The sequence below is a fragment of the Microtus oregoni genome, unplaced genomic scaffold, assembly GCF_018167655.1.
Source record: "Microtus oregoni isolate MIOR12 unplaced genomic scaffold, Mior012 000038F_ref0000394, whole genome shotgun sequence".
Classification (NCBI taxonomy): Eukaryota; Metazoa; Chordata; class Mammalia; order Rodentia; family Cricetidae; genus Microtus; species Microtus oregoni.
Window position 1 is genome coordinate 18,374,396 of NW_024543097.1, and position 144,179 is coordinate 18,518,574.

Sequence of the window (144,179 nt, forward strand, 5' to 3'; positions counted from 1 at the left end):
GGAAGAGATCAGAAAATGTAAAGGTTTCCTGTGCTCTTGGGTAGGTAGGATTAATATAGGAAAAATGGCAATCTTACCAAAAGGCAATATACAGATTCAATGCAATCTCCATCAAAATCCAAGCACAATTCTTCACAGACCTCAAAAGAACAATATTCAACTTCAAATGGACAAACTAAAACAGAGGATAGCTAAAGAAATCCTGTAGAATAAAGGAACTTCTGGAGGTATCACCGTTCTTGACTTTAAGCTCTACTACAGAGCTATAACAATGAAAACAGTTTGGTATTGGTATAAAAACAGATACATGGATCAACTTAATCCAATTGGAGACCCTAACATAAATTCACATGCCTATAAACACCTGATTTTTGACAAAGTAGCCAAAAATATACAATAGGAAAGAAAAAGCATCTTCATCAAATGGTGCTGGGATAACTGGATGTCATGTAGAAGAATGCACCTTGATCCATATCTTCCGCCCTGCACAAATCTCAAGTCTAAGTGGATCGATGACCTCATCATAAATCCAGTTACACTGAAGCTGATAAAGGAGAAAGTGAGATGTAGCCTTGAACCCAGGGGGGCACAGGGGGCTACTTCCTGAACATAACACCAGTAACACAGACACTGAGATCATCAATTAATAAATAGGAATTCCTGAAACTAAAATTCTTCTGGAAAGCAAAGGATAATGTCAATAAGACAAAACTACAGCCTACAGAATGGGAAAAATATCTTCAACCCCACTTCTGACAGAGGGCTGATATCCAAAATAAGCAAAGAACTCAAGAAAAATACATCAAAATATCAAATAACACCATTTAAAAATAGGGTACAGTTTTAAACAGAATTCTCAGCAGAAGAATCTTAAATGGCCAAGATACCCTTAAAGAATTTATTCAATATCCTTAGGTATCAGAAAAATACAAATCAAAAGGATTCTGAGATGTCATCTTATACCTATCAGAATGGCCAAGAGCAAAAATGCTAATGACAGTCTATGTTGGAGTGGATGTAGAGTAAGGGTAACACTCCTCCACTGCTGTGCAAACTTGTATAGTCACTTTGGAAATTAGTATGGTGGTATCTCAGAAAACTGTAAATTAATCTACCTCATGACCCAGCAATACTACTCTTGGGCATATACCCAAAGAATGCTCAACCATACCACAAAGACACTTTCCCAACTATCTTCATAGCAGCATTATTCATAATAGCCAGAATCTAGAAACAACCTAGATTCCCCTCAACCAAAGAATGGATTAAGAAAAACGTGGTGTATCTACACAATGGATTATTACACAATGGGGAAAAATTGTAAAATTTGCAGGCAAATAGATGGAACTAGAAAAAAAATCATCCTGTGTGAGGAACATGAGACCCAGAAAGACAAGCATGGTATATATCCACTCATAAGTTGATTTTAGATGTAAAGCAAGAGCTAACCAGGCCACAACTATCAGTCCCAGAGAAGCTAGGTAACAAGAAGGACCCTAAGAGAGATGCATGAATCTTCCTGGGGAGATGAAATAGATGAGATGTCCTGGGTAAACTGGGGATAGGGGAAAGTAAAACAGAGGGGATGGAGGATGCGAACATGAGGGAGCAGGTTGAGTTGGAGGTGGGATGGAGGGGGAGAGTAATGAAAGAGATGTCTTGATAGAGAGGGCCATTATGAGTTTAGGAAGAATCCTGTTGCCAGGGAACCTCCCAGAAACCCACAAGAATGACCCCAGCTAAGATTCCTGGCAATAGCAGAGAGGAAGCCTGAAACAGCCTTCCCCTGTAATCAGATTGACGACTACCCTAATTGTTATCATGGAGCCTTCATCCAGTACCTGGTGGAAGCAGATGCAAAGATCCACAGCCAAGCACTGGACCAAGCTCTAGGAGTCCTGCTGAGGAGCGGGTGGAGGGATTATCTGAGCAACGGGGAGTGAAGATCATGATAGGAAAACCAACAGAGACAGCTGACCAGAGCTTGCGCAAGCTCATAGACTCTAGATTGACAACAGGGGATCTGGCATGGGACAGACCTAGGCCCTCTACATCTGGGTGACATTGTGTAGCTTTGTCTTTTGTGAGACCACCAGCAATGGGACCAGGACCTGTCCCTGATGTATGAGCTGACTCTTTGGAACCTATTCACTATGGTGGGATACCTTGTTCAGCCTTAATGTTGTGTGGAGTTTAGTCCTGCCTCAACTTGATTTGCCATGTTTTGTTGATTCCCAAAGGAGATCTTACTCCACCTGAATGGAGACAGAAGAGGAATGAATGGAGGGAGGGGTAGAAGGGAGGTGGGACAAGTTAACAGGAGGAGCGAAGGGGGGGGGACTGTGATTAGTATGTAAAAATGAATGAAGAAAAATAAAAAGTAACATCAATCTATCCTTGATACAAGGATATTCTCATTTTAGTAACTAATATGTTCAGTGCAGTATAGTACTCCTAATGCTCACTGTTCCTGCTCTGCCCCAGTAGAGATCTTTCGTGGGCTATAAAGTCCCACGTAGACAGACAGCAGGTGGAGAAAGAGTGTCGTTTCTTTTTCCTGTGTCCTCTGTGAATAGTTTCTCATACTCTCCAAGTGGAGTTAGAATGAATGTGGCTAGAAAAGGGACAGGAAAGTTCTTGTTTGGATGAGGCATAACTTCTGGGCTAATTGGGCTGATGATCTCTAGGGTTGATTTTCTTTAATGTAGTGTGTGTGTGTGTGTGTGTGTGTGTGTGTGCGCGCGCGCATGCATGTGTGTGCACACACACGGGAATGCACATGTACACAGTGGAGACACATATAGGCAACAGCCCATGTCATCTTCCTTCCTTGACAGAGTCTCTTTGGTATATCACCTTTGTCTGTACTGGCTATCTGTGAGCTTCTAGGGCCCCTTCTGTGTCCTCCTCCCCCCCTTCTATAGAAGCAGTGAGATTACATATATGTATTGCTATGCCTAGCTGTACATGGGCTCTGGGAATTAAAACTTAGCTCCTCATGCTGACACAGAAAGTGGTTTAATTACTGAGTCACCTCCCCAGCCTCAAAGTGGGGCCCTTTAAGATAACCACTGCTAAGGCTTTCAGACTGTGACATTGCCAATCAGGGGCTCCTGCTGAGTATTGTGTGCGTGTCTGGTGCATTATCTCTACAGAATATAACTGTCCTTCTTACAAAGGGACTCTTAGCATCTTTAGAGTTCACACCTAGACCACAGGAAACATTGTTGCTACACGGAAGGTCAGCAATAAGCATACGCTTCTTAAGGGCAGACTTCTTATTGTCACTGTAGCACTTCAGGCTAGAATACGTGAAATATTGTTTTAATTATACAAATATGTGTGACATTTGTGTGTGATGCATGTTGTAAAGATGTGTGTTCAATTATGCAAAGATGTGTTGAGTTTGTTTCACCTTGCCAGTCAAAGGCACCTGATTGGTCTAATAAAAAGCCGAATGGTCGATGGCTAGGACTGAGAGGAAGCAGGGGGAGCTGCTGAGTAGAGAATAGATAGGCATGAAGAATGAAGAAGAAGAGAGGAGAGAACGAGGAAGAGAAGATGCCTGGGGTCATCCAGGCAGCTGCCAGTCAGCCAAACACAAGAAGCATTGGAAGTAAGATATACAGAAGAAAGAAAGGTAAAATGTCCTGAAGCAAAAGGTACATAAAGAGAAACAGGTTAATTTAAGTTAAAGGAGCTAGATGGAAATGAGTCTAACCTAGGCCGGGTATTCATAACAAATAACAAGTCTCTGTATCATGATTTGGGAAGTGGTTGGTGGCCCAAAAGAAAAAGCCTGGTCCACTTTAGCTCAAGGAGCTCAGGTCAGTGATGCTTCTGAAGACCCCTGCTTATTAAGATGAACATTACCTGTACTCCAGTGTGATGAGAAAAATTTCTCTACAAAATTTTTTTCCTATTGTCCTTGAAGACAATCCTTTCTTTCTACTATTCACACATTCTCATATGCCTGTGTTAAAGAAACTAAAACTGCCAGTTGCTTGATAGTCACTTTGAAAGTGAAGATAGGTGGACTGTTGGAAATCTTGCTATAGAAACCATTTTGCTCTGGATCCTTTGGAATTCAGGGAAAACTGGAAGAACAAATGGTACTTCAAAATCCTCATACAAGGTTACAGATTTGGTCATGATATTTCTACATATGTATATGATATATTTTGTACTGTCATGGTATATTATTTGTATTTTAATAAATAAATCTTGCCTGAAGATCAGAGGCATAGCTAAAGCCACTAGAGGTCAGGTAAAGGTGACATACAGCTTTAATTCCAGGATTTGGGAGATAGAGGCCGAGAAATCTCTGAGTTCAAGGCCACCCTGGGCTGCACAAAATCAATGCAGAAACAAATCCAGGTGGTGGTGCCTCACCTTTAATCCCAGTACTAGGGAGTCACACCTTTAATTCCAGCACTAGAGGGAATATATAATGCGAGGTGAGAGAGGCTTAGTCTAGTTAGTTTGCGGTTGCCCAGTCTTGGTAGTGATAAGACTTCTCTAGTGGCTTGACTGCCTTGCTTTTCTGGTTTTGGGTTGAACCTCAGTTTCTGTCCCTGGGTTTTTGTTATTCATGCTACATTTGGCACTCAATGTTTGGGATACAAATTCATGAAAAGCCTGAGGCTTTTTAGCCACTAACACAGGCCAGGGCTACACATGGGGCTCCCACTGGGTTACAGGTTCTCCTTTAATCCCTTTTTCAGGCTGCAGCCAAACTAGGTAGCTTGCCTTGAAATCCAGCCAGACTTTAACTTTTCTATACAACAGCTATCAGCCCCACATTGGGCACCATTAGCTATCTCAGTCAGTAGAACATGAGACTCTTAATCTCAGGTCGTGGGTTCAAGACTTACATTGGGCACAAAATGTAGCATGAATAATACCAGGGGCTGAAGAGATGGCTCAGAGGTTAGGAGCATTGGTGTAGGAAGTCCTTCTGTATATGTGTTGCTTTTATCAGTTAATTAATAAAGAAGCTGGCTTGGCCTGTGATAGGGCAGAGTAGAGCTAGGTGGGGAAAACTAAACTGAATGCTGGGACAAAGAAGGTAGAGTCAAGAGACACCATGTAGCCATCACCAGAGACAGACACCAGATGGAACTTTACCTGGTAAGCTACAGCCACATGACAATACACATATTAATGGAGATGGGTTAGTTTAGGATATAAGAGCAAACTAGAAATATGTTTAAGCTATTGTCCAAACAGTTCTGCAAATAATATAGTTTCTGGGTGATTATTTCATGGTCTGGGCAGCCGGGAATGAACAAACAGCTTCTTACTACAGAGCATTGGATACTCTTCATAAGTACTTGAGTACAATTCCCAGCAACCACAAGGTGGCTCACAACCATCTACAATAAGATCTAGTGCCCTCTTCTGGCATGCAGGCAAACATAATGTGAATATGTTTTATTACCATTGGCTAATAAAAAGATGCTTTGGTCTATGGCAGGGCAGAATAAAGCTAGGCAGTGAACACTATACTGACTACAGGGAGAAAGAAGGTGGAATCAGGCAGATACCATGTAGCCACCAAAAAAACAAGATGTAATGTAACAAACCACTAACCTTGTGTTAAATATAAAATAATAGAAATGGGTAAATTGAAGATGTAAGAGCTAGCTAGGAATATGCCCGAGCTATTGGCCAAACAGTGTGATAATTCATATAATTTTTGTGTGATTATTCGAGTCTGGGTGGCCAGAAAACAAAAGCACAGTCTCCATTTACAGTGTATGTATTCACTCTTCCTATTATTCTTTTCTTTTTCATTTCTCATCCTTTCCACATTTCTAATAAACCCTTTTATTTTCATGTTCATTTGGCTCCCCAAATTCTCCCAAAGGATAGAAATATGTACACTTATCTTTCCTATATCTTGAGCCTCTAGAATAATGGCATAAAATACGAGTGCAAAAAAAAATGTGAAACAGCTCAGTGGAAAGAATGCTTAACTTACATGTACAGGTTTCTGAGTCCAATCACCAGTAATAAAAACAAAAACCAGAAAACTTTTTAAAAGTTATATGCATGCAATAGTTTTCAGGCAAGAATGTTGGGTCTTATAAAAAGTAACTTGCTCATGGCTATTTGGTCAGCAAATTATGGAGTATTGATTTTTAAGATTAGTGGTAGAGTGCTGTAAGAACTCCTTCAGTTAATAGCCTTTAAGGTACCAAAACATTTGGGCATGATATCTTGTAGTATAAATGTAGCCATAAAGCTTGCAGTCTCTCTCTCTCTCTCTCTCTCTCTCTCTCTCTCTCTCTCTCTCTCTCTCTGCTGGATTCAGTTCCTGTTCCGTGCTCATGCAAAGGACTGTGATCTGCTGAGTCTACCCCTAAATAACAAACCCTTTATTATACTCAATTCTGAGCTAGTGTGGGACTACTTTATAGTGTCCATCTACAGCAACAAGCATCTAATATATTCAAATATACTTTAAGTTTTCATTTTACATATGTTTCTTTGATATGTATAAAATTATTTGCACTGAGATATTAAGTTTACTTTATTTTCATAGAAATCTTCTAGAAGTCTATTATCACTTCAGACCCTCTAGCTAGCTCATAAACTGAATGCCAGGATTATTCAGCCAAACTGCCATCAGGTGTTTGATATGTGAATTGCAAGTCCAACATCCCTGTATTAGTATTACTGTTCTATAAACAGTTTTCTAAACTTTACATCTAGTAACTTCTTTACTCCTCATACCAGCCCTAAGAAGAGGATCCATTGAATATTTAGTTTATATATAATTAATACAACAGCAGTATTAGGATATGATTGAAGGCTATCAACCACAACCTTGCTTTGAACTATTACATTCTACTCTTTCTTTAATGTAGAATTCCAGAAAAAACCATCCTCAAGTAAGTTACATAAACTTTCATTTGATAACAATTGTATACAAGAAGATAAGCTCAACTAGTAGGAATCAAATACCAGGGGACAGAGTTCTTCATATTTATTCTCCTTTGTCTTAATAATTCTTAATAATGATAGGGCTCCTGTATGTAGTTTCAGAGAAAGTAAACTTTAAAAAGGAATTAAATATTTCATTACTGTATTCATTTCTGTTGAGCTGCCATAATAAAACAGCAGAATTACTGTCTTAAATAATAGAAATTCATTTTCTCATGCTTCTAGGAGTTGAAAGTCTGAGCTCAGGGTTTCTTCTGAGGTTCCTGTCCTAACTTGAAGATTGGTTCAGTGTAACTATGTTCACATGGAGTTGTTTCTTAATTTGCGTGTGGTTCATCATTTAATCTCTTCCACAGAAACTTAGTCGTGTGGTGAGGGCCCTTCTATATGTTCTTCCTTCACTTAAGTTATCTCCTCAAAGGTCCTGTCTGAATAGTTATAATCTGAAGGACTGGGAGACAGTCATGATTCATCATACATATCAGAGGGATAGAGATGGGAGACAGTTATGATGTCACCATACATATCAGAGGGATACAGATAATAAACAGTCATGATGTCATCATACATATCAGGGATACAGTTGAGAAACAGTCATGATGTCATCAAACATTTCAGGGATACAGATGGGAGAAAGTCATGATGTCACCATACATATCAGAGGGATACAGATGGGAGACAGTCAAGATGATAACAATTATATGTTCTTAACTGGACGGTACTTTGAGAGTGGGCTCTGCAGCCTCCAGAACTGGGAGGGAATAAATTTGTTTGTTATAAATTACTCAGTCTCAGGTTCTAGGACAGCAGCACAAATTTGAGTAAACTGCTTCTTATGGTTTTCAGTTTTTTTTTTTTTTTTTTCCACCAATAGCCATGTCGCTAAGGCTATAAAGGAGGGTAAACCTCAAAATCGTTTTGTTTTGGTCATAAAAATGGTCTTCCTCATTACTTAAGCATTTTTATCAGTAATGCAAATGAAAAACATGACACTGTGGTGTTTCACACATAATAAAACATACCTTATAATGTGTTTACTCTAGTTGAAATGAAATGTAAGAACACATGAATCAGTTGTAAAATAATGAGCCACCTGGAAACATGTATTCTATAGTTGATAATTTCATAGCTGTTCTTCCTAAAGTTAATACTTTATTATTTCAGGACCTTCAAAAAAAAGTCTTATAGAATCAGGGAGTCTCTGCAGAGCGTTAGTCTAGAGTTGGCAGATACTTAAAGAATAAGTAGGTCTCTGGTGGCATACCTTTAATTGCAGCACTCCAGAGGGAGAGGTGGGCATGAGTTCCAGGCTGGATAAAGCTACATAATGAGACCCTTTCTGAAAATTAAAAAATAAATAAGTCAAGCATAGCAAGTGAATCCAGCTTTTTTAGAAGATTTATTTATTAATTATATACAGTGTGAGTCTGCATGTATGCTTCAGGCCAGAAGAGAGCACCAGGTCTCATTACAGATGGTTTTAAGACACCATGTAATTGCTGGGAATTAAACTCACACCTCTGGAAGAGCAGTCAGTGCTCTTAACCTCTGAGTCATTTCTCCAGTCTGTGAGTTCAGTTTATTTATTTATTTATTGTTTTATAAATAATACCATTCAAAGATTCCACTTCCTCCTCTTCTCCCATTTCTCTCCCACTCTCTCACTCACCCTCCCCCCTCATCCTCCAGTCCTGAGAAAGGGTAAGGTACCCTGCCCTGTGGGAAGTCCAAGGCCCTGTCTACCCCATCTAGGCTTAGGAAGGTATGTATCCAAATAGACTAGGATCCCAAAAAGCCAGTACATTCTGTAGAGACAAATCCCAGTGCCATTATTATTGGCTTCTAGGTCCCCAATTGTCAGCCACATTCAGCAGGTCCAGTTTGATTCCATGCTTGCTCATTCCCAGTCCAGCTGGCTTTGGTGAGCTCCCATTAGATCAGGCACATTGTTTCAGTGGGTAGACCAAACCCTCGCGGTCCTAACTTCCTTGCTCATATTCTCCCTCCTATGAAGATTTGTGTTAGAATTTTGATGGAGATTTCAGTGAATTTGTAAATTTGTAGGTTACAAACTGTATTAATCCTACTGACCTATGAGCATGGGAGATCTTTCCAACTTCTGATACCTTCTTCAGTTTCTTTCTTCAATTTCTTAAAGGTTTTATCAGACAAATCTTTCACTTGCTTGTTAAGAGTTACCCTGAGATAATTTATATAATTTGAGGCTATTGAGAAGGGTCTTGTTTGCTTGGTTTCTTTCTCAGTCCTTTTGTAATTTGTATTTAGGAAGGCTAATAATTTTGTATCCAGCTACTTTGCTGAAAGTGTTTATCAACTGTAGGAGTCTCCCAGTGGAATTATTAGTCACTTTATGTATGCTAGTATATCATCTTCAAATGAAGGTACTTTGAATTCTTCCTTTCCAATTGGTACCACCTTGATTTCCTTCCGCTGTCTTATTGTTGTAGCTAAGACTTCAAGTACTATATTGAGTGTGAACAACCTTGTCTTACTACTGATTTTAGTAGAATTACTTTGAGCTTCTCTCCATTTAAGTTGATGTTGGCTATGGGCTTGCTGTAATCTGCCTTTATGATGTTGAGGTATTCATACAGCATTCCGACAGGGTTCTGAGTCTGTCTGTTCTACCTACTTGGCTAAATGATGTATTATATTTTGTATTTATGTGTCCTTTTTTGGACCATAAATGTCTCCTGTATAACATAAAGAGAATTTTATGAATCTTTCATTAATTTTGAATTCTTAGCACAACTCATATATAGTGAGATGACATTGAATTTATTTCTGAATAGCTGCTATTGTTTTTTTTTTCTCATTTTGCAGCCCATTATCTAAAAACAAGAAACAGAAAGAAAATATTTGTGGAGAACAATGAAACTAATAAGTTTCTATCATGTTAAATATAGACTCTGAAGAGCTTGAAATATATTTGCTGAGTGAGAAACAATGAAACATTAATCATTGTACAACTAATGTACAATGTACAAATGTACAACTAATCATCATTCTATTGGGCTAAGCAATAAACAGTATTTACATAGGCATTCTGTAAAGCTCCAACTGATGACTTAAGAATATCATACCACTGGGAGAAAAGTGGGCCTTAGAAAGTTAAATTCTCTTTAAAATGAGAAGTCAATATATACTAGCAAAACCAATTAATCAAAACATAAGCCTACACAACTATTATAAAAATATGGAGGCAAATATCTGGAGAAGAGCTAGTGGATTTGGAAGGAGCTGTCTTTTGGAAATGGGACTCAGTGAGTGTGTGTACAGGCCAGGAAAAAGGGAGGCAGTGCACAACCTATTGGGGGAGAGAGAGTTCAGAATGGGAAAACTAATCACAGACACCATTTTGTCATGGATTGTGATTGCTATTGAGTGTGTGGGTCCATACCGAATGATAAGTTGCTTTCCAAATGGAAACAAGACCTTTTATATTCATACATTCGTCAAAGAGGATAATTATCTACTTATAAAGGATGTTCACTTAGCACACATTAGGTGAAAAAAAAACCCCACCTGCTCTCAGGCTACCATGGGAGAAGCTTCCAATTATGGCATTATTGATCACTAAAGTAAAGAATGCCTTCTAAGGGCATTTGTATATTTAAAGAGGCTATCTTTATATTCACCACAGGGAGATCATCAAGATTTTGCAATCTATTTTGTTTTGTTGTTTTGGTAGGAATTTCCAATGCTAACTTAGATCCTAGATCTAGCAATTAGGTAAGAAGTTCTCCTATACTATACTTGGTGTCGTGATTTGAACAGAAATGTCCTTCATAAGTTCCTATGTTTGAATGCTTGGTCCCCAGCTAGTGTCACTGTTTGGGAAGGATTAGGTGTGGTCTCTCCTGCTGTGGATCATGATGTAAGCTCTCAGCTCCAGCTCCAATACCAGGTCTGCCTGCCCCCATGCTCCCTGCCACAATAATCATGGACTCACTCACAGAAACTGCAAGCAAGCCCCCAGTTAAACGCTTTCTTCTAAAAGTTGCCTTGATCATAGCATCACTTCACAGGAATAGAACAGTAAATAATAAATTTGGCAAACAAGTTTTCTGCTATAAGAAATAAGTCAGAAGCCAGATGTTCATTTTTAAGATCAATTTTACAGATGTCATTGTAGCAGCTAATCAGACAAATCTAATATATCACCTATGGTTGGAATCCTGAACACTAAAATTGTCTCTTATGGACATTTAGTTTATGGGGAGATACCGCCTGCAAAGACTGATCCTGTATACATATATTTTTGTTGTTGTAACAGAAATATTCTTATAATAATGCTTTATTTTGGCTAATATAAAAATTAGTTTGCATTCATGACATCCACCAACACCAAGAACTAAACATATTCTACATATCAACAAGAAGCTATCATCTAAGTAAATTCCATTCTGTCACGCTGATAATTCTCAAAACATTGCTCAGGACCACATTAAGGAGTAAGAGGGAGTAATAATGGGAATAAGGGCCATTAACTTTCTGGTTATGTTCTTGAAGCAAGAGCTCAAAAGAGCATGTTAACTGTGATGACAGAGGGTGACAGGGATAGCAGAAGGACTACAAAATGTTCGAAAATTCTAAGAGGGAAAGGAAAAGCAAGCCATGTGGATTCTGAAGTTTCTGGACCTCAAGCAAACCCTGTGGGATAGAGACAGAAAATCAAGACCCAATGGAATACGGAGCAGTGTAGGGTTTCCCACATAAACAGAGGAGCGTTGAGGTGAATGCTGAGGTCTTTCTCCCATTTCCTTATCCATGACAGCAGACCACTGTGTTCTTTCCTTGAGAGATTTAGAAAATCATCACAACCAAACAGCATAAGCAGTTTCCACACATCCATTCATTGTTGGTACTTCACTTACTTGCCAAGCCTGTAGACAACCTGGCACGCAGGAGGACTTTAGGCATATGACTCCAAACTGGACACTTCCTTTTATTTTTTTAATTACTGAAAGAATCCCATGCTTTCCCTGAGTTTTGAATCTTTCAATTTTACATTTTCAAAATTGCATTTCTCTACATGAAACTGGTTGTGCCTGTCTCATAGGGGGATGGATCACTGTGTGGCTTCCCCTCTTGGGGCACGGTCCATGTATACAAGGCAAGTGACTTACAAAAATGGTTCCAGATGTTCTGAAGCATGCAGGACTCCTATTTTCATCATGAATTTTCAGCAAGACAAATTTGAATTTTTACATAGAGCCAAAGAGACAATTTTTTTAAATTATATGCTTTCTAATTTCTTTCCTGAAAGCAACAATACTCTTCAGCAATATGGTGGAATCTGTGTTCTGTCATTATGCTTCATGCATCCCTCTCTCTCTTTTCCCTTTTCTTTCCATCAATCTATTCATACGTCCACTTTTCTTGAGCTTTCTCTTGAGCACTGAGTAACTTAAAATGGGATTTTTAAAAGCAGCAAGCTATTTCCAGAAGACATATTCACTTTTTCTTCTTTTTTTTTTTTTAAAAAAAAAAACCTTTCCATAGATCAAGTGCTCCTGAAGCACTATACATGGAATGACAAAGGGCCTGCTGTCTTCACCAAGGCACATCTTTATAAAAGCTTTAAAATGGGCATCTAAATTGTGCTTCCATTATCCCCTGGGGTAATACAATGGTTACAATATGAAGTTTATGCGTGGCAGTGCATGCCTCATTTTGTTAAACAGTAAACATGGTAGTTTGCTAGAGTTGCTCTCATTTCCTCTAACATGCTCTGAGATTGGATTGTTTCATTTTAAATATATTTTTTCAATAGGGAAGATGCTGGAATAACCTTGATCTTTGGGGGTACCTATTAGATTGTTACTAGGCAGGCTGTTCCCTTGGCAACACATGTATTCATAATAGAGTTTCAGAAGCTATGAGAGCATCTTTGGCTCTAAAAATGCTGAAATGCCACTGAAATGAGAGGCCTGGCTGACATTTGGACAATACACTACCCTAATACATCAGAAGAATAAAAATAATGTCTCAGATCTGTTTTTCCCCTTATACTTTACTAAATGTCATTTGATTTGATTCTGACAATAGCATATTGTAGATAGGACTATCATTAATTTCCCCAAAATTTGTAATGAACAACAAAAAAGTGACGCCTAGTTGGAAAATGGAAAGAAATATCAGTTTTCAACAATTAAAAAAAACCTTCATATGTGAAAATAGAAATACAAATTTTCCTCAACAAAATTAAAGGAAGAAATTAAAAGAAGCTTTAGTCTTAGTCCTGATGAGCCAGAGCTGCTGAGTGCAGTGAAGGTCAAATAGGAAGGTGCTTGGGTAGAATGCTGACACCTTTAGACACCGAGTGATAACAGTTTCCAAAGTAGATGGCATAATCTGAGGGGGAAATACCAGAGCCTTGTCTAAAATTATGGAATGGGACAAGTGTCTACACTAGAGCATTTCCTGTTACCACACAATAGCAGGAGAAGCCAGCCCACAGGAAAAAAACCCAGGAACCACCCATTGTTCAGTGAATTCTCCTCCTGGAATTGCATGTCATCACTCCTCATGCCTGTCCACAGGAGGGAGATGAGACAGAAGGAGCCTAGGCTACTCTTTTGTAGCTTTCATTTTGGCTCCTTGTCTTAAATGGCTACTGTAACACCTCCATTTCTTATAGATACTGTTCTATATCTTGAAACACTGATCTAGTTCAAAATGTAAAGTGTTAAGGCTTCTTTCTGGTGGCCTGGCCTGGTCATCATCAGTTCCAGGCTCATGGAATTTTCCATGAATATTAATAACATGGGGGTGGACAGATAGATGGTCAACTAAGCCATTTCGATTGTTCTAATCGAGCCTCATGAGGAAGAATGGCCTTCAAGTTTTGCTGGGCTGGTAATGAACAAGGATGTAGCCCTGATTGCTAATGACAGTGATCCTGTGAGTATGCGGTGAAATACTGTTGGGATAAACTTTGTATTATTTTAATGGGAGGAGTCAGGTTACTGATAATATTAGTGCAGATAGCCAGGAGGCTGGAGCCAACTCTGCCTTTAGACCTTAAGAAATGTATAATGATTGCTCTAACAGTTTAAGACAGTTTTAATTGGTATTTTCTTGTCTACAGTGAAAAATTATAGCCACAAGAAGTTGAAAATCTTACAGGCAATAATACCAAAAGTACATTTCAGACACATGGGCTATACAAACCTCTCTTGTAAGATATCCTAATATTAGTTGTAAAGCAAAACCCATTGTAAATTATACTCTAATACCTACAAAAGGAACACAAAAAATAGAAAACATAAATACAAACCAAAATAAAGTAAAAGTAGAAATTATATATGTTTAGGAAAGTAATACAAGTAGGTTATCTTCTAGGGTTCATGACCTCTCCAGTCACAGGTGTTTAACTTGGTCATAGTACTAGGCAAGATTTCCCTCCCTGTGTGAAGGTCTCAAGTTCAATTACACAGCTATGAGTTACTCCCAAGATAAAAGTGCTACTATTGCACCATTGGGAACATTATGCTGGGCTAGGCACCCTTGTGACTCACAGGCTCTATAGCTAGGTAGGATTAACAACTTTTTCTATTTTAGCAGCTTGCAAAGGACCTTTGGATATTATTACCACTAGTACCCAAGGTGATTCCTTCAAGCCTTGAGTTCAGAGTGTGTGGTGTCTTCAGCAATAGGTCCTTCAAGTTCTGGGAGGCAAAGGCAATATACTATACTGTTTTGGGAGTCTCTTGGTCTACGTTGATTAACAACTCAACAAATTTTCCGTTCCTGGAACTGGGGTTTTTGTTAAAACAGCCTATGTTTTTTAGGGCAGCATTACCACTCCAGGTGGCATATGATATAACTCCTAACTGCTGTAAGACCTCCTTCAGCCAATAGTCTTTAAGACACTGGCCCACTTTGGTGTGGTCACATGTTCTATATATTCAGATGTAGAAGCATGTACAGGCCCTCTTGGCTGCTGGATTCAGTTTCAGTTCCCTATTCATACAGAGGACAGCTGATTACTGCTTTACCTGTGAATCTACCCCTAAATAAGTAAATCTTTATTAGATTATAATATATAATATATATGTTAAAGGTATTTTGATTTCAAAATTTATTTAAGGATATGTTACTTTGGAAAAGAGGTTCTGTTTTTGTTTCCACAGAAGATGAGAACCTGTGGATTCATTCCAGGATAATGTGATTTGATAAAACAAAGCCTTCTGAAGGGTCTGTGTGAACCCCTAAAAATACCTTGCCCAACAAACAGCAGGAAGCAGTTTGGAGGAAACTATGCCCAAATTCCCAAATGACTGTTTATAGATGTTTGTTTTCATTTTAAAAGGATTGATTATAAGTAATTAATGGTCACTCTCCATTTCTATATAAATAAATAAATCAGGGGGATACAATATATAGAGATGAATACTTTACCTTGGTATGAACTTTGTTCTATTGATTCAAATTTAAGGTCGATTTGCTATACTGTGTACATATATTTTTGCTCTTGTTTAAGGTACTGTTGTGCATCTTGTTTAAAAATGTAATGTATAATGAAGAAATACAGATCAATAGTCATAAATAATAATCACTGTAGTTGTGTTAGTTAGATTTTCTAGATGTACAGATATATTTCAGATAGATGTAATCTTCAAATACTTCAAAGAACTGTAGAATATAGCACTTAAATAACTTAGGGTTCTGTTGACTTGAGACATGATTGCTCCTGACAGCAACAATCTATTCCCAAGAGAATGTTGGGCACAAAAGATACTCCACTTGGAGCTTGTTTTCTTCTTGGCAAAACTAGCCTTTGGGGAAAGTACTGCCCCTGCCTGGGCCACTGACAAAATTCATGATGTCCTAACTAGACAAGTACAATACAAGCAAAAGACTGCCAAACGTTGCCAAAACAGGGTTAAGACTGTCTTTCAAATTTTCCTGCCTCTGAAAATTGTCCATCTGTTACTCTAGGCCTTAGCCATAGTTCATTGCCCCAACATTGCAAATGAATCTTGGGGTGATTGCCCAGGTAGTCAGCTGTCTCTGCCATTTCTTCAACCTTTTAGAAGTTGTTTGATTGTACTTCCTGTTTACTCAAGTAATATTATTTAGCCAAGCCATTTCTAATAAAAGACTTAGACACTTTATGATAGAATAACTATTGAAACATTTAGCATATGTTTCTTGCTTGATATTGTTCATGCTGATTGTAATTCTAATTTTTATACTTGATATTTGCTCTTATTGTATATAGTTCTGTATTAGACTTAGAATTCTTTTATTTAGACAGAAGGGGGAGGTACTGTAGGAACTCCTTCAGCGAATAGCCTATAAGATACTGACCCACTTTGGGAGTGGTCACATGTACTATATATGCAGATGTAAAAGTATGTGTAGATTGGTTGTTGGTTCCAGTTCCCCACTCATGCAGATGACTGGTAATCACTGTTTTCTGTGAGTCTGCCCCTAAATAAACCTTTATTGTACTCCATTTCTGAGTTATTGTAGAACTCTTAGTATGCCTACACCTAACTCCATTTAAGTTATACAGATATGTGCACATATGTGTGTGTGTGTGTGTATATATGTAGATATAACTTTTTAAAAGTAAACATAATGTCTTCCCAGGGCTTCTTCAAACATCCCTAGTGTTATTTACCCCACGTCCTCCCTGATCTGTGTAAGAACCCCCCTCCCAGTTAAAGTCTCTCAACAGCTAATTAGTTTTAAATTAGATTACACGAGGAACTTTAACTTTGGCTTATTGCATTTCTGCTGTGTAGAAACACTGAACACAATGTCATACGCTTCAGTCACATTGTCACTTCCCTTTTGCCTCTATAGTCTGTCCATTTATACGACTGCTGAGCACACTGCTCTTCAATACAAGATGGCTATGATGCCCTCTTACACTTGTGAGTAGTTCAGAATGGACTAAATACCTCATTAAAATCAGGTCAGCAGGATCTACCAACAGGGGACTTTAAGATTTAAGATACGGGGTTCCCAAGTGTGAAAGAATGAAAGATAAATAAGGAAAACTGACACCTCAGGATGACTTGATAATTCCTCAAGCTTGGCTTATTCATCCCTTTCCTGGCTGGACAATTGACGCTGCAAAAACAAACATCTTCTAGTATTTGAAAACTCTCAAACTCCACATCTCCTGAGTCCTGTAAGAAACAGATATTTCATACAAGCTTCCATAAATAGTCTAGGGTAACTATTTTGCTAGTACAAAAGAGACTCTCTGATAGTGTGTTTTTAAAAACAATTCTAGGATTCTTCAAAGCAATAAGCTTACTAAGCAATACTATTGATTTTGGCAAATAAAAATTACAACTACTAAATAAAACAAAAAATGAGGGCTAGCATACTTTCTAAGGTGGAAGACAGTAAACTGCTATGTGCATGGTCACTAACAAGTTTTATTAATTATTACATAATATAAAATGTTATTGGGACTTTCTATTTTGAAACATAAAAGTAACAAAGAACACAAAGCACTTGACATTCAAGTCAATCTTATTCTACAAAGAATTTTAATTCATTCCACTTAAAAAATAAAAGTAGTATCCTCACCCCCCAAAATGAGCACATTAACCACATATTCACATACAGAAAACTAACATACATTCAATTGTTTACAAGATATATCACCATATAATCCATTTAATTCATTTACATTCAAATGAAGTATACGAACTTATTTAATTACATATAGTTTTTTAACTTTTGTATTTCATCCCTTTTAAAGCAACCAAGATAATACAATAACTATTCTCTACGAATCAGTTCATATAGGATGATTTAGGATTAGAAGTTACTTTTGAAGAATTATAATAGCTCTATTTGTACAACAAGGGTGCAGTAGTTCTGAACATAAGCCTGGGGCTATAGCTTACTGCTTTATGTCATGTCACATCCAATTCCTGACTTTTATTTAGCAGGCTGCACTGTTCCATTTGTTAATAATTTCAAATGTTTCACACAATTATTTGTGCATAAAGGGGAAAAAGCACCAAGGATAGTGATTTCTTCTTTTTGTAAAAATATTAGATGAAATTTCAACAGTGATCTCCAAATCTCATCATTTGTAAATGACATTTACTTACTACAAATGCTCAATCTTTGAGTTTTCTTGGTGAAATCAACAAATACATTGAACATAAGAATGGAAACACAACAAACATATCAGAGATGGCACTTAGTAACAGCAGAATTCAGCTTAACATCAACAACTCCCATTTTTTATCTGAGTCCATAGAAAAACTCTGAAAATTAAGTGTAAGATTCATAAACTTACCAGTTACAGCTCATGAAAAAAAAAAAAAACTTTAAAAATGCCTTTTTTGCTAATACAGAAAAAAAAAGGTTTTCCTGGTGAACCAAGTACTCTTTATGGTAAAGAAATGTATAAAGAAAATATTTTTCTATGAATGAATTTGCAAATTTATGTGTATAAAGGTATAATTTTCCCACCTGTATTTGTAATATTTTAAATAATTTACAATACAAAATTCAAAGCACAAATTGAAAAAATAATTCATGTTCTATATTCTCTAGTTAATAAATATTGCAGCATATGGTATAGTAACAACAACGAAAAAAATTCTAATGTAAATGGTCAACGAGATCTCTTTGGAAATACACTTTAAGAAAAGTCATCAATGTGTGATCTTGCCTGTCCAATCCTACCGAATGCAATCTTGTGGAGATGTAAGGATGTAGAGTCACCTGACCAGAGTGCACTTTGGTACCAGTCAGCCGGATTTTTGTGTCCTTTGTCTTTGCCATAGGCACATGGTAAGCATCACAGTGACAACAACAGCAGATGTCATGTATTTTGTCACACACAGAAAGCTGACAAACATTATTTTAAACATTTCTAGATCCCACCAAAGCTCTTCATTGGAATAAAAACAGAGGGTCCTCTGGCTTTGGAGGTGTTTAAAGCAAATAGACAGGTATATAAAGTAAAGTCTGCTAACACATGGATCACTGGTTTAGAACAGCTTCATAAAGGCTTCTTACACATCTTTTGCGAAGCAACAAGTTCCTTTCTAAGTATATGGAACTTTCAATTCTGTTGCGACTTCATCTTTTCTTCCCAGTGCTTTTCTTGTGTTCATGCCCTTCAGTTTTGCCAGTTAAGCTCTTTTTCCGAGTTGAGGTATGAGAAGCAACTGCTGTAGATGGTCCGCTGACTGCTGTACCAACAGAAGAAAGAGACAGTGAGATACACAAGTCATGAAGGATAAAATAACGCTGGTGGGGATGGACTATTTTACTATAACTGTAAAAAATCATTATAAGCTTTCAATATAACATTTTAAGTTTTTAGAACTCAACACAAATATAGAAGAGTGAGACAAAAGACTATGTTCACAAAACCAACTTTTTAGTTCACTCTATACTCTTCATGGCAAACACTCAAATTCATCATTGCAAGTACAATCCATTCTGCTAATCTCGTTTATACTGTGGCCAGGCTTTTCCCCATTAGCTCCAGATACAGAAATCCAACTGCCCATTAGAACTGTCTCTACTTATATCTGACAGGAATATAAAGCATGCTTAGCACTGAATATCATTTCCCTACGGGTACCATATTTCCTACACCTTCCATCTCATTACTGTGCGAGGCTGCAGAACTGGGAGGCACAACTTGTGTCTGCCCAACATCAAAGCCATGGCCAGTCACAGAGCTACCCTGAGTGCAGCCAGAGGTCTGCTCCACAGGCTGAGGCTGGTCAGGCTGACATCTGTTCATATGACAAGCACTCAGCCAAGACAAGAAGAACTCCTACAACACCAGTGTATAAAGACAGCAGAAAGTGACAGAATTAGATAGTTACTAGAGAAGAATCAACATGTTTTAGTTTGAAAACTGGTCTCAATATCCATCACATAACTTGGCTAGAACTCCAGCATAAAAGCTAGTCTTATTAGCATGAAGAAGCAGATGACAAGTATTGGGACAACTACAGCTGACAGAAAGGAAGAGACTTTAATTCACACATGAACTATGATTAATCTATTGCATCCACAGAAAGCCTCAGGTAGAGCAGGCTACAAGAAAAGAACTGAATTTCTGAGCTCTCAGTCACTTCCAGGGACATAATTGTACAATCTGAGTTCAGCAAATTTAACTATTTACATTTCAAATAATACAGTATTTTTTTTGGAGAAATATAACTGAAATACTAGAATCCAAAGTTTCTATAACATGTCATTTATAATGTCTATGATATAACTAAAGTTACTTAATATACTAAGATTAATGTATGGTATTATAAATATTTAACATAACAGGAAACAGAAAAACGTCTTTCTTAAAAAGGAGAAAAGTGACACAGACTAATCAGGAAATGAATAACTTAAAAAACAATTTTTAGAGCAGCAACTTCATGCTCAGTGGTGAAATAAATCCTTATGCTTATAACAAATAAAAGCTTGTAAAGTCTTGAAAGAAAACCTAAGATCAAATAGGATGCTCCAAATTAAAGCATGAAAATAAAATAACTGAAATAAAAATTGGTTGGATTTAACAGCAAATTGAGGCAAAAAAGAAAACAGCAATGAGGATTACACCAAAAATACAAAGAAAGGAAGAATGAAGACAAAGAGCAGAGGCAGACATAATCAGAGTACTGAAAGACACACACACAGATACACACACACACACACACACACACACACACACACAAATACACACAGAACGAGAACACTGGCACAGGCAGAGAAAACGGAAAGTGTTAACTAGCACGTCTTAGAGAAATACGTTCTTAGGGAACCAGAAATCAGTGGGTTGTCAAGGAAAAAGATCAATTCTATCCAAAACTGGATAGCAAAATTGCCTTGCAAGAATAGGCAAAGACATTTTTCTGTTGTAATAAAAAGATGATGTTGCCAAAAGACCCAAAGTGTAAGAAATGGTAAAAGAGTTTTATGCTTAATGAAACGAGTGAGAAATACAGACTTCAATGACGGAATGACACACATCAGAGAATGGCAGATGTGGAGAAGTATGGAGCTTTGTCTCCCCACCCTGCTTCGTTTCTTTAAGATAAACTACTACTCAAGGGAACTATCACAGCATTGCACTCTATTGTTTATACTGCATGTGGAGTTAACACACACACAGATATAACCACGTAGAAAGGACAGACGGAATAAAAGGTAAAAGAAAAATTGAAGGAAGCTGCAACCTTTCTATGTATTACTCTGGATGGTACGCAGTTAACTCCAAGTAGACCATGAAATGCTAAGATTATGTATGTAGAGAAAGAAATAAAAGAATAATGCAAAAAATTACAACAAAAAGCAACACAAATATTTAAGTGAAATTCTACAGATTACTCAATCAATTCAAAATAAAGCAGAAAACAATAAAAATAAGTATAAGACTAATTAGTATATAAGGAACAGCAACATGTTTTGTAGTCCCAAGAGCAACTGAACCTTTTGGTCCCCTGATTACTGGCTAGGCTGACTGACACCAAGACACCAATCACACCTCCTCCTCTGCTGGGTTTTTTTTTTTTTTTTTTTTTGCCATGGACATAAAAACAGTACTAATTTCTTAGTAAAAGAAACTATACAAATGTCAGTTTTGTATTGTATATTAAATACATCAAAATTATATTGACGACAACTGTGTAGTATTGGACATGAGCTTTGTGGCCCTTATCTGACTGCAGAAGATTCAAATCTATTTAAAACCCCAACTGATTCACAGGGCAAGAGTACCAGGGGATCTGTTCATCTGGCAGAAATGGAGGTTAGCTATAGGAAAGCGGCAATAAAAGAAACTACCTTTCGATGAATGTTTAAAATGTAGCCAAGTACTTCACACGTGTGTATTCACCTCTGATAATTCCATAAAGGAATCATTATCCAGATTTTCTTAGTGGAGACTAAGGATTAGTGTCAGGCAGGTCACAGAACTAACAAGTATATCCGTCTCACTCCAAACCATAAGTTCATACTAAAAAGAAAATCTAAAAATATTACAAACTTGAAAATAATCTCAACATCTCTGCCATGTGTTTTTAATGTGAAACCACAGAATGAACAGGTTTGCAGTACCCATCTGGGATAGGGAATAGGGAGAAAGATCATCAGACCAGAGAAGCAGAGTTAGCGAGCAGAGAAAAATAAGAAGATGGAGAATGTCATTGGCAATCATGGTAGAAGGATCAGCACACAATCACATTAGCAAGTACTTAAAACAAAAATGCTGGCAAAAGCCTTCAATGTGGGCGTCACATCACCAGACTACAAATGGAAGATAAAAAGCACCAGGTAACATTTTGTTTTTTAAACATAAAATGATGATGCCTTAGGCCCAACAGATACTGGAGGAAAACACGGAAGTAAAAGAGGAAAGGAAGATTACATAGATAAAAACACATATAAATGACATGTGCATTAGATTTTGAATTCGGCATCACTACAGGGAAGGCAGTAGGAAACGCTATGATTTTTACAGCGTCAGGAAAAGGTACTGCCGCCACTGTTACTGCTGTGTGGAATCCAGAGTTCAAGGGCATCTCTAACCTGCTTTGCTGCTTGCTTTAGTGCTCTTTAAGGTAGCCGGTGGCGTTGGGAGGATCTTTGCAGGTGTATACGTATTTAATGAAACTTTTCTTCTTATTCCTGGGCTGGAACGTGAGGCCATAGAAGCTGAAAAGAAATAAACAAAATATAGTAACACTACAAAACCACTTTTTACTCTCATTTTTACAATCTTGGAAGTTGAACCCAGAGCTTCATACACGCTCCGGAAGTACTATAACACTAAGCCATATATCCCTAGCCTTCTACTTTTTATTTTGAGATAGCCAAAGACGCTCAGTCAGGCTGACTCTCTACTCACTCTGCTGCCCAGGCTGACCTTGAAATTGTAATCCTCCTGCCAGAGTCTCCTGAGAGGGTAGGATTACAGGCCTGTGCCACAAAACCCAACTACAAAAATTCTAATAATATGGTTTAGTGGGTAAAAATATGTCCAATAAGTAATAAATAAAGGTATATAATGGAAAAGACAAGGTTTCCAGTCAATTCAGCCAAGTCAGCTTTCTAATAAAAAGGCAGTTTTCTCAGAGCCTTAACTCAAATAAATGTTTATACTGCAAATACATATTTCAACAGTATACAGCGAAGAACCCCCACACCCCAAATCCACAGAGAAACATGCTACTTGCATCCTGCTCTAAGAGGCACTTAAAAAATGGCAGGGATTCATGGCTTAGTTTTATTGCCTGTAACAAACAGCAATTTTTAAGAAAAAATCCTAATGATAAGTGCAGACTTGGGATTATATATATATGAGCATTTTCATCTACTGACATATCATAGTTATTAAACAGGTAACTGTATGGTAAGCAGTTAAATAATTCAGGTTCTCTTCCTTTTTACACAGATGAGAGTTATCTTCCATGAAGGGAGGAGAATTTATCCACAGCCCCGCTTTCTGTTCAACATGGGGGCACAGAACGGTGCAGCAGGAGCAGGTAAGGAGGTAACTGTGGGCTGTGAAGTCCTACGGGCAGAGATGAGACAGCAGGAGCAGGTAAGGGGGTAACTTTGGCTATGAAGTCCTACGCGCAGAGATGAGACAGCGCGCAGGCAGCACAGGGAGCTCACTTGCAGGAGTTTCTAAGCTCTGGTAACATACTGCTGTCAGTCGTCTTCAATCACAACGTTTGGATTTTGTTCTCAATGAAGAAAAGACTCCAGACAAACTAGATTACCAATTTATTCTTTGCTATAAACACCACAGAATCATTACAGTCCTGAGCTTACTGAGAATGAAACATAAACAACGAACTCACAGTATTCATACTAAGTATAAATTCTGTAACTGGTCTATAAAATATGAGATTCAGATTATTATTTCATAACTGGCACATTTTATTTAGTAATCCAAAAGAATTGGGGTGGGGTGTAACAAAGGCTTTAGCAGAGTTCGGGTTTAGTACTGTTTAACAACTGACTAGTTGATTGTCCTTAACAATATCTACTAGGGTTTTTCCTTTGACAGGAAACTTTCCCCAAAGACCATGTTAAAAATAAAATGTATCAAAGCAGTTCTGCTGGATGAAAAGTCACAGAAAATAAGGTGCTCTAAACATTCAGTTTCCTTCTTAGTCATGGATTTTCAATGGTCCTTGGGAATCTCGGTTATGGCCCAATGATCTACACTGCCCCCCCCCCCCCATGATGTCTATCCAGTCCTTTGGACTACATTATGTGACACACCTTTTCATCCAGTTCTCTTAATAGCTAACAACATGAATTTTTTTTTTTTTTTTTTTTTTTTTGGTTTTTTTCGAGACAGGGTTTCTCTGTGGCTTTGGAGCCTGTCCTGGAACTAGCTCTTGTAGACCAGGCTGGTCTCGAACTCACAGAGATCCGCCTGCCTCTGCCTCCCGAGCACTGGGATTAAAGGCGTGCGCCACCATCGCCCGGCAACAACATGAAATTTTAAAAAAATCTGAAAGTCTTGAGTAAAATCTCATGATACAGAGAAGAGCTCATCAGAACAAACAGGACAGGAATCTAAAATCACCTTACTAATGTCATAATAATTTACTCTAATGAACTGGATTCACTAACTATAAAAAAATGAAGTCATCACAAAATAAGAGTACTATGGAATCAATCTTAGGATTATCTCTCTAGCTATTACATTACATTTTTCCTAAGAACAAAGAGACATCATTCCTGTTTGACTTCCAAGTCATGAACTGCAAGCTTTCTAAAATCAAATAGCATCAATAGATGCCGGAAGACCTTTTCACTTATGAAACTCATTCTATATTCTATAACTGAAGAGTTGAAAACCTCAGCCCAGGGGAGCATTGAAACATGAAGTTTAGGGGGGAAACAGTACACAATAATAGAGCCTATTTGGATTATCTATTCTCGGGTCTTTGATGGAATTGAAGACAGATAGTTATAGTTTTAACTATAACTTTAGTCATGATAAAAGATAAATTAGATATAAAATTTTAGAGTCACAAAGAAATACTGTAACTGTAATTCTTGCTTGATTTAGACAGAAAAGGGGAGATAAATGAAATTCCCCTCTGTATGCTATGAATATGTTTTATTACCACTGATTAATATAGAAGCTGCTTCTATATATATATTTCTATATATTTGGCCTATAGCAGAGCAGAATAGACCTAGGCAAAAAAACTAAACTGAATGCAGGGAGAAAGAAGCGGACTCAGGTAGATGTCATATAGCTGCCTAAGGAAAAAGATGCTGGAACCTTACTTGTAGGTCATAGCCTTGTGGCGATAGATAGATTAATAAAAATGGATTAATTTAAAATGTAAGGGCTAGCTAGAAATACTCTTCAGCTGTTAGCCAAACAGTGCGGTAATTAATATAATTTCTGTGTGATAATTCTGGTCTGGGTGGCCAGGAAACCAGCGTGCAGTCTCATTTTACAGGGAACAGCACTGTGCATTTTATTAAATTGTAGATAACAAAAATGAGACTATCTTTATTTTCCTGACTCATTCTTATTTATAATTTACTTCATTTGGAGTTTATGGATGCTTAGGATTGGACAATTCATATAGAAGATCAGAAATTAAAGTCTGCTTTCCAAAGGCAGCTCCAAAGTGAAAGACTTTAGAAACATCCTCATTATCACTACTGACAGCTGGCCTATACTACCGGAAGCAGAAGAAATGGCAAAGAGTATAACCACTTTGAAGGATGGAGGAACATCATTAGGACAGATTAAACTATGAACAGTACTCCTCAAATATACAATGTGATAGTCCAGGAAAGGGGAGAGACATTAAGACTGGAAAGTGCTATTAATTCTAAGAACTTCAATGTCCATCATTTTATGCTCAGGCAAAAAAATATTTACAGCGTATTAGAAAAGAGGATAATATGCAACGAAAGTTTGTGGTTTTCTAAGATGTAACTAGAATAGTTCTCTCCTCAAATTAATGCTTTCCAAACTGGAAATTTCAACATTCTGAGGGATGCGCTGAGCTAAAAATGGCAAGTGCCACCTGATGTTTAATCTTTGCAAAAAAGAAAGAAAAAAATTGTCCTAATAACAAAAATGCTGCAGAAAACCTGGGTTGTTTATAAAATTTCAACCTTTTACACATCAATGTATCTCTAGGTTCAGGGAGAACAAAGTCAATTCCAAACTTACATAGCGAGGAACTCTCTTAATCCACATGAATGCATTCTTCACACTTTTTTTTTTATTTTTTAGGCAGGATTTCTCTGTAACTTTGGTGCCTACCCTGGAACTAGCTCTTATAGACCAGGCTGGTCTCGAACTCACAGAGATGGTCTCCCTCTGCCTCCCAAGTGTTGGGACTAAAGGTGTGTGCCACCGTGGCCTGGCTCAGACTTTTTTTTTTATTTTTTTTTTAAGAAATACAGTTTAAAAGCCTTTTGTTCTAATTTGATATCTTTGATAAAACACCTTTCTAAAGCTGAACGTGGTGGCACAACATTTATAATCTCAGGTTCTGGGAAGCAGAGCAAGGAGGATCACTGTGAATTAGGGAAAGAAACCCTGTCTCAAAAAATGAAACAAAACAACAGTTACAATTAAATGTCTCAACTATTTAGCAAATACGGTGAGGGATGGGCAAGTGTGAGTTCATGTGAACCATTCTGTAAATTACAAAAAAGAATGTGAGCTTTCCAGCAAGTATAGTCAAAAAAGTTAAAAAGGTGCTAATTCTATGATATTGTTTACTTTTTGTGAGAAAAAAGATTTGGGTATAGAATCAAGAAAAACAGTCTACTACCCATGTGTAATACAAAGGAATTACTAATATTATTCCTTTACCTATGTCTCTCTTAAAATTGTATCACAATTATTATTGAATTTGCATTGCTAAAATTTGGGTTATATGTAGGTAATATCTATTGTCCAATAATAAAATATAGCAAAGGTAAATTCCATACATATTTCAGGGACCTTGCGTAGAACTTCAGTTGATGGAGAAGCAATGGAAGCCAAAAAGTCATCCACTTGCTTTAAAAACAGGGCATTGTGAAGAGTCTCCAGAGGACAGATAGACGGTACCATGGAATACAGCTCAAAGCCTAAAAGAGAAGAAACAAACAATGGAACAGTAAGGTTGGCTATTTCAAAACTCAATCATTAGAAAGCAAGGCAACTTACTTAGGACTGGAAAGTTCAGGTTTTTTACATGCAAACACACAAGATTTTTCAAGTCATGACACCAGATGCTATGCAACATGGAACCAAAACAAGATACAACCATGATCACTTTAAATGTCATCAGACAGTACAGCATGCACACAATGCTCCAATGTCACAAAAACCTAAGTACAGGAAGGAGAAAACCTGGGATGTAGGGGAGATAAATGTTCACTTTTTCATCTTTCAATGTCAGATCTATTTAACAGATGAACAAGCTGATGCTGTATTTCCCTTAGACCAAGATGTTACAGTACCTTGATAATATGTACTTCAACAATTAAATAATAGAGAAGGGAAATTCAGACACAAATTTTAGGAGTTAATTAGGTAGCTAATTGTGAAGCACAAATTGTAATTTTTCTCTAAGGCCATTAACACCCTAATGTGGTCCTTGGGCAACACTTCCTCAATCAGGCTGGTCTTAAAATTCTTAAACAATCCTTTACTGAACGGCAATAATTTCATTTTTTGAAATCCCTGGTTGAGCAAAGTTAGACCAAGTAAAAAGCAAATAAACTGCAAATATATTCATGTTTAACCATTGCACAGGTATACAAGATTTTCATGATGAATCATGCAACAATATGTTAATATAATCAATAACACAAAAGCACTTATACACACAAATTACTTTCCTAAAACAAAAAAACTAGTTCCTCAATTTAATAATAAAATTATCTATTTAAACTTTATTTAACTGAATGGCTTTAAAAGCTACTGCCATATACTTTAAAAATAACCAGTGCTTCCCAAAATTCAAATTAAGTCTTCTCAAAGAATATCCCCAACACTCAAATTTACATAAAAATAGATTATTATTAGTTAAAAAATAAGTCATCTAAACTCAGACTGCAAACTAGGCTCTTCTCCATAGACATATGATCATTTATGCGATTGTATGCTATTGGATTTCTTTACAATTTGGGAGGAACTCAAGAATTGCTGGAATTCTCAGTTGGAACGGGGAACATTTTAAAAAGGGAATTGAATATTGTTATGAAAATAACCAAAGGATTAATAAAATTAATGCTAGATTTCCAGGTGCAAACCAAAGCATGACAGACCATTTCATGTAATGTTAGACAAAAGAAAAGCAACGATAAAATGGCACAGTAGCAGCTGAAGCAGCTCACTCGGTTCCCACTGAGGAACGAAGCTTTACAACTCCCTTTCTTCTTAAGTACAAGTGGTTCATGCAAACAAGCACAAATCCTTTCTTTGCAGTTCTCTAGACAATATGCTTTTCTCCTTTCTCAGGGTGCTCAGCCGTCTTTTGTGAGAGCTCCTTTCATTTGCCCGCTGAATTTCAAAACAGCAAAGGACGTCTGATCAAATTGCTCTAGACTACACTCTTGCCATTCGTCTCAAACAGCTCTTAATGTACAATGAAAGGGTTAGTGCCGCAGTCTCAAAAGCCACCCTGCTGACATGTTTGGAAGCTACGAAAACATACCACTGGAGCCTAGAAATTGCACAGAGGAAGCAGAGCAGCACCCACTGAGGGATAGGGATTCTGCACAGAGGCCCAGAAAGTAAGGTTAACACTGCCAGAAGACACTTGTGCACCATGTTCCTTAGCTAAAGATGGAGGGAGGGAAGTGTAGGATGTAGGTTATAGACAGAAATAACATGAAAGTCATGGGAAATAAAAAGTGAAAACGTCACATGACAATTCACAGGACAGATTAAGACAGAATAGCATTAAAGAAGAAGAAATATCGAAAACCCCAAAGGAATATTTCTAGAATTGAAAGGAATCTATGCAATAAGCTGCATAATGCAGACAAGCCACATTTAAAAGAAAAAGCCTAAACCAAAGGAATACAAAATTATTCTTATTTTCAATTAAATTTAAGTACTACTTTTACCTTTAGTTAAACATAGAACTTTCCCAGAAAACCCAGAGCTCGCTGTGAAAACAAAGGCACTCATACAAAAGATGATAGATCCTGTAGTGGTTTCTGTGAGATGCTTTTCTTCTAGGACTTACTAAGCATATGCTACCTTTAGAAATTGCAACTGTTATCAAATCAGATTTTTTTTTCTCCAAAAAGTAACATTTAAACAGCTACACTGAAGCAAAGCATATTAAGCTATTTGGTTAAACTTTCACTTGAGGATGAGTTCTTCTTAACTTTGTCAAAGAAGTATTAGCCAGCTGTTATGTAGAAGTGTTAAACCTTCCAAATGGAGATCATAACTGTGTGTCGATTCTTAGGCTTCATAAAAGTCCGTTTTTGAAAGACTTATTTGCAGTTTTAAAAAAAACAAAGTTCCAGGGATAAAAGTAACTTCACTACAAGTGAAAGCAAAGTCTATGTGGGATTTGAAAGCAAACAGAAAGCCAGGTATGATGTCTTTTGTCTGTAATCCAAGCTCTCGGGAGGGTTGCCGCAAGATGACGGACTGCGAGGTTGAATTCAAGCTGGTCTACACAGTGAGCTCTATGCTAGCCTGAGTACAATATCAGGCTCCACCTCAAGCAAAACAAAACATTCCCAAAACACAACCAATCAGTAACTATTCTGCCTGGATCGACATCAAGTTCTTAGCAAAAACCTAAAACATCACAACTCAATTCATAACAGAAATCACGGACACGCTCCTATCCAGCGTTACTATAATGGAACCTGATTCTTTTAACTTTAGTTTTCTTTCGACCAGGAAGTTTCCAAATGTTCAGAAAAAGCAAAGGCACCAAAACGCGAAGACTACTGGATAACAGTAAACCATAGGTATAGCCACCCAAGGACAGGTTGATCCTGGACCGTCTCCGGAGCCGTCCACACTTCATAGAGTTCTGTTCAGACAGAGAGCCAGCCGTCTGCTGCAGTGTCCCTCGTGGCAGCTGGCTCCCAAGACCTTTACAGAGACATGTCTCACTGGGCTCTTTGACATGGGTTGCTTTGGATTTTGTTGAATAACTCAATAAAACAATGTGATCAGAAAAATAATTAGAAAAAAATATTAAGAATTAAGAAGAAATTTAGGAATAGTAACTGTATCTTTAAAAATTATATAAACTGATCACTTAAGAAATTAGAATTTCCAGGTGTTAATTCAGAATTAAGGCTCATCATTACTGTGGCCATTGGACAAGTTCATGAGTGATGCTCAATTATTGTGGAAATCACAGCAGAAAAGAGAAGAAGACAGTGGTTTGGTAAGTAAGTTGGGATTGTATGCCAACTGAAATAAAAGACGGATAAATACACGATACTGTGTATCCCACATTTTAAAATAAAAGAAAAAATTAAAAAGGGATGAAGCGGGGAGTATCTTTTAAAATAAAAAGCAAACGTACCATTGGTTGGGTGTCGAGCAAATGAGATAGAAAACCTTTTAACAGCAGACCCGCGTGTGGCGTCTGAGAAAGAGAAAAACAGGTCCCTGAAGTTCATAGCTGCCAAAAGAAGAACACTTAAAACAGAGGGAACCACAAACACGTGAGGAAGTCAGAACTGGGTGACATGCAGAGGGAAGAATGAGAAAGCCGAAGACTGGTTAGAAGCAGTAACTGGCTTGATGGTACAGGCAAAATGTTTAATGAAATACACAAAAGAAAGAAAAGCAAGATGACCTGGCAATTCCAGTAAATCCATGTTTTACTATTTGTACAGATAAGAGCAAACGTTTTAAACAGTGCTGATCCTGCAAGAGCTGAAAACATCCCTCCTATCACAAGGGACAAATTTTCACGAGTCTCAGAGACATTCTGAATATCAGAATGTTAAAACTGAAGTCAGATTAACAGGGAACTTAAAAATAGCCCGTTCTATTTATTTTTATAAAATGATGGCCAATATATTTTCTCTCACAAATAGACATTCTATTCTATTCTATGCTAAATAGTTTGTTCATATTAATAAATAAAATGAGTGTTAATTATAGATAAAAGTTTAAATGTTAAAGGAAATTTGTTCTTTATAATCTAGGTTCTCATTCAGCTAAAATAATGATGAAGTTATAAAATTTTCTATTTTAACAGACCATTTATTGTGCATGTAGTCTAAATCTGTTATTGACTATCAGAACCTAGACCCCAGATGTGGACCCCAGAGAGCACTGAGGGTTGTGTGGGAAGAAGTAGCTAGGGCTCCACAGCAGTCTGTGGCCTTAGACTTGCTTTGGAGAAACACTGCTCATGAGTGTGTGCATGAGTGTAGGTATAAATCTGTGTGTGCGTGTGTGCACATACCATCTATGCAGCCAGAAGAGGTCAGCTTTTTACGATGAGTACGAGCATAATCCTGTAGGTTAGGTGCACTTGAAGAACCCCCGAGCACTGAGGTGCTAAACAGGCCCGCACAGTGAGACCCTGATGGGAGTTAGAGAAGATACATACAACAACGGGTGTTCTTCCATTCACATTGGGAATGCATGCAGCATGCAATCAACATGGCTCTTACCAATGCACAGACAGCCTTTGGCAGTGCCTTGAACAGACTCGCAATATGTTTGCAATAGTCTAGTGATACCAATTTGAATTCAGTGCTTCTAAAGGCCACTAGTATTCATCACAAACACAAATGGAGTAATTTAGTACTGGGTAAAATGCCTTCTTTGAAAAATAAGCCAACAAAATCATCAAACATATACATGCTAAAAGTACTAAAAATACCACCACGAAAATTAATTTCAGAACAGAATAGAGTCTTATCGCAAATATGTGAGAGGAAATTTAATATATCATATATATTATTTATGTGTATATAGTTGAGCAAAAATTAAGTCACATTAGGTACTTTATAACATATACCTTAAAATGATCATTTTTCCTGATGCCCCTAAATTAAGAATTATCATACTTTCTTATGAAAAAAGAATATTTATTAATGAAAACAGAAAAAAGTTATTCCTTTTCAGGCACTTAACAAGTAAGTGACTTAACATAGTAAGCTTTTTTTTTAAAATATTTATTTATTTATTATGTATACAATATTCTGTCTGTGTCTATGCCTGCAGGCCAGAAGAGGGCACCAGACCCCATTATAGATGGTTGTGAGCCACCATGTGGTTGTTGGGAATTGAACTCAGGACCTTTGGTAGAGCAGGCAGTGTTCTTAACCTCTGAGCCATCTCTCCAGCCCCATAGTAAGCTTTTAATAAAGACCTCCAAAAAAAAAAAAATGCCATCAAAAAATAAAACACAGCCAGTATAAATCAATGCTTTATTTGTAGCAAGTCTTCCCACTTAAAAATGTTCACCATTGAGAAAAGTATAAATAATATCTGTAAAATATATAATATGATCAGTCAATGAAAGAGAGCAATGAATGATCACATAAAGATACCACAGGAAGACCAAAAGCTCAGGATAGGTCGAGGTAGTAAACTAAAGAAAGAGCTCAGGTTTATAGGCACCAACACAGTTCAGATTCTACAGATTTTAACACATTATGTTAACTATTTATGTTTTGGGTCAAGCGTATTTAGACAGGCAGGTACAGAAGATAATATGCCATTGCTCCCCTCTGTCTGCAATGAGCATGAGGTCAGTGGCTGAGAGGAGTTCGGCAGTTCTGCTCTGAATACTCTGGAGGAAGCGGATGTTTACAGTTCAGCCAAGGGCAGGGCTGCCTGTACGGGAACTTCGCTCTAATAGTCTCCAAAGAGCTACTCCTGATGAGAACCAGCTCACCCAGAGAGGGTATTTAAAGGTCTTTTTACTTTACTTGCTCCTTTATCTTTTTATTTTCTTTTTTATTTGTACCTGAAACCATCATCTTTTGGTATATTCACTGGTAATCACCAGCTGATACTTTTGCACTTTCTTTTGGAATGTGTTCCAAATTCATTTTTAATTCATTTTAAGTTAGTGAATATTATTTCTACAAAGTAAGGGCTTTCATGGCAGCATCCATTCACAGACCTTAAGCTAGTGCCACCACTGCTCTGGGTAGTACTCACGTGAACATCAGGTTAGCAAGAGACACTGCCTGACAGTCTTTCCTCTGCCACATTTAAAACAGCTATATTATGTTATTAGTTTGACATTTGTAGCTGGGTAGGGTGGGGCCTGTCTTTAATCCCAGCTACAGAGACAGGTAGATTCCCATAAATTTGAGGCAAGCCTACTGTAAATATCAAGTTCCAGGACAGCCAGGAATACATAGAGAGACTAGTTCCAAAATAAATAAATAAATAAATCTCTTATTATTAAATTTACTTATTTTTTTAATACAGTGGTACCTTTTCCTCCTTACCTGACTACCGGGTTTGTTTTATGGTACCAAGTATAGAAGAAGGAACCACATACATACTGGGCAACTGCTTGGTCACTGACCTATAAGCCCAGGCCTCTTATGACTACCAATCTCTGAAATAAAGTTTTTTCTTCATAAATCTAAGCATTAAAAGTCTCGTGTCTATAATCCTAGCAGGTTTCCATACGTTCAAGGACAAGCGGGACTCTAGAACTAATCTTACAATAACATCCCTCCCTCAAAAGAAAGGATGGGAAAAACAAACAAACAACAACCCAACACTGGCACTTGGTCACCACAGAGCAGTCATTCAAAGGGTTAGACAGCAACTTCTCGTGGGAAGAAAATCGTATCTTCCTTGTGAGTTCTATAATCCAACAATTATGAACTCGTGCACATTAGATACAAACTAAAGCATAGCATTTGGTCATGATTTTCCCACCCTAGAGTCCTACACGTGTGCCTAACAGTGAGAGTTTCAGGACGGTACAGAGCACAGCTCCCTTTGCACCACATACCTACAGTAGGGCTCTGCTTCTGTTCCACAAGAGTTCGTGGTGTTCGAAGATAGTTGGCATTTTCAGAAACAACCTGCGTAGAGCAAACAAAGAGTGAAATATGCCAACAAAATGAATGTAAAAATCCATTTTAAATGCAGCCTGTTCCAGGCAGACAAAGGTTAATAAGCTGTATGATAAATATTAGTAGAAATATTTAAAACATGAAAGATCATGCAAGATCCCTTCTGAAGGGAGTCCAGTTTCATGAGGTCCTTGCAGTGAAGTGGTGTGAAGCAAGCATTCAGAATGGAACACGACAGATGAAGGGAAGCGATCCACAGACTGATGGAATTTCACTGTCTCTTAAGAGAAGCCCACTGCCCCTGCTAAACAGCTCCTGTATTTAGAGGAAAACAACCACAAACCAGAGAGATGCCAGACAGACACTGTTGAAATCACCATACAATTTCTGATCCATGCATGGGCTTTATCAGAGTAACCTTTAAATAGTCAGCCTTAGTGGATACCATAATCCCTTTTCCTATAATCCAATGCATTACGTTTCCAAGAGGAAATAGCTGAAATAATCAGAAGTCATGTGACGGCAGACCTTCCATTGTAAAATCAGAGTTTTAGTTTCAAATGTCATCAAAGAAAGTCCTTCTGACGTTACTTTCATGGGAACCACGTTTACAAATTCATACATGCCTGCTGTTGTGTTTGGGAAACACACTGTATACTTCAAGTTATGTACTTCCAGATAAGGGAGTCATAGAGACCAATCAATATCAGATATCTGCCGCTAATTAAGACCAGGCCACATAATTTTTGATGTTTTTAAAATTTTCACAATCACAAAATTTCTAAATGGAATGAAGTGATAATGAGGGGGTATCAAATATTCTTACCATCAAATTGTATTGATTTTGTTTCTTGAAGTTTACAGGACAACTATGGTTAAAGAAAGATTTCTTTCTTTTCTAAATCATTTTTTTATTAGCATGGTTAAAAATCCAGGAGAATTAGGATTTTTAAAACTCCTGTGTATTTAAAAGTTTGCCAGTAAAAACACTAAATGCACTCAACCTAAGTGGTTTCCTTCCATCAAATGTTGCCCCATATTGGAAGTACTTTTAAGTGAACTCAAATTTAAGACAGAAGGATTTCCTCTATGTAAGCAAGGGATTAGATGTCCTCAGAAATAGCTGTTTGTTGCTCTGAATGCAGGAATGGAAAATGTTTAATGAAATAAAGTTTAAAAACCTGTTGCCATGAGCCAAAAATACTGGATGTGAAAGCCAATGATTTGGGGGAGACAGGGGAAGAGGTGATTTGTTCCCCTGATCTGCGTCTTCGACGCCCAGTACCCACACCACTGGTATAATGCAGCCAGGTACCAGTACCCTCTGGGCTAGACACACTCAGGGGGCTCTCTTCCTGGAAGTAAGAAAAAGGGCAAAAAAGAAAAAAAAAAAAGAAGAAAAAAAAAGCAGAGCATGCAAAGTTAGATACATTAGAGCCAAATGATCAGGAAGAAAAAAAATACAGTTTATTTGCATTTGCTAATCAGTTTTTCCCCTCAAAGCCAAATTATTACTTGTTTGTGAGCCAAATATTTAAATCCCTAAGAAATTCTAGAATCAGCAAATAGCACCAACAACCATGGAAAGATTGCAAGCTATATTGTCTACTAGCTGCTCTTCTCCCTGAAATCTAAAAAGTCAGTGTTGCTTTTGAGTGGAAATTATTTAAATATAAAAGGTATTTTGATTTATTTTAGATATTAGATATTAAAAAGATTTTGTGCTAATTTTAGTTGGATTTTTCCATCTAAAGCACCAAGGGGTAAAATGAATCGATGTGTCACTTAGAAAAGGAAATGAGTCGGCCATAGGTGTAAAATTCAGAGGGGTAAGATGGATAGAGATCTCAAGTTCCAGTGTCTGTGCTCTGTGGCCAGCCTTTCTGGGAGAGCCGGGAAGCTCAGGAGACCAAGCCTACGGCCGACTCCCTCATTCGGCACACTGTCCAGCTCTGTGTGCCTTTTGGAAAAACAAGCTTCTGACATCCAGGGAGATAGAGGAGGCTGGAAAAAGTCTCCAAGTTTTTAATTGAATAATTTATCTTACGAAAATAAGAGTTTGGCACAACATAGAAGTAATCTCTTCAAAGTAACTATTTAAACATTCATAAGAAAATGTTTTAAAAATGTGTGCTGAGTTTTAAGAACTAACCACAGCAGTAGTTCTATTGAAGGACTTATTCTAGTGATATACAGATCTTCTGGAGGGCAGAGGAAAAGGTATAATTGTGAAATTTTAAAGAATTTGATTGACCGAAAATTGTTTGTTCATTAGTGTCAAAAGCACTGCCTTCACACAAACGGTGGTTTAAGTTCTATTAGTTTAGGTAATTTCTATTTTGGGGTGTTTTTTTTTTCTATGGTTAAAGATATCTGGACAAAGTTTCATAAATTCCAGTTTTTTATTGAATTTTAGTAGAACAAATGATCAGAAGTAGTTAATGTCCCTCTTCTTTTTAAATTAATCTTTTATAATTAAGTTTAAATAGCATATTAAAGAAACACTAGCACAATTTCTTTATAAAGTTATGATGATAAACTTCATGAAGAGTTTCCCCCAACATATAAATGTCAATTATTTAAAAATTCAGAACACTTATATTATTGTTATAAATGGGGTGAGTGGAAATTACCACAATTTTTTTTGTCCCTTATATTATAGTCAAGTGCTTGATAATGTTAAACATAATTCTACGTCTTTTGACATATAAACATCCAACAGAAAGTATCTAATTTAAGAGTTATTGGTCTTTCTCCTAGGAGCTTGACTTTTTACTTCCTATGAAGAGATTTAGAAAAATTAAGCACTGGCCTCAAACAATACTAGGAAGATCGTAGACAAACTAGGTAACTCAAAGTTTAAAGCACAAAATACTTATTGATAGTAAAAGTTAATTTAAGCTTCATCCTAACTCTCAACTTTACTTTTATGCTGTTTAAATATTATTTAAATATTATTCCATAACTGAACATAATTGGTTTTACTTAATTATAGATCTTAATAGAAAATTAAAATTTTTCATCACTATATCATCAAGCTTTCAAATTCCTATGTATATTTCTGCCACCAGGCTAATAAAACCTACAGTATTACTAGAATCAGGTATCATTTAAGCTTCTCAGGGAATTCTTACTTCCTTTTATCAAAAAACATTACTGAAACATTAGGCTTTTATCAAGTTATTTACTGAAGAATAGCTAAAGTGACAGAAGAAAACTGGATGAGCCAATTCAACTCTTAATCAGCCTCAATCCCAGCTTCGGTAAGCGCTGCCAGGAGAGCCACACAAACTCTAGTCTTAACACTGATCTCTCGGGTTTCCTTTGCTCATTTGTTCTGCAGAGTGTAAGCCAGACTGGCCTCAGCTTCATTAAGAAGTCAAGGGTGACTTTGAATTCCTGATCTTCCTGCCTTTACCTCCAGAATGCTATGACCATAGGTAGCTGCTACTAGGCCTGGTCGATTCGGTATGTTTTTAATAGCATCTCTCTCTTTTGTTAATATTTGTTTGAAAAAGATAGATAATGTTGATAATTAAAAATTTGTCAGGGTTCCTAGCAGTAAAATTAAAGCTGTATTTTCTTTCCAGTTTTAATTAATATGTAGTTAGCTTCCTCTAAACAAAGCACTCTTCGTGGGTACTCACTTCATTTGTAGGCACCTTCCGAGACCTTGGAAGTGGTGACTTCCGGTGTATATGAATTGGCTCTGATACCATGGGCTTAAACAATATTACAGCTCGATCGACTTCATCTCTTTTAGAAGTATGAGGTTCATCATCATCAGGTTTAAGAGACCTTCTGCCTTCATTCTATGAGAAAAGAATACACAGTACTTAAAATTCAGATTAAAACAACTCTCCTGAGTCAGGTGCGATGGTACATCCCAGTAATCCCAGAACTCTGGAATCAAGAATTTGAGTCCACAGAGTAAGAAGACATCATTAACCCTCCCAAACAAACTCTGAACACCAATAAAATGCTTCTGATAAATCTAACAACCAACTAGAATAGTTATAACATAAAAGTGTTTCCTCAAGTGAATTGATATTAATGTAATTCTTAGGACATCTTAGTGTGCCAGGTACTGTGAGAGACAAGTAAGTTCTGTGGGAGAGTTAAGCCTAAAATCATAACTATAACCATAGAAAACCCAGTCTTTATCCAAAGTTCATCAAACAAGCAAACAGATAAACAATACAGTCAAATGACAATGAAAAATGGACTACAAATTTAAAAAATTCCTGTAGTTAAATTCTACAGTAAATACAGTGTGCTAAGAACTCTGATAAATGAGACATAGTCCCAGGTTATAAGAATCTTACAGTATAGGAAACAGACAAGTTAAAACTTATACCAGTATCTACCTGGAGTAGAAAGAGGAAACTAGGTCATAGACATTCAGCAAAACACAGGTTTTAAAGCAAGAAGAACAAAAAAGCCAGGGGACTTCACCAAAAACGATCATTAAGCTCCAATAATCAAGACTGATGCTGATAGAGACAAAAAGGTCAAAGGAATAATAGTAAATTAAGAGTTCAAAAATTAACTCACTAAAATAAGAATGTGTTCAGAATATCAGAAGTGGTAGTGCAGACAATTGGAAAACATTCTTCAATATATGATTTTGTTTTTGTTTTTGTTTTTTTGTTTTTCGAGACAGGGTTTCTCTGCGGTTTTGGAGCCTGTCCTGGAACTAGCTCTTGTAGTTATTTACACAGGAAAACAAGAAAAGTCCCTGGATTTCATATCACACATATCATATCAAAGAAAAAAATTAATGTCATTAAAGAAATATGGAAAAAATACAATACCAAATTTAAAAAAGTATCAGGAAAGATTAAAGAAAATTAATATAGCACAATCTGCCTAGGAAGTTAAGCTGCAACACAAAGGTACTATGCTAAGGAAATATACATATACATTACAATTGAACATTATTGTGATACAATTACTACTCTAAAGCACTAACACTCTAAGTGTAAATAAATAGTGACTATATATAAACAATAATGGCTGTGGAGTATGTCGTAGATTCAAAAAATATGTAACAAACAGAATATAAAAAACGAGATAGAGAATTTAAAAAAATTAAAGTATCTCAAGACACACTACATATTCGACTAAGTCATGTTATTAACCTCATGTTAACCATTAAAAAATAATAGTGTAAAATAAAGATGTCTCATGTATGAAAATTTCAAAGAAGGCAGCGAGAAAGGAAGGAATATAAAACACATAGAACAAAGAAAAAAACAGTACGATGGTTGAATATTCCATAATAAATTGCAAATAAATCATATTTTATTTATTACATGTTATAATTAAAAGACAAAGACTGTGAGACTAGATAAAAAAACAAAAATACATCCTATTTAATAAGAAACACATTTTAAACATATGAATCCAGACAGGTTGAAAGAAATGAGTTGAAAAATTATACAAGAGAAACATCACGCAACCATTCTCAGCTATGTCACTGAGCAAATCCTAACAAGGACTGACATGGCAGGAGCCACTTCATGTAATTAGTCAGTGACTCTTACACGCATCTAAACAGAACTGAACATGGTGACTGAAAGGATTTTATATTATGTGGTTCAAATGTGGAACCTGAGAATGGCGTAGAAACCAAGAACAAAAACATTAGATATAAAAAGGGACCTTTCATCATGAGAAAATAGCTAATTTATAAGGAAGATGGTAAAAATATGATTAGAAACAGACACATATACACTTGAGAAAACGGCAATAATATGTATACCAGATTATTTTTGATTGATAGCTAGCTATTGGTGCTCCCTGGCTACACCTTACAGTTATGGTAAATTATGAATATATCGGCTTCGTTTAGCACTAAACACCTATTTTTATTAAATACGACCATGTGGGTAGAGAGTTATTCAATAGTTACCCAGCCAATTTCTTCATTAGAAGGAAGCAAAAAGATATCCTGTCAGGTGACTATAGCAAAGAAAGTCAAGTACAGGCTTAACTTTTCTATGTAATTGCTTGTTTGATATTACTTCCCCATCAATGTATGGACAAGACAGGTCCAAAAACATTAAAGACAAAACACTCAAATCATTCTCTGACAACTTGCCTTTAAGCCAGTGGCTCCTAGGAAAGGCCCAGTATACTTTCAACATGGTTGGAATTATATCTTATGTCTCAAGTCCAGAAACCAAGGAAAAGAGTAAACTGGTGAATAAAATACGTTCACATAATGCAGCTAACATGATAATTTAGTTAACAGTAAATTTATAGCTTCATGTGAAATATGAGAAACAGAGAACTTCAAAAAGATGGTCTGACTTTGGATCAACTTGCGTGGGACACAGGACAAAGGAAATGGAAGCAGAAGGATGGAGACAGTACAACAGCAGGTGAAGCTCAAGACGCGCGGATGCAGACAGCCGCTCGGAAACTGTTGGCTCCTGAAAAGATCAAGATGCCAGAACTTTCCAAGGCTCATTAAACAAACAAGCATGGATATGAAGAATTACTGATAAAAAATAAAAAACATCATTACACGTCTCACAGAAAATAAAAAGATAATCCAAGAATATCATTGACAACTATAGACCCTCAATTTGAAGTTTTACAGAAAACCAAAGTATATATATATATATATATATATATATAACCTAACATGTATTAGACATGGAAACTCTAAATTGTACATCAAATAAATTGATCAAATAATTAAAATATTCATAAATAATTTTAAGTTACACACGGTAGTTTCCTAAACAGCAAAATTTAATAATTAAAAAAAAATCAGAACATAATCATGCCAGTTTTTGAAAACATGCTCCAGAAAGCACCTAGTCCCAAACACAGTAAGGCGGAAACAGAAGAATCCACTCTAAGTGCTCAGCACTGTGTTCAAGATGAAGTAGTCCTCAAACAAAATAACAAAAAACTACATGTACTTACCCATTCTAAACAAAAGCTCAAAATCCAAACAATCCAAATCAGAAAAAATTCTGAAATTTTCTAATAGACATGAACATGTTATTTACTCAGATTGCATATATATTTAAAATTTTTAAAGAATGATTTATTTTTATTTTTGTGTATGGTTGTTTTGCCTGCATGCATCTCTGAGTACCATGCCATGTGCATGATGCCCACAGAGGCCAGAAAGAGCCTCACGTCTGCCTGAAAGTGGAGGTATAGACATATGAGCCACCATCTAGGTGCTGGGAGTAGTACCTGCAGTCTATGAAGGAACAGGGAGTACTCAACTGCTGAGCCTTCTCTCCAGGTCCCGCCGATTATTCTTAAAAGCTGAAAAATTTCCCCTACTAGTTGATATGAAAATTATTTATAGAGCAGTGCATGAAAGGCTAGAGCTGCGGTAACCGTGCACCGAGAGCCCCATCTTCATTACCTCTCTGGAAGCTGGCCGATACCCATAGCCAGACGGTAAATTCTTATCTTCTTCACAGCCTTTGGCTCCGGGACTAAAATGTAATTCAACATGAAAGCGTTCCTCAGAGGAAAGATCCTGAAACATATGAAGGTACACTTGCTCAGTGGGGAACGTCTAGTGTCTGCTCTCGCTGGTCACATGAACACATCACGAGCCCATTACCTTGTTGGGGTCCTCATAAAGCATGATGACAATCTGCGTCATGTAGTTGAGCTCATTGACAACGTTTAAGTAATCCATAGCTCGCTTCCACTGCTCATCCTTTGAGTCCTGAACGAAAGGTCTAGGGTCAGTGTTTCTATAGCCTTTCACATGAAGGTCACTTTATCCCCACTGTGACAGCTTATTTAATGCTGATGTCACCACACGTGTCAGGGGAATAGAAAAACTATTTGCAAAATTTATTACATATTGAGATAGTTCAAACTTTCAGAGTGAGTTCTTCAAGACAATTTACACAAAGAAAGAAAACCTCTTGAAATATAACATATGCTACTGAATTCTGAGGGTAAGGAACAGCTTTTTTAACCTTGTAAGTCTGAAAGCGCCTAGCAGAGTGTTCTGCCTCCTAACACAGAATATTATCGTCCAAGATTATCACTTCTCTCTCCAACATATTATATATGGTTCAAGTATGCAGCATACGCTTAACAAAAAATACCTCCTAAAGGGATTCTAAAATAATCAGCATGAGGAGACATACATCAATCATTTGATCTTATCACCTCCATCACCATCTCTCCATCTTACGTTAGAGATTCAATCTTTACACATATAACCTATCAGAGTTGAAAAGGATCATAAGAGAATGAGAACACTCAAGACAGAGCACTCTATCTGAAATGAAGAAAGAACTCCAAGCACAAGGTCTGTGTAAAGTCAGCATGTCAATGTATAAACCCTCTGAGCAGCACAGAAAAGGTTCCTTCATTGTCCATTTATAACAAACATTACAAAGATGTGAAAATACTCAATAGTTTCCTTATAAACCCTTACAATCACAGTAAGGTTGTAGATAGTGAATTATCCAACAAGCTCTAGTCCAACTGCAGGGTCTTACTCAAGCTGCATCATCTCTAACAGTGCCCTTACCATTTTCCCCAGATTCCCTTGTCTATCCTTTGTCCACAAAGCAGCAACAGCCACCGACCTCTGCTTAAAACCCTTCTGGTCCTCTGAGAACACAAACCACCGTCTTCCTCTCTTACTTGGGTCGGGCTATACTTGGGCTGCAGAACAAGCTTCCTGTTCTTCTTTGTATCCCTCACACATGTTCGACATGTTAGAGATGCAGCTGTTATTCTCAAAGTCATGGCATTTCCACCACCGGCTATACACCTTCTTCTGTAGCTAAGTTAGGGTCTTGCTCACTCAGTCTAGCCCTTATTAAGGCTCTACCAACCCACATGTGTAGGCAAAGATGACACTTTTACTATTTCTTGCTACTTTCTGAAAGGAGTTAGTAAACCTAGGGTCTCGCACATGCTAGACAAGCCCGTACAACTGAGCTATTGCCCAAGCCCTCTTTGTGTACAGAGACTAAAGGGTCTAGTCAAGCCATGTAAAGCCAATGTCTCTGTTTCTTCACGGCAGCAGACATGCGAACAGTGCACTGAGATATAAGCCAGCGGTTTCCACACTGCCTGGATCACAGCCATGAGTCTACTCATCTGTATCTTCCTTACTGTGGTGGTCTGCACCCTTTCAAGATGTGAGTGAGAACAAAGCTGTCCTCTGTAAGTTGGCAGGTGCACTGTTGGAGCAGCAGCATAGAAGAGGCTGGCATAAGACTGTGGCTTTCATTAGCCTCGCAGGAGTTATTGATCATGTCTAATTTATCATATGATTCATTACCGAAGGAAGGTAAACATGTTTATATCCCCCCAAACCCAGTAAAATGCTTAGTACAGACTCGTATATCCTCAAGCAATGTTGATAAACCACAAAAATAGAGTAAATTATAATGAACAGTTAAAAAAATTTAGCTAATGATCTGAGTATAAACTCTCAAGAACAGTATTTGTCAGTTAGATTGAAATAGCCCATACTTACATCACACAACGCACCATAGCGAAGTATGGATAGTAAGGAATGTACATGGCTTTCACTAGTAAAATATAACCTGGTACGGACATGACGCTCAGGAGACAGAACACCTCTGGAATACCTAAAGTCAGAGCAGATTTTATGGAAATTAATCATCTCAGAAGCAAAACCCCATAATAAATAAATCTATCATTCTTCAAACCACAACTGAGTGTTACTTCTAATCAGAACAAAATAACACTCTAGACCTTCTGAGAATAATAAAAAGAAAGCGAAAACAAAAGAAAACATAAAAGAGCATTACTTAAGTTCACTGGAAAGAGATCAATTTAGTTCCTCTAGTAACAATAGCTAATAAAAAAAATAATAATGGCCTATGGGGTTCACACAATTTAAAACAGATAATTGGTGAAAAGCATCTTCCTAAACCCTTCACCTTGTTCTTTTCCATACTGGCACTATACAAAATCTTGGTTGAGATGGGCATGGGATATGGTGACTCTAATACCAGTATATGGGTACAGGCTAGATAGATTGCTACACTGAGGTCAGTCAGCGCGCGAGAGAGAAACACTATCCCAGAGACGTAGGTCGGTAATAGATCATATGCCTATGGCATGCTTAAGTCTGCTCCCCCATCACAGGTAATCAACAGGACTATCTAGGTAATCCTATCTCCATAAGATATCAAGTGAAACACTCTTGATTTCTGTATAAAAGCACCAGTAAGTACTTTAGATTTGAAAGACACAAAACCAGATGCAGATAGTCTGAGCAACTGGTCCAGTCTCTTACACAGGGTGGAGCTTGTTTACAGTGTCGTCGTCTTGTGTCCTCTGAAGGTCTGACCGGATTTTTCTCACTAAAGGAGTGCAGTAGCCTTTGGCAATCTCCAGTTTTTCAGCTTTGGTTATACCATACTCCTAAGCAGGAAGAAAAAAAAAAACAAAAAACAAACAATTAAATTAGAAAAAAAAAATCAACAAATGCATTCCTGAAGTAAAGAACTCTAGTGAGACACAAGTATTACGTTTACCCTCTTAGTACATTAGACAATTCTTAGCTTGCATTTTTTGCAACTACAAATATATTCTTTTCACACTAGCATGTGTAGTTACAAGAATTTATGGTGGAACTGAAAAAGCAGTTTACCACAAGAAGAGGGAAGTATGCATGGACGAATAAAAGCTTTATGACTAGCCAAGTTTCATCATAAGGTTTTAAATACAACAACAATTTTAAGTCAAAAATAAATTGAGGTCAGAGGGTTTTTGTTTTGCTTTAACCAAATACATAAGTAATTACCAATAAAGAAGTGAAACTAAAATCATTCTAATATCAACATTCAAAAAGTCTAATATATTTTTCTAAAAAAAAAAAAAAAAAAAAAAAAAAGCCTCTGGCTAACCTGAAATGGGAGTGTATGTGTTTATTTCCAGCAGCTGGGAGGCAGAGGGAGGTGGATCTGTGAGTTCAGGGCCAGCCTGATCTATATAGTTACAAACTAGCTAGGATCACAACATGATCTGAAAAAAAAAAAAAGTCTCAAAAAAAACCCAAACAAACCAGTAACAACAACACAACAACAACAACAACAAAAGAAACAAGCCTTTGTCTAGTATTACTCAGGTTTAAACTAGTGGTAAGCAAAGCTGAGATAAAATAATAAATAACATTTGTCATCCATAACCACTATGGGCTAATTAGATTTATAAAGAATTAATGTAATGTAAAATATTAAGAAAGCAAGTTAATTGCAACAAGGTTTAATGAATGATATCCTTCAAAATCAGGTATTAGAAAGTGATCTGAAATCTAAATGGAACATCTGGTCTACTATTAATGACTAGCGTGATGCAGCAATAGCATGAATGCCATGGAGACACAACACTTTGATTGCCTTTAAAGCTGTGTGTGTGCAAGATGAAGCTCTCCAACTCTCCAACTGGGCCAAAAAGCCTGTGGATGACCTGACCATAGAAGAAAACCTTGCATTATCTTTCTACTAAATAGACACAATATTAAACTCCCTTCACAATTCTTATCTTGATATTCATCAATTAATAAAGCTCTCGATACTCCTCAGCTGAGCTCAATTGTCGTAGATAGCAGGTCAAAACTCCAGCACAGATTGGGGAGAGGCTCATTAAGCCAGCCCTGTCTAAGGAGCTATTGGTAACTGGTGACTGCTGGGGAAGAGAGAGTCAGACTGCAGGACTTGGGTCCTGAGAAGCTACTTGCGCTTCAGTAGATGGCCCCACACCCACGTGCATACGAGCAGTGCTAAACGGAACCAGTGGGAAGGTTTTAAAAGGAGAGCATATGAAACTGGATAGAAAAGTGGTGAGGTATTGGGGAAATTGATGAAGATGATTGGAAATTAGACTTTTTTAAAATGCATGTATGAATATTAAATAAAACTTTAAAAACTCTGGTTTGTAAAGAAGGCAAGAGGGGAAACGGCAAAAGGAAGGAGCACAGTGGGGACCCAGGCAGAAAGGTAGGGGAATGTGGGAGATGGAGGAAAACTATCCAACCTCCTCTGTACGGGACCATTCTGGGACATTTCTACTAAGCGAAAAATCCTCAATGATTCAGATGGCAAACCCCACCATACATAAGAGATCTTGAAAATCCATGACAGTAATAAATAACAAAAATGTCTATTTAATACAGAGTAATACAGAAAGGTCACTTGCTGCACTTTCTGATTGTTTTGTTTTTGATCAACTTGATAACAGTTGGAAACGTCTGAGGAGCGGGAACTACAAGTGAGTAAGTAAATGCCTCCAACAGTCTGGCCTGTAGGGCATATTATAATGGATGATTGATGTAGAATAGTACAGCTATCAAGGGTGCTGCCATCCCTTGGCAGGTGGTCCTGGGGTATATAAGAAAGCAAACCAGCAAGCCCATAAGCAGTGTTCCTCCATGGTCTAGGCTCCAGTTTCTGCCTCCAGGTTTCTGCCCGACTTAAGCTCCTGCTCTGACTTTGTTCAAAGGACTGCGACTGATAAGTGACAAACCTTTCCTCCCCAAGTTGCTTTCTGCTAGTGTCTCTCTCTCTGTTTTTGTTTTTTTTTTTTTTTTCCCCGAGACAGACAGGGTTTCTCTGTAGCTTTAGAGCCTGTCCTGGAACTAGCTCTTGTAGACTAGGCTAGCCTCAAACTCACTGAGATTTGCCTGTTTCTGCCTCCCAAGTGCTGGGATTAAAGACATGTGCCACCACCATATGGTGCACTAAGTTTTCTAAATTCGGTCAATAAATTTTAATATAATGGCTTAATATATAAACACAAAGGTATATAGACATAAATTAAATGTATTAGCAAATTAAAGGAAAATGCTGGAATAAAAATAATCAAGAAAAAAATAGTTTGAAATTTGATTTAGCAAGGTATAATGAAATTTTCATACACTGCTAATCTTGGTAAGAAATCAGAGTTCTAGTTATAGGAGTGTAAAATATGTAAAAAGGCAGTGAAAGAAATGAGAGTCTAGGTTTCCAAATAAAAAGTTAGTTTGTTGGGTTCTACGTATACCAATCAGTCAATGAGAATAATAGCAACAATAATGAGAATTTTGATGACTAACATATAGTCAGACAGTTTTATTGATATGGAAAGAAGTTCCCAATGCTAAATGCACAAAGTTATCTCCTAAGAGTGACTTACCTGAGGGATAACAATGTCTGCCAATGCCTTTGACAGTCTATATAGTTCCATTGTATTTTCTAACTTCAAGGAACCGTTGTGCTGAACATCATATTTGATGCAGTCATATATGTCAGGGATTTTACTAATATCATATCTTCCATTCTTTGTTTTAAAGTCTTTCTCCAGCTTGGACCATCTTCGCAGCATAAGTTCCAGAGTCTCACTATGGTACAGCTGAATATCTAAAACAACATACAATTTTTAGTATGTCCAAATTAAAAATCTGATAAGTAACATATCTTAAAGTTTACTAGTATTCTCTGTAGCTTTCTCTGGCCTAGGATTCCTTATTCTTCTTGTTCAGCTTCTCTAGTGCTGTGATAACTATGTGCCGCCATGACTGGTTCCCTATAATTAGAAAACTTTATAAAGAAAAAGACCTTATAAGGAGCTAGAAAGTACTGCTACCCACATATATCACATACACTGGATTGTTGCAGGCTTGGGTAAGTACTTAGTCTAAGCATTTGGATTAGGAGCCTGATTCAATTATGAAATCTTTTACATATGTTACAGATTTTGATACCAAGAATTACAGCAAAACTCTTTGAATTAATATGCTTTCTATTCTAAAATTTAAATACTTTACTTTTCTAAATTCCTATAACTAAACAGAATAGGTAATTGTATTTGTATGCAATAGTTTTAAATATTAAGAGTCGTATGAATGAACCATTTTCATCACCAAGAAATCTAGAATGTCAACAATTTCCAACTAACCTCGTAACAGAGTTTTCTGCTTCTTTCTGTGCTACCTATTCTCTGCTTTAATATCTAGGAATGCTAAACAACTCAATAATCAAATAAAAGGATTTTACTGTCTTTCTCTTACTATCATGGATAAAATGACCATAACCTAGCTATTATTCCTTGCTGGATAGATACACTCATTCATACTACAACCAAAACTGAAATAAGAGACTTGGAATCATAATATTACACCTTATTTTAAATGTTTACCAAAAAAGGACAGTACTTTCTGTTTTACATTCTAAGAAAAAATATTTACCGGATGATTTGGGATCTTCCATACGATGTCTGATTTGAGAAGTCAAACTTTGAATCAAGGAATATACTTTGTCACAGGTTTTCACTGGATTTTTAATTAAATGCATTGACTTGATAACAGAAATGCTTCCAGATGGAGTAAGCTACAAATGAATAAGATAAGTGTTTTCTAAATAGTTATGTACCATTATCCAAGAGAACAAATATAGACCTTTCCACAGCTGGGAAAATAATTACATTCTATACACTAAGAGATTTTGCATATAGTAATATGATCTGTATGTTAAAAAAGGGGTGTGAAAGTTTCAGAATTTCATGCTGAAACAATATTAAACTTTAACTAAAATTAAATTACCTTCAGAAAAAATCAGAAGTACTCTAAATTAAAGGATGAGATTCGATGAGAATTTGATGATTGCTATTATGTGCAAATATGGTTCTAACCACTTGACATATACCTACATCTAATACTAGGCATTTACAATCATCATCATCTTTCCCCTGTGAGTTAATGAGGTGAAGTAATTTGCTTAGATGAAGTATCTAGCATAAGAAGGAACAGGATTCAATCATAGAAAGGCTGCATGCAGAACTCATACTATTAACCTCTATGCTACTAGACTTTGTTAAAAAGGTTTTTTTTTTTTTCCAATTCAACGAAAGCCAATAATCAGTAGTGATTATAAATTCAACTTTTAACATTTACCTTGGCAAGATATTTAGCCAAGTGTAGTGGGTTTCTACAAATACAAAAAATACAAAGAGAAATTGCAGTTTAGATTACAGCAGTCTAGGTTTTTGTTTTTGTTTTTGTTTTTTTTGACCAATGTAACTGCTGAAAGTAAGTGAAAACTCCACGGAGAAAAGCTGTTTTTATTCTTTTTTTTTTTTTTTTCGTTACAGCATCCAAAAGACAACAAAGTCAAAAAGAATTATAAAAGCAAAACAAAATGGCCAGTGATGAAGAACTTGAGCCTGATGTTAAAAGACCTGTATTGGAAATATTTGTTGATTCTAAAGAGATGCTGAGGAGAAATCCAATATTGCTGAACTAAGAGCACCAGGCTCAAAATGCAGTCCCGGTTTCACAAAGGTAAATGTATGGTAAACAGTCTGTATGTAGGAGTCAAGAAAGAAAGGATGCATTAGAGGCAAACCAAGCCAAGCAACAGATTACAGATCAGTCAGTTAACTGGGTGGCTAAGAAAAATGTGTTTGTTAAACAGATTTAAAGAAATCCAGGATGATTTACTCAGATGTATAGAAGGAACAAATAAAAATAAAGAAGATAAAGTTATCTCAAAATCAACTTATTATAATCATCAAAATCTTACAGTACATGAACAAAAAAGCTTGAGATAGGCTGGAGTTGGCTCAGCAGTTACGAGCACTGGCTTCTCTTTCAGAAGACCAAAGTTCAATTTCTAACATTCACATGCAGCTTTTACAACATTCCCTAATCCCAGTTCCAGGGCATCAAGCACCCTCTTCTGGCCTCTGCAGGCACCAGGCACACATGTGGTGCACAAACATATGCAGGTAAAACACTCTTTTTTTATGTAAAAACAATAAAATAAATAAGTTTAAATTTTTAAAAGAAGCTGGACAGGCTTTAGCTAGCAAAAGCAACAGAGAGAGAGAGAGAGAGAGAGAGAGAGAGAGAGAGAGAGAGAGAGACAAAGAATATCAAATAAATAAAATCACAATGGAAATGGAGACACTTGGAGATATAAAAGTTCACTAGGGAGTACTATGAAAAATCATGCATATAATCTATAAATCCCAGAGTGGGATAAGCTTCAGATACATAACATCTATCAAAATGGAGTCATAAAAACACAGGAAACCTGAAGCAAACAGTAGTGAATAACACCTTCACGAGGAATGAGCACTGGCAGCTCTGCGCCACTGTCAAGGTGGTGTGCAGAACACGTGTGCTGGGCTAGTGGGATTCTCTGGTTGTATGAGTCATTCCGTAAGAGGGAAAAAGAACACTAAGTCCCTAGAGATTCCTGAGGCATAATCAAACATCAAAGAGTATCACACAGAAACTACACAACAGGTCTCAAATGAGTAGCTGGTATAACTAGAGCAGCCACCAAGGCAGCCACACAGAAGAGGCTAAGAATGTCATGATGGAAGTGATAGGAGCCATAGCAGAAGAGACACTGGCAAGGTCAGTAGAGATCTGATGCACTTAATGTTCTGTTATATTACAAATGTGTCTTTATTATTGACATAATGAAGTCAGATTTTATTTGTACAGTATTCACTCTGAATATTTCAGATAAGAGAAGATCAGAAAAATTTCTACAGATCTTCTGTGCATAAGCCATATTCAAAAGGTGAAATATCTTTTAAGAAAAAGAAAACGCATTTTATTATTTTACTGATTGTTGTTTGAATTTATGAGAGCAAAGATGTTAAACAGAGAAATATGGCAAAAAAGACAGTGTGTGATAAAACTTTAAATAATAGCTAAACCTTCTTAACTGTGATCATTTGCATAAAATACAATTTTTAATATAGTATAATAGTAAAAATTATAACCTATTAAGGGTGTCAATTTAAGCTGTAAAAAAAAGATACAAGTAGGAACAAAAATCTCCCAAGTAAGAGATGTTTAACACTAGAAACTGTTACTGCTCAGTTCTATCTAGATTTTAAAACTGACACCAATTCATCTCAAATTATCCCACAAACACTGAAAAGGAAAGAGACATTCCAAATTCCTCCACAAGATCAGCATTTACCTGATATCAAGACCCAACAAGGAGGAAGGAAAGAAGGGGCAAGGAAAGGGAAGCAGAACAAGGCAGGGAGGAAAGGATTTATAGATCTATATCCCTGATAAATGAACATAAAACTCCTCAGTAAAACCTGGCAAACCAAGCACAACATCACATGAGGAAGATTATATGTCATTATGACATTCTTAGGTGAGACTTATCCTAAGGGTGTGATGGAGGGTCAGTACACATTCAGTAATGCTGCAGGACAGAGTCAGTAACCAGGAGCATTCTTGTGTTATAATTAACAGTGTCTAAGGATAAAACTAAGAAAGGCAGAAAGGAGCTGAGGGTGAACATTCATTCCTGTCTCTTGACTGTGAATGCAGTGTGCTCAGCGGCCTCAACCTCCAGCTGCTCATCATCTCTACCACGATGAGCTGTAACTTTGAACTGTGGACCAATTAAACCTTTTCCTCCTTAAATAGCTTGTATTCGGACATTTGATCATAGCAACGGGAAAAGTAACGTCAACACGTTCAGGAAACCTAAAATATTTATTATGTCATTCTTTACACAAAAAACATACCGGTGCCTCAAACAGACGACTCTAAAGCAAAGATTACTAATGACCTGTGGAAACACCAAGAGCACAGATGAATTTCACAAACTCCAGGTGAGCCAAGAGCCTGCTGGGACCTACCTTTTCATAGTCCTCGGCTGTAAAATCTCGGTCCTTCTGAAGTATTTCATGAAGCCGTGCTTTCACACGCTGCTGACAATTACTCAAGGAGTCGCTGTCGCTGTCCAAGAGGCCGTTCATATTGGCACTTTTCACCATCTGAACAAGAATGGGGGTAAGCTCTCCTTCTAGAGCCAACAGACCCTAAGTACAAAACAAAAATTTAAAAAAGGTCAATGGTTTAAACATATGTAAAGTAACAGGCCATCAGTCATTTTATGAAATGCTATATCTCATCATGCATAAGCTACTCATCACATATTAACTTTACTAATATCATACTTCATCTTTGTCAGTAATGGCTTTAATTGCAATTAAAATACTGCCTTGGTAGAAGTCTCCAAGAAATAGTTGATAAAAATTATAATAAGTATAAAGCCGTCTCTACCTTTGCAAAAGCAGCCGCAGTCATCTGGACCCGCCCTTCATCAGAGGCATAGATTTTGAGGTCATGTCGGTAGGTGCTATGCAATCGGAGTAAGCCACAACCCGGAAATCCTGCATAATCTCCTGAAAATAAGGCCTCAAATCACTTAAGCTATATGCCTGCTTTGTTGTAGTTCTGCAAATGTTTAATGAGACCACAAGGTAGAAGCCAAGGGTCCAGCCTTAATCAAATTACAGCACTTACCTTGACCTCCAGGGTACATACACCTAAAGGCTCTTCCCAGCTCTTCAGCCTGAACTCTGCCCGCTGGAGTTAGTTCTCCTCCCCATTTTAGAACCAGAAGTAAGGATGGCTCCTCTCTTCGGTTATCTAAAAAGAAGAGAGTGATAAAACAAATGTTCACCCTGTTTCATTCAAGCAAATGTTTAAACATTTATCTCAGTCTTAATATTTACTCTGGGCTCTGTTTTTTTAAGTGGAATTTGGCCCATATGCAAATCATTTTCTTCTCTAAGTGTGCCTCAGTATGGACTGCGGCTTCCTTCAGGATGCCCTTTGCTCTTCCAGGAGCTTTAAAGTCTCCTTCAGTCAGTTAGGAAGTAGGTCTCCATGTCCTGCAGAGAACCATTCTCTCGCCCTCCCTGCTCTGCTCACAATTTTTACAGCACATTTAACTCAGTTAGTTGTAAGTAAAAGGCGCTCTGAAATAACCCTGAGGAGTTGCAAAATAATAAAACATATTTCTTACTTAAAATTGAAAAAAATTGAAGCCTACTTTTATGAGATTACTTGTAGGGGAAATGGGACAAGATAGGGCTTCTTAGGGAAGAGGAGGGAAATAAATACAGAATGCGATTGGAGGAAGAAAAGGGGAAATATCAGAACACAAGTGACCTGATGGGAAAATGAGGCGCTCCTTAGAGATGCAGGAGGGAGGCAAACATAGATAAGGGAGGGAAGTGGATAAATAATGAAAAGGCTATCTGAAAAAGCCACAATCATACTACTATTTACCACTACCCTCAAAATAGGCCTACAATGCAAGTAATTTCTTACATAGATAAATATATATAAAGTTTTAATGAACTTTTCTCATCTGGGCTGACAATGCTCCCTCCAAGAGCCAAAGATCACCTAAAAACCCTCAATATCAGACATGAGAAGCCCTCTTTTGAGTCGTTGGCAGAGGCTCTCCAGGGAACTCCCCAAATGCACAGCCTAATACTATTGTCTTCAGTCACTCTCAGAGGTGGACGATAAATCCTTATTGCTTAAGACACCATGCACTTCAGATGCAGGGCATAGAAACCCTTGGGCTGGAACTGACCTGAAAGACTCTTCCTTAAGAACTCGCTTTCATGGTACAAGAAGGCCATGTAAGCCTCCAAATTAGGGAAGCAACCAACAGTCTCATGACACTGTGACACCTACGATCCACATCGATGACTGGCATAGCACAATAACCCTAAGGTGTAGTAGTGGCATGCATACCTTGGTGGTAACCAACACCTCTCTAATTGTACTTAGAACAAGCTCAACAAGAGGAATACCATGCCTAATACTGGGAACTACTCAGTGCTAATGAAATCATGGTTATTGGAGGAGAATCTCCAAGCGCTAATTTACCACACCAGCATAAACGAGCAATCTATAAACATCTGTCCTTAAACCTATAGACAACTGCAGTCCTTACCCCCATCAAGGAAACTTTTCTTTGCAGCAGATGGAAGCCACTACAAAAACCCACAACCAATTGAAAGGCAGAGTTATGGAGCTCACTCCCGAAGGATACATCTACAAAACACCCCCACACCAAAGGCAATATTGTAGAAGAGGGGCCAGGAAGATTCTAAGAGCCAGAGGCTCAGAGAGTTTCCTAGGAAACTGTGTCTCCAGTAACAGCAGAAGCCACGCCCATAAAGTCTCAAAAACAAGACTGCCCCAACCTAAGCTGAAGAGAGATGACACAAAGGAACACACAAAACTGGATGAGAAAAAGCCCAGGGCCTCAACCCTACACAGAGATCGACCAATAACTAAGTGAGGCTGGGAGTGGGAGGAGAGGGTCTTCCCGAGAAACTAAATGGCTAGCCATAAAAACATGCATACAAGTAACATCATATGGCCTGAACAGTTTATAATTAATAAAAAAAAAAAAAAAGAGGCCAAGAATTTGAAGGATAGGGGAATGGGCATTTGAGATGGTTTGAAGGGAAGAAAGGGAAGGGAGAAATGTTCTAATTAAGTTATAATTTCAAATATAAACCAAAAATATCTTTATTTAAAGGACAGAAGCATAGTTAACAAAATTACTCATCTTAGTTATTTTTTACACAGCACACAAATCCCAAAGGCTACTGAGCAAGAAATAGCCCAAGTTAGCAACACAGAGTAAGTCATTCCATACATATAATTGCAATAGGCGTTAAAAATGATATACCTTCCTCCTCACTGGACGTTTTAGGACAGCCATGAGGGAGATAGGTCAATTGGACCTTACGATTTATTCCAGAAAAATGACCATACCTGAAAAAGAAAATGTCGATTGGATTGTAAAATATTAATGAAGTAGTGATTGACTTCCACAAGAGAAACAAAAATGTATGGATAAAAACTAATTCTCTTGTACTGCCTTGGTTGCGTCTTCAAAAATACCCTAGCTTACAAAAAAAAAAAAAAAAAAAAAGCTTTCGGCTTTAGGTAGAGGAGGTGTACTCCAGGCCCCGCCATCACTCACTGAGGAGCTGCGGCTAGATGGTAGATGGTGGCTTCTGAGGAGGGAGAATTATTCTTTTTTTAGAATATGGGCATGGGCAGGATTCCCATGCTCCCCCGGATGCCCCAGGCCCATTGGCATATACAGTCAACACTAATGGAATTTAATGAAAACACGATTTTGGGAGGGAGATGTGTTAGTGGAGAACGGGGGCAGCTGGAGGGGAAATGGGAAGTATATATGATAAAATTACATTATATAGACAAAGGAATTCTCAAAAATAGAATTAAAATGTTTTAAAATAAAGTACAATTTAAATATCATTAAATAAAGGATATAGGTACATAAATTCGTGTAACATTCATAACAGAAATACTGACCAATTTTTGATTGAATGGTTCAAACTGTTGTGCCTAAATAAGGCTGAATCTAGGATTCAGTTAGGCAGTGGTCTTCATTCTAAGTATTCCAGAAGGCCCAAGTACAACATTTGCTTTCTTTCTCCTCAGCGAAGTTAATAGAAAACTAAAGCAGCAATAATCAATATAATATATTTTCAGATTAGAGTTTCAGTTTTCTCCAGTTGTACCAATAAAGAACTGAAAGAACACACTGAAAGAAATAAAACTGGTGTGCTGGCTAGTTTTATTTTATAGCAACTTGACACAAGCTAGAGTCTTCTGAAGGTAAGGAACTTCAGTTGAGAAAATGCCTCCCTAGGATTGGGCTGTAAGCAAGCCTACAGGTCATATTCTTAATTGGTGATTGATGGGGGAGGTCCCGGGCCATTGTGGCTGGTACAACTCTGAGCTGGTGGTCCTGGCTTCTATAAGCAATCAGGCTGAGCAAGCCAGAGAGCAGTCACCCTTGTGGCCTCTGCACTAGCTCCTGCCTCTAGGTTCCTGCCTGGTTTGAGTTCTTGGCTTGTTTTCTCTCAATAGACTCTGATTCAGGATCTGTAAGCCATATAAACCCTTTTCTCCCCAAGCTTCTTTTGGTCATAGTGTTTTGTTGCAGCTGTAGTAACCCTGACTAGGACAAATGACAATCCCATAAACCTAACAGGAAAACTGAAGTGTGCCAAAAGGTACTCACATCTCTAACACAGTCTTAAGTTGTTCAAGTTTTGACTTGTTTTCTTCAATTTCAGAGTCATTGTTTTGTCCCAGCTCCATAAGAAGCTGCCGTGCAATATCCAGGACTTCCTATGTATGTTAATAAAGAGTTTGAATTTTTATATAATTTCACCATAAAAAATTTAAATTTAATATACACAAAAGCAAATAACAACAACAAAACTTGCCTGTAATTGCTTTGGCTTCTTGAGTTTTAACTTCCCTGACTTATAGCCATCACACTTTTCAAAAAGATCAAAAAACCTTGCAAAAAAAAGAGAAGTTAGTCATTTGCAATCATTAATATTGCTGTGAGGCTGGATATGGTGGTGCACACCTACAACCACCACAGTCAACAGGCCTAATAAAACAGACACAGGAATGGAGCTTTAAAGTCAATGCATGTAAGCACTGTGTTTCCTCTGTCACTCAACCTCAAGTTTCCTCTGCCTTTTCTCCCTGACACAGTGTCATGTTACATATTACCCAGATGGCACCTACCTCCTTGGCTCAAATGATCTCCTGTCTCTATCTCTGAAACACAAGTACATGAACTAGTGGAACCCAGCACACTTGGCATCTGCTCCTCTTTTACCAATAAAACTTAGCACACACCTGACACATCAAACTAACACCCACTATATTATTTTCACGAGTTGGCTTGTGCATCGTGAGATGGAAGCAGCATACAATTAAATACAAAATATTTTCTGTTGTCAGTGCATAATGTGTCAATACATATTTAATGGCTCAGGTATTCATATTTTATAATCTCCAAACCAAACAGTGAACAAAGAAAATGGACACTTGGTTTTAGAATGCTGAGATGTTGATGTTTCTCATAGTACAAAGCAAGAAAATAACAAACTAGCCGGGCGGTGGTGGCGCATACCTTTAATCCCAGCAGAGGGAGGCAGAGGCAGGTGGATCTCTGTGTGTTCGAGGCCAGCCTGGTCTACAAGAGCTAGTCCGGGACAGGTACCAAAGCTACAGAGAAAAAAACAAAGAAACAAACAAACAAAAAAAAAATAACAAATTAAGAGTAACTAGTATTTATGATGACAAATGAAAGGCAGGTTAGATTGACAGTTATAGATACACCCAAATAAATTGTAGGCGCTAACACATACAATTACTTTAAATGGGTTTGTATGCATTCAGAGGTTTAAATATTTTCATGATCAAAAAGTAGTAGGTAGAAATGCTCTGTCTGATGCGTCAATCAAAAGAGCTTCACACCAACAGAAATCCGAAATTACACATGAATCGTAAGTTATTTCTCTTAAGACATACTTTTGGTGCCTCACTTCCATTTTCATCTTTTGTTTTGGTGTTCGATCTCCATGCCGTATGACAGCTATGACACACCGAAGTTCCATCCTAAAATGACAAAAAATACCCATGTCCTCATCTCTCTGACATTAAGGGTTTCTTTTGTCTTAATTTTGAAAAGGCAGGTTCTACAAGAAATGAAGAAAGTAGAGGAGCTATTCAGATACACAGTATTTCTCCTTCTTTACAGATAGCGAGGAATAAAATCAAAGGATTCTAGCCTGAGCTTTAGTCAATATCTGACACGTAGCACTGCCTTATCAGCAGAGACTCCGTTAAATCAAAGGAAAATCAACTCATATGCTGGCTGCTGTATTTATATATTTACGATATCTTGTCATCTAAGAAGAAAATTATTTAAAATTTAACTTAGAATAGTGTTTAGTGGTATGCCAGAGTGAAAAGTTATCATTTCAATTCTCAAAGTGTGAACCACTGAACACATCCCTGAAAGATATTAATAGTCAAAAAATATTCTATGTAGAATAAATTTGAAAGTGGTACCTCAAAGCATAATCAAATACAATTTTCCTCCCAATTAGAACTTTTCAGAATATTTAACAAGTTAATGAGTCTCTAACTTTGTGACAATGAAGCATTTAGTCAAATCACTTGACATTAAACCGAGTGATTTTTCCCTAGCAAAGGCTATCAAATACGTATCAATTTGATTCATTTACCCAAAGACGTACCAAGACAAAAACAAAGCTGTATGATTCCATAAAGACCCAGGCACGGATACAGGTTTTAAGTGGCTCTGTACTTGCTCTATCATGTCTCAGGATGTTAACGTAACCTTGTGAGGTTTAGCTTAGTATACCCTTGGAAAAACTCACCTATTCCCCCATCTCCTTCAAACCGAGTCATATGAAAATGCACATAGTAATCTAATAATCATTCAGAAATTTACTTTTTACTGTAATAAGACAGACTAATGTGGAAAACCCAGGGAATTTCTGAATGAAAAATACATACTTGAAACTTACATAGTTCCAGATGTGGTTGGTACAATGGGAATATCTTCAGCTTCTAAGGGTATTGACCAGGGGATGTGAAACTGTGGTGCAAGCTCCCGCATTACAATATTGCTTTAAGACCAAGAGAATATTATTAAAAATTAGTTATTTCAAAGACAGAATTGGAATTTAATTATGCCATGATGGAGAAACATAAAGATTAAAGCCAAACTACCTAATGGTTATATTACATAAAAATTTCCCCAAACCAAATCCTGATCACGAAACCTAAGATAGGCATCTCTAAATTGGACAGGCTAATAAAGCACTATGCATTAGTGATTAACTTATATAGTTGAAGATGAGGCTTGCTTTAATTATATTCCTAATTAGAACTATTTTTTCATTTATTAACTACCTGTTAAACACTTATTAAGTTATTTTTTTGTTATGTGTGTGAGGTACTGAGCATGGAACCAAGAGCCCTGTGAATAGAGTATTTTTCTACTCATTTACATATCTGACAAACTTATTGTAAATATGATAATTTCTAACAAGTCACTACTATGTTGGAAAGATGTTTTAATAACTGATTTGAGGGGCTGAGAGATTTCTCAGTTGGTAATGTGCTTACCTTCCAAGTATAAGAACTTGAGTTTGAACCACACAGGTCAGTACAATAAGAAAGGTCGGGCATGGTAGTGTACTTCTGTAACCCCAGTGTTGGGAAGGCAGAGACACAGATGCCCAGAACTAATAACCCTAGCTCATAGGAGAGTTCCAGGCCAGAGAGAGACCGAGACAACCTATCTCAAGAAGAGTAGACAGAGTAGACAGAGTAGACAGTACTGAGAACGACACCTAAGGTTGCTCTTTGGCCACCACAGGAACACACATGAGCAAGCACTCTCATGAACACAGCCATATGTGCACAGTACACACAAACTCTCTCCCTCTTTCTCCCTTCTTTTTCTTCTGCCTTCTCTTCTCTCACTCTCCTACATACACATAATTTATTGTCCTTTTCTAAGTTAGCATAGTTCATACTAGAATTTAGCATGACACATTGCTTTGACATCTCTTTGAAATGACATATAAAAATGGTATTTCTACACATAATATTTTCTTTTCCATTTATTTGATTACCTTATTAGAACAGCAAGTAACACAAATGTATAAAGTAAATTTCAAGTTTTTTCTGTATTACTGGGGTATTTTATTTCATGAGTGTTATTTTATAACATTAAGTTGGTAAAAGAAACATTTCAAATACAATTACATAGGAAAAATGAAAAAAAATATCTATTAATCCCGTGTTTTATCAAAGTATGATGTAAAATTTTTAGCAGCATATTATCCATTAAGCTGTCCTCACAACCTAACGCACAACCCAGGATCTGGCATAGTTTGGGGGAATCTTCTGAATACTGCATATTACTCTAGAGTGATCTAAAAACTTCCATGGCTTACCAGATACACAAACGTGAACAGAAGAAAGGTAAACGCTTACCCAAGTATTTTTGCACAATCATCATAGTACTTCATGGAATTTTTCACAAAGCTGAAGCCATTGACATCACAGACGTAGGATTGTCCATTAGCACGTAACAAATCAAAGCCGCAAACTGTTTGCTATTTAAAACAAGTTAGAAATGTCAAGGATTCACTGGAACTATTATGATTCAGCATTCTAGTCCTTTAATAACATTATATATTTTAAAGTACCTAACAATATATCATATAAAGTTTTTTTTATATAAAAAGAAACCAAGGTTACAAATAATCTAACCTTGAATACTCTGAACACACATTATGTATTCCATGGGATTATTCCCTTACCATAAAGACATAGGCTAATATTAATCTTTGGATTTCTACTACAATAAAACAGTTTCTAAGACCAGATTATAGCTTATTTAGAGACTAACATTCTTCACACAAAAGATGTCAAATAACTACCCATAAGTAGTTCTTTTTATTAATAACCAGTAATATAATCAGCTTATGTGAAGAATCTGAGATAGGACTTCTTTAAAAAGATAAAATGCATTCCTTATTAAATGTAGGTCATACTACTTTCACTTAAATTTTTACTATATACTAGTAATTAGAATAAAAAAATTAATAGTAGAAGAGGGAAAAGTAAAACAAAAGCAAAAAGATTTCTTTAAAAGGTATTTATATTGTTCTCATAAGATGTTTTACTATATATTAGGTCAAAGGACTGAGAGCTAATGATAAAACAATGAAGATAGATTTTATTCAAATAGTATTTTAATCAGTTTTATGAAAGTAGAAAGCACTTATCACCTACTGAATAAATATGTCAGGTACTACCACTACTAGTTAGTGGTGTTATTCTATAACTTTAATTTTTGACTAAATGAATAAGGTTTATTAGTTTTCTCTAATAAGGAAAGAACGCATACAGGAAAATGACGTCAGACCCACAGAAATGCCTGCATACACACATGAGCTCACATATATAATTACTTCCTCAGCTTACTTTTCTTCTTGTCCAATAATGTCTAGTGTTCAGAATAAACCTAGAATGCAAGGGTCTGTATAATTTGCATAGCATCTTACCTTGAAAGCAAGGCAGACTTTCCACGCAATCAGCTTCTCCCGTGCATTGAGGATGACGGGGTACCTGACTTCCTTCCCTTCACTGTCTCGTTCTACCTTGCCATCGAGAGCTGGAGATTTCCGGGCTTCAGCGTGAGCATAGTCTGGACCCACAGTATAAACCTTCCAAAAACATAAATATATGTAATATATATTGCTGGTCAAATATATAACTAGAAAATAATAAATTCAAAGAAAAATACCTGTTTAAAATAGTTCAGACTCCAACTATTAAAAGATACACTTTTCTATTTTATATGCCAGGACTTTCGATACATTAGAAAGGGTTATATATAATTACTTACACAACATGAGACTTTATTCTCTGTGCTAAACTATTAAAGTGAGCATTATGACGATAAAACTGTCTATGTCTAATTACAGAAAGATATAATTCTTAAATGGGAATAGAAAAATAGATTACAAGATATTTCTAAAGGGGGGAATTGATCTAAATGTAGACAAAGGAAAGGCATTTTCTACAGAAGTAATAAATAGAAAGGGCAGAGGAAAAAACCAGCGCAAGGTATTCTTGGACAGGAAGGGAATTTGACTGTAGTATGTACTGTAAGAAACAGCATTTGTTAAGGGCTGCAGAGATGCCTCAGGAATTAAGAAATGCCGTTTGTTAGAAGAAAGGTTAAGCAACAGTTCATATGGCAGTCTTTCGAACAGGGATGTTATCCTGTGATCAATGTGAACTTGCCAGTAAAAAAAAATCTGGTTCAAGCCCAGATTTGTAAGTTTAGAGAGAACAGCCTAGTCAGAGAAAGGCTGGCTGGGAAGGGGCAAGCTTCACTGGTTACCACGGGCAATGGCGTTTTTATATCACAGTACAGAGAGCCCATCACTGGCATAGATCTGCATCCATCAGTGTGTGAAAGCTACTAGAATGCTCAGCCTGATATGGTATGACTCATAAGCCTGGGGAAGAATCATGTGTACTTCCAGCTTTACCCACTTTCATGAGTTTCACTAAAATCTTTTGTCTTTGCAGTACTTCATGTTTTAAGCACTTAAGAATGCTATTCTTGCCGGGCGGTGGTGGCACACGCCTTTAATCCCAGCACTCACCGGGAGGCAGAGGCAGGCGGATCTCTGTGAGTTCGAGGCCAGCCTGGTCTACAGAGCTAGTTCTAGGACAGGAACCAAAAAGCTACAGAGAAACCCTGTCTCAAAAATAAAAATTAAAAAAAAAAAAAAGAATGCTATTCTTTAAAAAGGAGTTCTTGGGTTTCTAACTATCCATGATGTCCACCATACAAAACCGAATAGAAAGTCTGGGCCAAGGAGAGTTTAGGGTTAGAATGCGTGCCTATCTCACATAAGGGCCTAGGTTCCATCACTAGTATCAATAACGGTAACATTAAAATAAGGAAAAAGAAGTAGAGGCTAAAGAGTTACCGTCTCTAAAATACTGGTGAGCTCAAACTGTGAGCTGAAACTTATATGGTCCCTATGATTTATGTGGCCTTATGGTACTGAACGTGAGAACTTCCAATTTGACATAGGATGACACAACAGTGATTTACTTCCAGTTGAAATTTCCTTTGAATTTTGATTTCCTTTTGGTTCGGTGACAACATAGTATCTCTAGTGAAGCTGGACAGCAGCAGTTAAATGCAGCTTTTGCCAGGTGTGCAATTACAAGTGAAACATAAAATTAAACTACGATATTTGTGAGATTAGATTTATTAAACGCATTTTCAACTTACAGCCATTTTCTTCTTCTTTTTTTTTTTTTTTTGAGAAAAGATTCTCACTATTAAATCTTCTAGCATTGGAACTGGATATGGAGCTAAGGTTTACGTCAAATTCAGGGACTTCTTTGCCTCAAATCTGAGTGTTGGGATTGTAGGTTACACTACCATACCCAGCTAACAAAGTGTTTTAAAGTTACACCAAGTTTATCAGGACATGACTCAATATTAATCAAGGAGCATCTGCACTTTAACCCACCATGCCTTAATCAGCCTTGTCATAAATACAAAATTAGAATCTAAGGAATCGTACCTTAACATCAGTACCATCTGTAGGCATAAACTCTTCATATATATATGACCCTGTTTTTCGCACATTGCTTTCTGGAGAATATACACTACTTCTGCTGCCAATCTAGAGAGAAAAGATGTCCATCAACATAAGAGTCAAAGTAGTATCCTCATTTTTATAATATATCTAAAATGTAACCTTTACGAACCATGTATTGTAGATATTCTTAATTATTAAATAACTTTAATATATGAAGATTTAACAATGCTTAATATATATTTCACAGTATATGTTCTCTGGTGTATTTTTTTCACTTAAATATAACATAAAGAGCATAAAATATAATAAACAAATTATGTCTCTGGGGGTGAAGAGAAAACCTCAGTGTTTGAGTATTGGTTGCTCTTCCAGAGGATCCAAGTTCCCAGCAATCACATCAGGCTGCTGACAACCACCTATAGCTCCAGTTCCAGGGAATGTGATGTGCTCTTCTGGCCTCCCTTCCACATAGATGTGCCAGACATACACACGAGAGACAGAGAAAGAGAGAGAAAGAAAGAGAAAGAGAGAGGGAAAGAGAGAGCAAAAGAGAGAAGAGAGACAGGTGGGGGGAGAGAATTGAGTACATTTTTTGCTACAGAGTGTCTATTATGTAAACATTTCATGTTATACACATATGTCTAGGATGTTTGCCGAGCTTCTTGCATGATACAGCACTGCTGCTTTAACTTGCTTACAATGCAACCATGCCACACATAGAGCTATGTTTCTAAGAAATCCTTAGGAGGTTCATATGCGTTCATATCTGTACGCACACAGATACTGTCAAAACCTTGTAGAAACTACATTATCTGAGTCTCACAGATAATACAGAATAAAGTTCTAGCTGGTCTAAATCTCCTCGTCTTGTTTATACTTGCTATTTTTACTCTTCAGTATTTGCCATTATAATGGATATGTATTTAGACTGCATCTTGTACTCTGCTTAAGATTTATTTTTACTGTATATGTACTGGTGTGTTGCCTGCATGTATATATGTGCATCAAATGCATGCGGCGCTTACAGAGACTAGAGGAGAGCATCAAATCCCCTCCAACTGGAGTTGCAGATGGTTGTGAGCTGCCACAGGAGTGCCATGAACCTACCTGGGTCCTCTGTAAGAACAGCAAGGCTTATTTCCCAATTACCCTATTTAAAAGAAAACCTTTCTTATTCTAACAGGTAACATATCATTATACTTCAGAACTGATTTGCATTTATTTTATTATGGGAACAAGCAAGCATACACTTATATGTGTAAAAATTACATATATTACTTTTTGTATAAAATAGCATTTTTTCCATATAATTTTTCCAACAAAGGGTTATCTTCATTCAATTTCTAGTGTCATAGAAATGCAAGTGGGAGATTGAGAAAACATCAGGTAACTTCATATTCTGAAGGCAGGAATTCTGTTCACATTATGTAACTACATTGTCTGTGGTGGTTGGATGGGAAATGCCTCCACAGACTCGGGTGTATGGACATTGGTGTCACCATTTGTGGATTAAGTGCTGCAGCCTTGTAGGAGGACGGGCCTCCCTGGGGGTGAGCTCTGAGAGGAAAAGCTCCATGCCATTTCCAGTTAGCGCCCTCTACTTCACGCTTGCTGTTGAAGACTGAGCTCTTGGCTCTCTGCTCCTGTAGCTACCATGCCTGCAGCTTGCAGTTAGGCTTCCCCTGGCACAGCAACCTCTTATCTCTCTGGAGCCACAAGTTCAAATAAACTCTCCCGTCCTTCTAAAGGCTACTTTTCCTTGTGGCATTTTACCACAGGGACAGGAAGTGACAGCACACTTTCTAACAACATTATCTCAGCTTTATGAATTTTCCTGTAGATGACGACAGTGCAAGATTTCACCTTTTATTAAGAGCTTGATGACTTTTTAGCAAAGTATGTAGAAGAAAGAAGATTATTCCCACAACAGTTCCAAAGGCTTACCTTTCTGAAGAGCCTTTGACTTCCCCCGCCGGCAGATGTGGGATAATAAATGTAAACATTGTGGTCTTCTGCACTAACGGGCTTTTCTACAAATGGCTTTTGGAAAACTTCCCCATTGACTTCTACATGATCTTCTCCTTCAATCAGACTGCATTCTGTAAACAAAACATAATAGCAAGGATGGTCAGGAACTCTTTTATCACTTAGATAACATCCTTACAAGAGCAAACATAAAATTTACTTTTCAAGCTTCTAGTAAAACTATGCTAGGCCTCAGTAGACACAATCCCTGGAGCTGGGGAGGCAGTGCGGCAGCAGGAGCAACATGACAAGCCTGGCTATTATATACAGGGCCTGGGTTCAGCCCTCAGAACCTCGGGGAAAGATTATCCAGTGCCAAATGGTCAGCCCTCAAATCATATGCACACCATTATACATAGGAAACCATAAACTATGAGTTAGCCAGTTAGCTCATGGTGTCTCGTTTGGTTTTGTTTTCTATGATGTAGTCTAACAGTATAAAGCCCTGAACTAAATACATGCTGAATATGACCTTGAGTTCCCTATCAACCTTCTTCAGTGTTCTGAGTCCTGGTATTATATGTGAGTTCTGCCACAACAGCCACAATGTCACATGTTGATCAGATACAGTGCCACAGGCGAGCACCTCCACGACAGCCCACAATGTCACATGTTGATCAGATACAGTGCTACAGGCGAGCACCTCCACGATAGCCCACAATGTCACATGTTGATCAGATACAGTGCTCATTTGTTTAATTCTCTAAGAAAAAGAAGTAGGCTACTATTCTACTAATTGTAAGGAAGTGACAAAAAGTAAGTCAAGAACCAAAAGGAAGCCTGCTGAGTTCTCTGACCTTTCGGGTTATTTGGATCACGGTTCAGAATTGCATACCGAGGAAGTAAAATGCCTTCAGCTTGAAGAATGCTATAAACGTCTCTCCTAAAGAAACAGAAAACATCCTTATTGTTTAGTTCTCGATTTCACAATACATTTATCTTTGCACACAAGTAAAATATTACTCTTTATTACCATAAGGGGTACAAATATCAACCTTCTGTTTTTCTGTGTCCCTAACAAAAGTCACCAAAATTCATATAAAATAACTTTGGTAGCATATCAAAAGACTAAACTTTAAAAGAAGAATGTACATACATGAAGAGATATAGTCAAGTAAGACTACTCTATCACAAGGACAGATTATAGCCTAATTACTAAAAACCTTCTCTTCTTTTCTTAATGCTATAAAAAATGCTACAGTACGCTAAGAGAAAGGTAATTCTACCATCACACAAAATTAGTTTATATGTATTTCCATGTATAAGTAATCTCACGATATTAACATAGAAGAAAGTAGAATGATAATGAAAAATAGAATTATATGTAGCTACCAAAACAAAACACCAGTTAAATGAAGAGACAAATATATAAGCTTTTATCATTTCAACTAGAAGTCTATGCTCAACAAATGCTAAGATATACAGTAAGGAACTTTTCTAGTAGGTACACTTTACCATGGAAATCATCAGTTACAATGAATGACTTCCAATGTAATCAATCGTCAGTCACATGACAGGACACTGGAGTCTTGATGGGTTTACTAGGCTTTAGAAATCAAGCAGATGTGATCCAATTCTCAGTCCCGCTACTTGGGAGACTACCCTTGACTTTGTGTAAGTGAACTGATTTCTTCAACTGTCAGGTTCCTCAACTGTAAAGTTTGCTAATGATTATCTGTTTCTGAGTATTACTTTAAGGACGCATATGAAAACATCTGATGCTGTACAGCATACACTGATTACTAAGCGTAGATTTCTGTTTCCCTTAATTCAGTGAACTTCACCACTCACCTATCTTGTATGAGATACTGCATATTCAAGTCATTGATTACAAATGGATTCCTGAGTTTTGCATAGGCAACTGCTTTGTCCAGTGGAAATCCTAAGAACACATATTATTATCATATTCCTTACAATATCAAGAAAAGCTTGCATCTATAAATTTATCAACCTGAATTGTGCCACCTCCCCTAAAAAATGTCATTATGTATATAACTGCCTTTTATAAAACATAAAATAATAAGTATGTTATACACTTACACAATACACGACACAAAAAAAAATGTGAACTGGGAAAATTTGATAAAAATCTAAGAAAAGTTAAATGTAAAGTTACACATAACTATGACACAAATTTTTATAAAACACACAGAGAAGAAAAGGATTAGAAAGAAGTCTATCAAAATGCTAACTTCCCTTATCTGTGAGTTTGCTTCATTCTGTTTTATCCAATACTCTACACTAATATGTATTACTATTACAATCAGAGAGGATGAAAGTCCCTATCCACCATTTAATACCTTTAGAATGGAAAGAAATAAGACAGTCACATAATGGCCAGTTTTCCACGGGTTCGTTCAAAATTACTTCCTCTTCAAAAACCACTACTGTGATGTATTTAAATAAAGAGATCCGTTCCAAAATTTCCTTCATGGGTTTGGATTTGGATTTCTTTGCCATGGAACATATTCCAACCACAATCTGCCTTTCTGGTGGCTAAAAGAGAAACAAAACAAAATAATGAGATGACTTACTAGGCATTCTAAAACATCACTCTTAATTTCCTCCCAGAAGTAGATGAGCCATAGGAGTCAATAAAACTGACATATTCACCACTGAAGACATTAAAATCCTATCAGTGACAACACTTTACAATTAAAACAATTTTTTTGAAAGATCTGAAAAAACTTTTAAAAATAAAACATTTTCAGCACATTGCTACTGCTTCCATTAACTTTAAAACACGAATAAACATACCTTTTTCAACTCCTTCTAGCATTTATTTATCTTCAGGCAGAAGAAAGCAAATGAGAGTGGAAATTTATTTACTCCAATTAAAAGGTCCAGTAAGAGTCAGATAAAGAATGTGGCTACCTAAAATCAAATGCATTTCTAACTACCGAGCTACACAGTATTAAGTCTTCTTGTAGACGGAGCTGTGGGACATTAGTTGGTCATAGATAGCTTTCTGAACTTAAAAGAATGGCTCACTGCTAAAAGAGAAGATGTCAATGACCTTTTGACACTCCCTCCAGTATTCAGACTTGGCATTCCTACTTAATGGTTTTGTTATTCATTGTACTTTTTTTTTTTGCCAAACCAAAGTTCAAACTTGAATATGCACATCATAAACAGTAACATACTGAGTACCTCACATGCTCACACAATTTCTTAATATTCAGTCCTGATTCTTATCTCTGCATATTGCTTGCATTCAGGGACATAGGTAGATAGATAGATAGATAGATAGATAGATAGATAGATAGATAGATGGACAGATACCACTTCTCTCTCCATGACTTTATGTATCTCATAACACTACACAAAACTGCTCAAAGGTAGTTCATTAAACTTTCTCCTTAATGTTGCAATAAAAATTTTAAATCTAGAAAAAATAATTCTACATTGCCTCTTCTAACATGAAAATTGGAATTCAAATGAGTATTGGATTTGATTATAAACCAATCAGATTGTCAACAACAACTGCTTTGGGGTCTACTATCTCTGCTTTCTCTCACTGTCCGCCTTAAGGCTTCCCTATTCATTTTAGTCCTTATCAAAAATTTCAAACTGGTTCATTATAATCTTCCTAAAGGAGATTTCACAGGTCACAGCTGCCAGTTATTTCTCACTGCTATGATACAGTAAGTGACAAAAACATTAAGGGAGGATTTCTTTATCTCACGGTTTAGCCCAAGGTTCAGCCCACAGTTGCTTAGGCAGACTATCACGGAACAGAAATGGGAGGCAATAAAAGTCAGTAAGAGTGTGCCTCCTGGTGAGCTCTCCAAGGCAAGGCACACCCACAGTGACTTCTCTGTGAAAACCACAAAAACTAAGGAAGTGTTTGCGTCTGGTCTCACTGCTTTTAACAAGTGTGACAGGTTTTTCTTTTAAAATAAGATTCTATTTTTAACATGAAATTTAAGAAAACGCCTTTCATGTCTGTATTTTAAATCAGTTCCCAAAATAAAACAATGTTTGCCTGTGATCTAGAACAAGGACAGATAAGAAACGCACTAGACTAGCATAACAAGGGGGGAAATGCCTGTGACAGAGGCTCCGCTTCTAAGGTGCAGCAGGGCCATGACCTCCCACACACAAGCAGACCTGGGAGGCAGTCCTGGTGAACGTCACAAACTTAGTTAAGGTCTTTCTTGGTATCTTACAGCACTGGGCTGTCATTAAACTACTTCAGGATCTTATCTCTAGACATACTTACTACACTTTTTAATTGCCTGTCTGTCCATTATCACTTAAACTTTTTCAACTGAAAACATTTTAACAAATTTGCACGTTGAAAGGCAGTCTTAATTTAAAACCGTAGCATTCATTTACCCGAACTACACTTAGTGAAGTTCTGTGCTGTACTGGTTATCACAAAAGAAACGACTCACAGATTCATCGTCCTCTTCCTCATCTTCATCTGCATGGTGGAAGAAACGACGATAATTTCCAGGGTTTATCTCTGCATCTTCAGGCCCAACAAAGAATCTGGGGGCTTCGCTCATTTTTCTATTTCATTTGATGTACATAAAATTCAAGAATCTGTGTTAAAACTTGTTCAAGTAAATAGTTTTGGAAGAAAACATTCTCGCTGTGCTAGCTGACACCCAGGTCTGCTGCAGTGTTTTTATACCATCACATGCAATGTGCTGACATTCAGTTGGCAAATGCTCCTTTGTTCTCAGATATCATGGCTTCATTGTTGATCTCCAAGTTGCTGCTACAGTTTAAATACAAAGACAATGAGGCTACTGCTTCCCCGAGTTGAAACAGCAATCCTTTTACCTAAAATGCAATGCAAACAATTAATTTGAAGAGTGTCTTTTAGAAACACATAAAAAAATAATTTTAAAAGATACCAGAACCAATAACTTGACAAAGGCCACCAAAACGAAAATATATTTTCTGCCACAAAATTAAGTAATAGAGATTAAATTCTAGTAAAATGCATTAGAAGTGGATAAGATGTCACAATATAACAAAGATTACACTCGATTCAAATCTAAAAAGTACCTGACAAATGAGAATATAATGCAAATTATAATACAAAATTTTGTTAAAAGTTAAATCCTCAATCCAGAAATATCTGAAAAAGGTAGACAATGACAGAAAACATGTAATGTACGCTTGATACTAACTGAAAATTGAGCATCAATCAGTGATGGCAACAAATCAACTGTAAAGGTTCAGTTAAAAAGAGTCCTGTGGTAAACATAACTAATCTGTAATAATGATTAGCAAACAAGACTTCAGCCAACAGTTCTCAAACTGATAGTTTGAAACTTTTAAGCAAATCTAGCACAATTGATGGACTTCTAATAAAATGTATTTGTCAAAAAACTACATATGATTCAATGAAACTCCCAAGAAAACCCCTCCATAAAAACCCACTAATTAACTACCGTATGCTAATGATATTATTTCAAACTATCCTTTACAAAGCTGTTTACATGTATCTGAACACTGGTGATATTAAAATTAGTTATCTGCCAAGAAGGAATTGTGTATCAAATATTTCACTTGGTGACTACTGATATAAAAAAACCCTGCTTAACCAAATATTTAAAAAATATTGATCAATATACTAAATAGATTTACAGAGTAAGTACATTCCAAAATTCTTATTTCTAGAAGTCTGATTTCAGTTTAACTAATGGCTTTCTATGAAATATTACAGATTACTTTTACAAAGTCTTGACTTTATAAAATTGTTACAATTTATAAAATTGTTAAAATCATTTAGGACTAAACTGAACGAAGAAAAAATTATTTATTAAGAAAGCTTTTTGTTCTTATTTTTATGCATGATTTAATAGTACAAGGTGTTTCATAAGGAAAAATCTCACAAGCTTCTATAGCTGCCCAGCTATAGACAATCTCGGCTCAGCTTTGTTGTTACTAAATGGCATACATCCGTGGGAGCTCTGTGTGCTTTTTATCTTCTTTCCACTTAAACATCTCTAAATATTTTAGTAACAGAAAGGGTATGTTTTTTACCAATCTGTTACTAAACAACTAACAACTTATGCTAGCGTTTCTGAATCTCATTTTCTCTCCCTCTCTCCTCCCCTCTCCCTCTCCACCTCTGTGTGTGTGTGTGTGTGTGTGTGTGTGTGTGTGTACATGAGAGTATACCAACAGCCTGTAACTGTGAAGACTGAGGTAACATAGTGCTTCACACATACTGAATACTTAATAAAACAACGTTTCTATAGGAACTGCTATAAATTAAGTTACTTACTAATATAAAATGGAAATCTAAGAATACTGCTGGTTATTTGTTGAACTGAACATATTTATTAAATAAATACTATTCACTTCTAATAGACACATTTCATTAAACAGAAACAACCGTACCTCTAGTTTAAGTACTGTAACATAAATGATACAACAAGAACCATCTCATTTTAGAGATAGTGTTGTTTTTGCTGTTTTAATTTAAATATTCTTTGTGAAATGAGAACACATCAATGTAAAATTCTGAATAACTCAGTCAAGAATCTAATGACCAGTGACAGAAATATGATTGCTATTTTTGGTTGTAAAACTACTGATTTATGGGGTTGGAGAGATGGCTCCATAGTGTATTCTTCCAGAGGTCCGAGCTCAATTCCAAACACCTACCTGGCGGATCACAACTGTAGTCCCATGGGGTCCGATGCCCTCTTCTGGTGTGCAGACATACATGCAGACAAATACCCAAACACATAAAAATACACATACAAATCTCAAAAAAAAAAAATACTGATTTGTATTTCCTACTAGTCTTTTCAACAAATAATGCACATTGGAAGCAGAAATCATCCAGAGGATAAGGTGAGGTGTGTAGCACCTTTTCTCCCCCAGATAATATGAATTAGTAAGTGATTCCCCCACCTACAGCACACACACCACTTATGGAATTCAGCTGGGACTTATTAGTGTTGCCGAGAGGACAAGAATGCATGTCCTCCAAACAACGGTAAGCTTATACCCACAGCCAAGCTTAGACATTCACAGGAGAGAGACAGAGATGAGCCAACAACCAAGCGCATGCTAGGACGTCTTCTCCTATAACGTGACATCTGATCACAGCTGGCATGATATGCTGAGATCATGCTGGGAAGAAACATGAAATATTGAAGCAGAAGTATGCTTGGTGTATTTCCCGTGTTCAACAACCAGTCAGTGAGATTGGAGTAGAACAGGGAAGCGAAGGAAATGTGGAGAAACCATTGTTAGAGATGTAACTGGAGCATTCAGAGGACTGAGGGGTTAAATCATTTCCTGAACTGCACTTGAGAAAGCAGGTGTAGAAGAAGAAGCAGGTTAGGCAGGAAAGGGCCTTCTTATAATGGTGGGCTGAACAAGTAGCCCTCAATAGAATATAAGGCTGGGTAACGCTCCCATTTATTTTTCTGTAATTCTATTTTAATATATGAGAGATATTATTAAAAAGCTGAACCAATCAATGCTTAAACGCATGGACTTAGGATTCAAAATCCCTAGGTTGGACTCTTATCCTTTAGAATTGTATTTGATCTCTTGGGTCCTACTTTTTTTATAAGTAAGCTCTACCTGTCATAGCCCATGTAAGGGTTGAATATCCATACACACATTAAATGTACTTGTGCCTGAAATTCTGGACAAACTCCATACCACTTAGAATGTTTGGGTAGAGCTGGGCTGTGGTGGCACGTGCCTTTAATCCCAGTACTGGGGAGGCAGAGGTGGGCGGATCTCTGTGAGTTCAAGGCCAGCCTGGTCTGCAAGGGTGTTTGGGTAGCACTTGGGTATGTTTTGAAGTTTCCCAAGCAGTTCCAACAAGCAGGCAAGTTTAGTCATGTACTAGCCGCTTCCCCATACAAATGGAGAAGAGAGTAAAACAACAGACACATAGAGGAGGCAGCACACATGTTCACCACGTCCACGACTGTGCACTGTTCGTTATTACAGAAAATCAAGTTTTCTTCTATAATAAAAATGATATGAAACAGACAAAATAGAATCTCTGTCCTCATGGTGCTTGGCTTATCTCAGCATAAATACTCCTCCACAAAACTTACCAATATCCAAGATTTTTTTTCCCTTTATCATACTTTTGACCTTGCTCACCTACGGTCTTATTTAACTACCTCAGCTGTATACAGCATTACAAAATCCAAAAAAAAAAAAAAAAAAATTCTCAAGGGAATGAAATTACTAAATGTTTTATATGCTAAAGACTTAGTTTTTTAATGCAGGGGCTTCCTAACATGTTGCTCAACCATGAATGCAAAATTGGGCATGTTCAAAACTTGTCTGAGCCATTCAGTTGGCTATGAGTCCTACTCAGGTAACTTGAGCAGCATTAAGGTCGGTTTTCCCTATGGCACAGCAAAGACACTATCATTGTCAATGTATGTCTAAATGTGAAATAATGTTAGGGATCAATTACTGTGCTGTGAATGAACATTCTTACAATTGTCTTTGATTATGGATGTTGTCCTCGTTTTATAAGTTTTTGAAGTATGCCGATGAGACCCAAGTACTCCAGTGATTTAAACTCTGAGGTGATGCTGACACCGCTGGAGTCTGAGAGCTGCCCCACTCCAGCAAGCAAACTCAACTCCCCCCCTTGGAACTGGCTCTGCTGTGCCTGGCCCAGTTCTCGCCTCCTGAGGAAATGAGGTTATACACCTCATACAAGCTTTGGCGATTACATGGGAATGCAGGTGCCAGGACAATTGGCCCACGTTAGGGATTCAGTAAACAGCAGCTGTTTCTATAACTGCCTAACTATGGCTATGAATAAGGAGTTTCTGAGTTTATTTAACTGACAGAACAAAACTAAATCAAAAAACAGAAATACATATAAGCAGCCAAGGTTAGGATATACCTTCTGGCAAAGGATGCCGGCTGGGTTCCTGTCCTGCTGCTGCTTTGGTGACCTTGTTACAGCACTCCAGTCTTACTGCACTGCTCCAGACTAGACTCCCCACTGCCCTGGATGAGAGTTCTCGCTCTCATATGTTCACAGGTACTGGCTCCATCCTTTCAAATAACACCCTGGATGAGTCACCGGTATCGCACAGCATTTAGAGATCCCTTACAGAAATCTTTCAAGCTATCATTCCCATAGGTTCCAATAATGTTCGCCACAAAAGAGCAAATTTCCACTCCAAAAACCAAAACAAATAAACAAGCAAACAAACAAAAAACAAAGGAAACTGGAGCTCCAATAACAGTTGTTCGATCAGAATGCAAATACATAACCAGTTTTCCTGAGATCCCCAAAACATTTTCCAGAGGAAACATTGCTATAAAGGAGAGCTAAGTCAAGCCACTAGGAAGACACTACACAAAAAGTGTTAAATGTTGGCTTCTTCGGGCTAGGAAAAGTAAGCTAGAATAGATTTTTGATTCTACAAACCAAGCTCCATACAGCTTTGGCACCGAGTCCCCTCCCTTTCAAAAGGAATACACATCTTTTCGCTGTGTCAGCTAGTTTGCCTGGAATATACCTTTCTGCTGAGTCAGCTCTTTGATCTGGAATTCATGGCTATTTTAGAGGAAGTTCCTAGTCTCCTTGAAATAAACAATTGGAAGACTTCAAAGAATGTTTCCCAAGCTATTCTCATGCACCTACCACCCCAAACACATAGCCGAACCTTTCCTTCATGTTCCATAAATACCTGTTTCTATGAGAGCTCAAAGTTTTGTTACATTTTAAATTTTCAGAAAGACCGCACGAACCGTGCATATGTCTAATATTAGATTCCATATTCTTTTAATTGCTCAATTTATTACCCTCATGATACTTTCATAATGTTCAATTTAATACCCTCACTCTACAAATCACATTGATTTAAAACTTAAAAAAAGCAAGCTTGATTGCACAATAATGACCCTTCTATTCATCAGTTTTAGGACTTTTTTTTTAAATAGCCTATACTGCAAGAAAGACTATTTGAGGTTGTGAAAAATTTAATTCTACGCCACACACAGAAGATGCACAGAGACCATGACTGTCATTTGTCACACACACACACACACACACACACACACACCACTCTGTGCTTTCTTAAACGGATAAATAAAACTTTGAACCACTGAAAATGTTAGTGAAGAAATTGGAATAAGAATAATAATGGCAGGACAATAGAATTCAGATCTACTTTCTAGTAAAGATTCAGAGGTTTACTCAAAGCAAAATGTTACTAGGGTAAGTTACACAACCTCACTAACTTAACATTTTCCAGCTAAAACCTTCATGGGATCCTTAAAAGACTGAATGAAAATATATGTGCAAAGCATTTGGCAGTTACCCATGTGTAGCAGCTATCGTCACGTTATCGCTCTAAAACCACATATTTCCGTTTTAAAAAACCTTAAGAGCGAAACAAAAGCCTGTCCCGGGGTAGGCTTGGAGGCTAATGCTGCAGTCAGCCATGCTTCCTACTTCTACAGCTAAGTCTTCTAGGACGCTGAAACGAGACAACCATTGCCACAAAACTCCAAGAATGGTTAACTCTCAGGAAGTTGTCCAGAACCTGGAGGATGAGATCCAAAGGTCATTACCAACAAGGGAGGACGCAAGGCCATCTAATCGATAAGGTGCGGGTGCGGCATTGACCTGCAACCTAGTATCTCAGCGGGCGAAGCTGCGGGCACATGGTGCTTTTGTTCCTTAAAAGTGGGTGTGGAAAGCCAAGACAAGCAGAGTGATGGAGACTACGGAATGAAGCAGCCACCTCTCCCCACAGCAGAACCCAAACAACGCTGCACACCTCTGTGCAAAGAGATTCAGATACAAGTTAGGCAGCTCCCTCCGAGCTGAACTGCTTTCTCAAACCCGAGACGTGAAAGGAGGAAGCGACGCGGGAAGTGGAAGAGAAATCAAGCCTGAAAAGGACCCTGGAGCTGGACTGTCACTCCTCCAAGACCACGTTGTCACTCGCTCCGGTTCGTGCCTCGGGCAAGAGCACGTGTCTGGGGTCCGCGGAGCAGAGCAGGGAGACAAAGCAAACACCTAAAGGCGGCAATGAGCCTCCAGCCATCGGGTCTGGCTCCGGTTCTCCACCGAGCTCCCGGTCCTCACCTGCCTCGGCTGCGGTCATCAAGCGATCCGTGGGAGATGCTTGAGCCCATCCAGGTTTCGGTTCCTCCCCTTTAACTGCAGGCACAAGGGTGAGGTAGGTGTTCGGGCAGAGGCGGCTCTCGGAGGCGTGGACCTGAAATCTTCCCTCTTCGGCATGAGCGGCAAGGCTGGCACGGCTACACCTCGGGAGCCTCCGACACGCCTCTTCCCCGCCCGCCCTCCACGGGTCTCACACCGAAACCGCACCGGCCGGGACAGTTTCCGCCGGACCAACGCTCCGCCTGAGCTTTCCTGTTCCACCACCGCCACCACCCCCCGCCAAACTCCGAGCCCGGTAGTTCCGTTTCCGGCAGCACCAGATAAGTCGCGGAAGAAAAGTTAAAACCTGCTGTTTGCATTTAGGACCACTTCGGTGAGTGGTCATTCTAGTGTGTTCTGTTATACCTCCTCCCTCCCCTTTTTTTAAAGTGAGACGTAAGCTGATAATAACTTTAAAACGGACCCCTTCGTCTGCTCTAAGGAAGGGTTTGACGAGGTGGAGGTTTCGCGCAGGCGCCTTTGGGGCTAAAGGGCCTTGAGTTTTGCTAGCCGAGCGGAAGCTGGCTGTAAAGAGGCGAGGACTTGTTGGGCTCAGGCAGTTGGCGACTGTGTGATTGAGTTGTCAACGGTCATTTTCTTGCTTATGCAAGGATTAGCTGGACCTTGCCCTCGGGAGCCAGTTAACAAGCTGTCAAATGCTTGCGGAACGCTCCCTCGCTGGCGGCTGCGAATGCTTGACTGCATTCGAAACTGCACTCGGCGGCTTGGCTAACGCTGGAGAAGTCTCACCCTGAATCGTGGTGAAAACCTACACCAAAGTGAAGAAATAAGCTCAAGGGGGAGTCTTAACACGCAGCTTTAAAGGAAACGTACCCTTTTAAATCTCACTGAATTCTTTCGTGGATTTTTCGAACCTCGGTTGAGAATTTTCAAAATAGACATGAGTTTGTCCTGTGCAGCAGATTTTGGAAGTAAGGGGATTTCTTGTTAATTGTGTACCCTTAGGTGAGACAGATTACAGAGTGTTCTGGAGAATTGCCTCCCCAGTCTTCTCTCTGCCGCTTCCCAGTTAATGCATAAATTGTGCTGGTTCAGTTTTCAGAGATTAAACTAGAGTAATTCATATGTCAGAATTCTCATCCCGAATTACTGTGTTTATTAAAACATTGCACGCTTTGTGTTTTTAAGTTGGAACACAAACTTACCTTCCACTGATTTTAACCGTAGCTTCGTGGTTAGTAGGAAATGATATGAGGGAACAAATGTAAAGGGATATTTAATCGCTTTAATTTTATTAGATGCACACGATAAAATTATTGAAGAAGTTAAGCAATAAGGATCAGTAAAAATACTTGTTTTATGTAATGTACACGAAGCATGGTGTGAAAAAATTTAACCAAGTATTCTGATGATCTTGCATCAGGGAAGTTGTTGTGATGAACCATCTTCAATACCTTTTCTAACGTCTGAGTTCTTGAAAAGATAAGGATATTTTTAAAGTTGGAAAATATTCTTTATATGTATGATTTTCTTTCCATTTTACGCAGTTACTGTTTCTCCTTTACATCTGTCTCCGTCTTAAAAACCAGCAGTTGATGGACTACATTAAATAGTAATGGAAGTCATGATAAAGTATATACACTGGGAGGCTCAGGCAGGAGAATCATCATGAGTTTGAAGCCAGCCCCATCTACCTACTGAATTCCAGGATCCAGATCCAGGACAACGCTGGCTACAGATAGCAAAAAAAAAAAAAAAAAAAAAAAAAAAGCAAGTAATACTCTTGCCAGGTCTATTGAACTTTACTATTAACAGTAGAACATAGATATTCCTCTAAAATATTAAATACATTAATAAAAGGTTTTTAAATTTCTTGAGCAATTTTGACAAAGAAGGTTCGATTGCTTTAAGCAACTTGATTGAAAACTTATAACAATGTCTATATATCATTTTACCATTTACAAAAGACTTTGAAATCCATTATTTCATTGATCTTTTTGGTTTTGGTAAAGGAGGGACAATTATTATGGCCTCCCCCCCAACATGGTCACTAAGACCTAGGTAAATGTCACACACCTGAAATTCTTACTCCCAGTTGATGCCTTCCAAACACCCCCTACTTGTGTCCTTATATATTCTCACCAACAGTGCTCAGGTCTCTGGGTTTTGTTGCCTGGGTTTGTATCCTCATGTCCTTATGTGGCTGTCCTGGACATTGTCCTTTGTCTAATGATGTTGAGTATTTCTCATGTGTTCATTAATGATACCCTTTTGTAGATGTTCAGTTCAAACTTCATGCCCATGTTTAACGTTAGGCTGTTTGCTTTCTTGTTAGGCTTTGAGTTCTTCATCAATCCTTTGTCAGAGATAGGTACTACAAATATTCTCCTTCAGCTGCATTTCTTAGCAGTGTCTTTATTTTTTTTTAAACCTCTGCAATTATTAGTTTATTAGTATCATCCAGGACTCATGTTCAGTATTCCTCCTCAAATTACATTAACAAACGCAAATGTAAAGAACCCAAGTCAAAATTATATAACAAACAGCACTCCATCACAAAAGCGCGTAAAATTACAAGAACGCTATTTTAAAACACTGGCACTTTAAGAGAATGATAATCTCAAAAAAAACACAAAATTGCCGAATTGTTCCCTAAACTGCTAAGCAGATTAAACATGACTAATGAGTGAGTTTGGGTTTTATAAAGAAATACCAAATGGATTGGACAACTGGTACTAATACACAGTTTAAGGTCTTTTCTTGTCTCCGATTTAATAAAGGGATAAATCACAATATAGGAAAATATACCCTTACTTTAATTTTAAATGTGGCATAATTTTAAGAAAAGCTGGCTCAACTAATTAAAAATACTTTTAAACAGTCAAGTTTCCTGAGCAATCCTGTATTTAGATAGATGGGCAAAGGCATTATAGCCAGTTTTCATCATAGCCTTTACTAGGGCTAATGTCAACAGAGAGTCTTATATGGCAGTCTTGTATTTTAAGCTCATGCCTTTGGGGATACATTCTCAGGTCTTTAATAGGGGAACTGCAGAATGTAACTGCCATTTCATAGTAATGGAAGCTAAGAAGAGTCCTCATGTAAGGATTAGAACATACTTTTCTATTCGTCCTTCAAGGACAGACTTTCAGACTTTGATCCTAATAATCCTATGGTGTAATAGAACTGATCACTCTCAGCTTTGCACGTGGGTTATGTACTATCTCTTAACTGACTGATCACAATTTTGAAATTAACTATGGACGAAAATGTTGCCCCCATCACAATATGCAGGGTGTGTAAATAAAAGCTCTTCTTCCAGCTAACTATATGAAAAGAAACACTGCAATAATTCGTGTGACCCAAAATGGGCAAAAGCAAAAGACTAGCTTCCCCTTGAGAAGAGAATTTTCAGACCTATGAAAAGGACAACAATACTAATAAAAAAAATTGTATTTACTTAGAAGCATTCAGAATGTCAACAAAACAGCTGCAATTTTTTTTGCAATTACAGAGTGGTATTCAGTTAACAGAACAATTATCTTCGTATAAGCTGCATCAGAGACAACTGAAGATGAAAAAAAAAACAAAAAACAAAACAAAACAAAAAAAACTACCGTCCCCATATATAACTAATTTGTGCTGTGCACCAACAAGAACCTGCTTTAAATTTCCATGCCAATTTACAACCCCCAGACTGTACCAGGCAAGGTTAGTGGCTTTTGAAAATACCACTAGGACAGGGCTATCTAATGACACATTCGGTAGTGTGTTAACTATACAAAAAAAGACACTGTACAGTTTAAAAACAAATCTTACACAGCCTTACATTTCAATTTTTTTCTTTAAAAGGAGTGAGTTGTGTACAGGGGGGTTAAATGCTTTATAGACAAGAAAAAAACTGCGCTAGAACCAACTTATTCATCATCATCATCTTCCTCATCTTCGTCTTCCTCTTCTTCCTCCTCCTCTTCATCCTCTTCGTCTTCCTCATCATCTTCCTCTTCCTTCTTTTTCTTGCTCTTTTCCGCCTTGACCACCCCCTTTTTCGCTGCATCGGGTTTTCCTTTAGCTCTGTAAGCAGCAATATCCTTTTCGTACTTCTCCTTCAGCTTGGCAGCCTTCTTTTCATAGGGCTGCTTGTCATCTGCAGCAGTGTTGTTCCACATCTCTCCCAGTTTCTTTGCAACACCACCAATGGATAAGCCAGGGTGTTCTTTGATTTTGGGGCAGAACAGAACAAGAAGAAGGCCGAAGGAGGCCTCTTGGGTGCATTGGGGTCCTTGAACTTCTTTTTGGTCTCCCCTTTGTGGGGGATGTAGGTTCTCATTTCTCTTTCATAACGAGCCTTGTCAGCCTTGGCCATGTCTTCAAATTTCCCCTTTTCTTTAGCAGACATAGTCTTCCACCTTTCTGAGCACTTCTTGGAGAACTCTGAGAAGTTGACAGAAGCATCCGGGTGCTTCTTCTTGCGTTCCTCCCGGCAGGTTTGCACAAAGAATGCATACGAGGACATTTTGCCTCTCGGCTTCTTAGGATCTCCTTTGCCCATGTTTAGTTGATTTTCTTTGTGTGGAGCCTGACCCGCCGGCTCCAGGCCGCGGGGATCCGGCCGCCGTGCGGGTGACGAGACTGCCCAAGGCGCTCTTGCCGCTGCTTGCCGTCCTGCACTCCTTAGCAGTGTCGTTAAAAAGAGGTTTAAATCTTTTCCTTCAAAAGTGACACTTTATATTTACTCCTTAGTCTAGCAAGCTCACCAACATTTTATTTTGTTTTTTCTTTTCTGGAAATGCTGTCATTTTAGCCCTTAAGTATGGGTCTGTGGCCATTTGTGAGCTAATTTTTACATGTCCTGTGAGATATAAGTTCATGGGTTTTTTTTATATGGATGTTTGATTGGTCCAGCATTTCTTGAAAACTCTCATTTCTTTGGGACCATGGTTAAAAATTGTTTTGCCATATCCGAGTGTCTGTTTCTAGATACTGTTCTGGCTGATGGACTGACAGTTATTTTACCAGCACCACAGTCTGCAAGTCATCCACTGTAAAAATTCTTATATCTGTCATTTTTCACAGTCATTTCACCTCTTCTGAGCCTGTTGATTTTACATATCAATTTAGAATTAACTTGCTGGGTTTTATAAAAGAGAGGGTAAAATGGAAATAAATTGTTTCATTTTGAAATGTCAAAAAAAGCCTCTGTCTAGAATACTTTTTTAAAAAAACCTGTAAGTCCCTCCCTTCCTAACAAAGAAAAAAAAAAACTAGGTAACCATGTTAATGTGCCAATTCTCCTCAAACTGGGATTGCATTGACTCTGTAGATCAATGGGAAGGGAATTGGAGTGTTGATGGAGTTATCTCATTTGACTCTTGTGTTCTTTATTTATGTTAAATGTTGTCCCATCTTCTAAAGAATATTAGGCCTCCAGTCATGCAAGTTTTCTTTCTGTAGTATGAATAATAAAAACCCAGAGACAGATATTGGGGTTCAAGCTGAAGATGAGAAAAGCAAAGCCATCAGCCAGGGGCTCTTACCTCTACCTCAGACAGAAGCGGGAGATCCTGCTTCCAGGAATCCTCAGACTGAGACTGAGAGCTGTCTCCGCCTGTTTTCTATGCCTCTCTAGTGCTGGGATTGAAGGTGTGCACCACCACTGCCCGGCCACTATGGCTGACTAGTGTGGCTGCTGGGATTAAAGGTGTGTGCCACCACTGCCTGGCCTGTATGACTGACTACTGTGGCTGCTTTGCACTCTGATCTTCAGTAAACTTTATTTATTAAAACACAAATAATCTACTACTATATCTTTCCTCTATTTCCAATGGCCTGTAGTAGCCTTGGTGTTAGAACTAACCGTTTTGGATTATGCCTTTCATGAAAGCCAAATCTCCTATTTATTTGCTGCTTATTTATTTTCTTGAGCTGTAAGACAAGCAAAACAAATAAAAGGGATACAAATAGGAAGGAAGAGGCCAAAGTATCCTTATTCACAAATATAATGATTTTATACATAAAAGACCCTAATGACTCCCATCAGAAAACTCATAGGTTGGTTAAAACGCTTTGAGCAAGTGACAGGATAAAAAGTTAATATACAAAAATCTGTAGCCCTCCTATGTATGATAAACAAGCACACTGAGGAAGCAAGCAGGGAAATGTTCCCATTCACAGTTGTCTAAAGCTTAACAATACAACCTTTTAATAAACTTCACCAATGAGGTGAAAGGGCTTTGTAACCCGAACCTTAAAATACAGCCTGCTGTGTTTGTGCCTTTAATCCCAATGCTTGGGAGGCAGAGGCAGGAAGATTTCTGTGTGATGAAGGCTAGCCTGATATACATTTCTAGATCAGGTAGAATTACACAGTGAGACCCTGCAAAAAAAAAAATCAAAAAAATAAAAGAAGAATCCCATGTTATGCTATGCTCTTGGATTACAAGAATCTGTATTATGAAATGATTGTTTTACCAAAAGCAATGCAATCCAATGCCATTCTTCACAGAAATACTTGTAAAAAGTCAAAACTCACTTGGAAACACAAAAGCCCTCAGAGTAGCCAAACCAATCCTGAGCAAAAATAAAGAAGGGTAGATGGTATCACCATATAGCAAAAGTAAAGAAGGGTGGAAGGTGTCCCCATGCCTGATTTCTGTTACATTACAGAACCATAGTGATAAAAACAGCATGGTACCAGCACAAAATTAAAGTTCCAGATTTGAACCAATGCAGCTACAGCCAAAAGATTTTTGACAGAGATGCCAAAAATTCTTGTTGTAATGTAGACAGCCTCCTTAGCAAACCACTTGGAAAACTGGAAAGCTTCCCATGGAAAAATGAAGCCTAGATCCTATCTCTCACCTTACTTAAAATCAACTCCAAGTGTCTCAAAGACTTCAACATCAGACCTGAAACTCTGAAACTGCCAGATGAAAAGGTACTGGAAATGTATCAGGATATAGGTGTATGTGAGGACTTCCTGTGTAGGACTCCAGTTACTCAGGAAATAAGGCCAGCAATCAAAAATGACACTGGAATAGTTGGTATTGTCAATTTGACAGGCTTTGTCTAGAATGACCTGGGAAGCAAGCATCTCAACGCCTGTGAGGAATTAACTAGATGGAATTAGACCTAGTATGATGGCATCTCAGTCCTAACCTTCATAGTATTCTGCTTGCTAGGAGAATGCAGTGTGCCCGGCTGCCTCACTTCCGCTGACTGACTTCCCTGTCTTGATCTCGTGCTTTTCAACTGTGAACCAGAATAAACCAGTACTTCCTGAGATGCCCTACCCATGGTTTTTGTAACAACAGTGACAAAAGTAACCAGTATAGCCACTTCACAGCAAAGGGAGCTGTTGGGTGAAAAGACAGCCTGCAAAATGTGGGGACATCATTCGAAGAAGTACACATCTGCTAGAGATGCAAAGAAATCAAAATTATAAATAATAAATAATCCAGGTTTATAAATGGTTTAAGGATTGAGCAGAAAACTCTCAAAAGAGAAATACAAATAAAGCCATTTTTTAAAAAATTGTCTCATGTCTTTACCCACCAGATAAGTGCAAGTTAAAACAAATTTGAAATTCCACCTCTACCCAGTAAGAGTGGCCAGCATCAAGAAATTCAGTGATAAAAAAAAAAGCAGGCCAAGGATGTGAGAAAAGGGAACTACTACTCAGTTTTGGTGGGGTTGTAAACTGGTCCAGCCACAATGGAAATAAGCTTGGGGGCTTCTCACAAAACTAAAGACAGAACTCCTGTATGACCTAGCTGTGTAATTTCTGGGCATATACCAAGGGTCTCTGTATCTTTTCACAGAGGTATTTGCATATCTATGCTTGCTGTTCTTCTATTCACAATAATAAGGAAAGCGAATCAATACAAATGTCCATCAAAGAGTGTGGGTAATGCATCTGTAGGTTTTCTATTGCTGTGAAGAGACACCATGGTCATGACAGCTCTTACAAAAAACATTTCATTGTGGTGGAGTGCTTACAGTTTCATGGGTAGCACCATGCCCGTCTGTGCTCTATGCACCGCCATACTGTTCATGAATCGGGCAAGGGGCTGGAGATTGAAACACACAAAGACACACAGAGCCAGAAACACAGGTCATCCTTGAGCTAAAATCCTTGAAACAAGAATGCCCCCTTTATTGTATCCAGGGGCAGCTTATATAGGGATAGCCATGCCCCAGCCAAACGCACCAGAAACCATTCCCTGCCATCAGGAACACCTGAGGGTCTCATGCTCAGAGCAGCTGTAGGCACTCAGATCAGGGGAAAATAATTTTTTTTTACAAGATATTTAGGATCTGGGGGTTCACAGCTCCCAACAGTTTCAGAGGTTTAGCCCATTATCGTCATGGTGGAACATGGCCTCGAGCATGCAGATGTGATACTACAGAAGGATCTGATAGTTCTTACATATTGACTTGCAGGCAAAAGGAAGTGGTCTGGTCTGACACACTGGGCATGGCTGGAGCCTATCTGAGACCTCAAAGCCCACCACCACAGTGACACACTTCCTCCCACAAGATCATACCAACTCCAAATAAGCCACACCTACTAATAGTACCACTCCTTTGAGGGTCTCTTTTCCTTCAGACCACCACACATACATACCGTAGAATTTTGTTCAGCCATAAGAGAAATTTTCAAAAACAAACGAAAGGAATTAATTGAAAATACTGTCTTAAGTAAGTTACTTCAGGTTGACAAATATGTGTTTTCCCATGTTTGAGCCTTTTCTTGTTAGCTTCTAATTTTAGGAGCTAAGTGTGTTAATTTGGGAATGATTACATATAGGGGGCAGGGAAGCAGAAAGGAGTCCCTGAGAGGGGGAGAAGGAGGTTCTAAGCGATGGTAAATGCGTGGAAAAGAGACTAACCAGGGTGGAAAGGCTTAAGAGGACTAGGGAGATTTGGGAGAGAAGTAGATGAGAGGTAAGGTCAAAAGAAACTAAGTAGGAATGAAAAATACATAAAGGAAGCCTACTACTTTGTAAGCTATTTAAAACATAGTTTTTTTTTAAATGATTTTTTAAATTATAATAAAGTAACCATCATATTGACCTGGACCAACAGATTGTTCTTGAGTGGAAGGGTCTTAAGTGGGAGGACCAGAGAATGAGAAGATAAGGAAGCCAGGGTCACAGGATCTTGCATAATCTTCTTGGCTTGTGCCAAGCAAGTTTACAAAGTACAGCATTTTATATACAGGTTTAGGGGAGAAATCGGACAGTGTCAGTGGAAAGCTATCACCCAATGGGACGAAGTCAGCAGGAGGCTAATCAAGCAATGTTGCACAAAGGGAACACCGAGTATCTCAAGACAATCACAGAACAAGCACACAGAGGCCTTGGCACTGTTCACCATGGTTCCATACAGTCGGAAGTTGGGTTCTCAGGATCTGAAGCTGCAGCTATCCCTGGCCCCAAGCATATTCCAGGTTTTAGAGAAGGAACTATGTTCCTCCTTATATCAGGACCCCAGGGGAAAGCTCTAGTGTCCTGGCTCCAGGCTATTATTGCCACTGCCAAGCATGTTTCTGAGTTAGAGAAGAAAGTGTGAAACTGAATGTATCTACCAACCACCCATAACCTCAGTTCTGGGAACCACCATTCTAATGTCTGTTTCTGTTCATTTGACAATATGTGTCGTTTTTAAAATTTCATTTAGCATGCTGTCCACAAGATTCATCCATATTTTCACATGTGTTAGAATCTCCTTTCATTTTTAAGGCAGAATAATAATAGTTTGTTATGTGTACATGCCATATTTTGATTATGTATCTGTCACTGGGCACTTGGATCCTTTCCAGTTTGTATTTTCCAGCCACTATGAATAATGCAGCTTGAGTTTAGCTTTCAAATTCATCTCCAGCCCCACTATAGTGTAAACTTCATGAAAGTTAACATTATTTTATCTCCAGTTTTGTGTCTGGCATATGCTAGAAACTTGTACTTGGTAGTGTGTCTGTCTGTGTGTGTATGGGTACACTGTGCATATGTGTAGCACTCAGGATTAAAACCCAGGGCCTTATACATCCTTTCAAGCACTGTATCACTGACTATGGGCCCTGTCGTGGGTCATTCTTTTAGAGATGCTTTAGAAAATATGATGGAGGAAGGTCATTGGTTAAATAAAAAGAAACTGCTTGGCCCTCATTGGTTAGAAGATAGGTGGGAGGAGTAAACAGAACAGAACACTGGGAGGAAGAGGAAGTGAGCTCAGACTCCACAGCTCTCCTCTCGGGAGCAGACGCCTCAGAGAGATGCCATGCTCCGCTCTCCCGGGCAGACGCACACGATGAAGCAAGCCGCCAGGTTAGACATGCTGAATCTTTCCTAGTAAGACCGGTGCTCACAGATTATTAGAGATGGGTTGATCGGGGTGTGAGAATTAGCCTGTAAGGGCTAGAGCTAAAGGGCCAAGCAGTGTTTAAATGAATACAGTTTGTGTGTTGTTATTTCGGGGCATAAGCTAGCCAGGAGGCTGGGGTGCCAGGGACGCAGCCCCGCTGCCCCTTATTACTACAAAAATGTGATAGCTACATTTGTCATTTGTTTGGAGGATAGTCATCTACTGTAAAATGACTAGTATTTCCAGTTCAAAGTGGGCTCATGCAAGGTACGGCAATGTGTGCCTCTGTTTTTAAGGTTTAGGGCTCCAAGGGAGAAGGGTGATAGGTGCTAAGGCAATCCTGAGCTACTTCAAAACCCTGTCTCCAAAAACGTGAGTTCAAATCATTGTTTGATGATAATACTTTATAGCTGAATTAACCTATTTGTAGGTTCTGATGGGACTGTCTTATCATTATGGAGTCTTTATAGTATAATGGCCTCCAACCTGGTGGAGGCAGTTTCTCAGTTGAGGCTCCCTCTTCCCTGGTGTGTCAAGTTGATCAGTCATGACAATCCCTAGGTTGTTTTAATGAGTGGCAAACATCCATATTGTCTTCAGAATTTTGAAATTGTATTGGAGTTCCAGGAAGAAGAAGAAAATACATTCTTGGGACTTTTGAAAGAACCATTTAAGAGGTGTGGAAAGAAAGAAACCTGAGAATTAGCAGCGCCGAAGAAAATGACTGCTCTCTGACTCAAGTTTCAGAGAGAAAGGAGGTCAACTTGCAGTGAGAGAAAGGATAGGGGTAAGAGGCTTGCAGCAGGACTCTGTAGAGCTAAATACCCTGACCTCTTCTGCATTCTGGTTCCCCTTATCGTTGCTTATGGTGGGCAATTCCTATTGGAAAACAGCTAATATGTCCGCACAAGGTCAGTGTCGTAGGACATGGCAGCCAGGAAAGAAAGACCAAAAATTGGTTTGGATGGTTGATTTGATAGGCACCTACATAACTGCCATAGTGTCATTCTTGCCAATGAAAATGTGGAGAAAAGATTCTTTTATTTTAAAATGGTTCCATATTAATGGAAGTTCACAATGGAAAGGGGCTCTTTCATTAAAGGAAAGCTAGGTTTATATATGGTTTAGAGCATATGGAATCTGGTTGCTAAATGGCTATCGTTTAATTTTAGCATTTATAAAAGATGTTAAATGTGATTTCAGTAGAGTTTTGTTTTTACTTTGCAATAATCTTGAATGTGAATTCATTTAAAAGTAATGTGAGATTGTGTTTTTCTCCTTAAATATTACATAACAAAGCCAACCTTTGTGAATAACCTTTCTTTGGATGCCAACAAGTGTCTCCAGTCGAACTTCTGAAGTATACGGACTCATTTCCTTCTTCTCCCTCATATTCCAAATGTTCAGCATTTCTTACATCTCATGAAAGAAGACAAGATAATTTGTCTTGATGAATCTCAAAAGTGGCATCCAGATGTTTTAGTTTGTAGGCATCACTCTGTCCCCATTCTGTATTGCAATTATCTCCCTCGCAGATAATATTCTGGGAATGCTCAATTCATGCATAAGCAGAAATGTGACAGAAGCCTGAACTGAAATAGCAGTGGAATTAGCCTGTCATTTAAGTAATGCCTTTAAATAATCTTACCTAGGTTCACGATGGTCCGTAGTGGGAAAAATGGTGACCTTCATCTTAAGCAGATTGCCTATTATAAGCGCACAGGTGAATACCACCCAACTACACTGTCAAGTGAGAGAAGTGGCATAAGACGAGCAGCAAAGAAATTTGTCTTCAAAGGTAAAATTAATGTCTAAATCTTAAATTATAGATTACTTCCCATGTGTGTTTGTAGGATCCTGGGAAATTCTCTAGTATTTAGTTATTGCTAAATTTGTAGAAGGTTATGCTCAAAAGTAACATAAAAATCACCGTAAAGCTAACTGAAGGCTGGTAAGCATGAAAAAGACCTATTCAGGGGCTGGAGAGATAGCTCAGGAGCTAAAAGCACATAGTGATCAAGTTCGGTTTCCAGGTCCCGTGTTGGGCAGCTCACAGCCATCTCTAACTCCAGCTCCAAGGGAGTCTTGGCCTCTAGTTTGGCATGTTCTAGCATTCAAGTGCACATACCCACACATAGTCACACACATGTACACATAGTTTAAAATAAAAGCAAAAAAAAAGCAAATAAGAAAAGAAAATGACTTATTAAATTGTAGATCAAAAGAATTAACCATGAAAATCACAAAATTACTTTCTCTTGCTGTTGCCACCTAGGGAATCTTTTCTTGATTGACCTTCAGGCACTGATGCCGCGGCGTTGAGGAAGTTAGTTGATGCTTAGTATGTGTAGTGGGCGCTGCGGGCCGCTTCCTGCCACCCAGCTCCCGGCTGCCTGGCTAGCTTATGCCCCAAAATAACAATACACAAACTGTATTCATTTAAACACTGCCTGGCCCATTTCTATTAATGTGTGTAGCACCACGGTCCATCCTGGGTTGGAGCTCCATCGAGACTACCCTGGAGAGCAAAGCATGGCATCTGGCATCCGCCTCACTTCCTCTTCCTCCCAGCATTCTGTTCTGTTTACTCCACCCACCTAAGGACTGGCCTATCAAATGGGCCAAGGCAGTTTCTTTATGAACCAATGGCCTTCCTCCATCAAGTATGAAAATGCTAACAGAATGAACTCGCTTGCTTGTTTAAGTAAAAGAAAGGAAGAATCTAACTGTATTCATAGCTGAGTTTACCCACATACCTGCCCTTCCCTCCACACTGTGTCATTAATTATTTCTCAGAATTGTGTTTGTTTTCTTGCCTTGACACTCCATCAGTACATTAAATATTTGAGAAGCAGCAGGGCAATTATGAGAGCTTATGACAGCTTTCCCTCCTTTCTGCCTCCTTCAGTGGAGAAAGCAAACTGAGCATGAGGTAATTAGAAGGCACAGTCAACATAACCAAATGAGTGTTGACGCTATTAATGGCAGTTTTGCCTAGAGATAGAGCATTAGGCTTCTTCCAAATCAGGTCAGAATATAAGGTTGTAAATTCTAAAGTTATAAATCAATGCCTGTTCATGTCTTCCTATACAGCTTCCTGCCAGTTACTCCTATTCTTAGCAATAGACAGACCTCTTACACTAAAGTGGAGGTTCATTCATTCATTCATTCATTCATCCATCCATTCATTTTATCATTTATATTTAAAATGTTTGTTGAGTTTCTCTGGTATACCAATCTTATTCTTGGCCCAGGGATATACTAATGAGTAAGATAGGGTTTCAGATTTCCAGTTGCCTACCTTCTAATTTAAGTTCTGTGTTTATTAATCCTAGTATCTTAATAATGTATTCTGGAGTCTGCATAGCTAACCCATATGAACTGGGGAGATAATTAGTGATTCTCCTGTTCCCTACTTGTTCCTCTGCTTAGATATCCTCAAAGGGAAGGAGAGCTGAGAAGCGTATTCCTCTCACTATGCTGTCCCTCCCTTTACTCAACTCAGAACAAGGGAAGGAATGGGGTGCTTACAGAGATCAGCTATAATGAGTTTTTCAGAACATTTTGTATCACAAAGCTCCTCATCTATACAGAATTCACTTTATAACCTAAGCCACTGTCAGTTACTCCTTAATTTGTCACAAGTTTCTCCCTAGTTTGAGTACTCCAATAGACAGGCCATTTCATATTCTCATAGTTACCACATGCTTTAGTGATATGCTTACTCTATTTCCATTGTTTCCTACAGAAGTATAGCACCTAAGGGTCCTTTTGGTCTTCAGAACACTTGACAATAGCATTGAAAGTAAATATTCTGTTTCAAAGAAAGATTTTGTAAAAATAAAGCTAAACGTCTTCATGGTTAAGTTAAGCCTATAATAGCCTAAACATTATGTAGCTTTGAAATTACACATATTTTTTATGTCATTCATTTCAGACAAAAAGCTGTTTTATGTTGGAAAAGACAGAAAACAAAATCGTCTGGTAGTTGTTTCAGACGAGGAAAAAAAGAAAGTCCTAAGAGAATGCCATGAAAATGGCACTGGTGTTCATCATGGAATATCCAGAACTCTAACTCTGGTGGAGTCAAGTTACTACTGGACTTCTGTGACCAATGACGTCAAACAGTGGGTATGGCTTGTGTCTTCAGTAATTTTTTATTGTCTGTCTAATAAATACAATTTTCACTATTGCTTAAAATATAATGTAAATATCACCTATGGTGTAAGTACTTTCTATGTTATTTTTGAACTAAGAAAACATTTAAATCAAAGGTAAATTTATTTCTCTTTATAATTATTTTAAATCAGTAGAGTATAAACTAAGAAAATTCAATATTTTGATAGGAAATTATTGAGAATTGAAACATTGATCTCCATTTTGCAGGCAGAATTCAATTGAGGTTGAAATTCTTTTGCTAACCATTATATCCTTTTTTTAAAAAAGAAAGATTTATTATGTATTATATATACAGTGTTTTGACTGCATATATGCTTGCACACCAAAAGAGAGCACCAGATCTCATTACAGATGGTTGTGAACCACCATGTGGGTGCGGGGAACTGAGCCTAGGACTTCTGGAAGAGCAGCCTGTGCTCTTAACCTCTGAGCCATTTCTCCAACTCCCAACTATTATATTCTTAATGCCATCATGAATGACTTTATATGCTATATGGTCAAAATAAGTATGCTCATAATAAATCAGTCCCAGAATGGATTCTCCACTTTTGTGCCATTCCAAATATAGAAAAATGTCAAATATAAATGGTAGTAACCTATACTCAAATTATAAGTGTTCCATGAGTCCTTTCACAGCATTCAGTGAAATAAATATAAAAATATTTCATTTTAAAAAGTAAGGCTGTTTCTAACTGGTGAATGCATTTAAGTTGGAAAGTGAGAGTGATCACCAAGAATGATTGTGATGAGCCCTTTCCCAGCTCACTAGCCCACTCCTATTTTCAGGAGCGCTTTTATGTAGAATACAAACACTATCACTGTTTCAATCACCTTGAAAAAGAATTATTTTGGTCATAATGATGAAGGTTTGTGTTTTTATTTTTGTTTTTAATTTTTTTTTTTAGAACTTGGTTTGAAAATAATTTCCAAAGTGAAATTCTGGAAATGTTTTAAAAATAACATCATCTATAAATTAATCAATTGATCTCTTCTTAATCCTTTTATCAGTCCTAATACTACAACCCTTTAATACAGTTCCTCCTGTTACGGTGACCACCAACCATAAAATTATTTCATTGCTTCTTCATACCTGTAATTTTGCTGTATGTAAATATCTGATATGCAGGATATTTGACACGTGACCCCAAGAGATCAGAACCCACAGGTTGAGAACTGCTGATTTAAATAAAAGCTTCATGAGACCTGGATTTTCACCAGGATATAGAGAAGTTTCTGGCATCTTTAGATATTATTTGACTAAAATTACAGTTCAGCAAATATTACTGAAAAAGATGGATGAATGAACTTTAGAATAGAAACTGTAGGAAGAAATGTCATTTGTATGAATACATTATTGCATAGCCATGCATGCTGGCTTAAAATTATAGAAAATGAAATACTTCATGGTAGCCTATTAAGAGATTGTTTTTTTACTTTCTTTCTTCCTTCCTTTCTTTTCTTTCCTTTTTTTTTTCTTCAGTATTTGAATTTACTATGTTGCCCAGACTCTTCGACTATGGCAACCCTCTGGATTCAGCGTCCTAAGTAAAGGATTACATAATGTGCTAACACAGCTAGCTGTAGAAGCTTTTTGCATTAATTAAAAACAAAATGATCAAAAACTTGTTCTGAGATCTGCTGATTTAATATTTATCTGAATTTGAATCAGGATTGTGTTCCATTTGAATAAGACCCCATTGAGATTGTCGTTAATCAGGGTAGCAGTGAGGAGACCCTGTGGTGCTGATGTTTGGACTTAACTAGCCACACAGGTGTAGTGACTGATATTTGCTTGTTGTTCTAAATAAAAGGCTTTATTTGATGGGCTATCTCATGTCAGTAAACTTCCTGTAAAGTACAAAGTACCTGTTGGCTGCTTAAGATTTCACTTTATAAAACTGATTTCTATTACCGTGAATATTTTAACAATTATATGTGTTTTCCTTGTCATGTCTCTGTAGGTATATGCTTGTCAGCATTGCCAAGTAGCAAAAAATACCGTTCTGGTGGGACCTCAGCAGCACCTTCTCACGGTGGGAAACCCATGGAGTGTAGTTACTGTTGATCTGATGGGACCTTTTCATACAAGTGACAGAAGTCATGTGTATGCTATAATCGTGACTGATTTGTTCACAAAATGGATTATGATTTTGCCTTTATGTGATGTTTCAGCGTCTGAAATTTCTAAAGCTATTATTAATATATTTTTCTTATATGGACCTCCTCAGAAAATAATAATGGACCAAAGAGATGAATTCATTGACCAGGTAGGACAAAGTGCTCACATTTGGAAGCAGGTATCACTCCCAGTGTCTGAAACACAGTTCTTTGTGCTTTATAGAGTAGTTAATATATTCAAATAAATTGCTATCGATATGCAAGTATATAATATATGCTCCTAGATTTGTTGAACTAGAGATTAGGAGAGCAGGATTTTTGTTATTACGTTACTACTAAGTAATTGTAAGCCTATCTTTTAATATCATCAAACTAAAAGGTGATGATTGAACCAGATAATATTTGTTTACTTCAAATTTGTTTACTTAAGAACAACCAAAAATAAAAATATAATAAAATGATATTAACTAAAATGAAATAATTGGACATATTTATATTATGTTAAAAATACAAAAAATATATATATTTATTATATATTTATATAGGTAACTATGATAATAGGTATGTAAACTAAGAGGCTTTACTAACACTCCAGATTGAAAATAACAGAGTTATTCAGTAGCCACACATGATGTGTGAAGTCAGCGAGAGCAAGGTGGAAAACAACATGGAGAAGTAGATTCCTCATTCATTCTTCATTTCAGCAGTTAATTGAATTTATAAACACAAAATCTAAATTTTACCAAGCGACTCATGATAGAGTGATCACATGACTTAAGTATCATCTCCCACATAAGAATGGATGAGGAGTCATGGTCAGATGCGAGCCACAAAGAATTCCTCTCCGTTTCCTAAAACCAGATGAAATAAAAGCTTACTCTGTACTCCAGTAGAAGTGTAAGCTGCCTGAGGTTGGAAGGACAGCCGTGCTCATCAGTGGGAAGTCTGGCTCCCAGCTACCATCTTCCCATCTCTGGAGTGTCACTGACTGTGTGGCTGCTGGAACCCATGTCGTAAGGCTGAATTGCAGATAACAAGGGAGGACAGCGGGCAGAAAAGAGAGCTAGTGCTGCCTGAGTTTGTGCAGAAATCTAAACTTCCATCCTTTTCTGCCACCGCCCTCACACAACCACTACCTTCTACGGACCTTGGGAAATGCGAGATATAGAAAGTTTATCTTTCTAATAATTCTGAGAGTTATTTGTAGAAAATATTCTTCCAAAGAGAAATTTATTAGCTGAAGGTTAACGAAATGAAAATAACAGAGAATAGGGGAGCATCAAGGCAGGAAAATAGTTGTTCTGTGTTTGAAAGACTTACTATTAAAGTGTCCTAAACTCAGACTGAATTCCTTTTGAAGTCCTGGCCATAAGAAATATTATCATAACAGTGATAGTAATTGCCGTTAAATTGTATAAATTCCGTACTCTTTATTGAGAACTCTTTGGTATCTCGCAAGCATTACTTTGTGAGCACCCCTAGGCAGCTGTGGGTAGCCTTGTTCTCAACTTAGAAATGAGGAAACTGAGTGCAGAAGCTTAGTGACTGTGTCATGTGGCCTCGTGGTTTCTTGAGAAAAAACAAACAAACAACTAAAAACAGTCTACTTAATTGAAAGTTACTTGACCACAAAGTTCGTTTGGAACTTTGCCCTTCCATTTCCTGTTGTGCGTGTATATTAGGTGCTTAGACTGCCAAAGCTTAAGCTCGTGTCTTTAAAATGGAGTTAATACACCATAAAGTCATCCTGACGTGTAGTAACAAAAATGACACCTAATGTGTTGATCGGCATTTAGTAAGGACCCAGTCAGTGGAATTCTACCCAGAATGCTTACATATTTTAGCTGAATGCCTATGGTCAGTGAAAGACAAGAGTTGGGTTTCTTGAAACCTTTTTTAAGCCAGAGGAATTATACGAATATTGAACATTCAGTTTTGTTTTTTGTATGTTTCAGATCAATACAGAACTGTATAGATTGTTCGGTACAAAACAGATTGTAATTTCTCATGCTTCTGGAAGTGTCCATCCATCTGAGAGTATGCCGAGCACAGTCAAAGCCTTTCTCTCCAAATACTGTGCCGAGCACCCCAACACCTGGGATGAATACCTGCCAGCGCTTTCCTTTGCCTTCAATGTGACGCGCTCAGAGTCTACTAAGAACACACCATTTTTCCAAATGTTTAACCGGAACCCATGTGTGCTGGAGGAGTGTCCTCATGAAGCGGGTGGTGAAAATACAAGCGTGTTTGCCAGAATCGTAGCTGCAGTCAGAGAGGCTGATGCAGTACTGGAGAACAAGACACCATCGGCCAGCCAGGTAATTTGGTCTACTAGAAAAGTTCTGTGAAGCCCTACAAAAGAGGAATTATGTTTAAAATCTCAGCATGTGGACATGTTCATGTATGTGCACATGATATACTCTTAAGCAAGAAAATAAAAGGTTTTATCTTCCAAGTTCTGCTTATTTTGGTTAAGTAATATACTTGTTCACTGTTTTTGTGTGTATGTGCTTTATGTAGATTAGGATGTGTTTGTGCAGGTGCATGTGCACAGGTGTGAGCATGTGTGTGGAGGCTGCTCACAGACATCCACTGTCTTCCTCACTCTCAGCCTTAGTGTTTGAGTCAAGGTCCCTCACTGAAACTGGAGCTCCTTAATTCAGCTGCATAGTCTGACCGGAGTGAACCTGCCTGTGCCAGTCTCGCCCCTTCCCACAGCTGCTGAGGCTACAGATGTGCGTTACTATGAGGCTACAGATGTGCGTTACTGGGAGGCTACAGATATGGTGTGTTACTGGGAGGCTACAGATGTGGTGCGTTACTGGGAGGCTACAGATGTGCGTTACTATGAGGCTACAGATGTGGTGTGTTACTGTGTCCAGTGGGTGCACAGAATCTGAACTCAGGTCCTAACGAGTTCAGGCTTTTATCACTGAATATCTTTCCCAACCCTAAGAAGTCTGCTTGTAAGCTATGAAATTCTGAGACTGCTGGCAAAGCTATGGCTTTGGAGAGATTGGGAAGGCCTGGTTTCTGTATCCTTGTCAGCAGCTGTGAAGCTTTGCACTCTGTCCTTTTACTAGTGCAAGTTCTCAGAGCCACTCAGCCTGATTACCATCTGTGTGAGGAGAGAGATGCTGACTTCAATAAAGAACTAATTAGGGTTCAGTCCTTCCTTTCATTCACAGCTCAGCAAATCCCCACTGCCATAGTCTTATCAGCCTGTGCATTTAAACGTAAGTCCTGTCATGATGGTCTTTCATTTACAGATGGAGAAAAACAATTTGGATGAACTAAACAAAACCAAGCGTGTTAAAAAGAAACCAAAGCAGTTAAATCCTTTTCACTTAAAAGTGGGTCATGAAGTTTTAAGACAAAGGAAGAACTGGTGGAAAGATGGCCGTTTCCAGTCTGAATGGGTTGGTCCTTGTGTCATAGACTATATTACAGAAGGTGGATGTGCTGTCCTGAGAGATAACACTGGGACCAGGCTTAAAAGGCCTATCAAAATGTCCCATCTTAGACCTTATGTGAGAGAGTCCGCTGAGCAAGGTAAGTGTCTGTAGCTCCTCTAGTGTGCTATCTTTTCTGCAAAAAGAGACTGGAATTTCAAACAATCTTTTCTCTTTTGGTTAAACTGCTTCCTCCTCTAAATTTTATAGTATTTGATAGAGTTTTAGTTTTCCCTAGTAATCTGATTAGAGTGTACTTTTACTAACATTTTTTTAACTTTTTTGATGAAAATGGATTTTTTTCATACAATATATTCTGATTGCCTTTTCCCATTCTCCAGCTCCTCCCAGATCCTCCTCACCTTCCCTCCGACCCAAAACCATTCTTTCTCTTTCTTATTAGAAAATAAGCAGGCATATAGTAGCAGTAGTAGTTTATAAAAAACAAACAGGATTTTTGTTTGGACTTCTATTAACTTTGCATAATTGCTGTGAAAAATGCTGAACCTGTTTCAAAAAAGGAAAGATTCCATCTACAGTTTTGTATAATATTCTGCTACTTTTGCCTTATTTTTATGTGGAAAAACAGCAGCTATGATTGTTTACTGCCAAAGACAAACATATTGTCCAGAATCTAATTGTGAGATAAATAAGGGAACTTTATTTCCTTTTAATGTGGCTTCATAATTGGGTCATAGGTTGGGATGAGTAAGGGTGTAGTATGTGAAATATTCAGAATGCTATCAGACCATAGAATTATGGCATTCCCATAATTATGTGCACTTAATTATAAATATGATTAAATATAATTATAATTATTATATTCTATTATAATATTATAATTATGGGAGTGTTATAATGCCCAAGACTATGCCAACGGGCATGCCTTTATAGGCCTTGAATAATATTTTTTTTTTTTGTTTTTTCAAGACAGGGTTTCTCTGTGGCTTTGGAGCCTGTCCTGGAACTAGCTCTGTGGACCAGTCTGGTCTCGAACTCACAGAGATCCGCCTGCCTCTGCCTCCCGAGTGCTGGGATTAAAGGCATGCGCCACCACCACCCAGCTTTGAATGATATTTTGACATGGTTTTCAGATTAAGTCCCCTTACTTCTTCAATGTTGTGAGGAGCGTAGTTCCTTCCTGCCTGGCTAGCTTACACCCGAAATAATCACACAGAAATTGTATTAATTAAATTACTGTCTGGCCCATTAGCTCCAGCCTCTTATTGGCTAACTCTCATGTCTTGATTTAACCCATTTCTAATAATCTGTCTATCACCACAAGGTCATGGCTTACCGGGAAAGATTCAGCATGTCTGACCTGGCGGCTCCATGGCGGCTCTCTCTCTCTCTCTGACTCTCTTTCTTCCTCCCAGAATTCAGTTCTGTCTGCTCCAGTTTTGTAAATGCTGCCCTACCAAAAGGTCAAGGCAGTTTCTTTATTCAACGAATGAAAGCAACACATAGAAGAATCTCCTACACCATTTCAAGATTATTTTATTTCTTCCTACTGTATTTGCTTCTTTGAACTCCTCTGAGGTAGATAAATGAGAGGATGTTATTTGATTCTTATTTTATAATTATGCATTTTCTGTAAAGAGCATAGTACTTCGCAACATTTTCATGCAATGCATATCATTGCTCATTTTGTTCAATGAATAAATATTATATAAACAGAAGAAAATGATGGATTAATATTATTTGAATGCAAGTTACATCTGATGGTGATGTAATTTATTTTTTAAATATCAAAACAAGTTACTTACTAGACACAAGTAAATAACAAGCAATAAGCAATAACCTGAATTCCTTTGTTGAGATATGAAGGCCTTATGGGGCTCTTCCGTATAGTAGTTCTTACCCATTTCTGGACTCCAGCACTTTGTTAATAGCTCTTGGTACTTTTCTTTCTCATGATGGAACCAGTTGCTCTAGTCAGAAGCTTAGCTCAGATTGTTCTGACTCCAAACACCTGGTAATTTCATCCTCCCTGTAAGAGGGCAGTATATTCATTCTGTGTGTCTTCTCACTTCAGAGCTGTTTATAGACTCTCCCTTTTACACACTAAGTGGGGGGAAAGGAATTGTATGAGTTCTTTAATCCCACCAAGGTTCCTCCTTCCCCTTCAGAATGTATTTCCTTCTCATGATAATCTTCATCCATACGAAGTTTGCTTATAAAATGTTGCTGCATCAAGATCTTATGCAGCACTCTTCAGTTTTCTCTTATCAGAGACATTCAGATCGGAAGTCAGCTAATTTCCATCCGAGCATGTCAGAAACAAGCAGAGAAGACAGCTGTCCACATAGAAGCAATATGCTTCTCGCTGTGTGTTTAAGCTGTCTGGAATGTTTCTTCTAGTAATATAAGAAAAGTGTAGTGTTACTATTGGTGTGAACACACACATTTGAAGTTTGTAAGTGGATTTATTTTCAAGTTTCCTACCAACCATGCTCTGAACTAGTTCTTCAATAGTGTTTGGTCCTTTGTGTGTGTATGTGTGTGTGTGTGTGTGTGTGTGGTTTCATTGGCAGAAATACAAAGGAAATTTGGTGTATTTCATCTTTTTCCTCAGCAACATGCATTTCCCTAAATACCTTTCCCTCAGCAGCTGACCCTGAAGAGTCCCCAAAGTGAATTTAATAAAAACAGTCTCTTTAGCCATCAAACATTTTTATTTGACATAAATTTAAAAACCCAATATCCCAAAGGAGTTGAAGTGTCTGTTTATATCTGTCATGTTACTCTGTACTGCTGTTGACTTCTTGGCTGTGTTAGAGTCACAGTCTTAAACAGGTGGACTTATGTTGCCAAGTTCCCATCGTTCTTATCTGGAATGTAACACTGAGCTAACACATTCAGTACTGGGTTAGAAGTATTTGCTGTTGCTATTTTAAGCAGGCCTGTTTGCTGTTTTGTTTGATTTGATGCTGAACACTTTTAAGCTCCTTATTTTGATAAGAATTTTTTAAAAATATACTAGTGTCCCTTTGTAATCATAATCTCATTTTAAAGGGATAATTTTGGTGCTGACCTACTGTCCCATCCAACACAGTCTGGCTCTTAATTTATTTGCTTGATTGATAATAGATTTGGGTCTACTTCACCAAAGATTTAGTTGCATTCTTTAAAAAAAAAAAGAGCCTATTTATGAAATAATTTTTCACTAGCAAGTTTCATCTTGCTGCCATTACAATTTGCAACAGACTTAGTGCTTCAAATATTATTGCCATAAACTTACGTACTTTAGAATTCCTACATGGGTATTAGTGGGCTGTTACTGAGTCATTGGCAGAGTCCTGTTTCTAGAGTATCTAGAAGAGAATGGATTTCCTTGTCCTTTCTAGGTTCTAGCTCCGTGGTCTCAACCTCCCTAATGCGGCCACCCTTTAATACAGTCCCTTATGTTGTGCTGACGTCAACCATAAAATTATTTTGTTGCTACTTCATAACTAGTGTTTCTGCTGCTATGAATTGTAATCTAAATATCTGGAGAGCAGGGTATCTGATATGCAACCCCTGTGGCCCCCAAAGGGATCACAACCCACAAGCTGAGAGCCACTGTTCTAGCTGCTTCCTTATCCTGGTTCTTCTCTTCTGTTCCCAAAGCCAGCAATGCCTCATATCCCACTTACATCCCTCTTCTTCTCCATTTGAGAGCCTTTGTCCTTCAACCTGCCCAAATATTTTAAAATAATCTCACTATTTTTAAGATCATATCAGAGGCAGCTTTAATTTCATGACTACCCAAATTCCTTCATGCCATGTAAAGCTACATATCCACTGGTTACAGAGATTAATGGGTAACGAGATTATTATTGTGTTGATGACAGTGAACAGTCTCAATAAAACAATGTGTCGTAATGCCATAGTGCCCTAATGCTTTATGACACTAAACCCATGATCTCCACATTATTAGTATTATGGTTTCCTTATAGCTAGCTACATACTCTCCAGACCCAGAGCCCATCCAGTTCATTAATGATGGCCACTATTGATATTATAACAATAATAATATAGTATCAAATTACAGTTGTCTTATCATGAAAAGGATATATTAGAAGTACAATATGGTATAAGTTTGAAAATTTAGTTATTTTGACACCTCACATAAGAATAAGAAAGCTAACTCAATGAGAAACCTTATTTACCTAAATCATTTGTGATCATTAAATGTAGGTTCCCTCTTAAAAATTTAAATACCTATTTCCTGATATTAAATTTTTTGTTCCCTGAAACCACGTAAGAGAAAGTTTGTAAAAACGTCTTGAAAATGTCTAAGTTCCAAAAAAACTGGAAACATTATTCAGCCTTTTCAAAGTTGAAGTTACTACCTTTGTTAAATGTGTTTTCATCATAATCACAACTGAGTCAATAGAATGAGAAAAGAAAACTGTGTAATACAGCATATTTTGTATAATGTAACTTGGTAGAAAACTCCTTTAATACGGTGTTTGTCCCTGCCTTAAAAGTACGAATGTTGACATTCTTTTCTGTATCCTTTCCTCGGGATTCTTGTATATCCATGCCAGTATTGTCCAATGACACAAAGTTTACATGACATGTAGTTTTAAATTTTCTATTAGCACATTTTAAATAGAAAAAGATGAACATGGTGTCTCATTTAACAATATATGGAAACTATTGGATTTGCATACTTGGGAGGTCCTAAAAGAGTCTGTCTTTTGATAATCTGTTTTGAATCACATTTGAACTGGGTCCAGTTAGACTGTAGTTAGAATTGAAACATATTTGGTCCTTATGGATGAATGAGGTTTTTTTACTATATGAACTGGCCTGGACATTTTCACAGTAATTCTTATAAGTATGATCCATACTCTGCATGGTTTTGCAGATACCATTTTGCAGATAATAAGATACTTTAAGAGCCATCATTTGTGGAAAGGAAAAATGCATGTGTTTGTATAGCATGCATACATAATAAGTACATACAAAGATATTTACATGTATATGTACATATACATCTCTCTGTGTGTGTGTGTTTGTGTGTGTGTAATATTTCCTCTTAATAATCGGTGATGTTGGTAAGATTTTTTTTCCCAAGGCCAAGTAACTAAAACAAGCCTAAATGTAAGTCCCTGAGCACAGATTCAAGAAATCAACTTCTGAGAGCTTTGCATCTAGATACATTTTCTTCACTGATAATGTTTTCTTTACTGAGCATAGTTTTCTAAAATAAGACAACCTAGAATACTGTGGAGTTGGCTGTTTGTCTAGGGTTACAATAAACTAACCTACTCACTTATATGAAAAAAATTACAGAAAACCTCCTTCGTCAACCATCTCTGAAAAACTCATTGTAAATTTTCTAGGTGTTGTGGTATCTGCCATCAGCTATGATCTTGCTTAATATACTTTAGATGCTATGGTGTCTTCCATCAATATGACATCACCTAACATACCTTAGGTGCTATGATGTCTGCCATCAGTGCTGATGCCATTTAACATATAGACATTGAACTTACAAAATTCCTCGTGAATATTTTAAACTCAACAACACTTTCTGTCATACCTAGCCTTTTAATTGAGCTTATGAAGTATCTGACCTTTTGTATTAAGCATAATTCAATAAGTAAGCTTCCATGTTAATTTTCTAATAATATTCTCCCTTTTAAGTTCATTGACCCTTGTTCATCTTCCTGATGCTCTTGGTGAAAGCAGTCATCATCAGCTGAATGATTTGTAGTTGGTCTTCCAAAATTGTTCCTTTTGTGCATCAGTTCTCCCACCCAGCATGCAGCTCATCATTCTCTTGCCCCTGTGTACTTTCATTCCCCCACAAATTATTTATCTTCTGAATTTTATTTTAAGTCTAAACACCACATACTCTTTCATGAGAATTAGTAAAGTGTAATACTTTGCATAATAATGAACTAAATGACTGTCTAAGCCCAAGCCTGTAGAGGGTATGAGGCCCTTGTGCACATAAGTAAGTACAAAGGAAAACAGGACAATTAAACCCTCCTGCTTGTCTCTTCAAAGGAAGGAGGTGTTTACCTGTTTTCCACCCAGAATGCTGGAAATGGATGTAGTTTATTACCTGGTGATGTTTTGCTATCTGTAGCGCCAGGCTTCACCCGAATCCACCAGACTATTATGTTTGTTTATCCCAGACTTTCCCCCGCTACATTTTGAGCATTGCCTCTCAGTCAATACAACTCATCTTTATGAGCAATGTCACTTTTTACAAGAGATGTTAGTTGTGCTTTACAACAGCCTAGGTAACTTTTGTTAATCTTCATGCCAGACCAATCCTGACTCCTGCAGGCTATTTGACTTACCTCAGTAATTCTCCCTAGACTCTTATCTTGATTGTTTCTGAGTCAACAGTACCCATCCTTATGTAAGAAACCATATCTACTTTATAAAAAGTTCCAATGTAAACATGTCTTAAACTTTGTTGTTCACATGGGATTGAGTTAACTAATTATCAGGAAACTTCTTTCTAAATATGTGCTATGCCTTAAATATGGTTAAAATAAAATGCCTGGTGTCAGCCTCTAGAACTTTGAACCAGGCTAAGTCGTGCTAGATCAGATTTCCTTCTTGCCTCTCTTAGATCATATCTCTGTTTTACAGAGACTCCCACATAAGCCGATTTCTGCCACCTGTTTAATGTGTGAATTTCTAAGAGTTACTAAAGTTCATAAATTTTAAGTTTTTAAATGTATGAACTTCTAGAGAGGGTTCATTTTTCCAAACAAACCAACAATTCTGGTGTGATGCCCACTGATCTCTGATCTAAATGGGCAATTAGTCTTCTTTTCCTACACTTAGACTGGAGGGTTCTATAAACCATTAAAATCTTTAGGAGAATCCGTTCATGTTTGGGAAATAATCCAGAAAAAGAATTCATTAATTCTAATTAATGCTGACATTAACCAGCTATGGTAGATGAGTTCCTTTTGTAATGAATTAGAATATCAGACCTGGAAGAATCTTTTTTTTTCTATTGTATTCTTTCTATTGAAGGAGGTTGCTGTTTTGTTATTAGTTTAACAACTTATTTTAAACGTGTTTTTCAGGGAGTTAATGAATATTTTCCTATAGTATACCAAAATACTGACAAGGAAAAGTTCCCTGTTGAGTGTAAATGAAGTAGATCTTAGATTAGGTAGATCTTGAACATTTCTGAGGTTTTTGTTATCAGATTCAACTTAAATAAAAGGTTAGCTGCTTCATTGAAGCTTGCCTTCCACACATTCCTGCCACATGAGTCAGATTTGGGCTACTTTATCTTCATCTAGTTTATAGCTTTATATTATAACTCATTAATGTAATTGTACTATTGTGAATTCTGTACAAATTGGAAGGCATCTGAAATTAGAAATATAAGAGTTTAGCAATTCAGTTGGCTAAATACCCTTATTAATTCAGACATATGTGCTTTGTATATGCATATTAAGGATATCATTATCAAAATTATAGTTATATAATTTTGTTTCAACCTGTATCACTCCTGCTCTTTGTCCTATACAGATCATGTGCACCAAGGACCACTCAAGGAAATAGGAAGCTTTTGTCCTACGTTCTTTATATGTGAATAGTGTGTGTGTGTGTGTGTGTGTGTGTGTGTTTGTGTGTATATACATAATTTTGTTTGCTTTTGTGTATGTTTAATGTGTAAGAAGTTTGGTTTGGGAGGGGAGGTTGGTTTTTTTGTTGTTTGGTTGGGTTTGGGTTTTTGAGACAGTTTTTTGTTTTTGTTTTTTTTAACATTCATAACTTTTTATTACTTTGAGTTTTGTTCCTCACTTAATGCTTAACTTTAAAATGATGTCTGCCTTCAATTCTAAGATTAAATGTTGATCTCTCTCTTTCAGACAGTCTTTATCTCTTACAAGGTTCGGTAGTAGCAGATCACGACTACGTTGGATTACCTGAAATCCCAGTTGGACCATACCAGGCAAATATTTTGGTAGAAGATGCAACTATTGGTGTAGCTAATAATGAGTTATTGGCATCAAGCAAGGATCATGAACTCTTGGAATACAGAAATTCCAAAATCTCTGCATTGGGAGAGGATAACAGTTCTCTTGATAAACAGACTTTCAGTTTGCTTGATTCTTCGACCCAAGTTCTTGAGTACTTAAGTTAGTAAATACCAAAATTTAATTTAAAATGCTTGTTTAGAATGTATATAGTCCTTGGTTGTAAGCACTTTATCTATCAAAATAGACTCTATAGAAGAAATTTCTTAGTACAATATTATTAATTATATTCTGAAGGCTTATTTTAAACGTATGTAAAGTTGTGGCACATTTGAATACAAAAAATATATGTAATAGAAATATACATTGCTTAGAATTCAGGAATCTCTCAGACAACAGACAAAATCCATTTGCTTCTTTGGAAATAAATTCAAGGAGAAAATTCTCAAACCTTTTTCTAATATTGGTACTGCACTTTCTGTTCTAGTTTTTTTTTTCAGAAATATCTCCCTCTTTGAAGTAAATTTAAACAACTTTTGGCTTAGTTAATAAATATTGAGTGAACAATAGCATGAGTGAAACATTTTTTCCTGTGACGTTAGAACTTTTTAATTTGTATTTACAGATTTACTTTGGTGTGGTATGGTTGTGTGTATGTCTGTGTGTGTGTGGTCGTGCGTGTGTTTCTAATGTGGCTTTGTGCATGTGAGTACTGTGTCTGTAAAGACTAGAAGAGGTGACGGATACTCTGAAGCTGAAGTTACAGATGGTTATGAGCCAGCCAGTGTGAGTACTGGGAACCAAACTTGGATCTGCTGTGTCAGCAGGTTAGATACATTGTAGCCAAAAGACAAGTGACCGTCAGGGAGAGAATTAAGTCTCTGACATCATAGTACAGACCAAAGAAAATTGCTGATAGAATTCTAGAAAGAAACTGTAAAAGGAAAAAAGAAAAGGTGTGAGTATAGTACCCTTTTCGTGCTCTCCTCAGCAGAACACAGTCCATGAAGGGCTCCCACTGCAGCGCCTCCATGGAAAATGAAGGGCTCCTGTCCTTTCTCAACTCAGTGAAGTCACTGTCCTCTGTTTCTTTTAGAGATCATCTAACTTGAAATTGCCCTATTTTAGTCATTCTATTTAAAGACGCGTGTTAGCATTCAGAGTCATTGCTGAGGCGCAGATTCTGAACAGCTAAAAATAAAGTTTTCCTTTCCTAAGTAATCTCTCATCAGATTTTTGTTATGTGTGTATGAGTCATATCAGGCTACCTTGTTCTTCATGCAAATTATCCCTAATCTTAGTGGCATAAAACAATAAAGCTTTCTCTTGGCCACCCACATGTCCTTCTTAGTTGTCAGTGACTGACTGCAGTTTCATCTTCAAACATGTAGAGTGACGGAGCTTAGTTCCTGAAAGGACACTGTGCGTCATGTCAGCGGGAGGGTGGCGTGTTGACCTGAGCACTAGATCGAAGGGGATTTATCAAGACATTGTGCTCATCACTACCATAGTTAATGTCGTGTTCTGCTTGTGGCTACAGAATTTCTTTTGTTTTGAAATTGATGATAATTTTGACTGTGTGACTATATAAAAATTCAATGAATTTTACCATCTACAAGGGTATTTCGGGTTTATTGCCTTTGCCTACTGTTCACTTTTTTCGCCCAGGATAACCCCTTGGAACAGACCCCTGTGAGCAACCTTCTGAGGTTATTATCAGATAAACCACCCACAGACTCTGGTTAAACTAGTAAACAGCTTTCCCTGCTGAAATAGTTTAGAAATATTTGAAGTGGTAGCTACTTCTTCGGGTGTGTAGACACCAACATAAGACGATGAGAATTAAATGTTATACAGCCAAGGCTGCAGAATAATCACTAATTGCTGACCCCTCCCCCACCAAAACAAGCCTAAAATATAAAATGTGCCTGGAAAAGAATTCCAAACAGTTGTCTGAAAGAAGTTCAAATATTCTACATGTAAGCATAGACAACTAAAAAAAAATATGAAACAATACATGGAAAAAGCAATGAACAATTTAACGAAAAGAAGCTGTGATGGTATTAATTATATTCCAGACACAGTCTAGAATCACCTGGGAAGGACATTTAAATGAGGGATTGTCTAGATTAGTGTGGCCTGTAGGCACGTCTGGGAAAGACTGTCTTCATTGTATTGTTTGAAATGGGAATGGGCGCTCACTCTGTGTGGTACTGTCTCCTAGTTGTGGGGGAGGCTAATCTGTTGACAGTGATCTGCGCTGGTATAAATGGAGGGGTGCCCTTAGGGAGAAAAGGCCTAAGGAATGTTCTGCTCCTAAGAAGCAACAACAACAGAGCAGCTATTACACTCTCCTTGCTGAAGATCCATGTATTTATTGTTGGCAGGACTCTTGCATCTGGATATTGGTTTCCTCTCGGGAAAGGTGAGGAGTTGTTTGAGACATGTCAGAATCTTATCATATCAAAAGTGAAAAAACAGTATGCATATGCGTGAACCCTACTGATATTAAATGTAAAAATACCCTGACCTAATCAAGTTCTCAAAACCCAAAGATAGAGCCAGGCCATGGTGGCGCTCGCCTTTAACCCCAGCATTTGGGAGGCAGAGACAGGTGGGTCTACAACGCTAGTTGTGGGACAGCTAGGGCAGTTACACAGATAAACCCTGTCTCAACAAACAAACAAAAACAGATGGCTAATTAAATCACCAAGACAAGAGGAACTTATCAAAGTGTACTGCATCAATATGGTAAGCAGCATGACATAGGTTATTTCTTGGGGTTCCGTACAGGAGCAGAGATGACTCAAAACAGCTGCATCACCAAAGCCCTCCCAAACATGGAGTGCAAGGGATAAAATCCCCAGAGCTCTCTGCACGACCTCTTGGCAGTTAGACAGATTGCAGTGTCTCCTCTTGGTAGCTAGGTTGATTGACTGGTCGCCTCTCCCAGCAGCTATTTACTGTATCCATATATCCTTGGCAAGGGGTCCCCATGAACGCTCTCACTTCGATTCTTTCCATCCATGTGAAGCCCGTTCAGTACCCAAGTCTTTCCTTGTGGGAATGTTTCAATTCAGAGGGAAACAATCCTCGTGGGACAATTACCAGCATGCATGCTAATTAAGCCAATTCAGAGAATGAGTCCTTTAATAATGGCCAGGCCAAGAATAGGGTATTGCCTTCAAAATCTCTTTTGATGCCAGAGCTCAGAGGCACTGGTGGTTTTAAAGGTAAACCCCACGATTACATCAGTGTTGGGAGGAGGGTTACATCAGTGAGGGAGTCAGAGGAGCCTTGTAACGTCTGTCTTTCCACAGAGCTATGTGAATTTTCTTGTTTGATGATGGATGTGGGGGTGCACAGCATGCACTGTGGGTGCTGCCACCCCCCGGGCTGGTAATCTTGGGTGGTACAAGAAAGCAGATCAATAAACAGCAATCCTCCCTGACCGCAGTGTTTGCTCCTGCCTCTAGGTTCCTGCCCTGTTGAAGTTTATGTCCTGACTTCCTGGGATGATGAACTGTGCTGGAAAAGTGTAAGGCAAAGAAACACTTCCTTACCCAAGTTGCTGATAGTCCTGCTGTTTCATCAGAGAGGAAAAAAAAAAAAAACCCCTAAAACAAATACCTATGTGTTTGGTTGGAAGTGTCACCTCAGCTGCTGACACCCCTATATCCAAAGAGTCTGCAATGTTTGGATTGGGGCTTCACCCCAGTCCCTGACACCCATTTTGGAATGTTTGGGTGGAAAATTCCATTTTAAGCCCCCTCCCCTTGGGAGTTGCCCCAATTCAGACTCCACCTCCGAGAAAGTCTGCCAAAAGGTGACCCCTTCCAAGAGAGGGTCAAGACCACTCCCACAGGCTATTTAAACTGCTCCCCAGAGAATGAACACGTGGTCTTCTGGTCTTCCTTTCCCCTCTCCATGTTTTCCTGAGGGTCACCCAGAAGTGCTGACACCCATTAAACCTAGGCTTTTTTTAAAATTCAGTTTGATTTTGTCTGATTATCAAGCTGTACAAACTTTACACTATGCATTTATGATTAAATTTTAGAGTTTTATTTTTGTAGTTATTCATTAGTTTGGGTGGAAAGAGTGAAAGGTGGGGAGAGGGAGAGAGTGTATCAGAGAAGAATTTTGCGCAATTGTTTGTCCACCTTTATATGAGTTCTGGATATTGAACTCAGGTCATCGGACTTACATAACAAGTATTTTTCCCACTGAGCCATCTTACCTTCCCAGTTAAGTGATCATTGATAGTTTCCAAGAATATGAGATGCTGAAAGTAGTCTTCAGTAAATTATCTTGGGGGAATTATCTACATATAATACTACTACTATATAATAAAATAAAATAATTCAAGTCAGAGTAAATTAAAGACTTACATGTAACATCAAAAGCTACCAGAAGCAAATGGAACTACTGGCCCCACCTGGACCTGAATCAGTGGTGGACACAGATGGCAGCTGCCCCCACCCCCCCCCTCCACCCCACCCCTGCAACAGACTTTTGGGTCTGCAGGAGTCACAATCAACAGGAACCATCATACCAAGTGCTGCCCGAGATCTCCAGGCTCCAGCACCAAAGAGAGGAAAAACAACAGCTCCATGCCATTTCTATGACTGGGGCAGGCAGTACTCAACCAAGTACCATCTGTGACCCAACCAAAAGCCCTAGCACTGGGCAGTTTGGCACCACTGTAGTGAGAGAGTGCAGGGTGGGGATGTGGACGGAGGAAGAGGTGGAGTGGTTTGTGGGCGATGGAGAGAGGCGGGTCTGAAAAGCAGAGGTTGATGAGGAAAGGGCTGACATGAATGGTCTGCTGGCCACCCAAGTACAGTGTGATGTCAGGGCTTGGCTATGACCAAGGGTCAGGTCTTAATGCTGCAGGGCTCTGGAACAGTCAAGGAGGCCTGTGTTGATGTCTGTGGCTCCTGTCATGCCTAGGAACCGTGAGGGGTCTACTGTCTGGGCTGCCACCTAGGGTCATGTTGCTGTCATGGGGACCATACCAATCTGGGTGGCCTACGGAGACACCCAGGGACATGTTGAGAACCTGGCCCAGGCTGCTGCTGAGGACCATGTCTGGGTCTGTGGTACCTATCTTAATGAGGTCTTTGTTGATGTCCTTAGCCCGTGGGCTGCCATCTGGGGCCATGTTGGTATCCAAAAGCCATACTGTTGCGTGGTCATGCTGATCTGGGTGGCCTGTGCTTCCCCTGGGACCATGGTGACATCCGAGTTCAGGCTGCTATCTAGCACCATGTCTGATTCCATGGTTCTATCATGACCAGGGTCTATATTGATTGACGTCTGCAGCCCACGGTGCCACCAAAGGCCACATAGATGCCCAGGTTCCGGGCCACAACCTGTGTCCATGAGGACATCCGAGGGCTGTACCACAAATTCTAGTTAGTCTCAATAATAAAAACCCAGAGTCAGATATAGAGGTTAATGCTGAAGATCAGAGAAGCAGAGAGGCCAGTCACTAGATAGTTCTTTTACCTCTACCAATGCTTATACTGCAGGGGCAATCTTGTCCTCAGACTGTATCTCCCAACTCCATCTGTGTCCACAAATCTCAGACTACAACTGTCTCCCCCAACCTCAGATTGCCTTGAGCTCCTCATCTCCTTCTACCTTGTATTACTTTCTCCACCCAGCCATATCACTCCTATCTCCATCTCTCTAATGCTGGGAATAAAAGCGTGTGATCCTAAATCCTGAGATCACATTTGGGTAAGCTCTGTTTTATTTTAGATAGATTTAATCTTGTGTACCAGGGTGGTCTTGAACTAACAGAGAGCCCTCTGGCTCTGTCTCGCAAGTCCTGGGATTAAAGGTATGAGCCACCACTCCCTGGCCTCTAGTAGCTTAGCTCTGCATTCTGATCTTCAGCTAAGCGTTATTTGTTAAAACATAAACTATCACTACAGAGGGCCATGCAGCCACCAGGGACATTCTGATCTGAGTGGCCTGTGCTGTTACTCGGAGTTGGCCAGGGTTGCTGCACAGGGCCATGTCTGGGTCCATCGCCCTACAGCAGTCAGGGTCTGAGTTGATGTCCGGAGCTCCTAATGTCACCAAAGGCCATGTGAATGAATGATATCTGGTCGGCCACCTCAGACCGTGTCATTGTCTGAGGACTGTGCCGTGTTAGGGGCCACGCTGATCTAGGAGGTTGGTGCCATGGAGACATTCAGACACAGGCCTAAGGCCATGCAGAGGTCAGGGTCTTTTGTGGTGTCTGTGACTCTGCAGATATCTGGGTTCTCACCAGCCACCCAGGACCATGTTGCTACGGGGGGGGGGGGGGGGAGGACGGACATGCTGCCGCTGGGGGTGTGCTAATCTGAGGGCTATGTCTGGGTTCTGGGTTCATGGTCCTTCTAACCCTGGGGTCTGTGGTGATGTCCTTGGTTCTTGTTAGCTCAGGGTTATTGGAAACATGCTGTGGTAAACTGGCCCTGCCCTTCACTGACCCCCTCCCCTCAGTGACTGGTCCTGCCCCTTGCTGGACACTGCAGCAGACGAGCTGATAGTACTCCTTGGAGAGAGCTTGTCCCCCATCCCTTGCACTCAGGAAAAATGGTCCCACTCCTCACCATAGATTTGCACCTCACCTGGGAAGAACACTAGAGCTGACCCTGTTGTTGGGGATGCAGGTGAGCCAGCCCTGAGGGCATGAGAGCAACAGAGTTGACTCTGACACGAGCGGTGGTATGGATGAGGGAAAGATGCTCCCCTCCTCTTACTCCTGCTACTGGTGGTAGGTGAGAGAGCTGGCACTAGAACTATCCGTGCCCCACACCACCTGCAACACACAGGAGAGCAGGCCCTACACCCTGCCTGGACAGCACACTAGACCTGGCCCTATTTATCAGGGGTGCAGGTTAGCTAGCCCAGAGAACTAGAGCAGGAGAGCTGACCCTACTCCCGCTCTTAAGGTCTCTGCAGCCATCAGGAAAGAGGACCCCATACCTTGCCTGAGCAAAACAGTGACGCTTGTTCTGGTGATGTGAGTGAAGGGGGCCTGAGATCAGTAGAACTGGCCCTGCTCCTTGCTGCAGGCTGCATTTGGTAAGCCAGCCAAGGCAGTACTGGGAAGTTCACCAGGGTAGTGATGATGAGGGAAAGCTAGTGAGCTGGCCAACCCACTTACCACCCAGGCCCAGAACTGGAACTATGAGTTAGCAGACCCCCAACATCCACCAAATCTATGACCTGCTGGAGCGTGTAAAGGAGATGAACCTATAGATCCAAAATAGCAGGATGTCAATGACACAGGACAGTAATATGATATCCAAGAAGAGCCCCAATGAGAGCCTATTATTGGTGGTACAGCAGAAACCAGAGGCCTTGAGTCAGATCAATGATTCTTGGCAATGAACACTTATAAGTAAATATGAAAAGACTAAAGAGTAAACTGTGTTTCTCAATGGGAACTACAGCTTCCACAAGATTCTTCTTTTTAAAAATTCTGTTTGGAGCCGGGTGATGGTGGCGCACGCCTTTAATCCCAGCACACGGGAGGCAGAGGCAGGTGGATCTCTGTGAGTTCGAGACCAGCCTGGTCTACAAGAGATAGTTCCAGGACAGGCTCCAAAGCCACAGAGAAACCCTGTCTCGAAAAACCGAAAAACCAAATAAATAAATAAATAAAAATTCTGTTTGGTTTTGAGCTTTTCTTTTAAATTTGGTTTTGATTTTTGAGGAAAGTGCCATGGGATAATGCTCTTGTACTCTGTAAAGATTTATCATTTGTATTCGTTGAATAAAATGCACATTTGCCAATAGCCAGGAAGGAAATATAGGCAGAGCAAACAGACTAGGAGAATTGTGGGAAGAAGAAAGGCAGAGATGCAGTTGCAAACCAGAAAAGGCAAGATGAGAATGCCTGAGAAAATGTACCAAGCCATATGGCTAAATAAGAATTATGAATTAATTTACGTTGTAAGAGATAGTTAGTAATAAGTCTGAGTGAATAGACCAAACAGTTTATAATAAGACTCTGTGTGTTTATTTGGGACTGAACAGCCACGGGACTGGGCAGAACAGAAACTTTCATCAACAAATGGCACCCAATGTTTGGCAACTGCATCAACATAAAACCTGAGAGAGTTTGGGAAGGGATTCTAGACACAAAGGAGAGTCAAGCATGGCTTCTTGGTAGCAGCATTTTCTCAGGTGGGTTCTGTTTGTTAGAAGCAAACAGAGGCACAGCTCCTTTAAGAGAGGCTTCCTGACTCAACATTAGCAGTAAAACCACACAGCTCTTTTAAGATGCTTTGCCATCAGACACTTAAATGGTGTTTATGAGTAGATGGCAAGATGCTTCTTGGTGGTGGTATGGACCTAGAAACTCTGTAGAGTTGTCGAAATAAATGTGGTTCTGGCTGGTTACCTCCACCATGAAACTAGACTCTCAGAAAGCCAAGGAATAGGGCAGAGCCAGCCACCAAAGCCGCCACTTTAATCCTTAGCCATGCCACTTAGCAGATTAAGACTAATGTGCTCAGAAAAAGATAGATATATACAGTAAAGACAGATTTAGATAAAAAGAAAACTTTAAACCATTTGCAATGTTTTTAAAAATACACATAGGCTTGGGAGAGAAAAGAAAAAGAGAAAGTGCTTTAAAATGAAATTAACTAATAAAAAGGCCACGCAAAGATGGAAAATACACCGCAAGTCTGGTTACTGTATGTTATTGTGTTGTCTTTGAATTTTTTGCCTACTGAGAAAGAAGCAACAACTGCTAAAAGACATTTCATTATAAATGCCATTGGATTAAACCAACCTATATATTTTAAAAAATATCTTGACTTCAAACTTTAAGGCAAAATATACATTAATTTGGGAAAGAGGTTCTTCTTTTATTTCCACAGGAAATGAGAGGCTGTGGATTCAACCTGGGTTAAGAAAAACCAAGTTTGATTCAGGAAGACTCCCTGAAAAATCTCTGATGGGAGTGGATGGCCCAGATGATGCAATGTTTCAGAGTGCCTCTGTTGAAGTTTCCTCTGAGTTCTATATCCAGAACAGTCTTAGCATGAGTGGTGGTGGTGATTCAGCCTCAAAGAATACTCCAGTCAGTATTTGACCATAATCCTACATTTTCTCAAGATCCCCTAAAGATTACCAGCACTCCCAATCAGCAGGAAATAGCTTAGAAAAGTATGCCCACCTTCCCAAAAAAATTGATTATGGACGCTTGTCTTTGTTTTGAGTATTGGTTATAAGTTGTTATGGATAATGGTCAGGAAAAAAAAGCTAAACAAAGGAGATACGATTCAGGGCTCATGTTTTGAAAAGAAAAAGAAGAGGGGAATGCTGTGGGATAGTGCTATTGTACACAGTAAAGATTTGTCACTAGTATTGATCTAATAAAACAAATTGGCCAATATCCAGGTAGGAAGTATAGAAGAGGTAACTAGACTAGACTAGGATAATTATGGAAAGAAGAAAGGCAGAGACACAGTCTCAAGTCAGATGAAGAGGAGGCAAGATAAGAATGCCTTACTAAGAGAAGATACCAAGCCACATGGTTAAAAATAGATATGAATTACGAGTAAATTTAAGTTGTAAGAGCTAGTTAGTAATAAGTCTGAGCAAAGATGCCAAACAGTTTATAATTAACATAAGTCTCTGTGGGTTTATTTGGGACTGAACGGCTGTGGGACTGGGAAGAAAAGAAACTTCCATCAACAGGTAGGTTGCAGGGGCAGAGGGAAAATGCAAGGAGACAGAGAGATAAGTGGCATTTAAATGCATGGTGTGAAATTCACAATGAAGCAATAAAAGTAAATACACACACACATACACACACACATACAAACTTATTTTGAAAAGCAGTAAACAAATTTATTCAGCAAAATTCCAGGAAATATGTATTTCAGACAATAAAATTAGTATTTCTTACAATTAAAAAAAGGAAAAACTAGAAAAGCGGATTGATAATGATCTGGATAATATGTATAATACTCACAATGAAGGAATAGATAAGAACATGGATACACATGTATTAGAAGAAATAGCTTTCAGTCTTACAAATGAAGGAAATCCTATCATCTTCCAAGCATAAATGTGCACAGTTTTATGCTAAGTGAATCAAGAAAAACATAGAAAGACACATTTTGTGTGATCTGATCTATATGTGGTGTCTCAAAATGTTCAAAACTACAAAAGGAGTTGGGATGGTAGTTGTAGAAGTCGGGAAGAGTTGGGACGTTGAGCCTGTAATTCGTGATCCTAGAGAAGCTAAACAAGAAGGTGAACCCAAAGAAAAACATATAGTCATCCTCCTAGAGATTAACTTTCATCGGTCGATGAAAGGAGACAGAGACAGAGACCCACATTGGAGCACTGGACTGAAATCCCAAGGTCCAAATCAGGAGCAGAAGGAGAGAGAGCACGAGCGAGGAACTCAGGACCGCAAGGGGTGCACCCACACACTGAGACATTGAGGATGTTCTATCAGGAACTCACCAAGGCCAGCTGGCCTGGGTCTGAACAAGCCTGGGATAAAACCGGACTCACTGAACATAGCAGACAATGAGGACTGCTGAGAAGTCAAGAACAATGACACTGGGTTTTGATCCTACTGCACATATTGGCTTTGTAGGAGCCTAGGCAGTTTGGATGCTCACCTTACTAGACCTGGAAGGAGGTGGGAGGTCCTTGGACTTCCCACAAGGCAGGGAATCCAGACTTCTCTTCGGGCTGATGAGAGAGGGGGACTTGATTGGGGGAGGGGGAGGGAAATGGGAGGCGGTGGAGGGGAGGAGGCAGAAATCTTTAATAAATAAATAAATTAATTAATTAAAAAAAATAGTGGATATTTGTCAATGGGCAGAGAGTTTCAATTACCCAGGCAAATTATTTTCTCAGTACCTAATAATTACCATGTAGAATCTGTCAATAATTCTATATTGTAAACTTAGCATAGGATTAAAAGGAGAAAAAGGAGGCCAGGTGGAGGTTGTACCGCCCAAAGGCACATTCCCCTAGTGGCTCAATGCCTTCAATGAAGTCACACCTCCCACATGTGTGCTCACTCTGATAATCCATTCCATTATGAACCCATAAATCTATCAATATATTGATGAGATCAGAGTCCTTCAGAACCAATCATTTTTTAAAAAATCTCATTTCTGGCCATTGCATTACGGGGGACCAAAGTTCTAACACATGAGCCTTTCCAAGTTCAGAACATTACATTCTTCCACTGATCTTCAAGGCTCATGCTCACAATGTCACAAAGCCAAAAGCATTCAGTCCATCTCTAAATCTCAATAATCTGAACAGTCTAAATTCTGCCCTGAGATTTACGGGCACCTCTTAGTTGAGAACTGTTGTAAGAGCCCACTTGTTGGTTCCTGACTGCCCATCAGCTCAGCCCTGAAATAACCACACAAAAACTATATTATTTAAATCACTGCTTGGCCAATAACTTAAGGGTATTGCTATATAGCTCTTACATCTAGAATTAATCCATCTCCATTATTTTATATTTTACCACGAGGCTCTTGGGCTAGCGGCAAGATTCCAGCATGTCTGTCTCCAGCTGTGGCTCCATAGCTTCTTTTTACTCAGCCTTCCTTCTCCCAGCATTCAGTTTAGTTTGCCCCGCCTAGCTTTACTCTACCCAATCAGAGGCCTAAGACAGTTTCTTTATTAACCAATGGTATATTCAGCATACAGAGGGGAATCCCACACCAGAGATCCCTCTTAAAACTCAAAAGACAAGTCATGTATTTCTGGCAACAAGTGGTGGTAGAGGCAAAGTAAGCATTCCCATTTCAAGAAGAAAGAATAAGCAAGTGAGACAGAAATGTAGCAGGAAAGATAGTAAGACTTATAATTCCTCATCTGTAATTCTGGGCATGTGGTCAGCAGAATGTGTGTTCTTACCTCTACAAAATCCTCAGATGGAAGAGGGTTGAGCTCCTGTCTCCTTCTGTCTTCCATTTCTCTCTCAACCCAGTCATATCACTCCCTGCTTCTACCTCTCTAGTACTGGGATTAAAGGTGTGTGCCACCACTGCCTGACTTCTATAGTTAACTAGTGGCTTGCTCCACCCTCTAATCTTCAGCTAAGCCTTATTTCTTAGAACACATACAAAATCCCACCACAGCTCTGAAAGTCTCTTCTCACACCCATGTCTTTCAAGTGTTCTTAGACTTTTCAGCCTGAGCCTACCATGAGTATATTCTAGCCAATTCCTAAACACCACCAACAAAATCTAGGAAAATAATCAACAACAAGCTCAAAGACAGAATAAAAACTGCCTACCTAGTCAGAGGAACCTTTCTAACAACGCAAATGTCCTTAACAAGCCCCCTCTGTGTTTATCTTGTCACCTTCCTTATATTATATGAGACGATATTTGTTAGTTTTACTATAATTGTTTCATAATGTATATGCATATGAAAACACCACAGTATATATGATAATATTCATAATTTTTGTCAATCATACCTAAAGTTCAGCAAACAAATAGATGAATAAAAGTAATTCACTGATGCTAGGCTCAGTAGCAGTTCTGACCACAAAACAAAGCAGCTGTAGAAACGACTTGAAAGGAGTCTCAGCTACTCTTTGTCCCAGCAAATCCTGGGTGAAATTTATTCACATGGCTTCTGAATACATTTCTGCTGTTTTACATCTCAATAAACCCGTTATTACCTTTACCACAAATCAGGCTTGTTAATCCCAGGTACTAAGGAATCTGAGACAGCGGAATCATGCATTTATGACAATCCAAGCCTAGACAACATAGTGAGACCTTTCATTACAGAAAATGATAACAGAGCTTGAATGCTCCTAGGTGTAGAGTGTCTGTTTAGTATAAACAAGGCCCTGCTTTGGTTGTTCAGTGCTATAAAAACAGCAATGAGAAACAAATCTAAATCATAGAAGTGAAAAGCCAAATCAGCCACATGGCCACACTTAGTAATAAAAGACGGGTGAATCCTATCATATTTCCAGAAAGAGACAGACTAGATTATTAGTGGATAACAACAACAAAAAAAAAAAAAACTAGCCACATGTATCGTTGTTAAACATTTTCTTTTGGTTTTTGTTTTTTAGAGACAAGGTTTCCCTATAGCTTTGGAGCCTTTCCTGAAACTAGCTCTTGTAGACCAGGCTGGCCTTGAACTCACAGAGATTCTCCTACCTCTGCCTCCCAAGTGCTGGGATTAAAGGCGTGTACCACCACTGCCCGGCTAACATTTTTAATATATACAATAAAAAAGAAAAACTAAATGAAACGAATGTTAAAGTTCTTATTTCCTAGTAAACAAATTACTGATGTCATGACTGAAATTTCAAATTTATAATATAGACACTACCAATATATATTTTAAATAAGCAAATACATGCAGGGTACATTTTGATTTTTCTTTTTTTTTTATATTTTTTTTTATTGAGAAAAGGAAAAAAAAACCAAGTTTCCGCCTCCTCCCAGCCTCCCATTTCCCTCCCCCTCCTCCCACCCTTCTCCCCCTCCTCCCACCCTTCTCCTTTTCCCCCCACTCCTCTCCCCCTCCCTCTCCCGTCCAAAGAGCAGTCAGGGTTCCCTGCCCTGTGGTAAGTCTCAGGTCCTCCCCCCTCCGTCCATATCTAGGAAGGTGAACATCCAAACTGGCTAGGCTCCCACAAAGCCAGCACATTGCGTAGGATTAAAACCCCGTGCCATTGTCCTTGGCTTCTCATCAGCCCTCACTGTTCGCCATGTTCAGAGAGCCCGATTTTGATTTTTCTATCCACAGTCTTAACTTCAAGATTCGCATGATGTTAGGAGTGGAAGTAGAGTCTACATGCCACATGCCTAAATATTTCCAAGCTATACTTCAAGCTGATAAACCAACATACCATTTTAAAGTCCAAAATGGGGCCTCCATGTAACCCACCCATGCGAGTATCAACTCACAGAAAAGGCAATCTCACAGGTTTCCATTCTTCCATCCTGGTCCTTTAAGAACAATTGGCTCCAATTTCCACAGAGGCACCCTATCCCAAGTCCTGGAATTGTTTATTCAGTAGGGACAAACCAGGGGACCCTAAAAGATGTCCCTCAGGAATAAATAAATAAATAAATAAATAAATAAATACCAACTTGGAATCTTAGGTCTTACTCTGCAGTGAGTAGCATAGGATACTGTTGGACACAGCCCACTACTCCTCAAGCAATAGGCATCTTTTGACAGTATTTAGGTAATACAATTTACTTACAAAGTGGTAGTGCATGCCTTTAATCCCAGCACTCAGGAGGCAGAGGCAGGTGGATCTCTTCAAGTTCAAGGCCAGCCTTGTTTGTATAGTGAGTTCAAGGACAGCCAGAGCTGTTACACAGTGAAATCCTGTCTTGAAAAAACATAATAAATAAATAAATAAATAAAAAAGTTAAAATATTGACCAAAAGATTTCAGAAGTGTGAGGCTTTTTTTCGCCACCTTATGGTGCTCTCATGAATATGTAATATGATCTAGAAGGAATTAGACAATCTATTTTGGATGAGAATGTGTTTATTTGAAAAGTTATTTTTAAAGCAATTAACATTTCAAGCATAATTTTGTTATAGCACCATCTGTAATCTAATGAGTTATTAAGATTTATGATATAACTGAATACCCCTTTAGCTATGGAATTCATCTATGCACTCAAATATATATATAGTGTGTGTGTGTGTGTATGTGTGTGTGTGTCTGTGTGTGTGTGTGCTTTGTTCTAGGTTTTGTTTTGGCACTGAGGCTATCTTAAAGACAGAAATCCTTGCTGTCCTAGAGTTTATATTCCAAGATAGTGAAATAGTGGCCAGTATTCATGTTTACATTTCTTCATTAGAGCCAACTTAAAAATTCCACTCATTGCCTTTTGTAATAAACATCTTTAAGAACTGTAGATGAAACTTTGAAAAATAATTTTATTATGCTTACTTTCTCTCCTCTCAGAAAACTGTCAAAAAGCAATTTTCAATGTCCCAAAACGACTGGACCTCTTCTACTTTTGGAGTTTCTATGCATTTTAGTTAATAAGTAAAAGCTAAGATGAGTTTTTTTTCTTTAAACAAAAATTCACTTTTAAGGCTTTCTTTATCTACAAATATATTTATTGCTTAGGGGGAACTAATAGTTTTGTGCAATATTTTAATTTATATTGATGAGGCAAACGCAAAGCAAATGTCATCAGAGCGAAGCTTTTAGTTATTGCTTGGTCTTTTTCAGTATGTTTGTCATTGGCACATAAGAAGACTACTGATTTTAATATATTGATTTCGCATTCTTCCAATTGCTGAACGTGCTTTCCAGTTAGAAGGTTTTTGATGATAATCAAAGTCTTGTGTATAGAATTGTATAATTTGTTCTTTTCACATTTTGCATCCATTTAACTCCTTTTATATTCTATAGACTTCAATGACTTTATTGTCTACTAGTGGAGGCAATGGGTATCTTTGTTTTTATTACTTGATCTTAGTGAGAATACTTTGATTTTTTCTTCATGTTGGCTATAGACTTACTGTTGATAACATTTATTATATTAAAGCAAGTTCCCTCCATTCCTATCTTTTTAAAGACCTTTAGCATAAGGAATATAGGATTCTGGTAAAAGACCCTTCCTCCACTATTTTGATACTTGCTTTGTGTATAAATATCTGATGAATTTTGGTGAAGGTTCCACTGACTGTTGAAAAGAATGTGTATTTAATATTCAGGTGCAATGGTCTGTAGATATTGGTTAGGTCTGTTTTATTTATGACTTCATTTGACTCAAATATTTCTTTGTTGAGTTTTTGTCCAAATGACTAGTCTATTGGTAAGTATAGGGTATTGAAGTCATCCACCAACACTGTGTTGTGTTGATCCTGTGACCTTACGTATAGTAGCATTTGTTTTATAAAAAATGGATATATGTTTTTGATATATATGTATCATATATATATGTTACATATATAAACACATTATAATGTCTTCTTTTTTTGGTTTTTTTTGGATGAATTTATTTTATTTTATTTATTTTTTTTATTTAAATTTAATTATTTATTAAGGATTTCTGCTTCGTCCCCGCAACCGCTTCCCATTTCCCTCCCCCTCCCCCGATCAAGTCCCCCTCCCTCATCTGCTCGAAGAGCAATCAGGGTTCCCTGACCTGTGGGAAGCCCAAGGACTGCCCACCTCTATCCAGGTCTCATAAGGTGAGCATCCAAACTGCCTAGGCTCCCACAAAGCCAGTACGTGCAGTAGGATCAAAAACCCACTGCAATTGTTCTTGAATTCTCAGTATTCCTCATTGTCCGCTATGTTCAGCTAGTCCGGATTTATCCCATGCTTTTTCAGACCTAGGCCAGCTGGCCTTGGTGAGATCCCAATAGAACATCCCCATTGTCTTCTTATTGAGTTCTTTCATTGATGAGTATGAAGTGATCTTTATTTTCTTGTGATTTTGGTTTCAAGTCCAATTTATAGATAGTAGAATAGTTGTTTTTTACTTCTTTCTTAGTTTTTCTTGGAACGTCTTTTTCTCTTCTTTACCCTAGGCAATGACTATCTTTTATGACAATATTTGTTTCTTTGAGACAAAAAAAAATTTGTTTTCTAATCAAATCTGCTGGTCTCTTTTTATTAGAAAATTTAAACTGTTAACGTTCAGACTGGGTTTTTCCAAAGATGTATATTAATGCCTTTTGTTATGTTTGTGGGTTTGTGGTGTTATATTTAAGTCTCTTCTGATTAATTTTCCTGGTACTGCTTACTTATCCCTGCGGCACCTTCAGTGTGTTTATTCTTCTCTTTAGAACAAAATATTCCTTCCAGTGGCCTCTTTCAGAGCTCATTTAGTGGTTGTAAATTCTGCTAGGTTATTTTTGGCGTGGGACATTTTTCTCTCTCATTGAGTTTTAATACATGATTTCTGCGGTTGATAATGCGGTATATAATGGCATCTGTGCTCTTTCAGAGATTAGGAAACATCTTTCCAGTCCCCGTTTGTTTTAAATGTTTCTACTGGATTATGAGGTGTTATTCTGACTTGTCTGCCTTCATAAGTGACTTAATCCTTCTCTTTTGCAGCTTTCAATACTCTTTCTTTAGTCTGTGATTTCATGTTATTCCTATGTCATGGGGAGTTACTTTTATTGTCCTATTTGGTGTTCTGTAGCTTTTTGTATCTGAATGTGTGTCTTTTTTTTAAATCTATATTTGTGAAGTTTCTTCTGTATTTTTATTGAAAATATTTTATATGCCTTTGATGAGGTATTATTCTATGTCTATGCCCATAATTCAAAGATTTGGTCTTTTCATGGTATTTTAGACCTCTCTAGCATTCCTAACATGAACTTTACTGTATGATCCAATTCTCTTACCTTGTCTTTCAGTCCTGATTCTCTATTTTTCACATGATCCGTTCTGTTGGTGAGGCTTTCCACTGACTTAATTTGGCTTATTGGGAATTCCATTTTCAGGATCATTTCAGTTTGGTTTTCTTCAGCAAGTCTGTCTCTTCATTGAATTCTACTTTTGTATTTTGGATTGACTACCTTGTTGACAGAAGTTTCTGAGCCACCCGGTCCTACAGAACACACAAAGGTCCTACCTTAATTATAAACTGATTGGCCTATTATCTCAGGCTTCTTATTAACTCTTACATTAGCCCATAATTCTTATCTGGGTTAGCCACATGACTTGGTACCTTTTTTGGCAAGGCAGTCACATCTTGCTTCCCCTGTGTCTGGGTGATGACTGCAGACTTTTCCCTTCCTCTTCCCAGAATTCTACGGTTCTTATCAACCTGCCTCTACTTCCTTTCTGGTCACCCCACCTAAACTTTCTGCCTGGCTACTGGCTAATCAGCGTTTTATTAAATTAAATTATAGTAAAACAATACAACTGGCAAATCTTCAAAGGGTGTAAGATCATTTTCCCACAGCACTCCCTTACTTCATTCAAGTCTTTTTATTTGCTCATTAATCTCCTTTATCAATATTTTTGATGTCACTGTCTTTTGGGGAAAAAATAAACTGAAATCAACCCTTCCCAAAGTCCATTCTGCCCTGAGCCTACCTAACAGTGATAGACAGCTTTCCAGCATATTGTACTCTTTTTTAATTTTCTTTTTTTTTCTTTCCTATTTTGAGACAGGGTTTCTCTGTGTAGCAGTCCTTGCTGTCCTGGAACTAGCTCTTGTAGACCAGACTGCCCTAGAACTCACAGAGATCTGTCTAATTCTGCCTCCCGAGTGCTGGGATTAAAGACATGTGCCACCACTGGCTGGAAAATATTGTACTCTTTTTTTTTCATCAGTCCTCTATGAGTGAGTTCACCATCCTTCACTCTCCTGTCCCTACTCATACTGGAAGTTTATACTTTATCCCTTTCCCCAGTCCTTTCTCCAGCTCACATGGCTTTGAAAGATCATCTCAAGTCTTACCTTCTTCAGTCAGTAAATCTTACTTGACAGTGTTAGTATTCATAATTTCATTGTCTGAGGAAAACATTATATTGAATATACTATTATACACAGATATTAATATATACTGTTTTTATATAGATCTAGATTTTTATTCTTTAATAATTACTTTTCAGTAGTTATAATTTTAGGTCAAATATCCTATGATTATAATTTTAAGTAGTATATTATATAGATTTGAGTATAAGGTAGGCAGTCACTGAAAGCTTGCTGCAGTAATGTAAAATAAAAGACAACCCAACATAGATCCTAATAAGTTTATCTAGAAATCTTATTAGCTTGAAGATGGTAGAATAAAAGCATCATCATTTAGCATTGTGAGGTTTTAAAACTCTTCCTCCTCTTTCAGTCCCCAAGTCTAGCACAGTTTGTTCTTTACAGTGTGCTAATAGAGGCTCTACGAAGAGGGCCAGAACACTTTCAATACCTATGGATCAACTCACTTTCCAGATGTTTACAAACACCTAGATGTTTTGGATGACACAGACATAGCAATCAGACAACTAAATTATGTATTATTATATTTGGTCAACTACATTAAAATTATTCTTAAAGCAGAACCATCCTTTATTTAACAGAACCATTTTTTTTATGAATGTACAAATCTACACATGATTTTTCCCAAGTTTGACCACCAGATGTCAGCCATTCACTACTTTGATGGTAATAACTTCTTTGAAGAAATCTTCATAAAAAATGTATGTTTGTGGATGTCTGTTATCTGGCTTCTCCATCTTCTTTAATTCCTCCCTGTTTTGACCATCAGTCAGTGATCAATGAATCAATTAAAATTTTAAGAAGTCAAATATCCATGGTAATCTATCTGAACATGACATGGATATCTAGGTAATTTGAGAAAAATAATTTATTAGGATAATTAAGAATTCATGTACATAAATGTGAGAAAAACACAAAAACATTTATAAACTTAGGATGGAAATGGGGTACTCAATCCTAGAAATTTTGAGACCAATAAAATGTTTTGAGCCTTTGTTTGAAATAATCATTGAATCTTCTTGTTACATTGTAATTATATGTCTATAGCAGCATTTATTTTCATATTTTTCAAGCAGTGCCCATTGAAATTAACACACTTCTATGGGCTCCCATATGAACTTTATGATGTGGAGTATCTGGATCTACTTCTATTACTGAGTTGAATATAATAAATTTGTACTTTATGTCCCTTGTACATGGTGGGCTACCTTAGGTTTAACAAATTTACCAAATCTCTTAAAGAAAGAATTTTACTACTTTAAATGTAATAATTTCTTAAATTCATTTTGGTTTGATTTGTTTTTTGTTTTATTATTACTATTACTATTATTATTTAAAACAATATTTTCTCATTTTACTTACCAATCCCAGTTTCTGTTCCCTCCCCTATTTCTGCTCCCTCCACTTTATGCCCATCCCACCCCACATTCTGTTAAACCCTTGGCTGAAAGTAGCTTCTTTATTCATTAACCCATAAAAGCAACACACACACACAGAAAGAATTCCCACACCATTTGCTCATATTATCGCTCCTTCCTCTCTTTGACTGGACTATGAGGGTTTGGCTCAGGGCTTAGCTGTGGATCCCTGCATCTGTTTCCTCGGTTGATGGATGAAGGGTCTATGATTATAATTAAGATAGTCTTCAATCTGATTACATGGGAAGGCCAGCTCAGACTCCCTTTCCCATATTGCTTAGGGTCTTAGTTGGAATCATCCTTGTGGATTCCTGGGAATTTCCCTGGTGCCAGGTTTTTCTTTACCCCCATAAAGCCCCTTCGATCAAGATATTGCTTTCCTTGCTCTCCCTCTCTGTCCTTCCCCCATCTCAGCCATTCTGATCCCTCATGTTCTTCTCCCCTTCCTTTTCTTCCCACTCCCCTTCCACCCTTCCTTCTCCCCACCATACACACTTCCAATTTTCTCAAGTGATCTTGTCTGTTTCCCCAGGGGATTCATAAATATCATTATTAGGGTTATTCTTGTTACCTAGCTTCTCTAGCTTCACGGACTTTAGGCTGGTTATCCTTTGCTTTACATCTAATATCCACTTATGATATTATTGTCTTTGTGGGTTTAGGTTACCTCACTCAGGATGTTTCTTTTTTCTAGTTCCATCCATTTGCCTGCAAATTTCAAGATGTCATTGTTTTATGTGCCTGGGTAGAACTCCGCTGTGTAAATGTACCATATTTTCTTTATCCATTCTTTGGTTGAGAGGCATCTAGGTTGTTTTCAGGTCTTGGATATTATGAATAGTGCTGCTATGAACACAATTGAGCAAATGTCCTTGAGGAATGAGTGTGCATCCTTTAGGTATATGCCCAAGAGTGGTATTGCTGGGTCTTGAGGTAGATTGAGTCTCAATTTTCTGAAAAACTACAATACTGATTTCCAAAGTGGATGTCCAAGTTTGCACTCTCACCAACAATTGAGGAGTGCTCCCCTACTCCATATCCTCTCCAGCAAAAGCTATTATCAGTGTTTTTGATCTTAGCCATTTTGACTGTTGTAAGATGTATCTCAGAGTCATTTTGATTTGCATTTCCCTGATGGCTAAGGATATTGAACATTTCCTTAAGTGTCTTTTGGCCATTTAAAATTCTTCTGTGAGAATTCTGAAAATGGAATGATCTCCCATGTTTCTGGCTAGATAATATGAACATAATAAAAATGACAATCTTACCAAAAGCAATCTACAGATTGCAGTGCAAATCCCATCAAAATCCCCACACAATTCTTCACAGACCTTGAAAGAACAATATTCAACTTCATATGGAAAAACAAAAAACAAACAAACAAAAAACCAGGACAGCCAAAACAAGCCTGTAAAACAAAGGAACTTCTGGAGGTATCACCATCCCTGACATCAAGCTCTATTACAGAGCTACAGTAATTATAGAGCCTGGTATTGGCATTAAAACAGACAAGTGGACCAATGAAATCAAATCAAAGACTACAATTTTAATCCACACACCTATGAGCTCCTAATTTTTAACAAAGAAGCTAAAAGTTTACAATAGAAAAAAAAGTATCTTCAATAAATGGTGTTGGCATAACTGGATGTCAACATGTAGAAGAATAAGAATGCAAATAGATCCATATCTAAACCCATGCACAAAACTCAAGCCCAAATGGAACAAAGACCTCTCAACAGAAATCCAGTCACACTGAACCTCCTAGAAGAGAAAGTGGGAAGTAGCCTTAAACACATGGACACAGGAGATCACTTCCTAAATATAACACCAGTAGCACAGACACTGGGAACAACAATAAATAAATAAGACCTCCTGAAACTGAGAAGCTGTAAGGCAAAGAACACAGTCAATAAGACAAAACAGCAACCTACTGAATGGGAAGACATCTATACCAACCCCACAACAGACAGAGGACTGATCTCCAAAATATATAAAGAGCTCAAGAAATTGGACATCAAAATGCAAATTAATCCAATTAAAATTGGGGCACAGATTTAAATATTTTCTTTAATGCTTAAAGAAAGAATTTCATTTTGGTTATCTACTAAGCAACCATTTTCTTCCTTCCTACCTCGATTTTGTCTAGCCCTTCTGTAGGGCTAGAGGCCTGAGGAGATGTTTATTTCCTAAGCTTCTTAACCATGAAGTTGTTCAGATGTTGATACAGAATGTGTGGGGAAGTTTTTGGAAAGGCTTTCAGGCAAAGTCTTACTTGTGAAAGAATGATCTATAAGGACTGGTGAATAAATCTGTGAAAAACCATCAACATTACATACTACGGTTTCACACACACAAACAAAAGAGTGTTGCTGTATTTCTCAATCCTTCTGGTGATAGAGACATGCGGGGCATAGAATGAAGACAGGGAACAAGAAGGAGTAACACACTTTAAATTTTTTCAGGAATTTTATATCAAATAAAAAGGGTGTTCTAGAGAATGAAACCAATATGAAGAAAACCAGAGCTCTGAAAAAGACACAGGAAGATAGACATAGAAAGAGTCACCATAATCGCATACAGATTTCAGATATTATTGTGTCCCTATACTTTTTTGCCCTTGAATTTTGGAACCAATATCCACCATTTCTCCCTTGGAAAAATCAGTTAAAACCAACCCCGTGAGATAAGAACTTCAGTAGGAAGTAGGAAGCACTTTTGGGTGTGGCCCAGATGTAAGCATAAGTAAGAATCTTTCCTGGTTTTGTCTGCCTCCTTTCACCATCCAATGGTGAATGCATGAGCTCAGTCGCTTCTGTGGCTGATGCCATCCTTCGTGACTTCAGAACCCAGTCTTTCCCACCTTCCAATGTAAAGACCAGCAGCTTTCCAGGAACATTCCATGACTTTGGGACGAAATAAGGACTGAAGAGAAATTTAGCAGCATGGATTGAGCAGCTCCTGGAGCCTGAACCTCTCTCCCCAGCATGTGGATGGCCACTGTTGGTCTACTCAGTTCCTATCACACAAACTAATCTGATAAATTGCTTTTCATAATGTATATTCATCCTCCTGGTTTTATTCCTCTATAGAACACTAACCCACACGTGTCTTATTGAGGAGTGATTATACTCCTAAATTCACACATAGCACAAATTATGAGAAAGAGAAAGTAAAATGTTGGCAAAATGTTAGTCACTTTTGTATGTAAGTGAAAAGAGAATGGGTATCATTCTTTAATTTGTCTTTAATATTTCCTATAGTTTTATAATTTTCACAATAAAATGTGGAGAAATAAAACATACTAGTTTACTCTCATGGTTCAGAATGAGTAGGATTGAAAATATCACAGCTTCGCTTCATCTTTTTATTTTCTTCCATAATTTTGATTGTTATTTAAAAGTTTTTTCATACAATAAATTCTGATCACTTTTTTTCTCCCCCATCTTCTCCCAGATCCTTCCCACCTCCCCATCCAAATCCACATCCTTCCTTTCTCTGTTTTTAGAACACAGACAACTAAAAACAAGAGTAAAAGAAGGAAACAGAATAGGACAAAACGAATAAAAATTCTGGAAACAAAAAGAGCCAAAGAAAAGGCACAAGAAACATATATAGGCATGTAGACACACACCAACATTCATACATAGAATCCATAAAACCCAAAACCAGAACCCATAATACAGAAGCAAAAGCTCTGTAAGGTTAAAAAATGCTCAGACAAAGCATTATGAGACAAAATTATTACAAAAATATTATTTAGTTTTGTTGGTATTGGTCACCTACTACTTGGCATGGGTCCCACCCTTAACAGTGGTTTGTATTCCCAGCTTTTTATTAATAGGGTATGGGCATTTTTGGGGGTTTATACTTGATAGACTTATAATTACTGCTTCTATAATACTCGGGGTTATAGGCCAATTTAAAATGTTCGACTAATCTTTATTTAACTTTAGTGGGTAGTATATATCAAGAAAATTAATTATTCATTTCTTTTGGGTTTTCCAATTTGTTGAAGTAAAGTCCACATGATTCTCTTGATTTCCTCAGTGTCTGTTACGTACTCATTTTTCTCTCTAATTTTGTTAGTTAATGTCTTTTTTCTGTGTCTTTTACTTAATTTGGCTAAGAGTTTGTCAATCTTACTGATTTTCTCGAAGAATCAGCTCTTTGTTTTATTGATTCTTCATATTGGTCTTTCTTGTTTGTTTCTCTTATATTGATTTCAGCCTGACTTTGATTTTTCTGCTGTCTGAAGATGGTTGCTTAAAAGAAATCCCACACTAGCTCAGAAATGAGAAATAGATTTATTTAGGGGTAAACTTACAAAACAGAATCCTCTGCTGAAAAGGAGATCAGAAACCGAAATCCGCAACTGGAAAGTGGGGGGGGGGGGCTTACACATGCTCTGCATCAGCATATATAGTATAAGAGGCCACGCCCCTGGGGGGGGGGGTAACCACTAGCTGTAAGACTTCCTACAGCAGCTGTCTACTCTTGGAAGTTATTTCTTTTTTGTCTTAGGACGTTCAGGCGTCCCATTGAATTACAAATAAGAAACCTCTCAATTGTTTTTAGATAATGCTATAAACTTGTCCCTTAGAATTACCTTCATTGTGTCCCATAAGTTTAGATATGCTGTGTTTTAATTTTCATTTAATTCTAAAAATTCTTAAATTTCATTTCTAAATTCTTTTTCAACCCATTTTCCATCCAGTATTGAGTGGTTCAGCTTTCATGAGTTTGTAAGCTTTCTCTTGCTGATATCCAGCTTCAATATCTAATGGTCAGATATAAGAAGTGCAAGGTGTTCTTTTAATTTTCTTCTAATTTATTTATTTATTTATTAAAGATTTCTGTCTCTTCCCCGCCACTGCCTCCCATTTCCCTCCCCCTCCTTCAATCAAGTCCCCCTCCCTCATCAGCCCAAAGAGCAATCAGGGTTCCCTGCCCTGTGGGAAGTCCAAGGACCACCCACCTCCATCCAGGTCTAGTAAGGTGAGCATCCAAACTGCCTAGGCTCCCACAAAGCCAGTACGTGCAGTAGGATCAAAACCCCTTCTATCTGTTGAGACTAGCTTGGTGTCCAAGTATGTGGTCAATTTTAGAAACAGTTCCACAAGTTGCTGCGAAGAAGGTGTGCTCTTTTGTGTTTGGGTGAAATTTTCTGAAACATTGGCTAGGTCCATTTGATTTATGATGTGATTTATCTCCAGCAATTCTGTTTAGCTTTTTGCTTTGATGGTCCGCCCATCTGTTAGCAGGAGCTGGGTATTGAGGTCATCCACTACAATTGTTTGAGGGTCAATATGTGGTTTTTAGCTATAGAAGTATTTCTTTTATGAACTTAAGTGCCCTTGTGTTTGATGCATAAATGTTTGAAATTATAAAATCCCTTTGGTGGATTTTTCCTTTAATGTTCTTTAGTGTCCTTGCCTATCTCTTCTGATTAGCTTTGATATGAAGTCTATTTTGTCAGATATTAAAATGGCTATTTGCTTAAAAAGGTCCATTTGCTTGGAATATGCTTCTCCATCCTTTTACCCTGAGATAATTGATGTCTATCCTTTGTGTTAAGGTGCATTTCTTGGATGAAGCAGAAAGGTGGATCCTGGTTTTGAATCTATTTTGTTAGTCTGTGTTATTTTATTGTGGAATTGAGACCACTCATATTGAGAGTTACCAACGAGCAGTATTTGTTGATTCCCACTATTTTGTTGTAGTGGTGTGGGTTTCTTTTAACCCCTTCTTTTGATTTGTTGGTCTGACATTATTTATTCCTTATGTTTATTTGGGCGGTTAGCTACTTCATATTGAAATTTTCCTTCTAGCACCTTCTGTTGGATTAAATCTGCAGATAGACATTTGAATTTTGTTTCATTATGGAATGTCTTTGTTGTGTTCGAAGGTGTAGCTTGGTATAGTAGTCTGGGCAGGCAGCTGTGGTAGTTTGTGTAACATTCTTACTGATCCCTCTGGCTTTTGGAACTCATTGAGAACTCAAGTGTTATTAATGTGGTCTGCCTTTGTGTGTTATTTTTTTTTCTCTTAGAGCTTTTAATATTTTTCTTTGTCCTGTATATTTAGTATTTTGATTATTACATGCTACAGAAAATTTCATTTCTGGTCCAATAGATTTGTCATTCTGTATGCTTCCTATATTTTGATAGGCATCTTCTTATTTGGGTTTAGGAAAATTTTCTTCTATGATTTGGTTAAAAATGTTTTCTGTGCATTTGACCTTGGCTTCTTCTCCTTCCTCAATTCTAATGTTTCATAGATTTTGTCTTTCTGTAATGTCCCAGATTTCCTGTTATTTTGGGGGGGAAGGGAGGATCTGGATCATTTAGATTTAACAATGCCTTTGACCAAGGTATCTATTTCTTCTATCTGGTCTCTAATGCCTTAGAGTCTCTATTCCATCTCTTGTGCTTTTTGAGCAAGGCTTACCTATGAGGCCTCTGTTTGACTTCCTAAAGTTTTCATTTCCAGTATTATTTTAGACTGGATTTTCTTTAATGATTCTATTTAAACATTCATGTCTTGAACTAGTTTCATGATTTCCCACCACTGTATGTTTGTGCTATCTCACTTTACTAAAGGATTTATTCATAATCTATTAACTACCTGTAGCTGGTGAGGTCATGGACCTTAGAGGAGAACTTAACTGCCATTTTCCTAAACCAGTATAGTTCCCAACTTCATTCTAAACACGTTCCCTTCTAAGTACAGATAAGTATATTGTTTACTCTTCATCAAAGTCATGCCTTTTTACAGCAGAGACCATTACAGAAATCTACAAATGCAGAGAGCAACTGGCCATGAGGTGCCCAGCACTAATCGATGTATATAACACAAACCCTACACCCAAAGCTCAAGAAACATGGCAGAAGAGAGAGCTGAAGAACTTTAAGTGCCAGAGGATCAGGAAATATGTTATGACATTGTGCCTCCTAGCTACAAACTCAATATTAAATATTCTGCCAAAGATATAACGTGTTTGGTTTTTAATTTTTGCTTTGTTTGTTTTGTTTTGAGACAGGGTTTCTCTGTGTAGCCTTGGCTGTCCTCGAACTAACTGCCTCTGTAGACCAGACTAGCCTCAAATTCACAGAGATTCACCTGTCTCTGCCTCCCCAGTGCTGGGGTTAAAGGTATGTGCCACCACCACCCAGCTTTGGTTTTTAAATTTAAAACAAAAACTTTTTGAATCTTCAAAGAATTTTTACTGTTGAAGGTTTATTTGGAGTTTTTGTTGGCACGACATTTGGGTAGTTGGTTGCATCACCCATATGCAGATCTTACTTTTTACATAATATTGCAATGTACACTATGGACATAAATAATATTCTGTAGAAAAGTTATATAAAACATAGGCATAAGGGATTTACATACTAGAGCCAGGTTATGACTATTTGGGATCTCATTGTCTTAGGCACATTTGGTGAAGCTGTGCAGCACAGAAACACAACAGGCTCAAAGGATAAGTGAAGCCTGCACACAACTGGCAGTGTGTCTTGGAGACAGTGCAACTGTCAACTAATCAGGTTACCACTACACAAGTACCACTTAGCATCAGCATAGAGCTGTGGGAACTGAGGTTTTCTCCAACTCGCCTTAATATGACTTCACTAACCGCAGCATAGATGAGAAGGGGAGAGCGTGTGGTCTCATAGAAATCCTGTTGCAGCCTACACATCTGCACAGCTAAGACATCTGAAGACTTTAGAAGTGCAGCCTTTTCTGGATCCCCCAGAATGTATCAGCACTTTTCTTCAAGTAGGCCCTCTCTACATGAGTCAGTCAGTCACAACATCTAAGATTTTGTCTTGGGGCAGAAGTGACACTGAGGAAGACATCATCCTTTATTCCTTCATTCCATAGAGTCCTTGGTGGAAATGGGATGCACCCTCCTAAGATTCAGAGATGCTAATGGCCCAGGACATATAGCCTTTCCGTTCGACCATGTCATAGGTCCTGTCAACCACCTGCTTGTGAACCTCTTCCCACTATTCCTTGTCTGCATCTGTGCCCAGTTCTGGCTTCAAATTCTTCAGGGAGATGACAGCAACATTGAAGCCAGTCCACATCGGCACACTGGAGTCTCCATGTTCCTCTAGGACCCAACCATGACAGCCCAGTGAATGAACTCCCAGCCTTTCTCCCAGCAGGTAACAGAACTGAGCCGAATCCAGATTGCAACCATTTCCGATAACTCGGTTTTTGGGAAAGCCACTTATTAGCTATGTAGGTCAAGATATTTACGGGGTTTGAAAAAATCAGCAGTTTGCAGTTTGGAATGTACATCACACTGTTGGGAATGATGAACTTAAAGACATTCATGTTCACTGGACCAAACCGAGTTGACTCTCTCTTGCTGATGGGCCCCCTGTTGTTACAATCCAGACTGGAGTTTGCAGTCACTCTACAGTCTTTGCCAGAGACAATTTATGGTGTTCTAAGGAAAAGGCTGCCATGCTGGAGATCCATCGTCTCTCCCTTGAGTATGTTCTCCATGACATCAACATGGGCAAGATCATCTGCCAAGTCCTTCATTAGGATACTGATGACACAAGCCATGCCAACAACACCAACCCTAAAAACCATAATCTTGTTCTGGGAGCTGGGAGGAGATGTTCTTTCTTAAGAAGATTCCCAGTAAGCTGGTCCTTGAGGCTTGCCATCTTGGCCTTGGAACCTTTTGGAACTGACAATGCACAATGGGCCATCATTGGGCACACAGGGGTGTGGTCTGAGCTTAAAGACGATGTTTGAGCTGAACATTCAGATTTTTAAATGATATGTTTCTCTATTTCTCGAGAATTTCACACAGTATATTTAGATCATATTTATTTATTTCCCACAACTCCTCCTAGATCTTTTTTATTTCTTTACCAACTCGACTTTATGCTGCTGCACCCCCCACTCCCATGGAGGAGGGTTAGTCCAAAACCTGTGGAATCCAGCTTGTGTTGGCTTACTACCCCTGACTAGTCCTGGGGTCTGTCCTGGAGTGTGGTCTATATACCCAGTGTACTCCATTGAAGGAATCTGACTTCCCAGCAGTAATAATGTGGCAACAGCTTCTGGCTACAGATGTGACTTCATGCCTACTTACCTTCATGCTTGGGTTTTATTTGGCTTGAGCTTAAACAGATCTTGTGCATGCTGTCACAGTGTCTGCCCATTTAGTCTGAAAAACACAGTCTCCTTGAAGGTATCCACCACCCCCTGGCTCTTTCAGTCTTTCTTCTCTTCTTCTGCATAGACCCCTGAGCCTTGAGTGATACAGATAAACCATTTAGGAATGAGCATTGCCAAGTCTCTTATTGTCTACATGTTGAAGAGTTAGATGTAGGTTATATTATTAAGTATAATATTAAGTATTTGTATCAAGTGCCATTTACTGCTAAAAGCAACTTCTCTGATGATGGCTAAGTCATGCAGTGATGGTCTTTGATAGCAATTATGTCACTAGGATTTATTTTATTGCTATTTCCATTTGGCAGAATGATATTATAAGGTTTTACCCTAGGTGCCATGACCTGACCAGCTTTAGGCTATTGGCTTCACTGACAGTGTCAGATAATGGGCTAATGAGTTTGTAATGGATTAATGACCTAAAGGGAACTAAGAATCTCTTGTCAGGAAAGTTGACAAGCTGGGAACATCTGCAGGCAGTTAGGAGCTAGGAAGCTCCTGATGAGAAAGTCAACACATCAGCCTCCATTGGGATTACAACTCAGACTTTGCCTGGGAGTGGGGTGGGGCAGAACTGGAGGTGAAATTTGCCACCCTAAAGGTTGCCTTCTGTCCTCTCAAATCCTCAAGACCCCTGCACCTCTTCACACGGTCTTCACTCCCATGCAGAGCCTGAGGCCCTGCATTGTTCTATTTTCATTGCTCTAATGACTGCTTTCTTTTATTTTTATATCACTTCTACCAATCCAGATCTAACATTTGGTTTCAAAAACCAGAAAGGGTTTTGGCTCTATCCCTTCCCTTGGGTAAACACACACTCTCCTTCTTCTTCCTCTTCTTCTTTTCTTTCTTTCTTTCTCTCTCTCCCTCTCTCCCCTCCCCTGTTCTTTCTCTCTCTCTTCCTCACACTGGCTCCTCCAAAGAACCCTCCAAGTTCATTTTACCATCTAAAAACATTTGCCTGTTCCTACCTGAAAATCTGTTTTATTATAGCCTCTGCTTTTGTGAGTGGTGCAAGTTTTGTTCTGAGGTTTTGTTCACAACCTGGATAAACTCAGTTCCCAGTCTCACAAAATGCCTTTTCTCATGATCTCCACGAGGTTTCTGGTTTTTACAGACATAGTTAGAAAATTCTATAGGCAAGGACAATGATAATATGCATGTCAAAATCACAAAAAGGGCAGGTCAAATCTGATAAAGTAGTACATGGTGTGGGAGAATGGAGCAAGTTTTGGGAATGAATTTCATTTCAAAGGGAAGAATCATGGCTTCACAAGGTTTCCAAAGATATGACTGTGACTTTCCCAAAAGATAAGTGTTCCCTTGAGATTTCTCCATTGATAATGAATGATAGCTTGGCTGGGTATAGTAGTATAATCTCAAGGTCCAAATCAGGAGCAGAAGGAGACGGAGCACGAGCAAGGAACTCAGAACCACGAGGGGTGCACCCACACACTAAGACAATGGGGATGTTCTATTGGGATCTCACCAAGGCCAGCTGGCCTAGGTCTGAAAAAAACATGGGATAAATCCGGACTAGCTGAACATAGCGGACAATGAGGAATACTGAGAATTCAAGAACAATTGCAGTGGGTTTTTGATCCTACTGCACGTATTGGCTTTGTGGGAGCCTAGGCAGTTTGGATGCTCACCTTACGAGACCTGGATAGAGGTGGGCAGTCCTTGGGCTTCCCACAGGTCAGGGAACCCTGATTGCTCTTCGAGCAGATGAGGGAGGGGGAATTGATCGGGGGAGGGGGAGGGAAATGGGAAGCGGTTGTGGGGACGAGGCAGAAATCCTTAATAAATAAATAAATTTAAAAAAAAAAAAAAGATAAGTGTTCCCTCAGCACTGCAAACTGGGGTGCCCCATTAATTGTACACTTTGTAAGTGTCTACACTTACGAATCTGTCAGCTGTACATTTACTGTACAGTCTTGTGGACTCCAACAATCCTTGCCTTTTCCAAAGTGGAGCCTAAGATTTCCATTCCTATACACCTTTGGCTTGCCTGTGGACTGAGGTCTGGACCCAATAAGTCACTGACTCAGACAACTTCATAATATGAAATGGCAAGCAGTCTGAAATTCTCCACGATAAGGTTCCTGTTCCTCTCCACTCCCATCCTTCCATTTATTTCTTCATTTCTGTGTATCAAATCTCAAAACCCAATTCCCTAGACTCTCCCCTTCATGATGATCTGGCAGATGAGCCCTTCCCTATCAAACTCTTTCCCCCATTCTGCTTCTCTGTGTTGCAGGACAGACTGTGAACACTTAGATCTTTTTTTTTTCTTTGACACAAAAGGTCCACTTGAAATCTGGGATCTCCGTGCTCCCCTATCCAACCTTCCTTGATCCCAATCCTCCTTTTTCCCCAAGTTCCCCCCATTCTCCCCTTCTCCCTTTTCTCTCCCCATCTCCCCTTACCCCCATCCCACCCCACCCCCAAGATCTCAATTTTCTCCCCGGCAATTTTGTCTACTTCCCATAGCCAAGAGGACAACTATATGTTTTTCCTTTGGTTCACCTTCTTACTTAGCTTCTTTGGGATCACCAATTGTAGACTCCGTGACCCTTATTTATGGCTAGAAACCAATTATGAGTGAGTACATCCCATATTCATCTTTTTGGGTCTGGGTTACCTCACTCAGGATAGTGTTTTCTATCTCCATCCATTTGCATGCAAAATTCGCGAAGTCATTGTTTTTTACCGCAGCATAGTACTCTAATGTGTAGATATTCCACACTTTCTTCATCCATTCTTCCATTGAAGGGCATCTAGGTTGTTTCCAGGTTCTGGCTATTACAAATAATACTGCTATGAACATAGTTGAACAAATGCTCTTGTCATATGATCGGGCATCTCTTGGGTATATTCCCAGGAGTGGTATTGCTGGGTCCAGGGGTAGGTTGATCCCGAATTTCCTGAGAAACCGAAACACCGATTTCCAAAGTGGTTGCACAAGATTGCACTCCCACCAGCAATGGATGAGGGTACCCCTTCCTCCACAGCCTCTCCAGCAAAGGCTATCATTGGAGTTTTTTATTTTAGCCATTCTGACAGGTGTAAGATGATATCTCAAAGTTGTTTTGATTTGCATTTCTCTGATCGCTAAGGAGGTTGAGCATGACCTTAAGTGTCTCTTGGCCATTTGAACTTCCTCTGCTGAGAATTCTCTGTTCAGTTCAGTGCCCCATTTTTTAATTGGGATAATTAGCATTTTAAAGTCTAGTTAGTTAAGGGAGCCACCTTAGAGTTGGCAAGAGACTTGAACCTAGAGTGGCTCCCAGATGCCCAAGCCAAGGTCCCCAGTTAGTTCCTTGGGCAGCTGAGGATAGGGAACCTGAAATGACCCTATCCTTGAGCAATACTGACGAATATCTTGCATATCATCATAGAACCTTCATCTGGTGATGGATGGAGATAAAGACAGAGACCCACACTGGAGCACTGGACTGAGCTCCCAAGGTCCCAATGAGGAGCAGAAGGAGGGAGAACATGAGCAAAGAAGTCGGGACCACGAGGGGTGCACCCACCCACTGAGACAGTGGAGCTGATCTATTGGGAGCTCACCAAGGCCAGCTGGACTGTGACTGAAAAAGCATGGGATAAAACTGGACTCTCTTAGCATGGCGAACAATGAGGGCTGAGGAGACGCCAAGGACAATGGCACGGGGTTTTGAACCTACGTAATGTGCTGGCTTTGTGGGAGCCTAGCCAGTTTGGATGTTCACCTTCCTAGAAATGGACGGAGAGGGGAGGACCTAGGACTTACCACAGGGCAGGGAACCCTGACTGCTCTTTGGACTGGAGAGGGAGAGGGAGAGGAATGGGGGGAGGGGGAGAAGGGTGGGAGGAGGGGGAGAAGGGTGGGAGGAGGGGGAGGGAAATGGGAGGCTGGGAGGTGGTGGAAACTTGTTTTTTTTTTTCTCCTTTTCTCAATAAAAAAATGGAAAAAAAAATGTGGGATCTCTTCTCTCCTGAGGGATGAATGTCCTAAATCCTGGCCAGAACAACAGCAATAGCAACAACGACAAAAATACAGTTTTTGATGCTGGTTTTAAATTATTCCAAGTGTGCTCCGATAAGATCTTATCTGTCAAAGTGTCAAATGGGAGTTGCTGAAGTAGGAGCAGTGGAGGCAGGAGCATAGCAGCCACTATGCATAGGTTAAGTAGGCAGACTTTCCTGTACTGTTTATGCTCACTGAGTAACTTGCTCTGGAGATGGGATTTGGCTCTCTCACTTCAGACTCAAGCATGTTCATCCCCAAATGTCCTCCAAATTCCTGTCCTGTGTAGAGGGAAAAGGAAACAGTTAAAGAGTAAAGGATTGAACTCTTAAAGATGGTGAGCAGGTAAGGTACTTCTGCCATAGGATATTATTATATGAGTTTCATCCTTATAATGAAAAACAAATACTGTAAAGGGATGCAGAATGTAAAAACTAGCCCCCAACTGTGTGACAGAGAGGAGAAAGAATGAAGTTGAACTGCTGGTACCCTGTTCTCATCTGGGAACTGGGCTGGTAACACCACTTAGGGAGATTTAGGAAGTTATTCTCTACCTGGAGATAAACAAACCTGTTTTGTTTATTACATTTTATATTCTTATATTATATTTGTTATGTTATACAGATTCCTGTACCTCCCAGCCTTCTCTTGTCTCTTCTGAAGTCTCTTCTGCAATCTTGAAACAGAGACACAGGCCCAGTACTATTCTGAACTAAAATTAAGTGATGCTTAAGTTTCTTCTCTCTCAGCCTCTATTTGTGTGAGACCTCACACTGTGATTCCAGTTACTCTAACAGCTACATATGGACTTTGCTTCCTTGAACTGAGACCAGGCAAGTCTCTCCTCTGTTTATTTTGCTAATTTTGGCCTACCTGCCAAGGCCACAGGTACCATCTCCTTCTACATCCATATTAACCTACCTAAAGTGTCATTTTAAGGAAAAGGGTGTAATGATCCACAGATCCACATTTAACATGTGGAATCGTGAATCCCACAGGGACTTGTGCCTTGAAGGAGCAGGGGCTTGAGTGCAGCTGAGCTCAATCAAAATGACATCAGGAAATCTTCCAGTTCTGTTGAGCACTCAGAAATCCACTTTAGACATTTTTATATTAGACTAAGGAGGTAAAATCTGACCTCTAAGGTTCCTCCTCCTATGAAAGTGGGATAATTTTTTTGGTAATTTTAATGTTTTTAAATTTGAATTTAACATGATACATTTACTGGCCTCTAAAGAGGACCCAAGAGTTTTCCCAGCCATAAGTCTCAAACACTGGCTTACAAATCAAGATAGCTAACACTTTGAAATTTAACATAGATTCCAATAGGGACTCGGGATAAATCACTAAACTTTGGCCTGTGAGGAGCAGCTGCACAGGCTCTGCTGGGTCTAAGCATCTATTATTCATGCCTTATATCTCTAGACCCATTTTCCTTTGAGATGAAATGTTCTTTTCTAACTCAGTACTTCTTTGTTCTACGTGTATCTGCTTTTGTTTCTGCCCAGTCTAACAATATGTAAGCTTCCCTTCCACAATAAGGATTATAAAAACATAATCCCAGGCCAGGGACGTAGGTAATCTTCAAATCTTCACTCTCCCTCCTCTTTTCCAAAAGCAATTCCCCACTTTGATCCTCACCTCTGCAGAGCACCTGCTATGCCCTCGTCTTCCTCTCTGCTCCCATCTCCAGAGGACCAGCAGCTCTCCCATAGCCTTCCTCAACACTCCATCCCTTTGTCTCAGCCTTCAACTCCAGCAGACATTCACTGGGAAGCTACAGCAGCAGAGAAGCAGGTGGGTTAAGGGAGCAGGTGGTTCAGGGAAGCATGTGGGTCATTTTAACTGTCCTCAGTGTCTGGAGTAAGGGGGTTAAAGACTTTCAAAAGCCTCAGGGAGCTAGGAAACTCAGGAGGGGGACAATTGTCAAAGTGATAACATCTGCAAGCAGTTAGAACTAGGAAGCTCCTGCTAGTCAACATGTCAACCTTCATTGAGATTTACAACTCTTGAGACTCTAGGGGAACAGAGCTGCATATGGGATTTACCACCCTCAAGCCCTTTGTGCCTCTGCAAAGTCTCTGCTCCCATCTCCATGGAGGGACACCTGCCTTTCATTGTTCTGATAGAAGACAATTTGCTTCTGTTATGGTTGATCTCCTTCCCCCCAATATGGTTGGGTATTACTATAACGTTCATGCCACTATTGCACCTAGCTCAGGCAGGTTGTAAATGAACTTCTCAAACTTCACACTGGGTGAGGCTGATGCTCCTCCATTGACAAACGTAGCCCCTTTAGCCCTATGAACACTAGTCTTTCCAGATGAAGCTTTCTGTTGAGCACCAACTTGATTTTTTTAAAATGTTCTACGACAAGTATGTATTGTCTTTAGCAATAGGTTCTTACCACAAATTCTGGAGGCTAACCAATTGACATTATTTTTGACAGTAGCCTGTCATCTTTGGTGGAGTGGACCTCTATAAGACTCGATTGGCAAACAACTCCAAAGGAAGCCACCCATTCCTAGTACTTGGGATTTTATTTGAAAGTGTATGGTATCTATTTGGGGTATTGTTCCTGATTATGGGGTAACTCTGTTTAAACTCCTTTTATATGCATATATTTTAGGAGGCTTCTACGGTGTTAATTTCCATAGTTTTTGTTTGTTTGTTTTCAAAAGGCCTTAAGTGTTAGTTAACCCTGCCCATATTCCATTATCTACCCTGTACTCCCACTTGATTGCTCATATCCCATTTTTCCCATCACTCCTTTGTAACTTGGTATTCTTTTTCCACTTCCTAGTTGGACAGTCTTCTAAAAGAGGGATCTGAGATCTCTGGAGCTCTTGCACACACCGAAGCTACTTTCCCTGGTGGAAGGATACTCAGTGTTCAAGGCTAAACAGAAGTTACTGGAAAGTTCTGGAATTGAAGAAAACGCTTGCAGATGAGACTTTTTGTGTGTGTGTTTGTGACCTGAGTATGAGGTACTGGAAGTGGGTGGCTTCTGAGTAAAAAGTATCACTTTATTGCCCCATTTATTTGGAAATATGATTTGGTCTGACAGTATGTTAAGCTCAGTTATTCTCTGCACAATGTATTTTTTGGAGGTGGGCCATGGAACAGGAGGCCAAATGACCAAAGGTGTGTCTTAGTAATGCAACTCTTTGGCTCACAATCCAAACAGTGAAACAAAAGCCGTGGGACTGTGTCCAGGGCTATTCTCTTGTAATGCGTGTTCCTGCTTTCAGCCACCCAATGTTTAAGTCTTGTTTGCTATAGGATACATCAACAATGACTTATAGTTTAGCTGCCTGTCGAATAAGTGCTAATGCAAAGTGCATGACTTTCATTGTTACTGTCTTAGATATTTGATGTATAGAAAATTTAGGTTAAAGGTTTAGGGATGCATGGGTAAGAAGATACTGATTTAATAAAGGAAGCTAAGAACAAAAGGCATTTATGCATATAATAATTTAGGCCCAACTCAGTGAATGGCAAAGCCATTAATTTAACCTAAGAAATACTCTCTGACCAACTTGATTACACTATAAACAAAAACACAGCTGTTTACCTATGCTTCTTAATTAGTCAATCATACCATTTTAATAGCCAGCATAACACATTGAAAAATTAAGGCACCCAGAGTGTGTGAAATTGTTGAAGAAAAAGTTTGAAAAATTACTTCAAAATTTCTTTTCTTTTAAATCATCTGTAAATTACAACTGAGGGAAAATAGAATTACCTGTGTGTAACTGGTGGACAGAAATGGCCATACTCCAAGGCAGTGACTTTCAACCCTGACTTTACTTTAGACTCTTCTACAGAAAACCTAAGACCATCACTCTCTGCTGAAATCCATTAAAGGCCAACTACAGTACAGGAGGGTGACTGAAAGAGTAACAAAGCTCTTAAATTCTTCTGTCAACAGAGGGCTGGGATCCTTTCCTTTAGGGTGTGTCTCAGGCAAAGCAATCTCTAATTGACTCAGTAAATAAAGTTCAGCTAAAAACAACAGTCAGTCAACAGTCAGTGGAGAGATTGCTTGAGGTCAACGTAGGTCATTTGTTTCTCTTTCCCACCGTTGTTTAAGCCACAGAAGTAGATGGCTTGTGGTGAAGTAGTGCAGGGTTACAAAGTCTGGGGAAAATGATTTCTGTAATTTCCTTCTTCTGATGCTACTTGTTCATGTTAAGAGATACACATGAGCTGGGAGGTGGTGGTGCGTGCCTTTAATCCAAGCACTTGGGAGGCAGGTAGGTGGATCTCTGTGAGTTCAAAGCTAGCCTGGTCTACAAGAGCTAGTTCCAGGATAGCTTGGACTATTAAACAGAGAAACCCTGTCTTGATAAATGTAAAAAGAAAAAAAAAAGACACACACACACACACAAACAGATCTGCAAAATGTATTTGTCTACTCTGCCTCTGCTGCTGAAGAATTCAAATTACCCTACGTGGCACTAGGGCACTATGTCTCTGAAGACACTTGGGAGTCAATTGTTTTGATCTTAATATTAAGAATACTAAATGTTTAATGAACTCATGAATTATGTAAGTAATCAAGTATTACTTAATGAGCTACTAGAAAATCTGGAGTCAAATTTCTTGCTCACGAGCAGGTTTCACAGGCTTGTATCAATTATTTCATTTTAATAAGCTACTTCCTTTTCCTTGTCTCCCTGTATTTTATCACTTTGATCTCTTTGTATCGATCCCTCACCAAACTGCTCAGATATGATCAGGTGTATATATTTAAAAATTATAGCAGGTGGAGGTGATTATCCAATTTTGAGCCAGAAAAGATAGCTCTGGTGTAAACCGACTAACTTCCCTGTAAGAAAGCTTGGATTGCATCCAAGCCAGTCTATGTCACATGCATCTTGCGTACTGGATTAATTCTGCCTTGCAATAAAAAGTCCTAAGGCAGAGTTGAACATGCTCACAAACACCCAAACACTGTTCTTCTAGGTGCCTCAAGAACAATGTGGTGAGAAGAAGAACATAAAAGGATAGTCAGAGAGAGAGAATGGATTGTTTTTTCATTTGAGAAACCACTGGAACCAAAAACAGGATGCTTTTACTTGAGGGTGAGTTTAACATACAGAAGGGTGGAACATTTCCAATTAGATCGAATCACAAAGGGAAAAAACAATTCAATAAGATTTTAAACAATAACATTTTTGAGCAAGTACCTTAGTGGTTCAACTCCTAAGATGTCTGAAACACAATTGGGCATTTTGATGGAAGGTTTCTCGCGTCAAATCATTTAGATTGGAAAGCTATCAGGTTCTAAGTTACACTGATGTAGCATTAAAAAATATTCTCAAAAAGTAATCGGAAGTCAGTGTGAAGACTTCCCCTGTATTATAAGGACCTTTGACCTTGGGGTCAAGTAATTCTTTAAAGAAATAGAACAATAGTCAACTATGCTGATGGATCCATTTGTGTTTGCCCTCTGAGACATAGGCTCCCTCCAATCAGCCATTTTTACTATTTAATATACTAGATATAAAACGCGTTATGATTTTTCAAAGAGAACCTGTTTTTTTTTCCATGTTTGAATAACCATACTTTTTAATATCGCTTGGCCACTTAAAATTATCGTCTACATTTTATGCAAATCATTTATTTTGATCGAAAAGAATGAACCAGTTCTAATCTCTGGTTTGTGTAATTATTAAAAGATGTGCATAAAGTGTTTCAAGTATGCAAAAAAAATTCACAAAATACACTCGGATTGCTAATGCTCTGAAAACACTTTATTACACAAATTACATTCAGCTTCCGAAAAATAGTGTTCTAACAGTGTAACCATCTAAAAATAAGACATCCCGGAAACACACCAACTGAAGAGAAATTTTAAAAAAGAATTTAAATAGAGACTTTTTAAAATTTCTCTCATCGCAATATAATGTTAGTGATTTTAAAAAAATAGAAGGAGATCTAGCAGCTTTTCGTTGTGCAGCGCAAAGGTTCTCTTGACTGCCACGGGCTGAGAATGCTGAACAGGAAAGGCACCAAAGAAAGACACTGGCAACGGGGCGCGGTTCGGGGAAACACCGTGTGTTCAAGCAAAGAATGGGGCTATTTACATCCACAAAAAAGTCCCCCAGTGTAAAGGAGCAAAACTTCCATCCTGGGGTAGGAGAGCGGCGATGGAAGAAGAGGGCGGTTTCTCTACTCTAAGTTCATATAAAGACAATGGCACTGTAGTGAATTGTTAGGCAACCCCTCACCTAGACACAGAAGCCAACATAACCGAATGAAGTAAATAAGGTGGTGTACAGTCCCACACAGACTAGTACAGCTTACAATCAATGCACAGAACTTTACACACACTAAAGGGAAAGGTATCTGGGCATCCTTGTTAAACCTCACTCCGCCGAGAGGAGCGCCTGGCGTTCAGGAGGAAGGCGCAGGTGCGGGCAGCGGGGCCGAGTACTCCTCTTCTGATTCACTCCCATCATCTTCGTCTTTCTCTTGGTCGCTGCCCTCTGTGCTAAGGCGGTCAAACCCTTTTCTGCTGTAGCCTTTACGCCGGCTTGCGAAGAAATTTCCTAGGTTTAAGCCTCCGCTTCCTTTTCCTGGAAAAGAAAAATACCGAATGACATTGTACAGTTAAAATTTGCACAAACAAGCCTGTTCCCTTGGAAACTTTCAAACATTTTAAACAAGGACAGAAGTTGGGAATGGGAAAGGGCTGTTTTTTTTTTTTTTAAAGAGTGATATTCAAAGAGATTTGTCTTAACCAGACGAACACTACTCAACAAACTCTACCAAAGTAAACAATGAGATTCTAAGCTCCACCAGAATATGTTTCTGCAGGCATAGTTCAGATTCATTATTCCTACTGTTTCTCTGCAGCCCTCCTGGACTGGCAACTCCTAAGCTGCTGTTCATTTCAATGACTTTACGAAAAGGTCTTCTTCCCTAAGACAAGCACGGACACTCCAATATCGGTGACAGCAAGTTTACCAAAGACAAAGGCAAACAGAGGAAGGCAGGGAAAAGGAACGAGATAATACGGAAAGGCAGATAGGAAAAAAAGAAACAAGGCCTGAACTGTGTTGCCAGGCCCTTGC

The 144,179-nt window shown here is 38.4% G+C and overlaps 3 protein-coding genes and 2 pseudogenes across 18 annotated transcripts in view; 1 reads left to right on the forward strand and 4 right to left on the reverse strand.

Annotated features, from left to right (window-relative positions):
- Nucleotides 1–17,356: 17,356 nt before the first annotated feature.
- Nucleotides 17,357–76,165, reverse strand: Ppip5k2 (diphosphoinositol pentakisphosphate kinase 2). Of its 7 annotated transcripts, XM_041631726.1 has the most exons (31): nucleotides 75,893–76,165; nucleotides 69,225–69,618; nucleotides 67,128–67,323; nucleotides 66,619–66,709; nucleotides 65,625–65,710; nucleotides 64,747–64,901; nucleotides 62,785–62,886; nucleotides 60,733–60,894; nucleotides 59,657–59,778; nucleotides 58,177–58,278; nucleotides 57,152–57,238; nucleotides 56,047–56,122; nucleotides 55,839–55,948; nucleotides 54,468–54,553; nucleotides 52,271–52,396; nucleotides 52,028–52,149; nucleotides 51,601–51,783; nucleotides 48,170–48,311; nucleotides 47,119–47,342; nucleotides 44,240–44,367; nucleotides 43,451–43,565; nucleotides 41,561–41,668; nucleotides 41,357–41,473; nucleotides 37,608–37,772; nucleotides 35,142–35,315; nucleotides 33,897–33,969; nucleotides 31,371–31,490; nucleotides 30,477–30,539; nucleotides 26,911–27,051; nucleotides 22,507–22,632; nucleotides 17,357–19,154 (listed from the first exon to the last, which is right to left on the reverse strand). In XM_041631726.1, the coding sequence occupies exons 2-31, from the start codon at nucleotides 69,336–69,338 to the stop codon at nucleotides 19,042–19,044; spliced, it is 3,729 nt and encodes a 1,242-aa protein (XP_041487660.1). In that variant the 5' UTR covers nucleotides 69,339–69,618; nucleotides 75,893–76,165; the 3' UTR covers nucleotides 17,357–19,041. The 7 variants fall into 7 exon arrangements, with proteins under 7 accessions (XP_041487660.1, XP_041487655.1, XP_041487654.1 ...); XM_041631721.1 differs by lacking the exon at nucleotides 35,142–35,315 and having other exon boundaries at nucleotides 52,028–52,146; XM_041631720.1 differs by lacking the exon at nucleotides 35,142–35,315.
- Nucleotides 76,166–76,209: 44 nt separating this feature from the next.
- Nucleotides 76,210–104,566, forward strand: Gin1 (gypsy retrotransposon integrase 1). Its single transcript, XM_041631727.1, has 7 exons — nucleotides 76,210–76,304; nucleotides 87,949–88,094; nucleotides 90,234–90,427; nucleotides 92,437–92,742; nucleotides 94,549–94,911; nucleotides 95,863–96,145; nucleotides 103,890–104,566. Exons 2-7 carry the CDS (start codon nucleotides 87,956–87,958, stop codon nucleotides 104,162–104,164), a joined length of 1,560 nt encoding a protein of 519 aa, XP_041487661.1. The 5' UTR covers nucleotides 76,210–76,304; nucleotides 87,949–87,955; the 3' UTR covers nucleotides 104,165–104,566.
- On the reverse strand, nucleotides 79,685–80,483 carry LOC121433349 (annotated as a pseudogene).
- A 27,180-nt stretch (nucleotides 104,567–131,746) lies between the features above and the next one.
- LOC121433495 lies at nucleotides 131,747–132,565 on the reverse strand (annotated as a pseudogene).
- Nucleotides 132,566–142,834: 10,269 nt separating this feature from the next.
- The window catches only part of Pam (peptidylglycine alpha-amidating monooxygenase), a 296,395-nt gene continuing 295,050 nt past the window's right edge, over nucleotides 142,835–144,179 (reverse strand). For all 10 annotated transcript variants that reach the window (XM_041631786.1, XM_041631785.1, XM_041631783.1 and 7 more), the window contains one exon: nucleotides 142,835–143,681. In XM_041631786.1, the coding sequence (XP_041487720.1) occupies nucleotides 143,500–143,681 (182 nt within the window). In that variant the 3' untranslated portion in view covers nucleotides 142,835–143,499. The remainder of the gene's footprint in view (nucleotides 143,682–144,179) is intronic.

Excerpts from the sequence above, each read along its gene's own strand:
- Gin1 (XM_041631727.1), top strand. The coding sequence starts at position 87,956 with ATGGTCCGTAGTGGGAAAAATGGTGACCTTCATCTTAAGCAGATTGCC. Across the intron at positions 90,428-92,436 it reads CCAATGACGTCAAACAGTGG|GTATATGCTTGTCAGCATTG; the intron begins GTATGGCTTGTG and ends ATGTCTCTGTAG. Across the intron at positions 92,743-94,548 it reads GAGATGAATTCATTGACCAG|ATCAATACAGAACTGTATAG; the intron begins GTAGGACAAAGT and ends TGTATGTTTCAG.
- Ppip5k2 (XM_041631726.1), bottom strand. The coding sequence starts at position 69,338 with ATGAGCGAAGCCCCCAGATTCTTTGTTGGGCCTGAAGATGCAGAGATA. Across the intron at positions 55,949-56,046 it reads AGAAGCCAAAGCAATTACAG|GAAGTCCTGGATATTGCACG; the intron begins GCAAGTTTTGTT and ends TAACATACATAG. Across the intron at positions 43,566-44,239 it reads GTAAACAAGCTCCACCCTGT|GTATTCCAGAGGTGTTCTGT; the intron begins GTAAGAGACTGG and ends CTCTGACTTTAG.